At 33.2% G+C, this 144,179-nt stretch overlaps 2 protein-coding genes across 2 annotated transcripts; both read left to right on the forward strand.

Moving 5' to 3' along the window:
- The first annotated feature begins 22,639 nt into the window (after nt 1–22,639).
- On the forward strand, nt 22,640–105,749 carry LOC119835613 (insulin-like growth factor-binding protein complex acid labile subunit). The gene is made up of 2 exons (XM_038360541.1): nt 22,640–22,754; nt 103,739–105,749. Exons 1-2 carry the CDS (start codon nt 22,729–22,731, stop codon nt 105,453–105,455), a joined length of 1,743 nt encoding a protein of 580 aa, XP_038216469.1. The 5' UTR covers nt 22,640–22,728; the 3' UTR covers nt 105,456–105,749.
- Nucleotides 105,750–126,554: 20,805 nt separating this feature from the next.
- LOC119835833 (NADH-ubiquinone oxidoreductase subunit 8-like) lies at nt 126,555–129,426 on the forward strand. Its single transcript, XM_038360868.1, has 2 exons — nt 126,555–126,834; nt 128,993–129,426. Exons 1-2 carry the CDS (start codon nt 126,555–126,557, stop codon nt 129,424–129,426), a joined length of 714 nt encoding a protein of 237 aa, XP_038216796.1.
- Nucleotides 129,427–144,179: the final 14,753 nt, after the last annotated feature.

A 144,179-nucleotide genomic window follows, 5' to 3' on the forward strand; every position in this document is an offset into this window, starting at 1 on the left:
GTTTCAGGCCTTCTACAATTTATAAACGAGTAGAGTGAGACAATAATTCAGTGGAAAGTTGATTTAAAAGAAATTGAAGTCGATTACAAAGTATCAAAACAAACGAAAGAACTTTTAAGTATTCCACACAATGGCAAAAGTCTATTATGTCTATTTTGTTTTCTTCAAGTTTTCTTCAAGACGAGGAAATCGTTAGTTCAATTGAAATAAACGCGCCTAACCAACACAACAAACAATAAAAAACACACAATGGAAATGTCAAACAAACTCACGTGGCTTAAAACTTCGGTTACATTATTTGTAAGTATTCTGCAAACAAAATAAGGCCTGTTTAACACTACTCGCAGTTGTTTATTGGTTACATTTGGCACCAAACACGTGCAGCTCTGGGATACATGATATCGCGGGTAGCACTATATTCGGTGTATCTAAACGACTTTGACCATCCGTGGCGGTGCGGCTGCAGGCTTCGATTTCTATGCAAAAAGTCAGGAACTAAACGAAGTGAGCAATTTGAATATTAAACTCGATGTTATTAATTATCCGTGTACTATTTATATCACTATTGCAAACTTTTACAAAACAAAAATACGTGAAATGCGACTTTCAGACTATGCCACAATATATCAGATTGCATATAGCTTAAAATAAAATTGCCCTCATACATTTTTATGGTCATACTGTAAGAAATAAAAAGTGGGGTGTGTTGAATATTAGTTTGATCGTAATAAGAATGTACTATATTCTATCTTTATTCTCTCTGCTTTGAAGCCGGAGGCCCATATCCTTTCCTTACCCTTCCCAATCTTTACCTTTATTCCTCTCGTCAATCCTTTATTAATCCCTTCCCAAAAAGTCGGCAATCCATTTGTAGAGGCGTAAGGTCTGCGACTGACCTTAAGTCTCTCCAAATGTTCATGGGCGGTTGAAGCGTCTTACTATCAGGCGACCCACCAGCTCCATTGGCGACCATGACATACAAAAAATCATTACTGTATATGTTGCATGTTTATTGGCTCACTATAAATTATGTCTTTCTTTGCTATACTATATATAGTTGAGCTATAACTCAACAAAATTGCGTAATTAGAAATCAGCTTCATAAAATCAAGAACTTTGATGACATTTACGAACCCAACTTATGGATATCATACCTTTATTATATAACTCGGAGTAGGTGTTTTTAACATTGCTAAAAAATAGGATAACAAAATTAATTTATTATTTCAATAGTCAAACGGTACCGGACATATGCAGTGCATGTTCTCTGAAGAAATTTCTTTCAGGATAGTTCCTACCTGAATGTTTGTAACACGGCACTTGTAATACCTTGGAAAAGGAATCTAGTTGAGCGAATGAATGTTTGAGTTTAGCATCCTTTCAGCTAATTAGAGTTGAAGAAGGCTTAGGTATATAATACTCAGTCCCTATTTCACACGTCGTAGGCATACTTCGTGTTATTATACAGTCAAATCTCGACATTACAATGCTTTTAGCCTATAAATGATGTTTTGTATTAAGCACTATTATGGTTTACAGAATTGTTCGTGATTCAATACGTAACATGTATTGATTATAGGTTCTTTATTTCATTATGCGAGCTAGCGTATGAGCTGGTCTACTATAATAGTTTATTTTAAACTATAAACAGTGACTGAATGTAATTACTAACCAAGGTTAGTATACTCTCTCATCTCATCTTGCAAACAGCTACGTATGGGGTGCCTTGGTGGCATTGTCGTCATATTATTATAAGTCTGTTAGTACCAAATTTGGAGGTACGGTAGCACCCTCACTAAGACAAGGCAAACGAATCGCAAGGGCACTATCTACCTTTTCGAAGCGCTTTGTTCGACCATCATCATAAAAGACGAGAGAGATTAAGTGAGAAATTCTTCAAAAAATAAAAACAGAATGAAATCTCGTTAATACAGTTCCATGTAAGATGTGGCCATAACAAGACTAGAGAACTTACACCATCAAAAAGATATCCGAACCCATGTAGACTCAAAGCTTTTTACTGTATACGCCTTCACTCTACAAGTTCTCACAGAACAAACCCAATGCCTCAGTTTAAATATGAGACCGATTCGCTACTACAAGATCTATTGTAATAAGTTGATAATTTGCTGATGATGATGAGATGCTGCCGCACTAAGCCAAGGCCTGTAACACAGCACGCAGCGCTGGAACCCCACAGACCATTTTATAATGTACTAGCTGCGCCCCACGGTTTTACCCGCGTAAGTCCGTATCAAAAAGTTGCCTTATGTTATTCCAGTTGTCCAGCTGTCTACGTACCAAATTTCAATACAATCGGTTCAGTAGTTTTTGCGTGAAAGAGCAACAAACGCACACACATCCTTACAAACTTTCGCATTTATAATATTAGTACGATTCTTAACGATAAAGTTGTAAATTATAAATATGTAAGTAATCATATAAAAAGAAAAGTGATTTATGCGATAGTTCCACAATTATAAACGTTGAATTCAATCAATTTTTTCTTTATCACACCCAGCGATTGTAACCTGATTGGCTTCTGATCAGATAAAATATTAAACGAGATTCGTCCTCAAAGTCAAAGATAAACCAGCTTGTAACGATAGTGTAGGAAAAAAAAATCTGTTGGAAAACTGAGCTTTTATACTTTGAATGATATAGAATATAAGAAACAGAAGTATCGACAAAACAATATATGAAATTAATCGAAAGAATAGTTAGGTGGTAATATTTATTTAAGATTACAACAAAAAAGTCGTTTAATAGAAGTAACAGTTATATAATTATCTAAAGTTCACAATATTATCTAAACCTAGACAAGTCTAATAGCTTTGCGTAGCTTACATACAAAAGTCTGACACTGTCCTAAGTCCACCTTGTAATTCCAAGGCATATTTATGAAGAATCATTATGTACTCAGAGAGACTGTTGCGAAGTTTTCATCTTTGAAAAATTGTAAGCGGTCTTTACAAATACGCTTATTTGATACGGTCTTTGTGTTTCTTTGTAAAGAGTTTTTAACTTTCATGTTAGTTTGTATAAAACTCAGATTTTTTTCCTGTTGACTGTGTTGGTTACACAAAGGTGTACTTAGAAAACACACCTTTTTATAAAGGTTCGAATTAAAACATTGTTTTTTCTTGGAAACATAATTAAGCTACGAACACATGTCGCTTTAAAAAATGATGAGAAGTACGCCTTAAAGACTCTAGTTAATAATTGAGAATCGGCTCAATATTATGTATTAAACCCAATGTGTACGCAAATAGCCAATAACCCAATTTTACTGCAACTATTATACCAATATACTAGTCTTTAAGATATTATACGAGCCTATCCCTCTATTACCTTCATACTAGTCTATCGAGACGGCTACCAACTGCGCCAGCCGATCATACGCTGAAAACCACCCAAAGGGCGCATAGTAATGACAGTGGAAAATTTCCAAAACGCCACATCATTTGTCAACGCCACTCAGCTTTCCTCCCATTGAATGTTATAACCGGCAGAGACGTCAACTGTAATCGACCGCTTCATTCATAATATTTAACGTGCCTTACGTTTTTTTTGCTCTGCAGCTAATTTTGCGCCCAATTATGAGGCGTTTATACAGTCCTGCCAGTCAGCTTTCAATTTCGAGACGACCCTCCGTTTTCGATACAGTGATTTATTAGGCGGATTAAATTTATACGGCAGTATCTTGTGCGCTTAATAAGAATTGCTTATTAATGGCTGCAGCGGGGATAAACGGTTGTTTGTTCAATATAAACAATAATTGCAACGAAAGCTCCTCTTCATGTCTCTAGTAGCGCCCCTCATCGTTCCAGCTAAGGTCAGTTTACATTTTTTACAAACATTTAGATTGGGAAATTTTGTTTTGATGAGGCAAATTATTTTTGCTCAATTAGCTACGCTTTCTGAACGTTATTAGCGTTGCGAGTCCGTGTTTTCGACTTGGCTGTACTTATATAGCAGTTGTGAGGAACATAACTAGTATTATTGTTTCCGTTTTAGAACATTATACTTTTCAATACGAAAGTGAGAAAGTAAAAAGTATGCAGAAACTAAAAGGACATCTTTTTATTTCATTTTTAGTTTTGTAGCATTGAAATGCTTTATTAATGAGAAATTTTGAAAGAATAGAAAAAAATTTTGATCATCCCGCCTCGTGTTCAAAAATTTTTTATATTTTTTCAAAATTTCTCAAATCTTTTTATGTTTTTACCCAAATTGCAATTTTACCACACAACTTTCATACGATTCCTTTGTTACCTTATCATGCATATATACTAAATCTTTAAAAAAATCTATCAAACACCTGGTTCGATAAATAAGAACTAAGGAGGTACTTAGTCGCTTTTCATTTGTACTAAAACATTTTTTTCTCAACCTATTGTAGAATATTCTATACGAGTATATTTTTGTTAATCGACATGTAATACAATATTATACATATTCCTATACAAGATCATATAGCTATTCAACTGTGGCTCAATAGAGAAGAATTATAACTATGTAATTAATTACCTATATTTCAATTCACCTATGTTACCTTAATATAAATAAAACTTATATCTGCGCTTAGCATGTCACGCTAACTTTGACTTTGTCCATAGGCTAGCTACAAATACAGATTTAGACCTCAGCCACACAATTGCAGCACTAAGCCGCTTACAGGTGAAACCGCTCTCGTGCCAAATATTTGGAAGCTATTCCGTGTAGATAACATACAGATGATAAAATACTGCTATTATAACTACTGCTACATAGAAATTGTTGTGCATTACTTTAGAAATGAATAAGAAATGAGTATTTATTGTGCGATATATACATTTTACACGTACATAATAACATCGACTTATATACAAAAGTAGGTGATAGACATAGTTATGACACGAGTAACAGAAATAAAATTAAAATGCCCGTTTTCCCGCTTAGTAAAGTAAAAAATTCATTATGGGACAAGGTATACTCTTACAATGGAATTCCTCATAGAATTAAATTGTTTAGTAGTGCTAAATTCAAAAACTATATTAAAAATGTATGAGTTCAGAGGGCCTACTATAGCATTAATGAATATATGGAATATGACAATCCATAGAATGTTGTCGCTTAAAAACCACAGTTTAGTTCATTGGCACCATTGTTATGTACATGTTACATATTATGTAGTATTAAAATGTAAAATTTATATTATTTTAAAAGGGCAACTATAGAGTTTCCTGTCGGCTCTCCTCTGTAAGACTGCCTTCCGAACTGGTGGTAAATGTTATAAGTGTAATATGACGATTCAAAAGTGCTTAAATAAGAAGTCTAGTTGATTGAATAAATGTTTGAGTTTGAGTTTTGAGTTTGATAGTAACGCCGTTATTATATATTAAATATATATTAAATAGGAAGAGAAAAGGCCTTAAAATACGCTCCCATACTTAAAACACAAACCGCGTACAAAGCTTCAATAACATGCGAATAAGTATAACAATCATCCCACCATCAGAAACACATTTTCAATTACCCTTTGCGCTCTTGTAAATGTCATTCATTATGGCAATACGTGAGCCCTCCCGTGTATTGTAACAGAAACAAAGCAGTGGCGACTTTTGATAAAATCCTATACCACCAGAAACGTGCCATGTCAAATAATCTCCATCATCCACCGCTAATTAATTCATTCCGAATGTGCCGAGAGCCATTGTCGTTCAATTCGAACGTAGAATTTGCGAAATTCAATGGAGTGTTGAAGAAGCATAAGGTCTATTTTGTTAAGTAAACACTACCCCAGATAAATCTGGACTCGGTGCGCTCCGCGGGCGACACTAATGAACTAAAACATCAAAGGCACGCACTGTGCATGTAATGCGTATAATTTGACGAATATCATCTGACGTCTAGTTTAGATTGGTGCCGTGGCGTTGCAAATTTGAAAGATCAAGTTTCAATATGTATTTGCTGCTTTGATATATATGGTTTTTAATCAACGTCAATGCTGAGTGCTGGTTAACTGATGATTGGGTGATTCTGTTTTGATTATGATGCACTGAGCCGTCGAATTTGTAGATGAGATTTGTTATTGGTTGTATCATTACTTTTGCGTATGAAATATCCCTTTGAGTTCGTTTGAACGTGGATTCTCAGGTTAAATTGAGGAACTGTTTGAGATCATTTTTTCCTTCCGCAGTTCACGTCAATTACCTTCTGAATTCGCTCCGGAATATTGGAAAGGTAAAAGTGAGATATTTTTTCCATTTTCTATGGGTGTTTAATAATGATTTTGATTGACATTTTGTTATATAGAAAATTCATGATTTTATTTGTTAAAGAGGTTATTAAAGAAAAAATGTTTAAGTATGTTTGAGTGGGTTCCTTGATATAATTCGATTCGAAATTATATCCGATAAGTAGGGCTGTTTAACTTGGGAAGCAATTTTCCTTCTTTGATATTGGAAAGAATTTCAAAAACAGGGCATTTATTCCGATTTGTCACAGATTAAAAATAATTTACATTTTTTAACTATGTAATTCATGCGGGATTTCTGTCGACGCCAGATCAAAGTAATATGTGAACGGTAAATGAAGCCAATTATTGCACCTTCACACGAATTTCTCTAATGAACATGTATCACGCCAGCCATGTCGGGGTTCAGTAAGCCTTGACTTTGTTGGTAAAAACACTAAGTGTTGTTGCCAAACCTTAAATTATTACATAATATTGAGGATTAGGAGTTTCTCTAGAACTTTCTTCCTTTTCAGTAAGATACTTTGCAGTTGCTTATTTAAAAATAATTCAAACAATATTTAACGAATACAGGTTACTTATTAACAATAAATTAATCTATTCCATGGAAATATTGGAATAATCTCTGAATGTCCTATTGTATTTTCTGAATACGGTTTACTACACAGCTTAATATAATTATACACTAGCCTTCCGGCTGCAGTTTCGCCCAGTAGTAAAGGAAAAGATAAACAGTGTCGGAGTTTTCACCACATAGCTCTTGTTCCTGTGGGATTTCAGGAATAAAAGCTATCCCGTGTCTTTTCTTGGGTTTCAAATTATCTTCGTACCAAATGACATTAAAATCGATTCAGTGTTTAGGCGTTAAGAGGAGACAGGCAGACAGATAGAGCTCCTTTCTCATTTGGGGATTAAAGGATGTTTAAATACAAAATATTATGGAAAATTACAAATAACATAAATTTATTATTTTACAAAAACTAAACTGCCTTAAATTGTAACGGAACTAGACTACATTTAAGTTGGAAAACATGGTAGGCACCGGCTGTCAAAAGAAAAAATGATGAAATTCAGTTCTCCCAGTTAGTAGATATATAAGTAAGTATAAAGAACCTCGTGATTAACTTTACAATCGTTCTTAGCCGTACTGACCGTGATATCATAATGAGATCATAACTAATTTGGGGCATAAACATATTTGCGTTTTTATTAATTTTTTATTTTTATCATATAACACGCCGATTAGGTACAAAAAATAGGTTTTTTTTTATAGATAGTAGCAAAGATCGGCGTGAATATTAGTTCGGTGAGCGGAGAAGTCGAAGGCCGTTTTCATTTCCTCACCCTTCTCAGTCCATTCCTTTTCCATTGTCATTCCTTTCCTTATTCTTTACCCCTTTAAAACTGACAACGCATGTGCAGCGCACCTATGTCTCCGAATGTTCATGGGCGGTGGTGATAGCTTACCATCAAGTGAACTATCAGCTCAATTGTCCGCTATTACAAAAAAGACCTTTAGAACAGTTGACAATACTTAAATATTTTTATGTATATTTTGTTTATTAATATTCGAAGTCTTCATGAAATTGTTTGTGTATAAAATATAACACGTCATCATCAGTGAAAAGATGTAACTAGTTTGTCCTATACTGTACACAAGATGGCCGACATTATCTCTAGCGTCAAAACATTATATCACTAATAATAATATCAAAGTCAATCAGAATCTCCTTAACAAACACTTATAACATTAATATACATTATTCAAGATTAGTGCAATTTGTATAGAAACTATATAGATTCAATATACGATATAAATATGAAGGTATGTTTATGGCCCAAGGGGATTATGCCAATAACACCGGCCCTTTGGCTTCCTGTATCTCCCCTATAATACCTACTTTTGATCGCGGAAATAACTCGGACCGTTAATATAGCGCCAGCAGTTCTAGAATTCGCATAGTTTAATTAAAAAGCAATTCCATGAGTTCTATTATTTGTTTTATTTAAACGAATTGGAATGCGCAAGAACTGTTTGGAACTTGTAGTGAAAAACGGACCATCCATTTGCGTTTTTGAGAATGTAGTTTCGATCGTAGTGATTTTCAATTTCAACACACATTTAAAGACAATATTCTATGCTGGAACATTAGATAATATTCTTCGATATTTATTTTCGTCTTTCAATAGTGTATTAATTTGATATAATACTTTATTGTAGGTACATAGTAAAATGATAACAATATTTAAAAGACGAACGCTTTTCTGAACCATTAACGGTTTATTTGCTAAATAACAAACTCTTCCTGGTAGGAGTCTTTCCCTTATGAAGTTTATGGTATAGTGCATAATAATATTAAGCAACGGTCAAACAGAAATACATATATTATAAACGTATGAGAACGTGTGAATAATAATAAATTAATAACACGTACATTCGAATACATCATTAGTATCTATCATAATATCTCGAAATCAACATAACGCGAACAAACAATAAACCTATGTGACACACATTTTACATAATTAGAACCTAATCCAAAATTGATTATCGATGTGTAATATCAAGATAAGGAAATGAATTCAAAACAAGTTTCAGGGCGAGTAAAATTCGGTATCAAATCTCATTAAATTACTCACACTCCATTGGAGATGGAGTCGGGAGGCTCTGTTGTTCAGGGCGTGGCTAGACACACGACTGCAAGTTAAATTGGCTTGTAAAGTCAAATATGTATCTTTTATGTTTTGTTTTCAAACTGTTCTGTGAGGCTAGCCGAGCCCTGCATCCTTTTAGTGCAGTACGTTATGCTTGTATGGACTATGGATTAGAAATGAGCAAGTATTAAATAAGTCTTGGAGTGGATTCGGTATAGTTCTAAAATTTGTACTTCTTCTAAATTTGAGTTACTAATGTGTACACATACCAAATTGAAATGATGTTCAATGCATGTACACAATTATGTTAATTACATAATTAGCAAGTATCATTTTCAGATAATAGACAATAGATGAGACATTTTACTCTTATGGTTGCAATTTAATAAAGACTTATATAATTATGAGATGGTTCTTTGTAAATAACTCTTTACCCATATTATATAGGATTACAGTTTTTACACACACTTAATTCCATTCGTTAACTGAATATTCTGATATTATAATAAATCTATATTAGTTTACAAATTGTGTTTTCTTTTCTTGTTTATGTTATGATAAACAGAATATATAATTTCCGCTAGCATTCTGTCTGTACGCAGCATTAATGGTGTCGAAATAAATGTATTTTAGAATAAAAAATGTCGGATATTTTATTTTGCGATTTCTTATTTTCTAGATATATCGGGGTTTGATCAAAGCAAGATTTTATTAACGTGTTCTCAGTTAGTGACCATAGACTTTGTATTGACTTTTGATTACGTGAATTCATAACAATTTATTGAGACCATTTCAGTTAATAGGTTCTTATAATAATCTTTGTCGAATTTCCATTACATTACAATTCAAGGATACATTTACATTGTGATTGATATTGGTGGTATTTCTTTTTAAAAATAAGTACCAGAGACATAAACGTACCCATATTATACACATATAACTTCAGGCTATACTATTAATATACTTAATGTACTATGTATGTAGTTTTATGTACTATCTGTATACATAATATCTATAAAAAATGTAAGAATCGAAGAGAAATATCATAGTTACTGTTTTTGTTTTTGTTTTATTACAAATATTTATTTATGGTACAATTTCACAGTGTTAGACCTGACCGACCTACATAGGAGACAGTTTTCTTTAAAGACCCTTGATCGGAACTCTTATACTTATTGAGTTATAAATTCTTTAATATCCCAGCCATTTACGCCGAAAGACTCCCGTAAAGATGTCTTCCTTTTAATAAATATTGGTGAACAATATTCGCTGCAAAATCGATCCAAGGAACGCCTTATTGTTATATTAAACGCAGTCACGCCAAAGCAATCGTGAAATTGAACGAGAAATTCAATACAATATTAACTTAACATAGATATTAAACAGTCAGAGATGATTTTTGGCATAATTTCAAAATTGCCATTGAATATTTACTACATCACACCTTACCTTACCTTAAACCCAACCATCAACCACCTTAACTTAAACCCAATAGCCAGTCCATTGAAATGCTTCATTGGTGTATCATTTCCCAGAAGTATTTTTATTGGATATCTAGAGGGAGTTAGTGTAAGCTTAATTTCGAGTTTATGAGGTCTCTCTTGACCACCATAGTGTTAAATCTGGTGCATAGGGTTTTCGCGCTTTACCTCCAAAGTTCCTTTTCACATTGGAAATAGGAAGTAAGGCAGATACTTGAACGCGTCAATTAACCCCCCCCCCCTCCCGGCGCTCCGTTTAAAGTAGTAGTTATACATTCTAGCTATGCGCTTAACATTGGCGAGTCGTCAAGGATTATTTACATACAGAAGTATAGGTTTGCGAAAATTTGAGATGCTTTCATGAAAACAAGTCAATGTTAATTAAATTACACTACTTTACATAGCAGGAATTGAGCTGCGATCTTTTATGTAACTCCATAAATTACAAATTTACTTTTAACTAAGTATTTTATTCATGTCTTATATTTTTTAATAAAATTTAATATTAGAGGTTTACACACTACACTGATAACTTCTAATCAAAGCTTTAACCTTTTATTTTGCACAAAGACTTATTTAAGTGCAGTATATATATGAAATTAAACAAAAAGTTATAAATTATTAAAACAATACGGCCAACTAATTACTGGTAAGCAGGCAACTAAACAAGCTGTGATTATAAGTAATGGGTAGGGTGTGACCGAGATAAAAAAAATATATTCGTCATAAATACATCCCTTTTAAGATGCTTTCATTAGCTGTCATTGCATTTCATCTGTGTTTGTATGTAATCGACTCCAATAGATTCGATTTTGACCAACTTAAAACGGACAGATTTATTTCGAATTCTCTACACTTATCAATGATCGGTCACAATTTAATAATTTCGTATGTTATTATATTATCTGGAGAGACAATATAGTTGGAGTGTTTTTCAGTTTTTTTGAATCTAGATATATTTATTTGCTTTAAAATATTGTGCAAAGATAAGCCCGAGTAATTCAGTTTGATGATTGACGTATCCGCAGTGCTGAAAGGAAAAACATCTATCTACAAATAGGTGTCTGCTAAAGATATGTATCTGACTAACAATGACTCCTGCGAAACACAATTGCAGTTACATAAAAAGTTTTATCAGCAACAATTGGAGGAAAATAAAATACAATACTACATTAATAATTTCTCGTCCTAATTCACGCAATATGAATAAATATATTATGTTCCCATAACAGAGATAGTGGTCGTAAAAATATTTACGATGTGAGGTTACTACCTCGTGGCAATGTTGTGTGGCGCACGCAGGAACTTTTCAAATTATGTTATTTAAAGCGTTGAGTTACAGTGTATATTTATAATTTAGATACATAAGTACTAATGTATTGATTTAAATTGTTTTGAAAAGAAATTATGTATCAAGTTGGTAAGCTTTTCTTTAAATAAATAAACAACTTATCCACATTTTATTGTGGTAGTCGAGCACACTTCGGCACGAATTGGGCCAGCTCGCACCGGGGAAGTACCACACCCCCACAGAAAACCGGCGTGAAATAGTGGCATGCCACTGTGTTTCGTACGGTGAGTGGGGGAGCCGGAGGCCCGTTTCCTTTTCCTCACCCATCCCAGTCCATTCCTTCTTTCCAGTCTTTAATCCTTTCCTTGTCCCTTACTCCATAAACGCCAAACGCCACAAATTCACAAAGTGCAGTCATCAAACAACGGGTACAGTGCCGACAGAATTTCGGTCACCCCATCGAGTATATTTGTTCTCCAAAGCAGCCCTAATACTCTAGATCTGACGGTCCATTATCGCGTTTTGTTTGCTGAGTAATTTCTGCTTACACTTGGGCCGATAAAGACGCGGACTGTCTGCCAAATATCATATTTCACGCTGCTCGTATTGCGCTTTAATCAGCTCATAATAGGACATTTATTGTGAATTATTTTTACAAGTGTTATAGCGTTTAAAAGGATCTGAATTACGATAACAAGCTTTGATTTTAATGTTTCTGAGTTAAGCGGTAAGTTTCATTTTTTACATTACAATGGGTAAGTGTGTGTAACAAGTTTTCGCACAACGCCGATGTTTAGCGTTATATGATTTTCAGGATGTAATATATTTTACATGCTAATTTTTACTTGAGGAGTTTTTGATATAGTATTTTCTTGTGTTTGATTTTACGCGAGTATTATACATAAGGAAATTAAAAACTTTTTAACGGATTTTAAACGCGATTAATATACGTAGTGGAAAAAGCATGCATTTAAAATAATATTTGACTACGGTTAGTAAAATTCTCTTTATGACTGGCAGTGTATTTTTTTTGCTTCGACCGACTTCAAGAAAGGATAAATTATCAATTCGATTGTTTTTTTTGTGTTTTGTTGTATTGCCACATAACCTTTTTATTGGGAAGAGAATAGAAAACAGAATTTCTGTCTCTTTTTTTTTTTTTAAGTTGTTGCGTGCAAAGAGGTTCTGGTGGGGTCATTATAGAATTTAATAAATTTATTGTTATTTCTTTGTCTTTCAGTTATTGATACACAAAGAAATAAGTGTACGTAACATTTATCTTAGTGCTAAGGATACAATTATGTAGATAGACGCCACGCAACGCACGATTTACCATAAAATTATAAAAAAGACCTTCATACTGACGGAACAGACAATCGTATTTATTCTTAAACTCACTAAATTTATAAATAAATCACTTGAATATACTTCGGAATCACTCCGATGTAGAGAAAATGAAATCGTCTTAAATCGTTTAAGGAAATGAGCTGAAAGGCCTTTTTACTTACCTTTTTTTCCGAATTGGAAGATTCCTTGGACTAAATGAATTTTAGATTTACCCAAACGCACCTTCCATTTCTTTAGAAAATTGCAGAATTTTTGTTGACCTGGTTGGCTGGTAATTTTTTTATGACGTTAATGATTTTTTTGACAAATCTATTGTAAATTTTGTACGTGTACCAAATCCTTTCCAATATTATAAATGCAGTTACTCTGTCTGTCTCTGTTTCACGCTTAAAGCACGAAACCGATGTGGATAGAATTTTTTTTCATAGAAAGTTTATAAGGAGAAAGGACAAGGAAAGGACAGTTTTTTGGCTACATGAAAAAAGCTAGACCTAATATTAGGTACGTTTATCAATGTCGAATAAAATCCTTTCAATTTAATGCAATTAATTAATACCTATCTATTTTTTATGACATGAGAAACAGTTTAAAGTATATATAGAGATTTATCTGCGCATGTGGATAACGTCACCACTGTGCGAAACAGTGAAGGAAAACATCGTGAGGAAACCGGCATGTCCGAGAATAAAAAGTTCGACGACATGTGACATCTGCCAATCCGTACTTGGCCAGCTTGGTGGATTATAGCCTGAACCCTATAGGAGATGTGATGAAAGAGATTATAGAATATCTAATGTTAAAATGCTAATTATGTATTACGTTTATATAATTCCCTTATTATATTTTTTTATATACTCTATACATGAGTATGTGCTCGTTCATAAAATTGTTTACTAATATTTTTTCCAATTATACGTTTATTATGTTTTGGGAGTTTTAATCATGATACTAATTTTAGGTATGCGTACATGCTTAGTCTCCGTTTTCAACCGACTTCAAAAGAAGAAGGACTATTTTGGGGATTTTTAAATAAATAGCTGGTGTTTTTCGTGTGGTCCCAGTTAAATTTGATCTAACTCTGAAGTTGGTTTTGATTTTTGTTAGTTATAATAATTAATTATGACGCAATATAAAATAGTTTAATCGTATATAAACCTAAAAGTATTTACGTAGTGTAATGTAATCTTAAACATCTAACGCAGACGAGTCTGCAGACCTTAAGGAATAGACATTTTATATTTTATTTACTCACAAGTGTCGCAAAGACGCCTCTATCGGAATTCAACAGTCGGCTTTTGTAACTTGACTCCTGTGCTAATGAGATTTGCTCTCCGAAGATTTCATTACGTTCAGTGGAAGCGTGTCAAATTTTGATTTAAAAATCGTTTAAGTCTGTTTATCAGGAAATTTTCAGTTCACGTTCATATATTACTATTAGAATACTATTCAGTATGAAGTGGTCACACTATAAAATACCTTGATAAACATTTAAAAATACTATATTACTAGACTATTCAATTCTAATACCATTACCATAACACAAATGCAAAGTATTGCATCAAATATTTACTAGTCAACTAAGTTCACATTTACGTAATAAAAATACATTTTAAGCAGGATTTTACTATGAGTTACATTGTAGATGGTGCAGAGACAAGTTGCGTAAATAATTCCTACATTCCGCCACACTGCGATCCATGGAGGATAGACCAGGATATTAACTGTTTTATATTTCTCTGAAGCGAAATGATGGGACATCAAGATCTGCAAGCACGTTTGAATGTGTAGCATAATAAAGAATATATACCACAAAACTATCGTAAAGAACAGACGGAAATATTCCTGGCCAATCTTTTCCCGATAGGCATCATCACCATTTTTTTTTAATGTTACAGTCGACAATGGAGATGGTGAGACGCCTGATGGTAAGCGCTACCACCGCCCATGAACATTTGGAGAGGAATAAGGTCCATTGCACTTTACGCCTGTACAAATGAATTGCCGACTTTAAATTGGGAAAGCATTAAGAAAGGATTGGCAAGAGGAATAAGGAAAGGACTGGGAAGGGTATGGAAAAGGATATGGGCCTCCGGCTCCCCCACTCATAAAGCAAAACACAGCAGAATTCTATTTCACGCCGGTCTTCTGTGGGGGTGTGGTGCGTGCTCGACTACCACATAGAACCATCATATTTGTTCCAACTGTAGGGGCGCAGGCCTCAAAGGTTCAGGCCATAATTCATCACGCGGCAAAGTGCGGGATAACAGATGCCACATGTCGTCGTAATTGTAATCCTTGGACATGTCGGTCCCTTCACGATGATTTTCTTCATCGTTTCAAGCAGTAGTGATGTGGATAATGCGCAGATGAAGCATTAATCTATTATTCCTGCATTCTTGCCTGATCTCGTACGACTCTTCGTAACGACTTTTAGGTACGAGGCTCTCACTACTGAGTCACAACTGCTGATTTCCCCAATAGTACTGGGATATAAATATTTCGCAAGAATTCCGGTAACGTAGAGTTTAAATTCCACTGCATAGAAGTATTGTATTATGAAAATGGAAACATAGATATGCTTAGTCACAAGCGCAGCGAGTTAAAATAAAAAGTAAAATTAATCAAGTCAACAATACCCCGGTAATGGACCGATTCTAGAACAATCTCTTCCAATTACGGTCAGTTGCATGCTGATTGCAACCGATTATATAATTTAGATTGCATTGACTGAATGCACTGTAATGATTGCATATTTAACTCACATTGAATCTTAATGCTATTGATTTGTAGAAATCTTAGCAAATGCGAAAATGAATCCTTAGAACGCTTTATTCAAGATTTTATCGAAGAAACATTTTAAAGGGAGCGGGGGAAATGCACTCATTATTGAAGATGTAAACGGCGTAGCGAATAAAAAACCTATTGAATTGAAAAAAACAGTCATTTCATTAATCAAGCTTATTCTAATGTTGTGTATGAAAAAATACCGACTTCTCCTATTCCACACTATTATAAATATTGAGACTAGAAGCAATTATTACAAAACTTATTAGTGTAAAAAAGCAAACTGTAGATCTGCAATTTATAAACTGTACCTAACTGTAAAGTGACTAAAACTAAACTATATTAATTTCTTAGCAGTTAGTTATTATACTATGTAATTTGTGTCTACGGAGGTGACTTGGTAAATGGTTGTCAAAATCCCTTTAAATAAATAACAAAAAGTTGCTTTTCAATTTCAGAGCACCAAGTTAATATCATAAACCTACCTACTAATATCATAAAGCTCAAATAAATCTCCGACGTCCGCTTCTTTTTCATATTCAAACCATCATCATCGATGAAATTTGGTACTAAAGTAGTCTGAGACACAAAAGAGGCAATAGGAAAAACTTTTATATCCATTATTCCACGGGAATGGAAACTATATGGGTAAAACACCCAGGACTATTTGCTTTTTAGGTGGGCGAAGCGGAGAGTTTAAAGCTAATAATCTATACCACACATTCAACTACTAATGATGCATACACTTTCAAATGAACGAGAAAGTTCGCTGCAACACCACTAGCTCTATTTTAAGCCGAAGATGCTCCGAGGAATCCAAGTTACAAGTTAATAATTCAGTTAAGTTAAGTTTGAATAAGATATTCCGCTTAAGTGGGCGTGATTACCTCCAATGAGAGCGCGAATTTACGTGTGGTTTGGAATTCATATTTGCTGTACTGTTTTATCAATAATGAATGATGATATCTTTAATAGTCTTAGAATAATATAGATCGATATGATTCGAATATTAAAGAACACTATCTTTTGTCTATTTCGTATACAACATTCGTATGTAAAATAAAAAATTAGCAGATAAAATCAAAAATTGAATTCGGATTTTTGATTTTTTAAAAAGCTGCAGTATCGCAATATAAAGCGATGGATCAAGGGTCTCGTGTATTTTTTTTTTGTATGGGGACATTTAATGGATAGCTTTTTCTATGGAAAAACGCATGCCCGCGGATAGATTTCGAGTATAATTCTATTGACGAAAACTGTATTATTTTCCTTTGAGCGAGGGCGAGCCGAGCCACGGGTAAAAGCTGCTATTGAATTAATAGACAGTAGCCTAGGGTTGGTCTATTCTACTAACTTTCAAATGGTACACACTCCGTATCAATGGATTCATTTCATTACTTGACATGCAACGAATAAGATGATACTTCTATTACAATGAACAAATACTTCAATATGTAAATTTTATTTCATTATCGTACTAATGTTATAAATAGTTTTTACTCAAACCGCAGAGGTGTTATCCGTGTAATTCTGAGGGGTTTTGTTGCAATTTGGTACACAAATAGATTGTGGTCATATATAATAGGTGGATTGTATTACTTAGCGCGATGTTTCGAACACTTCGCAGTGAATGTGATCTCAAGAAAATTGATATGTCACACTTACCGGTGATATCTATACTAATACTAGCTGCGCCCCGCGGTTTCACCCGCGTAAGTCCGTATCCCGTAAGAATATCGGGATAAAAAGTTGCCTATATGTTATTCCAGTTGTTCAGCTATCTACGTACCAAATTTAATTGCAATCGGCTCAGTAGTATTTGCGTGAAAGAGCTACAAACACACACACATCCTTACAAAATTTCGCATTTATAATATTTGTAGGATTATAAAGGCGAAGCCGGGGCGGATCGCTAGTCAATCATAAAATTGTACCCATGAGTGTGCCAATCATACGATTTACACTATACTAGATATCCGCCCGCGGGTTTGCCCGCATAGTCGAAGGAAAAGATAGACAGATCTAGGATCTACACCCCCACAAAAACTATTCTATAACTTTCCTAGTTTTCAAACTATCTCAAACAGACAGACAGACAGACAGAGTTACATAAGTAGAAGAAGTTAGGATTATAATATGACTAGCGGTCTGCCCCGGCTTCACCCGTGGTACATATATAGCCTATAGCCTTCCTCAATAAATGGGCTATCTAACACTGAAAGAATTTTTCATATCGGTCCAGTAGTTCCTGAGATTAGTACGTTCAAACAAACAAAATTTTCAGCTTTATATTGTTAGTATATATTAGCCACAGTTAAATTTATCGTGTGTAATAAATTCAATAATATGTTAGTATGTTATTTGTATAAAATCATCTACTTAAATATAATAATCTTAAATAGAGAAAATCGTTGGTCCCTGGCGCGATGCGACGGTTGCGGTGGTGTGCGGTCATCAATGCTTTTTGGTGCCTGAATTCGTTGTAAATTACAACATAAAATCAAATTTTATCTCTTGGAAATATTTATATTTGATACAAAGGTATATAAGTAGTATAAAATTATAAACTTGAAAGCTACAAGAGTTCTTGTCCGTTCTCTGTGGAAGGTATGGTTGGAGCCTGTGGTGTTTAATTGAAATCAGTATGTTACATAAACTCAAAGCGCTTCTAATGAAAACAGTGTGTGAAAGCTGAGTTGAATACTCATAAACAAATAAGAATGGTCTATTCTTTAGGAAAGAGTAAACATATAATGAAATCGTTGATAGAGTAGAAGAGAGAGAGTCAGAATATGGAAGAATGATGGAAAAAAGACTTGTTTGTCTGTGAGTTAATTTTAAATGGGCTGATCAGAAACAGCTTATTACACGCTTTTTATTAGCTTCACCTGTATGTTTGTTTGTAACCGACTTCTTTGGGCGCGATTTTGACCCACTTTAAACGGCCAGATTTCGTTCAAACTTTGTAGATTTATTGAGGACCGATGACAATACACTAATTTGATAAAATTATTCCAGTTTTCAATTTGCAAAATATGATTTTTGTCAAAGCGTGTTTTTTAGTTTTTTTAAACTATTATATTTTATTATTTTTTCGTGCGCATTCGCTATCGAATTTTGTAATATAAATGTTTATAAAATTTGACTTATTAAATACGTTGTGATGCGACAGGCGGGGACTCGTTTAACGGTCCGGTAACAGTTAAAATGTGTCATTGTCATAGCTTAGCTATAAGCATTTTCATATTTTATGAAAAAAACAAACACGAATACAAATAACACACCAATTAAGTGTCGTAAGAGGTTCTTACTACACGTAATTTGTCGAAGAACTCTTTCATAAATATGCACCGACGATATTTTTTAAAAGTTTCTTTTGACAGCATACGTTTGCCAATAATACTCTCTTCTTACTGTAAAATGATGTCTAATGCTACCAAATTGCAGGTAGAAAATTGAGCATTGCATTTCGAACGCGTGTACCTTGTTATCAGCTTCGCCTACACACTTCATATAAAATTTCCACAATACGAAGATGTTACATCGTTACGACGGCTTATGGTATTTATAGGTCGCAGGTAAGTGCATACCTACACGTGTAATGCCCTTTGAAAAATATTCTTTGGAAAGGAAAATTTTCCATTATGCAGTTGCTCAGGTAAGGATTATCTGTGAAACGATTAAGTCTATTCCTGTAAATCCTTTATAAACGAGCTAGGAATAGATTAAATCTTTAAGTGTTTTATATTTGAAAGCATAGCAAGGCCACTTTTAATAGGAGTTCAATCTTTTCATCAGGAGTAGAGAGTATAAAGTAAAAGCGTCTGCAGCTGCGTCCATTTATTGGACGAATAATTAGCATTCGTGTGATATTATCTAATGCTAAAGATGTTGATCTTATACTAAAATGTGGTACCTAATACATGCCGAAGCGTGCATGAATTCGAAAAAGGTTAATAGGTACACATTATGGTTATTCAATTATCACATTTGCATGCACACATGGTAAAAGTATTAATCATTAAATTATAGGTCATATATCGAACTATAATAATCGAAAAGCATCTAATAGTCTATTAATCTAAGATTTCTTTGTTTGCCGAATGCATATGTTTGCAATGCCCCAGAAACACGACTGAAAGACCCCTAATATGGGGAGTTAGATAAATTAGTTTAACAAAATGTTATTCTTTCCTGTTTGTAAATGTTTGTCAGTTTAAGAAATAATAAAGGTCTTAGCGAGCACACAAATAAGTAGTGTCGGATTATCGTCAATGTGACAGCCAAATATTCCTGTGAAGATTTCCTAATTGCCTTGGTCTACCCTATTTTCGCACGTCTGCGTATATTGGTAATGGTAATAAGGTTATTTGTGTAGCTGTTTGGATAATTTTCAAAACAAATAAACATGTATGAAAATATCCTTTAAATTACACCTGTTTTAAATCATTTTTTTAGTACAACGCCAAATATTTGACGAGAACGTATATTATGGACACATTTATTATTCAACACGTATTATAAAATAACAGTATATAATAGTAACAATAAAACAAGTAGCGTAAGTTCTTTCATTCTTTCATTTTAAGATATATAAATCCAATACTAGCAACATCACCACACATACATCTGGGTATATCGCAAGCAATCACCAACAACCATGAATATTTGCAGAAGTAGCTCCCTTTTTTTTATAGTGGGGAAATATTGCATAGATACCCACGGCCCCCGGGGATGGGTTATGTCGGATTCTTACCGACCAAAACCCCACTGTGTTCCATCGAGCCACTTGAGTGAAAGGGCCACGGGAACTGGTTAAAATACGTCCGCGACAGTAGCTCCCTGCAAATGCGTTGTCCACTTTTAAAGGGTAAAGGACAAGGAAAGGACTGACGACGGCAATAAAGGAATTTTTGGAAAATGTGAGGAAAAGCATATTATGGGCTTCAATCCCTGATAAAATACTAATATCTCTGGATATCTATTGCGATACGTTTTATTTCAATATCTGTTACAACAATCTGCTATATAAATGTACACATTGAAAAAAAAAGTCTAGGAAGCGAATATTTATTAATGAATTGAGTGCCGAGGTTCCGGCATATACAATAAATCCAAACTGGGCGGATTTATAAACAAACGACGTGAATGTGTTACAATATCAATTTCAAATTATTGCCTCTGTACTGTGAGATTATACTTTTATCCATTAAATATTGGGTTATATGTACTTATGCCTATTCTTTAAATACATTAAAATTTGACTCATAGATTTATCATCCAAACAGATATCTGAATAGAGGTCAGGGCTGGCTAGTATTATATTAAAAGACTGAAACATACAAGATAAATTTTAAGCTATACCATAACCCTTTCTAGAAGGCAACACCCCTAACTTTTGTTGTGGATGTCTATGGACGATGCAACCACCTACTAACATCATCTATTGCGTCTGCTCGCTTGCCTTCCGATAAAATTAGTAGTATAAGATTTTTATAACCTGAAGATTACTAATCTTAATAAGATTGCATTCAGGTAGGTTCTCAACAACAAGACACGTCACTCACTTACTGATCTTTCCTTAATTACTGTCTAGCGAGGGAATACTAAAACATGAACGTAAAGGGAAATACGTGGTTTTCTTATGTCTGTGTTTTTTCTCTTTTCCGCGATGCAACTGTCTTTCAAACATACAGGCGTTCACTCTGGGGATTTTTTTGAAAGGGTCTCGAGTGCACGTGAGGTCTAAAAATGGGTTTTCCACAGATCTATTCAACCTGTCAACGTGAGTATAAATGTAAGTGTCTAGAATTTTCCAGGTTTCATACGTATAAGGAATAGAATTAAAAAAGAGACTTTCGTTTTGGTTCCATATGCCGTGCGCTCACTCGCGGGCAATGGCAAGTATTTCTATAGCTCATGCAAGGTATCAACAAAATCTGTTCAGTGGTTTTGCGCGTGAAAGAGTTACTAGTATACTACTATTAGCAACACACCCATTGTTTTGAGTTTTGGCACGTCAGCTAAAGTCAAAGTCAGTTTGATAGTCGTGAGAGCGGAGCCAATTGCATTTAATAGTTTCATGTAAATTACTAACTCTCTATATATTATTCTTTTAGTAAAAGTAATTAAAAATGCATAAGCGATGTTTAATATCTAAATATTAAACATCCTGGAGGTAAATATGTTTTGCATGATATCCGTATTAAGTCATTAAAATAATAAATAAATGCATAGTACAAATGAACAAATGCACGCTATTATCTACTGAGAATTTTGTTGAACTGATGATAATTTGATTGCATTGCCGGCTGGTACAATACGGAGCAAAAAGAAAAGGAAATATATTTAATAGTCATAGTAAAGAATGAAATAAAATTCGTCGTTCGCTGTGATTATAGTAAAAATAAGTAGCATTTTTATTCTGCAACAAAAGAACAACATAACAATGGGCAAATATTTGCTTTTCTCATAAAAACAAACATAATAAATTAAAGAAAACAACGGGAATATTTTTATGAGGCGTCCTTTTGTAGTGCACGTTATTTTAAAGGCTTTTATAAAATTAGTTTATTTGCACGAAACCTATCATAAGATCACTTTACGATTTCCACAAGCTCTAAGCGCGGCGTCAATATTATTCATCTTCATTCGGTCAAGTTCAAGTTCCCCATAGAATTGTAATGGTCGCTCGGATTTCGTCCCTTATACAAAAATCAGCGTATATGTCATACAATTAGTTACCCCCTAACATCAACAGCCCCTGCTCGCGGGGTGGAGGCGCGCGGGGCGGGAAAAGCAGGGTTAGCTCCCCTTTCGTTCGCATCACTGTGACAGTCGCGCGTCGGCAGTGATCCCGATAACACGTCTCTAGCGATTGAACTGCCATGGTTACGGACAAAGTTTGCGCGCGATAAATAAGACTTGACGCAATGTACCCAGAGTTTCTGCGTAAAAGGTAAGTCGTAGTATACATTTTCAGCCGCTGCGAATTGGCAAATGCGAAGTGAAAAATTCAGCTCGCCATGTAAAACTTTTTATTCAATGTTGTATTTGATATTTTAACTTTTGGGATACGAGCGAGAAAATATAACGGTTTGAATTTTTTGCGGTATTGATATTTTTTGTATTTCGTGTTTGTTGCATTTCTTTCAAAGGTTTCTTTTTTATTTCTTGCAATATTGACGTACGACATGATGTCTTTTCATTTTTTTTTTTATAACTGTGGAGCCTATTTTATATCATGTTATCGTATTAAATAAATATTTATATCAAGCGACGCAAGCTAAAATTTTCTTTGCGGCGTTTATAAATACTAAAAACGGTATTAAAAAATTTAAATAATTTTCACACCATAAAAATAAAAAAGCGCTTTTTAAGTACATTCTGCTCATAATGTTTTTGAGAGTTATTATGAGAAAAAAAGGAATAAGTCAGTTGTAAATACACTACGAAAAAATACACAAATAAAAATTATATAACAAACCTGATTTTTTTATGGCGGACAAAAATATTATTTGTTCTTTAATAAAACAGGTAAAAAACTATCGTTTTGGCGCCTATCTATAAACTTATATAACTCAAAAACGAACAGATAAAATCGATGAATAGTTAAAAAAAGGAAACTAAATGCATTTCGAAACCAAACTGCATTTCATGTTATCGGTTCTAATGTTGAAGTTAAATTAGACAATATAAACTCCTGAGGTTCCCCGACTCGTAAGACAACGGGTACGCGGTAAGAGTGAAAACCGCTCTCTGAAGTTTTAAAATGAGAAAACTTTTACTTTAATAATTACGATTTGATTCCTTTTAAACCTATCGTAATATATTAAATGAGACGTCTCTGAGCTGGCGGGTGTTTTTTAATGAGGAAAAGTTCTAAACACGTTTCTTAGCTTGCAATCGGTAAAGGGTCATAGTTCAGAAGAATGAGAGGATTGGGGTGGAGGGAGGAGGTAATATCCTCACGACTAACAAGCTGTTAACCGTCTCGTAATATTATAGAGGATTAAGCACTGTAATTGTATGTTTAGGCTGAAATTTGCATTATATTCTCCTAACTCTAATGTGTAAATGTTTGGATTAGAGGGGAGGCATTTTGCCATTACTACCCTGATTTGACTACCTCCTTATCAGAATACAATTCGTTGATAAATTCAATAGGAGGATGGGCGCTCTATGCGCATTGATTTAAAATATCATAAAAAACAATAAGAATTGGCAACTAGTACATATTATAAATGCGAAAGTATGTTTTTTATATGTTTTTCTTTCGTTTACGTCGCAACGGAGCGATTTAATGTTATATGATTTTTGATAGAAGGTTAGACAGTAATAGGCTACTTTTTACTATAATTAAACATCTCTTTCCTATAGAATTATCCATTGATTAGCGGGCGAAGCCATGCGTGTTAACCTAGTATAAGTTCATAAAAATATTGCTTTATAAAGTATATTTAACTAAACTTCGAAGTTCTGAACTTATTTTGTAATAAATACAAGAGATCTTAAATCATAAGACAGTACTTATGATTTTAATTAACAGACTATTAATTATTGACTTAAAGAATATAGTAGTTCATTATATCTACAAATTAATGTCGATTTTGTAGAAATTTAAATATTTGAATTATAATGGATTGTAATGGATAAGAAATGTAAAATGCTTAATGTAACAAAATAGAAAAAAGTCGGAGAAATATAAATAAGGTTAAGGATACGGTTTAAATATAAAGTAGAATGTGCAGTAGAATATTCGTGGTTCCGCAAAAACTCCGAGTATAACTTTATCGAAAAAAAAACATCGCCTTTGTTCTTTCTACTCTTTGGAAAATCGGAATTGCAAAAAATTTTGTTAACGGATTCCTAAAAGATTATTTTCTTTTTTCGAAAAAAAAAATTAGTTAAAAAAAAAAATATTTTTTCAAAATGCCTGAGAATTTCGTTCCGATTCAATTTGCGCGATTGCGAGACTGTGGAAATAAACCAATCTTACTGTCACCTTGTTTAACAGAGGAAGTAATCTAAGATCTTCTAGAGAAGAAAATAACAATTGCGTAATCCGCATTACACTTTGATACGCATCTCACCTAACCCTTGGTAGTCACAGGATGACAAACAGATATTATATTCTACATAATTTACATGATAATCGATTCATTTACATGTTGTTATTGTAGATTAAATGCTTGATAGACATCCATATCTTTGTTACAATTATACAAGCCTTTTGTGAATTGTAGGTTTATGGCATTAACAATATAAGTTCAACGGAACATTGAGATTTGGGTCAAGGTTTTCTTATAGTATCTGTATTGACTAGGCTTACTTGGAGAATTTTAAAAATTTACTTTAAATGAACACCGGTAAAAACTTATTGAAAGAATCTGTAGTATAAATAAACGATTAACCATTTGCTCGGCATTACGCGCATTGCGAATCAAATTATGAACTTATTTCGAAGATAATGAGTGAATAAAAGAGATAAAAATGGTCGTTTCTGATCTTTCTTTTCTTCATATAGTTAATTTCCAAATACAAGTGAATTGTTATCAAAGATTAAAAATTATGTGATCCACATATAGATAGTGAGGAAGTCGTGATGCATACAGTATAAGTATTCGATTATATAAAATGTGGTTCCCCAAATTAATAGGTTAAACGGAACGAAAAGAAACAATGAAACACAGACATGCAAAAATGATTTCTCATTTTAATCATGAAATTATTCCATTATGGAAATGCAAGTAGATACTTTTGGTCCATCTCAAATTTCATTTTAATGAGATTCGTGATAAAGATTATCAAATATTTTTTGTTTTAATTTTAATTTAACGCTTAGTTCGCTTTGCTTTGCAAATTTATCTTAATTATTTTGCCACGTACTAATTATGCCTATTTAGTTTAATCGAGTTCTTCAAATGCATCGCAGGCATCGTTTTAAAAGTATTCGTTCTTTTAATTGAACACTTTCTTTCATTTATGCGGAAAAACAGATAAGGCTCATCACTACATAGTATTAAACAAAGTTGCTTTCTCTTTCCCTATGTTTGCTTAAATCTTGAAAACTATGCAACGGATTTTGATGCGGTTTTTTTTTAATAGATAGAGTGACCCAAGAGGAAGGTTTATGTGCTGATAACATCCATTAAATAGTGGAGAAATACTGTTATTTTGGAGGTTTCTAATGTGATGTCTTTAATTATATTATTTTTTCCACTAACATTGCAAACGCAGGCTGATTTATCAAAATCATGTACTAATTATTTGTACGCATCTAAAGGAATATAGATAACTCAGCGATGGTATATGTCTATCTCTTATGGATATACCACAAAAACATTTTTTATCATTTACTTTTTACGACAAAAATGGCTAATTTTCGGTGCGATTTTAAACAATACATCATTCATTCTTATCCAATTAAATATCTTAAATACATTGAATATAAATCTATATGGTCCTTTACAACACAAGATTTTAATATTTTAATATTTTCGAAGATATTACTGATTTAAAATTGCGGGACGTAGCGCTTGCGGTGGTACTAGCCGGCCGGGGCGGCAGTATGTTTTAAATAAAATGTTCACAGTTTTTCTGTAGTTAATTCCGTGCGAAGCCGGGGCGATTCGCTAGGTTTATTATATTTGATTGATGTTTTTCGCTGTTATATAAATTAATTAACATTGTAATTAAGGCTTCAAGCATCAAGCTTTTAGATAACATACGTCAGGTTTATACAAATTCTTTGTACAAATCTGTAGAAAGCATTTTGTGTATTCTAGAGAATATGGTTATACTGGGATCTTTGCAGGTTTTAGCATTTTAAACTAACTGATCCGTCAACGAACGTTGATCTTCCAATTAACTCCTATCACTGAGACTATAAAAATACGTATACATCTCGGGATACTTGACAGAAGTGATAACTTAAACTAAAACGTATGTGTAACAATTGGGCACCTAATGGATTGGCACCGTAACGCGTTACTTAACGGCTTATCCATAGTTATCACTTCAAAAATGTAGATCTATTAATCTGAGTTCCTCTGAATATACAAAGCATGATAATTGGTCAAATTGTTCCGAAGGGCTTTAGATGTAAACATTATGATGCGAGAATTTTACATATACTGAATAGGTACCTATACTCCAGAACAATGAACCTTTGAAGCCGCATTCTCTTAGCTCGTAATTTGTGCGTACATCAAACAATTAATTACCTACGCCTAAAATATAACGACATCTCCCTTCATACATTTTAGCCAGTGCGTTAGCTTCGCTATTCTACACAGCGGCAGTTGGTGAAAATAATATTTAAGAAGAATCTTTACGGACAAGGGCGAAAATATATTGTTAAAACGAATTCGGAACATTGTGTAATTCCCTGCTACATTGTAGGGAACGAGATAGATTACAAATAAATATAATATATCTTAAATCGAGCGCTTTTATTTTTTTTTTTTAATCAATGTAGTTTAAGTCACATCTAAATCGGAATTTCCTTTCATTATTCGTATTTACTAAACAATTGTCGTTATTCCGTGTATTTACCAAGAAAGAAATCCGTCTATCATTGATTTTTTAATCGTTAATTTTTGCATCGATTCTCCCTGTACAGGGGTGCGACCCCTCGATCACAATTGCAGCCGCCATGTTTGCTATCGCCCTGTATTTTGTTTCATATAATTGCGCTTCAAAATTTATACCATGTATTTATCGACATGATCGCTGGTGATTTTAAATATAACATTCTCATTTTACATTATACTGAAATAAACGCACGATGTTTGAATATTGTATTGGTATAAGATACATTTGCGTTTAAATTTATTATATTTTACGTAGTTCATAATTGTTGATATGCACAAACATGGTATATATGATGTTAATAGAAAATACACTAAGATTTTGTCGTATTTCGCCACGCAATACCATGCGAATATAATATTAAACATCTAATAAAAACTTACATTTCAGATCGTTCAAATCCAGTTTTTAAATTAAATATAAACTATTTCTAGATAAAAGTTCAGTGATATCAAATAAGAAACAAAATAAATAATCTAATATGATAATGTAAAAAAAGCGACGGAATAATAAAACGCGAAAGATTAGGTTCCATATAAATTGAACCTACGCTATTTCCGTCTAAAAAACGGCTCCAAATTAAATGTAATAAATGTAATATATACAAAACCCAACACGATTTCTAGTTGACCGTTGGATGAGGTAGCGTCGGCAAACGATTCAGAATCTACCCTGGATTTAAATAGAATAGAAAATTCAATGATACCGACTTATATATTCGAGAACTTGGTTCGAGATCTTCCCATTTCCAACAAAAGCCTCCAGCGTCATTATAAATTTAAAACTGAGTATCGTACCGAAGTTTTTATTTATTTTTTAATCTGGGTGATGGAGATTTTTATGTTAAACGAATATAAAATATTTATTATTGCATAGCAGTATCGACACGACCTGTGTTGGAGTACAAACAATTTTTTTAATAATAATAAAGTCTTTATTAAAACTTTTAAATTCGTACAATTAATTGGTTGAAACTAAAACCTGTGTTAGTAAAAACTGTGTTATAGGCTTTATCTCTCACATTTTTGTAAATAACGGTTTTTTTGTGTACTTTATGTATTGGAATGGGGTCCCAAAAATGTGGGTAATTTTCTGATACGATATTGAACATATAATATAATATATATAATAATAATATATAATAGCCCATGTAAGAATAACAATATACGTTTTAGTATATGTTATAAGGAGCAATAATGATTGACCGCATCCTTGGTATAGCGAAAGAAAGAAAGAAAGAAAACTGGAATAAGGGCTCGAAGAGGGGGGGAGTAGTCCCGGTGGAAACTAACAAATAGTCTAGCTCTGGCTCGCTTAGCTGTTGGGTGCCAAAATAAATAAATAAATAAACAGATGCTAATGCAATTGTCTAATAACCGACTGGGGGATTCCCGAATTCACTTTTTACTATTACAAACTTTATTTTAAGTAAAATATATGTCGCTACCTTTGTTCTTTCACCTACTCCCTAAATAAAAAACAAACGTTGAAGTAGTGAAGGTAATTCGTAAGATACGGCCATAATTGCAACCAGCGAAATACTAACTTTCTTTTCTACAGGGCCGTAGTGAAAAATCGTGATAAGATATATAAAATCTAGATAAATTATAGAGCTTTAACTATCTCGTAGCATTGCCCACGGCAAACCCCATTTATTATTGTTAAGTAGCCGCGCCTCGCAGCTTCCACCGTCTTGTTTCGTTATTCCATTAATACATTTATACTTTCTATACTATGAATTTAATAACCGACCAGACTTAGCAGAATTATTGTTATCTAATGAGATTTTTAAAGCGCTATTTCTGCAATGATTTCGTGTTATTCGAATAATACATTATACTCATTCACTGGCCGATTGAAATGATTTTATTGGTTTCATTGGAATAAATAGCAATGTGTCACATTGACTTTTGTCTTGTACTATTAATAGGACAATCCAACATATAACATTATGTGTTCACAATTGTGTATTAAAACATTGGTTGAATAGTTGTTGCGGGTGTACGAAATCGAATTAATCCAGAAAAATGAATTCATATCTTGTTCTCGCCAAATTGCAATAATATTTGCGCATTTTACATCTGTACTGTATTTCATTGTTTGTAGGTGTTATGTTACGTTGAATCAGGGGGCTTACATAAAGGCGCTAAACTAGTATTTACTATTGAGATAATAATGTTATACTGTATAGAGCAGCGTATAAAATCTTATTTTATACATTGTTGCGCTTCTGATGTGTATTTCATGATCGAATTATTTGTTAGCTTTTACGTTCTATATTTGCTTGCAATTCTCTATAAAATCTGTTTATCTATAAAAGGGATTAATGGAGATTGTGCAATCAGTTATTTAATGATTATCTCTCAATAAACAATCAATCAATGCGGGTTTTCAAAAGAAGGGCGTTCCATCTGAGGCTTCATCTTCGCTTATTAGCAGGGGAGATCATAGTCATGCGCTTTCCTATTATTCGTAAAAACATCAAATTTATTATACCAGCTTTCCCCCGATGCTTCGCCCGCGTGGTGTACGAAAGTCAGTTAAAAAACATGTCACACTCTTTATATAGCGCCATTAATCGGAATTTAGAAAAATGGAAATGATTCTAGTGCGCATCATAATGAATCATCCGATTTGAATAAGATGTTTTCCCACTATAAAAGGTAGTCTATTACACTTTCTCGCCTACTAACTACAGTTACTAAAACCATATAACCACAAAGAAACAAACATAATTCGCATTTATAACATAAGTAAGCATATCTATAGTCACTACTCTTATATAACTTACTGCACTTCAAAAATGGATTAACGAAATGTCTTTAAATACATCTAACCGCGTAAATACGATTGAAATAAGCAGTTCTCGTTTAAGATATATCGAGCGCTTCAAAAGCCCTAGGCTTCTCAGATCAGCATGTATGTATAATACAGAGTTGAACAAATAAAACATCGTATCGTATCTCTTGAGAGTTTTCTCTAGACCTCTGTATGCAAGCGTTGGTAGCTAAGGAATGTAGGTAAATGGGCGTCGCATACTCATCGCAACAGTGTTGATTTCATGTTTTGACTTTGAAGCGTAAAGAGCGACGCTTTAGTACAGAGGAATTAGTTGCGAATAGAAGTATATCCCTTAATGGGTGTTTTAAATTGATGTGAGTGCATCATAATTTTATTACACAAAGTGATCAATGTGTTGATGATATTCTTTTGAAATTAGACCCTATTTAAACTATTTTTGAAGAGAATGTTATTCAAATTGGCATAGTAGTTTCTGAGATAGGCCTCCAAGAGAGCAAACAAACAAAATTCTTTAGCTTTATTACTACAATAGATTTCCTATAAAACGATAAATGAAGCAAAACATAGACAGAAATAACAATGCGCGGTTTTAGGGGATGTAAGACTGATATATATATATATCGGTTGTTGATAAGGTTTTAAGTAGAAATATTTTTATCTTTCCGAACATTCTTTTCAATTCATGAAACGAATAAAGTGATGATATTATATCTCACATTCTATATCACCATACATCCGAAAGTCCTTAATTGCCCTCAGATTACAGATGTACGAATGTTCGCTGCACAATCATTAAAAAGTGCTAAACCGGTTTTTTTTTGGGGATCGGTACCTAGATTGCTTTGGATAGTAATGGGGAGAGGGGAGTTGTTGCATGTTAATGAGATTTTTTCCTGTCCGATGTTGAGTTTTTCCTCTGTCCGTCTGTTCACATTTAAAATTGCGTTTTACGACATCCGTGGATTATACTGAAGTGGGATGTCGTTCAAATGGACTTTATGATACCCCGGGATTGCTCTTTGCGATGTCGCTATGTAATTACAGTTGAAATAAGAAACTTTGTTGTGTTTATATATATTATACATTTAATTGTTTAAAAAACTGCGCGGCCCTTGCTCTGTAGTCTTTGCCTACTACTACTCCTGTTTAACCGGCAAACAGTTGTTAAAAATCCCGATAAACACCGCCTAACGTTTTCGTATTCAAAGCTCTTTCTGTTTGATTCTCCGTCTTAATGTTACTTATTTTATCATATACTAACAAGAACTAGAAAGAAGCCCGACTTCTTCGCTCGGGATACATATCAATATGTCACTTTGTCAAGCTGCATCTTTCTAATGGTGAAGGAATTTTATAAATCGGTCCATTGTTAATCTAAGGTAATCGGTCCACGTTTATTATTGATGTGAAACATCTATAGCCGCCGTAAAAGCGATTTCTGGCGTGGCGACGCATGCCGTGGCGGCGCGTCGCCACGCTATACGATGGTATATATATGGTACATGAAAATAATGTCGATGTTTCACATCTGCCAGGCGTCCCGTGACGGCTCACATTTTTTGATAGTGTATATATATAACTCTATTTCGACTATTTATAAAATATATAAAACACGTGTGTGGTAAAAATTTTGAATAATCAAAAACTACAGAAAAACACACCATTTACATTAAGCGTAACAAAATAAAGGCTTTTTCATGAGAAAAACACGAGCATTTCCCAACTAAAAACTTAAAATGATCTGCTAAATGAAAACATGGAAATGTAAGGTAATATTAGAGCAATTTCACACTAGCATATTTGGACTCGCTTTCGCAGTATAATTTTATATAACACTATTCAGAAAAGGTATCCAATTTAGGGGCGCTTTCACTGCGCTATATAGTTTACGTAAGTATATATTACCTTTGTTACAAACGATATGGAAATTAAACTGATTTAGGACACACTACCCGTAGGCAGTATAGAATTCATAACTTCGCCTAATCAGGTTAATATTCATTTCATAATTGTATTGCTTGCAAGTAGTGTGCATTTCAAACAGAAAGTATCTAGAATGATCCTTTATGACATGAAAGATACCTATATAACAATAGTTACTTCTGTTAGAGGAATTGAAGCTATCTTTTGAAAGCATGTCGATCGGAGACTCGCAGACTGGCGTTGCCATGACAACGATCCGATACATGTGTGGCCTTTGATTAATAGATAATACGAATTGTTGCATCCACGGGTACCCACTGATTCTAATGGGGAAGGAATTTCAGGGAAACTGGATTCTAAATTGTAGCAATTTTTAGCTTGATCGCAGCTAATGTATCAGGATCTGGTATGTAAATATACTTGTATGTATTTTATCATAAACTAGCCCACCCAGTCCAGCTCCGCGGGTTGACATTTTAGTTTATAAGTTTTTAAAATCATTAAAATCCGTTCAGTGATTTTCGCGTTATAAGTCTAATATATACAAACTTATATCTAAAATATACTAACCAATACAATACATCCTGTATTTGCCGAATTTAAAAGTTTATATCTATATTGGACTTATGTACTGAAAATTAGAAAAGAAAAAAGTAAATATGGCAGAAATCTTGTACAAGCCGATAATTGAATAAATACCTTGATGACAAGTTTTAATATTTAAATCAATAAAATATCAGAGAAATTAATTACCACTAAGATCATAAATACGATTAACCACCACCGGCAAACCAAATTGCACCTTATGGGGGTGAATATAAAATTGAATGTCATATGGGCGTCATAATCTATAGAGACTGCAGCGAATTATTTCCCCGAGGAAGCTGCTGAAAATCCCGGTGTCTCGAAAGTGTTTATTTGTAATTCAGTTTGCTTCGTAAAGGGATAAACTTGAAAATATATTACGGAGTGTTGTAAAGTTTCGCGACGATTTTAAGCAACGTGCGCTTTCCTTTGATTTTTGTTTTCGTCTTTTCAGTTAGTTACCCGTTGTGATAAACAGATTTGTTTAATTACGTGTCTTTAGAAATTTATTTGAGTTGATTCAGTAAAGTCACTTTTTTAATGGTTGTTTACTTTCGCCCGTGGCTTTGCTCGCGTAATAGATGAGAGTCATTTTTTGGAGCACTATTTTGATTTGTTAAATTTAAATTTCTGTACATATTAAATCTATATATTAATACATGAAGCAAAAACATTTAATACGAAAATTACGCTGATCAAATGATATTTCATACCAAATAATAGTCTCTATATTAATGAATAAAGTTTAATGAATAAAGGCATAGATGGTAACCAGGGCGCAAAATTCGAAAAATTTAAATAAGATCAAATCTCGACTTTCCCGCGTCCTTTATTTAATGAAATTTAGTTTATTTATTTAATGAATAACTAAACGCTATTATTATTATATGGTTTTTCACGAACAGAGCTTTTTATAACCTAGCTATATACTTTAGATGTGAATATTTAATTAAATGACTATATTTACTTTTAATTCCACATAAGTCAATCTCAATGCCAGTAACGTTGCAAAAGCTAATAGGCAGCGGTGATAATCATTATGTGTATCGCCTGCTCTTATGTTTGTTGTGTATAACATAAAAACAATCATATTCAAAAGCAGTGGTGGCTCAGTGGTGAGAACCTCGGACTTCAAAATCGATAAGTCGGGGTTCGAGACCGGGCGAGCGTGCAGGAATTAAATTGATTTTTCAATTTATCTGCGCATGTGGATAACATCACCACTGCTTAAACGGTGAAGGAAAACATCGTGAGGAAACCGGCATGTCCAAGAATTAAAAGTTCGACGACATGTGACATCTGCCAACCCGCACTTGGCCAGCGTGGTGGATTATGGCCTGAACCCTCATAGGAGGCCTGTGTCCCAGCAGTGGGAACATATATGGGCTGATGATGATGATGATGATGATGAATCATATTCGCTATTTTTTTTATTAATTAACCATACTTATTATGAATATTTAGTGACAAGTATGAATGATGTAACAAAGTATATCATTTACTACACAAATTACCAAAGAAGAAAAATTTGAACGGAGATTACATAGTATATACGCACACTGCGATTTGATTACCGACTTAAGGCTTCAGAAATGCCCGAGGAATTGAAAGGAATTATTTATGACTATACCTACGTAATCAATTTTTAGTTTTATAGCATTAAGGTGATTAATGAATGAGAAATTTCCCCTGATGATCATTGGGATCATGGGTGGCCAAGGCTAGGCGTTGCTACGGTTAGGCAAAAAACACAGGTTCGAATCTCGCCTCGTGTTCAAATTTTTTCTATTCTTTCAAAATTTCTCATATACCTACGAATTCTAAGTATACATGGTCTTGTAAATTCTTTAAAATGTTAACAATAATGCGGTTGTCGGGAGTGCTATGTCTACGTTTAAAATTTTAAGAATAAATTCCCCAATAGTTTAGCTTATCATAAATAACTGTATTATATCTGTGTATGACCATTCCTTAAATGTGTACGACGTATGTGATCCCTTAGTGCCGTAGGGTACATATATACCACGAGCGAAGCCGGGGCGAAACGATAGAATCATATAAACATAATGACATGCTGGAAACATGTATCTGGATAATAAAATAGAACTTTTCAAATATTCATAACTAAGTTTGAACTTAAAGTTAGTATCATATAAACATAATGACATGCTGAAAACATGTATCTGTATAAAACCTTTCAAATATTCATAACTTAAACTTGACGATAGTACTATCATACCTACTTATCCTATCTACCTTGACGTGGATATGCCAAGGGCTAAATCATACTAAGCATTGCAATATGAATATATATTAGCAGTGATGTACCCACTCGAGGAAAGAAACCCAATTTGTTGTGATGAAGTTACACATAGCCCGGGGGTTGGAATCAGCAAACCTTAACAAATCATATTTTAACAGGGCTGTTGATTCAGAATATTTATCAAGGATTTAGGGTAATGTTTTTTTTTCCTTAGATCTGACGTTGTTGCTTCAAATGGCGCGTTAAAGTTGCTCCTTTTGTGTAATGAGCGATCTTTTTCTATTCTTTATTGTTGTTGTCTATAAAGAATATTTTTAGTGTGATTGCTACATCTTGGTTATGTAATAAATCTTCAAACTTCCTTAGTCATTATATAAATCATTTAAATTGCTCAGTAATCATTCACATAAAAGCTAAACTAATTGTTAAACTCCCAATTAAATTTGACGCTAATAAAGCGTCACAAAACAGAATATAGACAGACGCAAAACTTTTGTAGGTTTGTTCATATTCTACGAACTATGCATCACATCCAAAGAGCATCTTGTTTTTCGTTTTACACATTGTACTCCAAATATAGGCGGATCAAACGTTAGCTTTTGTTCCTCTTACAAAGCCGGCGTACGTGCGATGGGACTGGGCAAACAACTCCTGAAAGGGTGTATAATAATCACCCTTCACTTCACTGTATATTGCGCTACTCATTACTACGAAGTAAGGAGCGGCGCACACTTGTACTGTCTTGTTTAGAAGCCTGAACGTAGAATGAAAAGAATTGCTGACTTAGCTTTGTTTATCTCACATATGTATATAGAGTGTTCAAGAACTGCAAATGATACGCTAACGCTACGATACTCTAATTACAGATCACGAACTTTAATACACAAACAGTATGTTTATAAGAAGGTATCGCTCAAAGAACGGTTTCTCATATTCATATAGAGATCATATGATGTTATCACGAAAATGAATAAAAATATTGTGATTTATTAAAAAAAGTTTACCCTACATTATTTTGAAGAGTAAGTGGGTTAAGAGCATAGCAGATAATAGAATAAAACAAAAAAGCACATAAAAATAAACTCCCATAAACATTACACAATTTGATAAACCCTGCAACCAAATGATACCCACAGAATCTTTTTCTCCGTTTAAATTTAAAGGGTTTCATTGAGTGTGTCTAAAAGAGCATATAATAGTGCTCGACATAATGTAGCTATTTACGAATATAAAGTTCTGGAAATTTCGAAAAACTACGTTCATATGCGTCCCTTTTGATGTAAATTTTGCGAGGACTTATAAAAAAGTCAAGGTATCATAGATAGTTCTCTGGTTTGAAAATGGTTTATTTTTTATAAATACTACAGGTGATACAATTTATAAGATGCAAACATTTATGTGGTTTATTTAATTTAATGTATTAAATCATAATACATTGTTATTAGTACATATGTATTATACTTATTATACGTTTAGCACTGCACTGTTTAATTATAAGTTAGTCTTTAGTTAGAAAACATTTGCGTATATATTTTTTGTGTTTATCGTCCGTGGTAGTAAATAAACATTATTTATTTCTTTTTTTAAAACCAATATGTGAAGTACACAAAATAATGACAGTGTTATTCAATGTTGAGATAGTTAAATAATAAATAACAATAAATCATTTATGGTTCAAAACAAAAAAGCAAAAAAGAAGATTATTTATATAAACTATTGATTAACTCTACACTTACATTTTTGGTAAATTGAATAAATGTATAATATGTGTTATGCTTATCAAAATAATGTTAAAAATTAGTTATCGATTGCTTGAATCGAATAAGACCTATTTAAATGTGATAGCAGCTGGTAACTGTATAAAGTTTTTAAAGTTAAGCAAATTTTCCAACGAGAACTAAGTTTATTATTTCACTTGTCGCAAGATTTTTTTTGTTTTCTTTATTCAATACTTTTCGAGTCTTTCAATTTCATTCTCAAATGAAATGCAGCAACTTCAAATAATTTGATAAGATTTCTTGTAATATTTATAAAATATATTTAAATATATGTATTCGGTAGCTGAACATAATGATTTATAGTTTCAGAACCAATGGTGGCATATATATTATTTCATACATAACATACGTCTTGGGAACATATATGGGCTGATAATGATGATGAAGATCTTACACGAATTGAGCTCACAGTTACATGAAACTTGAAATGATGATGAAGATAATATAGTACCTGTGATAATACTCTTGAAATGAATTTTATATAAATTAAACTATATGGTGTAATAGTCATGATTAAGTATATTGGATCAAGCTTACATGCCGCGTGTGTGTCGCATTGGCTTGATGAATAGATTTTGTTGCCTCTGCATACTTCAAAGGTTTGAGAATGATTCTGGTTATTTTTGAATCGGGAATTTCTGGTTATTTGTTTTGATTTTTACAATTTCATGCGAAGCCCGTAGGCTTCATAAATCGCTTTGAAAACCCACAAGTTGATTTCATTTTGATGAGAGTGTAACACTTTAATTCTTTTGCTGTTACAATTTCTAACTCATATTCGATATGTTTGTAGAATATTCACTGGTGTCTGCTTGTTTATTATGTATTTTATATACATTTGTTTATTACTTGGTTATCTTAAAACTAGTTATCTGTTATCTCATTATCAGTCTATGTATAAATATGTATGTGTAAATGAGTGTTCACATCTTCATTTGATTGTTCGTCAGTTTGCAATAAACTAATTTAAAGAAAAGCATTTTTCAAGTTTTTACGGTTTTGAACACCAGCTAGATTTATTTCTCTGGGTTAAGACTATCATAAGTTAAGGTTTTACGTTAGTTGGATAGACACGACGACATTAGTCGAAAATATCGGAAAATAAAGATAGGTTTTCATTGAAAACGCATCCAAAACATCTTGAGGTATGTAACAAACATTATTTTGTATATAGCTATATATAACAAAAGAAAGATTTTGATTAAATCAAAATCTTTCTTTTGTTGTGGATCATAGTTGCCTTATACTTTATTTTTAGTCCTAATCCAAGCACTGACGTCCCAAAATTTATTTAATTCTTTCAGAGAACTTAAGTAGCTTTATGTACAATTAAAAAGTTGCAATCTGAACGGTAACACTGCTGCATAAAGTACAAAATTGAATCAATCTACTTTCGTGCTTTTCCACATAATGTGATATTGTTATTTATACGAAAGCAATCGATATTTTAATAAACAATAATGATGTAATACTGTTATAAACAAAATGGCTAATCAAGCCTTTATATTTTCCATAATATTAACTGTGGTATGCTGCACATAGTTTCCTGTATTTGCTGGCGAATTGGAATTATTAAGTACATATTATCGACTGGAGAAAGCCTGGTGTTGTTGGCTATTCGGCAACGATGGAATATTTTGTTTATGATAGCATTCTGGCTTTCGTATTTGCTGGTATTATTATGCATGGAGTATAAAATAAGAGAAAGCTATTATTTCTTTGTATGTAGGGACTAAAATATCATTTTATATTATTTCTCATTAAGACAGTTAGAAAAATGAATATTCATTACACAATATAGCAAAAATAAAATTATAAAACACTATACATATAATATACATGTGTGGGTACGGTGATACGAGTTGATTTAGCGTTGTTTATTCATCTTTTATTTACATAAAGATTATCTCTTCTTATATACAGTATTACTTAGTTAATTCATATACGAGTAATAAGAATGCTTACAATAGACGATTTTTTTTTATTTAATTAAAAGAAAACTTACAGCTATAAATACAATCGTAGCATATAAATTTGAATTATTTGCCATGATTTTTTATATCAGAGTGGGCCACCGAGCATTTGCAGAGGTAGGGTTTCTGCAAATGCGTTGCTCACTTTCAATGGGGAAGGGGAAAAGGATATGGTTTCCCTCAGTATAACTATAACAGATATTTCACCATTATACTTAGACTAGTTGTGGTATCAGCCGCGGACAAACCGCTACGATGACGAACGATGAGCTATATTATTGTTGTAAAGTTTCATTAAAATCCATTTAGTGAGTTTAACGTTAAAGAGTAACAAACATACTTTCGTGCTTATAATATTAGAGGATCAAGATATATATGGAAATTGTTGTGTGTGGGAGTCGAGCTCAACACGGGCTAAATCGTATCAGGAAGGTACCATAATTTTATAGATGTTGATGATGAAATAGTAGTATCGGAATGCTGATGTGCTTGGTTTGGTGAAGAGGCCAGTAACCTTTTATCATCCTCCTCAGTCCATTCCACCCTTCTCGTCGTCTATCCTTTCCTTACTCAATACCCCTAAGCGGGCATTTGCAGCGGCTCTACCACTGCATATGTCCTTAGGTGGTGGTGATTTACCATCGGGTGAACCACCAGTTCAGTTGGCCGCTATTACATGAAAAAAAATGGTACTTACTTACTTAATATCCTAAGTAAAAGGCCGTCGACAGTACTCCGACATGCCCTATCGACGCCCTTTGGGCAGCAAGTTCTATATAGGAAAATGGTATGATACCAGGTTTAAAATGCCTTTCCATAGTCAATAGAGGTCAGTATTCTATCTGAATTTACAGAGCGTCGAGTTGGTAAAGTTCGCGATAAAGTTATTCATGATAGTTCCCTATCTCTAAGAAGTGATGCAACTCGCCCGAGTTTTCGAGTAATTGAGTAACAAACAAACAACTTGGACGATAGCTGGAAAGTTGTGGCATATCATTGTATTAAATTTATAAAACGTATTTGTAGTGTTTAGTTATGTTTTATGGTATAGGTACATCGATTATTAGTGTTACATCTTCTTCTCTTAATTAATGGCTCCACCCAATATATAGGGACTCTGCCAATGTCCAGTATTAGTACTGCTACAAAAGCCCACTAACCGAACAGAAATAGGTGAAGGTAGTTCATATGGTAAAGCAGTGGTGGCTCAGTAGTGAGAACCTCGGACTTCAAAAATCGATAAGTCAGGAAATAAATGATGATTTTTCAATTTATCTGCGCATGTAGATAACATTACCACTGCTTAAAACGGTAAAGGAAAATATCGCGAGAAAACCGACATGTCCAAGAATCAAAAGTTCGACGACATGTGAAATCTGCCAACCCGCACTTGGCAAGCGTGGTGGATTATGGCCTGAACCCTCATAGGAGGCCTGTGTTCCAGCAGTGGGAACATATAAGGGCTGATATGATGATGAGTTCATGTGGTAATTATTCTTACAACGTCAAATTAAACCTTTTCTTCTTTTTTATGAAAAAAAAAAGACGAAAATGTAAAAGGATCTATCCTGTTACAGCTCACAGCAGCAAGTATTGGAAACGTCGGGACAAACAATGTCTATGCTAATAATATGAAACTGAAGAGTTAGTTTGAACGCGCTAATCTCAGGAACTTTTCAAAAAATGATTCACCGTTAGATTTATACGTGCCTCTTAAGTGCTAAAGACTGTATTTATACTATAGGCGAACAGGGCGGATCACTAGTGATAAGTAAACCTCGTTATAAAATCTTTAATTATTTAATGTAATTATTGTAAAAAATATTTCATTATAGAAAACGATAGAGCAATGGTGATGTCAAAGAATAATGTATAAGAACCAGCTACTAAAAACTGCCATAAACAATATTTACCAGTATTTAGTAAAATCTCTTACGAGTAAAATTTTCTTAAAGATCTGATCAAGTAGGAATCCTGGATATATTAATTCGTCCAAGGTTAAGAGACATATCTTTTTTGTGTGTTACATGTTCTAACAAAAAGAGATTCTTTGATATGAAACGTTTAGAATAACTCCAATTCTTTCATTAATAGATTAGGTAACAATGTTTCGATTACACGTCTGTGATTAGATTTTTTCCCATTTTTGGTTTTCCTTACCAATATTTTTAAAACAAGCACTTCCTTCGTTCCTCCTCTAATATTCGAATGTTCTAATACAACTAATTATTACTATAACGAATTTTTCACCTAATTTCTTCTACATGTCCTTGTAAGTTTGCGTTACCCTACGCTATATTTTTAAAGCAAACCTAGTCCAGTAAACCACACCTACACACTACCTCGAGATAGATTTTTCAGTTCATGTCTATCTAGATATATAACTATAAACGATATCACGTTATATATAATTCGAACTATCGACACGACCGAGCAATCAAGACAGCTAAACGTGAGAGACTAGTGTTTGACTTTTGGTCGTCTTAAGGGTTGTGTGATACACTGCACAGCCCCTATTCGGCCTCTGGTTACGCACTCAGGTACGCCAGAGTCCGCGGTATCGGTGTACTGTATTATGTTACTGTTGAGTTCGAGTGAGATTTTATTGAGGATACGATGGAAGACCTTTTGTGCTGAACGTGTGGACGCATGCAACATGGTCTGGAATTTTTAATTATAATTTATGTGTGCTTGGATGTTTTATTCTAAATTATTTTTATTTTAGGCATTTATTATAATGAGATTTGTATGCTTTTATGAAATGAACAGTACTAACATAGTCGAGAAGATTATTCCCTAAAAATATATGAAATTAAATTCTGGATTAGTTTGTAAGGATAGCAATAATAAGTTAATTATAATACATAATCTGTTACATAACTATTGACAATGTAGAGAGAGTTCTGTAGTTCCTTTATATAATATTTGAATACCATGTACCAAATTTTGTTGACAGAAAATCTTATCTAATTAATATCTTATATTAATTGTTTAGCTATCAAGGTTCATGAGATACAGCTTGGTGCCAGACGGATTTTGTCCTTTACTTTCGGAACCAGAAAACATTTAATTGACAGGAATTATATGCATCAAAAGTCAAGGCATACTGTTAATTAAGATATAAACTATAGAATCAAACTCTGATCCTACTCGTGCTATAACTAAGTATTATTATTCAAGGATCGCAGCCGGGTAACCATTATTGTAAGCGGCTTTGCCCATAGATTGAATAAGGCTTATAATTTCATATCTGATTTAGTGTTAGTTATTAGTTAGCCTAAGGACGAATATATTATATGCTTGGTGTAACGTTATTCAATCATGGTTTATGTGATTTTCATGGTAGAAGCAAATTATTTCGCTCCCAACGCTTGTAATAATTTAAACCAAGACTATACGACGACGTTCTTGTTTCTTGACTTTCATCAATTATAAATGCAAAAGTATGTTTATTGTTTTTCACATCACAGTTTAATCACAGTTTATTGGTTATAAGGACAGTTAGAGTTAGATACAGACTTATTTTTACAGCAGAGTGACATTCCATACCTTGCGATATTTTTTAACCATGCGGGCGAAACCACGGGTAACGTATATGTAATAAATACGTTGACTGTCATGCTTTGTATACATTTTAATTTTGAAAAAAATATCTTTGATATGAACTTTGGAAACTTTGGAACTTTGGTTCCATAAATTATGAGGCATTATTTATAATATTCATAAGCTTACACTAAGAAATTTAATAAATCAATTTAAAATATAATAAAATAATAAAAAAAAAACTCAATTTTTTCAATGGAAATACAAAATTCTGAAGGAGACAAGTAAGTTATTGAAATAACAAACGAGCGAGGATATCATAACAGTTCCTTTGCTATTTTCCCGCCTAAATCTACCGGTTCCATGTAACATCTCCGATTGCCCTTTGTTCTTACGATGTCATGTAAATTTATTGATTTACAATACCTCATAAACTTCATGCCGTCATAAATAATGTTTATTAAGATATGATAGCTAGATATATTACTAATCTATTCGTGAAAATAAAAATTAAGGCAATAAAACGATTACTTTAGAGATTCGGCAACAATTTGCTTGACGTTGAACAAAGAAAGAATGGAACAAAGTATCGTGACCTCGTATCAATTTACTTCTAGTTTATTTTGTAGTTAGTAAAGATTTATGTGTTAGCATGTATGAAACAGTATAGTGTTATGTTAGAGGTAGTAGAAAAGCAATTATTCTTAATGCCTATCTAGTAATTCTGGTGTAATATCAGTAAAACACAAATAAACCCAAAGAACTTATACGAGCTTTGAGTTCGTGTAAAAAGAAATATAAATTATGCGATCTTGTTGAAAATGTTCAGTTATTATCCTGACTTGGTCGAGGATTCTAGTAAATTTACTATGTATCACATTCCCCGCATTGTGTGCCGCGATTCGTATAATTACACTAGAACTTCAGGTTCGTGTAATTGTACAATTATTCGTCTGAACTATTGTCGATTGATATCACAAGAGCCAGTTGATAAGGGACAACTGGTTCTTACAAATCTGGAGCAACAAGGACAATTTCAAACGTAACTCGACAATAAAATTTACGTTAGTTGAATATTTCCAATAAAAACACTCAGACGAAATTAAATATCCATGTTTTAACAATATATCCGACGCGAATTTTATCATTGTATGACGAACGTCCTTTCATATTTTTTATTTAAATTGATTCAGTGATTATAAAATGGTGAACGGCTCTGGTTTTTCAAGGCATTTAAAAAATTCATAACTTGCTGACGTTTTTCGTTAAAACTACGTGGCAGTGGACAAAAAATCGTACATTTTTTTATTTCGTTTCGATTCAAAAAATAGTGTCTCGATACTCTGTTAGATATTTCAAATTTATGTTAAAAACTTTTCGGTTCCCGTCGCGTTACGTTACACTTCAATTTCCATCGGTAACTTAATTTTTTTGCCATTTATATTGTATTTAATATAAGCTAACGATTTTTAAACAGTAAAATTGAAGTGATTGGTTTTTGTTTGGTTTAGTATATGACTATTAAACTAGAAGTATCAGGTTAGCTCCGTGAGTCTAAAACTATTAATTGCGGTGGATATACAAACGGGTGATGTAAATATTCTTTCATTCTTTTGTATTAAGAGTTAATAAAACCATTCTCTCATATAAGGAATACAGTTAATGTATCGATAGTTAAATAGTAGATCTACTAATGAAGTCCATTGTGTTGATGGCAAAGAGACACAGTTTCGATTTTTGTCTTCTTTCTCCTTTTTAGTTTTATCGTTAGCAACTAATCCTCTGCTTTATTATTTTGTTATTGTTAAAGAAAATGTCCGGAATAAATTGAGTATTTCTTCACGTGGTTACGTAACTTGTTTATTACAAAAACAATTGCCTAAAACGAAACAGAAGCAATAAAACTGTAAATTAAAAATGACTCGGGTTTCACTCGCATAGTTTCGCCCAAGCAGTCATATTTCAGTAGAAAGTAAAAGCCTCACCCGGAGGTAAATACGGTAGGTGGGTTTACTCAGCGTTAATTATTAAATACACGTCCGCATTCGTGTAAAAAACTTAATACTGAAGCGCCTGTAATTGCTACTCCATTTAAACTTTTTTCGCTTTAATGAAACGCGAAATTGTTTTTGAACTGTACTTTACAATAATTATGTGATTTGAATTGAAGTGTGGATGTTGGATTCTATTTATTTAGGTCGAACGTTCTAGAAATATTAATATGTTGAATAAATTAATTGTATAATTAGTTGATAGTTACTTGCAATATATTATATCATACACAATTTTGATAGATAAAGTTATTTGTAAATTAACAATTTCTTGTAATACATAAATCGAATTCACTATTCCATTCGGTTACTTATTGATAGGTATTCAATTATCTATTATATTATGCAACCAAAATAAACCAATTTCAATTCAACCATAAATCATCTATTGGTGCATAACGATATTTTCTGCTTATCACGAAAACGGTGTAAAATTTCCTAACACGAACAGTTCAAAAGTTCATTTTCTGATATAATTCCGTGCTCACATGCATTTTGTACTATGACAAATTACTTCAATATTATCTAGAGAATGTATTACGAGTAAAATGTATGCACGTTGATTAGATTTTACGCAAAATTGTATCAACTACATATTCATCCTTGATTAGCAATGAGTGTTTTATTTAAATCATCGTAATATTATTGAATATGACTTGAAATACGTATAAATTATCTCTAACGATGGCATTCATAAAATTACTTTCCATGAAGAAAAGCGCAAGCAGCAGACAAATATAAATAACATACGATTGAATTGAATTCTAAAATGATACTTAATTTAAGACATTGCAAACGTTATCATCAACCTATCATCAATCAATCGAAGATCAAATCTGATCATATCGCGTCTTAAATTTGACTATCATTTTGGTAACCCGAGATAATTAATCCGCTTTAAATTTCAATTGATTTATGTGATTATCTGTTAAATTGTATTGCGGTTAATAAGGTATTCCCATAGTATTCCTATAACACGTTGCCATGGTAACAATTATCTATTTCACTGTTTCTTCCCAACACTTTTTACCACCAATTCGCCTGTTTATTGCTGACCCCTGACAATCGGGGTCGCGGTATAAAGAACGCGACAATAAATAAAACTCGGGTGTCTTTTACGAGTGGTCGTGTGTACGCTGCCGCAGCGGTGGATTGCTGTGACGATGATGTACAAGACTTTGAGCACTGTTCCTATGTGTGTGAGGAAACCTTTTGTCTGAGTCATGTTCTATCGCTGTGGATGTGCGTTTAGTTTATTCTTACAGAGTCACTTGTGAAAGACGCTCTGGTTTTAAATATGCCTAGTCGAAGGAGTATTCACTTAGTACAATTAAATATGTAATTTTATAATTTTTATTTTACAATCAGATTATGAAAATCAGATTCAAAGTCAAACAATTATAATTTATTCAATTAGCTTCCATCTCTGAGCACTTTTGAATTGTCATACCATCCATCCACCAGTTTACCATCGTTGGTTTAGTAGCGATTCGTAATTTCGCGTAAAACAAATTCCATTATTTTTTTGTGTTGATCTATTCTACGTATTATATAATAATGAAATTTATGTTATCTTATTTTAAACGACAGTCAATACGGATTGATATTGGTAGTTATAAGTAAATAAATAAACATGGAAATAATTATAGGAGTTGTACAAGATAGAGATAGATCAGTTGAAATATTTACATCTTATTCATTGAACAAAAATGTAAATTTCCCTAATTATGCCCATGTAGGTACGGTAATTGGTTTTATTTTGTCAGTGGCAAAATTAATATAAATTATTTTGAATTGATTTTTGTCTGTTTGCTTGCGTTTACACTCGAAGTAATAGTGAAAGCATAAATATAAATATTCATTTGCGTTTATTTTAATCAACGTTTGCTGTTTATTTGTGAGATTATGTAATAAATTCGTATTAAATAACATATTTCTCTTGTTATAATGAGGCCCTTAGTTTTGACCTTACTTATGTACGTAAAATATATTTTATGTTCATTTATGAAAACATCAAATGTTGAAGGAATTAACATCTCAGTTTCAGTTCAAAGTTACATGTAATTATTGTAGGTACATTTCGCTAGATAAGATTTATTATTCCAAAGTTCTTTAAATAAATGTTTTTAAAAATGTATGTTGATGGCAAAATCCCTTTTAAGTGCGTTGCCAACTTGGTTATTAAAACACTGTCAATATTTGAGTAAATTCTCTTTTACCATAGACTGTCATATAGACTGGTAAGGATTTAATCCTTGCATGTAGTTTTATATTTAAACAGCTCTCCGCTCCCGGCTTCGCCCGCGTAGTCAAATGAAAAGATTGACAGTCCTGTTTTCACCGTGTACTTTCTATTCCCGTGGAATTTCTAGAATACAAAGTATTCTATGTCTTTTTTGGGTCGCAAACTATATTTGTGCCAAATTTCATCCAAATCGGTTCAGCAGTTTAGACGAGAAAGGCCGGGCAGTCAAATTTACTATCGCATTAGTAAAATAAGTAGGGGGTTAAACGTTTTATTTATAGAAAGGCAATTAAATTCCCATTTAAATGTATGAATTGAGTCAAATGCTTTAATGGCTTTGAGGCTGTGACTATTCGTGTGGAAACTGGAGAAAAACATTAGGTGTGAAATACATGCAAATAAACACACTTTCATGTGTTAAATATCGATATAGGTCCACACCGAAAACATCGAATATCGACTTATTACTAACTTTTCCAAATAATAACATCTATAAAGAAACATTACCAACTCACAATTCGTAGTATTGTTTTTATACAGAGTTAGTACTGCGCAAATTATTATGGCATCTCGACCCTTTACGAACGCCTATCAATGAAACATAAAGCATGAAATAAACGCTTCCAATTTATGAATTAACTTCAAAATAAGAACGTGGCACCGCTTACTTCATGGCTTTATTGAGATGTTAATGTGAATGACAGAAAATGGCGCCTTTTTTTCGGGCTTCCATGGGATAAACTCTGTTTTTTACGTAAATAGCTCATAGCTCAATTCACATTGAGTTGTGAGGCAAAAAAGTTATATAGTATGGTTTATTACTATATTGTATTAAATATTTAGATTTGGCAAATTCAAAAAGATGCCCATTCTTAAACTCGCATTGTTGCTTTTACTTTTAAAAAAGTATCTCAGAAAGTATAATAAATGTTATATCAAAATATAATATTTATTTCATATACCATGTTTATTTTTCAATTAATGTGCACGTAATCCACATCACCACTGTTTCTCAACGGTGAAGGAAAACGTCGTGAGAAAATCAAAAGTTCGACGACATGTGACATCTGTCAACCCGCATTTATACATCCTGATGGATTATGGTCTGTTCCCTAACAGACGGCGTATATGCAGTGGGAACAAATATGGTATGATGACGATTTTAATACCGTATTACGGCTATGATGAACAGCTTTGAGCACTCCTAGAATGATGAGGAAGCCATATGTCTGAGCCCTGGTAATTAATACGGTATTATAAATCGTTGTATACTTTATACCAGCAAAAACTTAAATTCAATGTCCATTCATATAACATCGAAACATTTATCTTCAAGCTTTTATCGTAGAAAACTGTTTCTTACCTACTCTTTATTTATTATAATTCATTTTATATATATTTTCAAGATAGGATTGCCACAATGTATACGTTGTTCGTTTAACGATAAAATGGATTGCTTTGAAGCATTTGTGCAAGAAAAATTACGTCATTGTTTAAATATAATATATTTATTTGTTATGGACGCGTTTCTATCAATTTTGTGATAAAATAAAAGTATGAAATAACAATAATAATTGCCACAAATTATATTTTGATTACCATGCCTGTGTGCATTATAATGTTTATGTTTAATTTAGTTTTATTTTAATTAGAATTATAATCTCAATTTTAGCTTTGATACGTATAATAAATAGGCTTTTGTTACGCAGTCACACCTGTTAGACTAAGTTGTTCTTGTAGGTTTAATTTCTTACTGTTTGTTATCCCAAATAAAGATAAATAAAACAAATAAATAAATAGATTACTTCCTTATCTCTTAACAGCGGGAAAAACTTGGCTTAGTATGTTTATATCAGATATGGGTAAGAGGATGAAGTTAGTGGACGGTATTGGGCTTCATTCAGTTTAATTTTTCTGTTACTATGTATACATTACTACATAATTTTGTTTCTCAAAAATATCCTAAGCAAGCTAGTCGTTTATGCTACATTTCCGAGCTCATTCTTTGTAAATGATCAATCTTTATTTGTATTGCGTGTAGTCTGCTAAATAACATAAGCTGAAATTGGGTCTCTAATAAGCTACAATGTTTATTGTACTATCTTGGTTATTACCATAGTGTGACCAAGAAGAAGGGAACTTCTAGAAATGATTGAATTTTATTGAAGATCTGCAATATATTTAGAATGTATATATTATGACAGCTTCTCTAAATTCTGCACTCACGAATTCAGAATACAAAACATAATTTACAGTTTGTTATCTATAAATAATCCGTCTAAACGATAAAACTCTTCTGTAACATAATTCCTAAACAAAATGTCTCATAGCACCAATGCTTGATAACAATTTTTTTCTTCCGTTACATTTCATCTGCTATACGCTCGCTAATAAAAAAGAGAATTAGACGTCTAGATTTAGATTTTCCGGAAATAAAACAGTAAAACGTACAACTGTGTCGGACTATACCAGCTCCCCGAGGCACAAAGTTAATTTACCTTCCATTTAAGTTGACTGAGTATGAAGTTGGCTGCAAACAAAAATTGTCACGTAAAAATCTATAGCGATATGGTCTTCCTTCGACTCAGAGGACGAGTTTATAAGACATGCTGTTTCAAGCGTGACTTCTACAATCGAAATTAATTTTATGTAGAATAGACAATGGCATACACATACAAAGATATGCCATCAAAAATTAATAAAATGAAAATCAAACAGTTGTATATACAATGTATATACATGTTCAAATGCTTACCAGTCCCCACATCAGTATAAGTTACAGAGAAAGTTTCTGTAACACAACCAGTGTTACAGTGATAGCTAGTACTTGCGGCTTAAATGAGCATGGTTGCCAGTCAATAATCTAATATACAATTGATATATAATGGATACAATAGTTAAATCAAATACGAAATAAGAAAGTTACAACATATATCAGTATTGTACATAAATATAGAATGATAATATATCAAACACAGAAGAACCACACACGGTATCAAATACATCAGATATATATACAAATATATACAAGCAATTATATATAATACTAGCTTTTGCGACGCGGCTTCGCACACGTTAAATTCGGAGTAGTTTCATAGATGGTATTATACATATTATAAACTTTCCTCTTGAATCACTCTATCTATTAAAAAAACCCCATCAAAATCCGTTGCGTAGCTTTAAAGATTTAAGCAAACATAGCCACATAGGGACAGAGAAAGTGACTTTAATTTATAATATGTCGTGATGGCATGTGAGTGAACCCGTGAAGTGTGTTCACTGTGAACAAGAAGACTCATTTTGATGATGATCTAGTGATATTTAATGTTATGGATATCACATTTTTCAATTGGGAAGTGGAAGATTCGAACAGTTACACGAAATTGATCTTTAACTACCACGAAATGTTAAATGTTGCGTTCCAATACAGCTGGGCCGCGCATCGCATACATTGGTACTAGCATTACATACATTATCGGGGCTTATAGTAGAAATGCAGTTTTAAGAATATTTGTATCCGAAAAAAGCAACAATGGACGAGACTAAACATTGAGCGATGTTTAAAAATGGATACTAGGAAATGTATGAATTTTTTTTACTAGGAAATGTACGAGTTTTCCTTTAAGAGAGAAAGGTAATTTTTTTAAAGCGGTAGTTATGTTAACTATATCATAAATATTACTATACCATTCAAGGAAAGTTTCCTATAAATGTGTTTTATGTAAATATTAAATTTAAATGACCAAAATGTAATATGACCCGTCGCATACTTCGCATACGTCCTAGCACTATAGATTTTGATTTTCTCTAGGTTCAGAACCTTTCACTTTCGTTAGGGTTGGTGTTTGTCGTATCTTCAATATAGTATTGTTACGCGAGTTATTCACGATTTTCAAAGGTCTTCTGCACCTCTTTGGGAATGCCTGGTCAATAGACATATGCAATCAGAAGTAACCCAGAAACACCAACGTTATAATGTACCTAGTCTATTAAAGTTCTTGCATCATTACTATATTTCCTAAACTTACCGTCGCTTGTCCGGGAAACTTAAATGCATAGGCGAAATGTACATAACTTTAATTATGAACACCACGGCTGCTCTAGGAAAGTTGCTAAATTCTGAAACATTACCGTGTCGGCGTTCAACCTTATTGCCCCGGAATATGATTTAAATGTTAAACACTAAAGTTGCTCGAAGTATCTTATTGCAGAATTAATGGGGTTAAACTCGAGGTACAATGTGTTTTTAATAATTAAAATTAACGATCCGTCTTTCTTAATGATGTATCTATTAGATTTTCAATACATCGTTTATTTAGATTCACCGAGCTGCAACAACAATTTTAAACAAAACTTCAAAGTTTCCGAAAATAAAATTATATAAGCTCGATAAGTTTTAAACAACAATATGCAATATTTCAAAAATGAAACTGTCAGAATAATACATTGTAGGTTATACGAATGTAGACTATTATTTCTACTGTCTTGACGTCATCATGACGTCATGTTAGAAACAGATTGTATTCAAACATCACTATAATGCATAATTGGCAAAATGTTCAGTCTTAGCAAACAAAAGCCTAAACGCGATTAACCGTACTTACTGCTGTCTCGATAACGGATAAGCCACGCTAGAGTCTGATCAAAGCAATTATAGGCTTAGCGTACTTCAATTTGATGAATGATCTAATGCAATGGATTTGAACTGTGGAAAATCAATCAAGTATAAATCTAAATTGCAGACCACTTAGAGTTCCATCCGACCAATTCAAAACAATATGAATTTCAACGCAAAATATCGGGAAATATTTGAAGTTCGTTTACATTTAAAACGTTTGGATTTCGTTCATAACTTTTTACTAAATCCGCGCTGAATATTCAAAGTGCTGGTATTTGCGTCTCATTTTTGTGTTGTGATCGAAATTTGAGATAGGCCATTGTAGAGAACCGCTACGCTGTTTTTATTGAGCCTCACATTAAGTTACGTTTCGTTGTTCTGGTTTATGTAACTATTTAAATAATGTATTTTTATATGATCAAGAATTAGCATCACATTTTTCTTAAGTTAAGGCAAAATACACTTTAGGAAATAATCCTATATCAAGTAGATTAATGTAGCATTTGTAAATACAGATATAACCCGTAAAAATCAAATCAAACAAACAGAAACAAGATACATAACTATGTATTTTGTATATACATAAGAAGCAATAATTAACTATTTATTGCTTCTTATGTACTCATGTGTATGTACTCTTTTTCTAACACATATCCCCACTCGCTATAAATGTCACTTATGACACCCCGATGTCCGTATAAAAATAACTTTTGAGGGTAGAACAAAATTCACACTAAATTATAATCTTTCGAGAAACAACACTTGGACGATGCAGCGCATATGATCGTTTGCGTCTCACTTCGCATTTTCGAGCTGAAGCCATAAGTGAGCACGTGAGCATCGGTTAAGAGCTTTATTACAACAATAACAATGGCTCGGTTGTCCGCTGTTTTCATAACTTACCCCGAGAGCGTATCTCCGAGTCCACGTGACGGACTCGCTTCGCCGACCACCTAATCGCCCTGGTGGATTGGAACGTGGCGTTGAATTGTATTAAGACATTATTTTGCTACCTATTTTTAGAAGATGTAGTTTGAAAATTGACTATAAGTACATTTTAGTCATCGTTGTTTGAAGTTTTGAATTGTCTAGAGTTGATAAAGTTTGAGAGAGAAACGTGGGAAGCATTGAGGAGCAAGAATTTGTTTAAAAACCTATGCCGTATCTACTTGGTGGTCACTAAATTGTAAATGTTTGCATAAGGAATAGAAAAAGTCAACGTTTCAATTCTTAAGATGTCTATCAAATTATAAAACTGCTCCTTAGGGCTTTCAGTTGAATTAAAAGTTTTTGGTCTACTTTTGTGCTGCACGTATCTTGTGTGGATGATAATCTATTTGCAGGTGATTTCTATTGATTGTTATCCTTTATAAAAAATCAAGGTATTAAATCCATACGTCTGATACGTTAACCAAATAACATTGTGTGTTGAGCAAAGTTTTGCTGTTTTTTTTTCTCCTACGCCTTCCAAGGCTTCGCGTGTAACTGACATCCATTCCAAATAACGCTTTTAAGAGTATTTTAAAATTCTACTATCACTGCATCGCATGCTCTCGCCTTATTAAAGTTTCACCGCGAACTGGATTCAACGAAATATTTTGAATTTTCTGCCATTTTATATTTATACGTTTTAAATTTTATAGTCTCCCAAGAGGAAGTCGGTCTTACTGTAAACATGGTTAGCAAATGAGCTAATTATGAATTCATTGTGGAGATGCTGGTTTGATCAATAATAATAACCTATGGTTATTAGGTTGCTGGTTCGTCCTTCTGTTCTAACTTTGTTTGACAGATTATTGTTGTTAAATGAGTAAATACCAATACGTATGATTAGTTTGAAATTACCGATCTTAATAACATTTTACTTTTAATTTCATGTATATATAGACAAGAACGAGTGTGAATTATTATAAATTTAATTATTATTAGTAAATGAATAATATTTCAAATATCGAACGGCACTAAGTTACGTTAAACCCATCTTACCCAAGTTCGATACAGATGGCGCTTAGGTAGAATTAGTCCAGACGCTCGGAAATTACCCATTACTACTGGGGTTGCAACCTAATGGGTTTTGACGGTTGGAAAATAAAATAAACAGTCAGGAAACGAGAAAATGATTACGTTTTGATTGTTTGAGCTTGCATTACCTTTGCGGAGTATGTTCCATGAAGGGTTTAGAATCGAATTGCCTGCATGTAAATGTGTAGAAAATTTCTTTATTTCATTCAATTTGAATGTAATAAGCTGTGGGAAATACGACGAAACTTTATTTTACTTGCGTTTAAACCCATTTGTAGATGTAGCTCACTGACTTCGTACTAGAATCGAAAAGTAAGAGATATAGATATATAGATTGTTCATTTTATCTGCACATTACTCGAAGCGTCGTTGCTCCAAACGTCGACGCATAGGTAGAGGCATGACCAAGAATCAAAAGTGTGACGACTTGTGACATCTGTTCACCCGCACTCGGCCAGCGTGGTTGTCTAGACTCTCGAGGCCTTGATGAGGCGTTGATAGTGATGATGATATAACTGATGATAAATAGCTTTGATGCTAAATAAATAGCATCAATGATAAATAGCATTGATTAATAAATAGCTTTGAGAATTGATTGCAGATGTATTGCAATATTGTAGTATGTAAAACATCTTTGGGAAGGAGAAGTTTTACCGCAGCTAAAAATAGCCCCTGTCACTTTATACTCCTAAATAAGTCAATGTATTATATATTATATATAAAAAAAAGCAGTGGTGGCTCAGTGGTGAGGACCTCGGACTTCAAAAATCGATAAGTCGGGGTTCGAGACCGGGCGTGCAGGAAATAAATTGATTTTTCAATTTATCTGCACATGTGGATAACATCACCACTGCTTAAAACGGTGAAGGAAAACATCGTGAGGAAACCATAACCATAACCCACACTTGGCCAGCGTGGTGGATTATGGCCTGAACCCTCATAGGAGGCCTGTGTCCCAGTAGTGGGAACGTGTATGGGCTGATGATGATGATGATGATTATATTATATAATACTTCTTGTAATTTTATCGATACAATGAAATTCTAAACATTTCAATGCGTTAGTTCCGTACTGAAATTTTCTCGCTCGCAATATTACATCGTGTTTTGATTTTTATCCTCCATCCATCCTTTTTAGTTTGATCCTCCGCTCACAGTAAGTTATATTTTGGTCCGTTACCAAGAAAATCTTGATAAAAGGATTTTCTTTGCGAAACACTTTGTGACATAGTTCGTATGTTTCGCAAAATTCTTTGTCTTTTCAGTGCATAGAGAGGTCAAGAAAAGTTCATTTCTGAATTATTTGCTGTTTCAATAGGGAAACAGAGTATCTTTCTCTGTTATATATGAAAAATATTAATATGGATGTTATTAAAAAACGATATAATTAATTTAATAACAAAAAAGTACACCTTCTAATACACCATTGAATATAATAACATACACACCGATCCTAAAAAAATTATCGAATACTGCACAGTGAGTTCATGAAAACCATACTTGGATCAAAAAATAAACGTACCAGTAACTGTAAACGCGACTTCTTTACGATTAAACCATTGAACCGTAATGGACGAAAATTGCCACAAGGATAGTTTGAGGAAGGATATAGGATAATGTTTAGTTCGGAAATCCTACACATCATAATCGTAACTCTAGAAATGTTGCCAGTACAGCGCGACTGTCTTGACTTAGAAGTCTGATCTCTATCCTCCAGTGGGGATAGAACTGTTTGAAATAAACGTGTAAGATAAGAGAAAATCAGTGTTATTGAATCTGTTTTCACATCAATAAGCAAAGTTCCCCGCGGGAATATGTGGCCAGGATAAAATGTAGGCTATATTCTAAATTGGATTTCTGGCTCAAGTCCAACGGAGGTCGATGTTTCTTCGATGTGTAAACAAACGGACACTGGAGGAATGAGAAATTTTAAGTCTTTGTGTCTTTAAGAGTTCTTTTTAAGTAGGTCGTTGTCTATATGGAGTGTGGGTAACGCAGATATAGAAAGCGGCATAGTGGAAACTTGTTGAAAATACACAATTTGGAGTCTCCTCTAGGTCCTTATTCTTATGTATCATGGTTCACATAACTATAAAATATACATGAAATAAATGGCTGCCTAGCTTGCTTGTATTATCTCATTGAATTAGCATGTTGATTTTGACTTCTGTAATATAAGGTCATAGAACAACTAGAATAAAGTACCGTTCATAAGTATAGTTTTTGAAAATATCAATATTCTACTATCTAATCTCTTTAAATCTATTGCGGATATTGAAAATTCAGTTGATTTCAGAAAATGTTCACGTTACAGTTACATTCTACATTTCTATTTTGTTTCTCGACCCGCCAAAAATCTATAATGCTTGTTACCTTTTGCCCGGGTTGCCGGAAAGAGATCACTTCTGAGTGATAAGGCCGCCCAACAAATTGTACTCTTTCTTTTTTACTTGTTACTGATATATATATATTTTTAAGTTTCCTGTACAATTATTTGTTAAAGAGTAATAAATTCTAGTAGAATGGTAGGAGCTAATTGTTTATTATTGAATTATACTAAATTAAGCAGTTTTTCTGTCTGAATTTAATATGATTTCTGGTCATAAAGCAAAATTATTATGTACTGATATCATTTTTTTATAAGTAGAATATTAGATGTATGTTTTCTTTTCACTGTCGTTTCAATTGATGAGATTTTAATTATTTCTTAGGAATGTTTCCTTTTCCTCACCTGTTCCAGTCCATTCCTTATTTCCAGTCGTCAAACCTTGCCTTTTTCCTTACTCATTAAATGCGGGCAGCACATTCGCAGAGTCAATACCTCTTTGAATCTTATGGGGCACCACCTCATCGCTTACCATCAGGCGAACCACCGGCTCAGTTACCCGCCTGTGACATAAAAGTCTGTTTATACCTACTTCTAAAATAATAAACAAACAAAATTTAAACTTGAATATAATTTTATCTCTTCTACCCGCAACTGTCATTAATATTTAAAGGTTACCGCTTAGTTTGAATTAGGTAATTCAAAACATGGTCATACTCGACCAACAAATTAATATCGTTATTAGTTATTGGGCGCGTTAGCCGCCATGCTGCATTTTATAATATCAATTTGTTAGCTGGTATTAATTTATTGATTGATTTCGTTTCATATTGCTCATTTATGATTCTAGGTACTAATTTTGAATGTTGTAATCTCAGTAGGATTTATGGGTGATCAATTAATTCATACGTTTTAAAGGGATTTTCATTAAAATTGATTATAAAATATCGGACTACAAGACACGTAGATAGAGTGTGAGCTATCGGAGGAGTAAATATTATCGTATACTACCTTCGCCCCGTGGTTTCACCCGCGTAAGTCTGTATTCAATAGGAATATCGGGAAAGAATGTCTTGTGCCTTGCCTATGTGTTATTCCAGTTGTCCAATATAGCGTACCATATTTCATTGTCATCGGTTAAGTAGTTTTTGCGTGAAAGTGTATCAAACATACATACACATACACATTCATCCATCCTCACAAACTTTCGCCTTTATAATATTAGTAGGATAAATCTCACGTGCCAATATATTACATGTTCTATAAAGTCATCTTTAGTCACGTTTAGATCGGTCTCTCACCCAATAAAAAAGTATATATCAACTATAACTTTTAATATTAAAAAAACAACAATTTGATAACAATACGCTAGTTATATGTGCCATTTATGTAAAACTATTTGAACTCCATAGGAAAACATTTGAACGGGCGTATTATTTTAATATCACCCTTGTTACTTGAACGACTGGTAAAATTCGTTTTGGGATGTTAGTTGAAGCCTTTTGTAGTGAGGTTATAGAGCAAATAATGTGGTCGGTCCCAGTCCCTTAGACATTTTAGCTTACAATCCGCTTACTATAGCAAACATGTAGTTTTGATAAAGTTGACAAAAACCCTTTTAAAGTGCGAAGAGCGGTCGATTTTGATTACGTTACGGGTATTCTGTACATACGGAAAATAGCAAATTGTCCTTTGAACAAACATTACTTTTGGTTTCTTTAGTTCTTTTGTTGTCATAAATTAGGACATATTATATTGTTTTTGAAAGCATTTCAGTATATGCACCGTTCCTAAGTTATTATATTGTTTTGTGGATATTTTGAGCCATTTAGATTTTGTAAGTCCTATCAACTTTTTTCATTACTTCATCATTAATACACTGTGGTTCAATCGATAGTGAATTCTGTATTACTTATAATATACTTATTCTTACTAATATAATAAATGCGAAATGTATGTCTGTATCTTCTTCACGTCTAAGCCACTGAGCTGAAATGTGGTTTGGTGCAAAGACAGTTTCAAACCCGAGGAAAGACAGGATAGTATTAATCCCGCTAATATTACGGTAATAAAAACTGTTTATGGATGCGTATGTTTGACTATTTAGGTGTAGCCACGGCTGCAAAGCTACACCATACAAGTAGCCCAACAATATTTTAAAAGACAATATAAAGTTGCCGTATGCGAAACGATCTACTACAATGCTTTTAGAATATCCATAACCGATGAGATTCATGAATGTTTTTAAATAAACAACGTCGTATTTCTCGTGGCTGATCATAGTCGAGGGGCAGCGGTAAATCTCAAGAGAAATCGCTTTTATTGATCGTGCCATTTTTGCTGAACCCTTAGGGTCTGGCCACAAAGCGCGAGAGGACAGAAAATACGTCAAATGAAATCAAACCATTTGGCCAGATGTGTCTGATGTGGTCAGGAATAGTTGGGATGATAAATGCGTGAAGGCCTTAATGGTTATCTGAAGATTAAAACGATGTACCTGTACACGGATATGGTAACTTTGTTTTGCTGTGGCTCTTGAGAGAATGCATAGTTACAATTTCAAATAAATGCTACTTTTTGTTTAGGCGATAAGGAAAATGGTATTTGATAGATTTTGTGGTTTTAAAAAAATATTGATTGGTATTTTTACTTAATATTTATGTCTGATTTAGAGTTAGAAAAGGTTATGCAAGCAATTTTTTTTCATAAAAATGCATTTGAAGCAAATTACTAACGAAAAGCCGCCAAAATACGGAAAACCATAGCGTAAATCTGAAGCATTGCTCATGGTATTAAAGCTATAAGCGTGTAAACAATATTCAGAGGAAACACCAGTCTATCGGTTCTGCTGGTGTGCGCTCACCCTTAACGAGATATCTCCTCTGTAATGAAATCAAAAGACGATGTGTATATCATTGATTTTTTTATTGGTTCAAATATATACTAATCTGTACCGTAAGACCGTAGTAACAAATATCGTAGTATACAAAAATAATACACACATCAAGTAATATGCTATGTAAGAAAAATACAGCTGCACAAAGTACGAAGGCCATAAAAAGTCTTAAATGTAACTCTCAAGTTCTGAATCTAAGACTTTGAATCGTGTTATATTTTTTGAGTTCATTGAGTTTATTGAGTTTTTATGGCCTATAATGGTATAACTGGCATCTGTCAAATATGTTTTATGCAGTGACTTATACTAAATTACCTTGGCAAGTTACACGAATGATAATAAATGATAATAAGAGCATGCATACATTATGAGATTTTATAGTAAAAGACGGTGGTGATCGCTTACCATCAGGTAAACCACCAGCTCAATTGCTCACTCTAAAACAAAAGAAAATCAAAGTCGATGGTCTATATGGCTGAAGAACGGTTTCGCTATTTATCTACTTGAACAAGGTCATAAGTGTACATACAATAAATAATCATTGTTTTTACGCGCCACAATTATCTTCTTGTTATTTAAAAAGATAATTCTCGTCGTATACATTTAGTATCCTAGACATGGCGTGGTTAATTTGTCACTCAGGCGATGTGGGAATGCACGATTTATTAAATAATAATATGAGTGTCGGTTTTTTAAAGCATTTCTCAAATGATGTAAACTTTAGCTCGATGTGTCTTAACCACTTTTATTTTAAATTTAAACACGAATTAAAATGTTCCCTCGAGTTTCGCTCAAAATGCGCCGGAATCTGTGCGGCTCCGAGTTTGCTTTAAAAATCTCAAGATAGAGGAATTGCGTTACGTATTCAACAAACCCAAGTTATCTGCGATTGTTTTTCCTTAGGATATTTCCTTTTCAGTGACCTAATTTGCGCTTGCAAATCGTAGGATGTGATTTTAAGACTTCAGCCGTGCTATTAAAAGAAAACGCACACTGATAAGAGGTTAAGAGATTTTTAAACCGTTTGAATCAACAAACGTTCTAGATAATGGTTCAAGATGTTCATCTTTTAAACATTACTTCCCCGATGCACATTATTGGTATTGTTATAAGATAGATAAACTAATATAAAATACAATGTGATTTCAGAAGAATTATTACACCAATACCTTCAACAAATAGTGATGATTTAAGAGAGATACCAAAAATCCTTTGTTTTACCTATAACAGGATTAATTTTAATTTTGTTATTTATTAGTATCGATAAATGCATATTTATTGTACGCGGAAACGAACGCGGGATCTCTTTTTGTATACCTCGTGAGGTAACAAATAAAAGAGTATCATATAGATCAATGAATTTTTTCTAAAACCTTTCAAATGTATATCGAAGACAATTCCTTTTCAATTCCCGATACAACAAATCATTCCGGGTTCACCTTGGATCGCCATTACAACTGTTTCTTCGCGCACGTGCAAAACCTATTTGCTGAGAGTCGGCGATAACTTGATTCTGAGTTTATTGTAGTTCCATGTTTTATTTATTCTTTGTAAATTGCTCGGACATTTGTAGATTAGAAAAGGTTTTTGGGTTAAGGACTCTCGATTCAATATTTGACTGCAGAATTAATGGCCGCACCGTTCAACCGTAATAATTCTTAAGCTCTTAGTAACGTGCATTGTCGTCTTATTCGGTTATTGAGAGTACTGTGGGAGTAGTTTTAGACGCAATTTCTACTATACTATTTAAGTATAATTATTAAATACAACTGGGGTCAGACAGCACATCCAGATGATCTTTTTTCCTGTAGAAGCATCCTTTGAAGATCTTTCCGTCGTTAGAAGATTTCGGTAGCATCAATAAACCCGCTACCGCGCTTCGCTCGGTGGATGCAATCCCATTTAGGTTCCCAATGTGTACTTGTGTTTATCACTTGCCTTGCTTTGCATAGCTTTATATTTTTAGTACGGAAGCCGGCTCCGCAGGGAAATTTTTTCTTAGCCTTTAAGTCAACTAATTAATGTTGCCCTAATAGATAAACATGCAACATACCAAGAACCTATTAAATCCGTTCAGCTGCGCTTCAGTTTAAGTGATACTAAACATATATTTTTTATGAAAAAAAAATTATTTACCATCGGACTTTCTCTACACAATACGTAATTAAATGGTATTGGAGTATTACTTCAATTCGCATATAAAATCTTTAAACAATTAAATAGTTCTCAAAATAGAATCTCCGTCTTGGAAATAAAGAGTTATTTAAAGCGCAATTAAGTCAGTTTTCAAGTACCATATGAAGCGTCCTAATAAGTGTATAAAAGAGTTCGATAGATTGGATTTAGCCTGGCCTTTGATCTTAAATCTCCGATATCTCAAGTGTGTGTTATTAATTGAACCTTGTTTTCAGTGCAATAAGGGTTATGTAATTAGATTAGGTCTGGGTGTTACGCGAGCGTTGTGGTCGGCCTGTGGTTAGCGCGTCTAGTACAATGCTCGGAGATTAAAAATACAAATGTGTGGTATTGTGCATACACAGTAAACTATGGACTGATTTTGTTTTCATTGGAAAGTTTTTACGAGAAAGTTACTAGAAGGACACTGAAGTTTAGCTTTTTGTTATTCATTATTATCCTAAATATAGGAGTGTTATACGCATCCTTATGTGCACGTTTATAATTTGAATCGTTTTGGTGAAAAGAAGTCACAATAATACAAAGATGGTATACAAATAATTATTCATAATTATTATGTACTAGCTTTCCGCCTGCGGCTTTGCCCGTGTAGTCGCAGGAAAGATAGACCCGGGGTTTTTCCCGCATGTTCCCGTTCAAAGGGGATTTCCGGGATAATTTTTTTTTATATTCTATGTCCCCCGACCGGTTCTAAGCTACCTCTGCACAAATTTTCAGCCAAATCGGTTAAACCGTTCTCGAGCTATAAATAGTGAAACTAACACCACTTTCTTTTATTTATATATATTATATTACATTTATATATATAGATTGATATTTTGCATACCCCTTATACATCTGAGTTTTTTACGAGGTCTCACTTTATAATCTGCAAGTGTACAGTTCTCTGAGCAAAATCCAGACAGTAGGCATATCGTATAACATTCAAAGGAGAGGCTATAATTGTTAAATGTAGCTACGGACAGAGATGTGAACATATGTCACTGCTGATATTAAATTCCGATACGTAGAACAAATGTGTTGATACTAGCTTCGCCTGAACGCATTTCTCTATAAGGATTACTTAAAAAATTACATCTGTGAGACAAACATTTTTGTTCAAACTGGGATATTTCCTCCCTTCATGCCAAGCTTCATTAAAATCAGTTGAGAAATGCATCCGTGAAAGTGAAAAAGGTAGACGGGGAGAGATTTTAGGAACTCACGGGCCGGTTTTGTTTATATTTCACACATTATCGTGTCATTTTCTTTAATACTTAAAAATTCGCTGAAACCTTAAGTCTCCTATTATTCTATTACAAGAGTATTTGTAAGCTTAAGTTCATTTTTTCCAACCTGAACCATCATCTATTTAGCTAACAAATGATTCATCAGAAATAGAATGGACACAATATAATTGAAACTATATTATATCATTATTCTCCATCTCATGCGATTCAAGCATTCCATTGTATTGTTTGTCTATATGTCTATGTCTATATGTGGAAGCGTGCAGTGTTTTTCTGTTTGTCCAACGTGAAATAACGAAACCAGCCAAGTGCTCGGAAATCTATTATTTTGGCCCGCTATGTATTGTGCCAACCGCTTAAAGCTTTTATTTGGTTTCTTTATCGTTTACAGTTTTTGGATTACATAATAAACAACACTATTAATGGACTTTTTATTTTGCTTTTCCAAAATGTGTTTAAAATGCTATGTGATTTATATTATGCTTTGAATTGTTATAGCTAATTTATCGAGATAGAGGACATAAGGCATATAACTGTGGACTGTCTGTTTATTAATTGACTTTTTACAATATTTTTTTTTATATTTGACTTAACTGCATTATAGTAAATTATTGTTGTTATAGCATTTTCTTGTGTTTGATTTTACGCGAGTATTATACATTTAGAAATTAGACTTTTTAACGGATTTTCTCCCGATTCACGTGGTCCCCCCGTGACCACGCGCGCTGTGAAGTGTTCGAAACGTCGGGTTAGTAACATAATGAATAAATCGCATATAAAAGCCGTTAAAAAGTCTTTAATTTCTTATTGTTGTTTCTTAAGATTCTTCTGACCAAGTGTTTATCCCTTATCGATTTTATCTAGTCTAGTACTAGGTAATGTTGCAATTAAAACTAAAAACTAAGTCAATTTACCCGCTCCTTTGTTCTTTTAAAAGTATTTATGTTACCTTCATTCTGCGTCTACGCTAATATGGTACCAGGATAAAGAGTTAATAGGATATACTGGCTGACTCTGAACTAACGGCTTTGTACCGCTGGACTTATTTGACGTTATGCCTCGGTAAAACATGAAACGCTTGTAAACTGAGCTGAAAATAAAGCGAAAATGTTAGTATTACTTTGATCTTGAACGCCCTTAATTCCTACTGTTTCAAAATGTGTTCTACTCAGCACATTATTATCTAAAACATAGGTAAAAGTAATATTAACTTCGAGGGAAATTTAAAATATAAATGACCTTACATTAAAACCAATAAATAAAAAAATAACAATAATAAGGAATAGCCAAAAATATGACAGATAAACATGACATTGCTGAAACCACCTGAAACAGAGGAAAACCCTGGAATAATGCTTAAACTGTACCTGTCTAGCTTAATGCCAGTTCGACCCCCAGTACTCTCTCGGTATAGCGTCAATAATCCATAAAATTTGTCAATTTTTTTTTTGTTTTCTGCAAAAAGGTTAAATAAAAAATAATAACATAGTCACGTATTACGTTGTTGTAAAATTTGACAATTCTGTTCCATTCCAAAGTAATATTGAAATAGGTGTAAACCTTTTAAATTATTTACACTGATTTGCGGACAGCGGACTTATAATTACTTCTCAATGACAGTGAGAGTTATTTTATATTAAATTAAAACACACATTGATAACAATTCAATGCTATAAATATAGGCGATGTAAATTATTTTCACTACAGATTTCCTATGCAGATTTCTCTCTTTATTTATGAAGCCGCAAATCGATATAATTTGATTACTATTGAGTTGTTATGAATGAGTTGTAATGAACCTATTAGGGAACTTTGACATGAGCGAATAGTTGTAATGATATAACGACATTATGCTGAGTTTATTTGTAGGAAACATTTCTTTTTTGTTAGTTATAACGCCTGTGTTAATCCAATAGGATCCAACAGGATCTGGGGTAATCTTCAACGACATGTCTAAACAAGCATTTACATTACATTCTCAATAACACAAACTATAAAGTCGAAGCATTATAAAATACATCTATCAAATATGAACAATACGTTTTGAATTTCGTCATCGATGTGTATAATTAATGCTACGTAATAAACGTATTTCAACTAAGCATTCAGGTTTCACGTATTATGTATCAGTGATATTTCAATAGGTAATTGGTAACTATTTTGGTACTGAATGCAGCATACGCCAGAAATAAGCGGATACTGTACTGAATTAATAATTAATTAATGAGCTTTATTTGTGGATTACATTGAATTACCTTTATCTTTCCATAGAGTGAAACTTTGTTGTTTAAAATGCCAATAAAGTGCCAGTTTATGGGCGGTAGTGACCACTTAACATCATCAATAGTGACAATGCAACTTTGCGAAATTTATCGAATGCTACTTATCGCAATCTAGGTAACCGTTGAGTCTAGACCAAGGTAAATTATACTAAACGTAGAGAAGATAACGCTCCATCAATTCATATAATGACAGCGCGCAAAAAGGTGCTAATGAGTTTACAAGGTGCTAAATTAAGAAGGCATCATCTATAAATAATTAGGTCACGATCAAATAGCTTCACGAATAGCAATCTTAATTAGAGTCACGCTTCCATTTAGCCCGGGATGATATTAATCATCGTGTGACCGAAATTCAATCGAGATATATTCCAAACCAATGACATCTGACTGTGTCTATATCTGCGAGGTATAATTTTGCGCCACTGTCCCAATTCGGAGCGTAGACCTCTTTGAATAAATATATACGTATGCTTATCGTTTTGCTTATTTGCAATGGCAATCAATTCGATGTGGTCGCTTTTTGTAGTAACTTTATGGGATAATGAATACATATCATATTATAATAAATATTCCATGATATAAAAGAATGTTTACTTCTGAAGGATTATTATGCAGTTTGAAGAAAATCAGTTAAGTTCAAAATGCTGCATCTTACATAGGCGTGATAACAAAAATAAAACTATATAGGAGACGAAGAGAAACGAATTTTCAATTTCTTGCATATTTTATTTTATAACCAGGACACCTTGATGAGAATAGTAATATTATGTAGTATTTTTGTTAGTATTAGTGGCAGGGCAAAATAGTACTAATTCAATGATCTTAAATATTATATATGATTCTTTCATCATGTCTCATATTATAGAAAAATAGGAGACTAATTTTTTAAGTGCAAAAAAGGCGGCACGGCCCCTTTTCAGGGAATACGACATGTGTCCCAGATTATTTTTTGTATATTAATCAAATGATTCAAAAAACCCTATTTATGAAGTTCTTAGGTCCAACTTTTTTCATGAATAGAAACACTTTAGATCGGCTTTAAAGGGTGATTTATTCATTATTATTCAAGTCGAGCCGAGCGTAGTTTTGGAAGGTCCCGGGAGTATCCATTCCCTGGATCCTGTTTTGACCTAAGTGTTTTCAAATACGACGCTCTACGCGATAATCTTAGAAATCGTTTATTTGTATTCATCCTACATATAGCATTTATATTATATATATTGTATAATAGACGTATATCATAATGTGTATTGTAATTGTAATAGGTGACATTAATTTTTAATATCGTTGTATTTTGCTCATATAGAAATTAAATATTAAATCCGAATTTTCATTTTTACAAAGCCCATGTCATTACTAAGTAAATTATTAAATATGATATGAGATTGACTCCTTCAATTAAGTTGTTATTGAAAAATGAACTTTGACTCGAACGACGTTAAATTCCATTTAATTAGTGTCTGTAATAAGAGCCTCCAAAATGTTAGAATGATGTGAGAAATAAACGACATTATCCAATCTGTCTTTTATACAGAGGTGGGAGTTGGCAGGTGGAAGCTATCACTCCATGAAAATATATTACTCTGTTAGGTAGGGTGTTCTAAAACAGCAGAATAATTTTCTAAGCGTTTTATCGATGCGAATATAAAGTTTGATTTTTAATAGCTGTTTTAAATTATTTCAAATGGATGATCAAAATAAATCAAAATATGAAAAAGGGAATACATATATTGCACAAATAAATAAGGAAATTGAATGATAGCTTCCCTAGTTTTAATACATGTTAAAACTAGGAAAGCTTTTACATAATATATTACTAGCTTTTGCCCGCGGCTTCGCACGACTTAAATTCGTAGTATTTTAATAGGTATTATTGTACGTATAAACCTTCCTGTTAAATCACTCATTCTATTAAAAAAACCCCATCAAAATCGGTTGCGTAGTTTTAAAGATTTAAGCATACATAGGGACAGAGAAATTGACTTTGACGATTTTTACAACACATATAGAGATAAAACAGCCTATAACTTCATATTATAAAATCTATTAAACATTCATGTACTCTGTACTTCCGCTATGCATTTATCACAGTGAATCGGTTTCGAATACATTTAATATTATTTCGATTTGAATGCGGACATCTATCATGGTATAACTGTAGTTTTAGAAACGAAATATAGTTCGCATTATTGCTGCGAACGGAATGAATTGAATAAATAGAAACCAGACATTTCGCAACATCTCGTATATTTTTATAAAAAATTATATCAATCTATTGCTCAGTTTTTATCTTAAAAATGCGTTAGAAGACGAAAATTCGCATTTTTAATATAACGACTAGTTGACACGGCAAGCGCTGTTCTGCCTTACTCGGATAAGCATAAAAAATTTCATCAAAATCGGTCAAGCCGTTTCGGAGGAGTATAACAACGAAAACTTTGACACGAGAATTTTATATATTGGAGATTTATAAAAAAAGTAAAATTAAATTACAAAGATCTCCCTGTAGCGAGAAGTAATCATGAAAGTTCTATCTTCCGATCAAACAAAATCTGGATTTACATAATGCATTTTCTAATGTTACGCGAGTAGCGCATAAATCAATGTGAGAAAAAGCACAGTGACAGCGTACTACGCTACACGTGGACAGATTTGCTGGTTAGTATTAATAAGGACTATAGGTATAAAGACAGAATGACGCACGCACACATACACAATTAACGAATCAACGGTCTCAGCCGGCGATGAAGTTATGTATATTTGTAGCTCAAGAATTATAATACAAGATTATTTAAAAATCTATAAATTGTACTAAAAAATAAATCTCTAGTTTATAGTATTACTACAATAAAATTAAATCTTTAAGAATGTAGGTCTTTCAGGGTGGCACAATTATGAAATTTGTAGAAAAATCGTATCTATTCATCATATTAAATGTAGCTGTTAATAATATATTAATTTATCCAACAGTAATTCATTTGTTCCACTCAAGAAAAGAGATCTCTTGTAATGAGGACGATTGTCAATATTTTATAAGACCTATAGGGGATATTCAAAGCTTTGTAGATACTAGATCAACTGTCTGAAACATTCCTTTGTAATAATTAATTTTAAAATGAAATCGTCTTCGCCCCAATTGCTCTCTGGTGAGATCGGAATAGATAATCTCGTTTTGTATTTTCTTGTGTTTATCTTGCGATTGAATGCATTGTTCGATGGTTATTGCGCTGAATCAAAAATATGTTTATGATTTATTCTAACGAGATATATCTTTAGGGGTCTGTACTGGCTTCGTCTGTGGTAGATACCTAGGCATACAGCACTCAGGCACCAGGTACATATAAAGAATTATTACACATTGAAATCGTCCATTTGTTTCCTATAAATGACACTATATAAAAAGTGATTTTATCTAAACCTCTCATCGATGGTCGATTACAGGACCCATATAAAAAAAATCAACAGTTACATTTCTAGCTAAATAACTCCCCTCAAGTTACCTAGCAATAAAACTTTATAACATCAAGTTGATAGCGCGCGAATTAATTGAATATTTTCATACTTTAAACACCTTAACAATATTACTCGCTTCAATACAATTTCCATTTAATGTAAATGTTAATTTTAATTTGTATACAATTAGAGGGAAGTTGCTTGTTCCACCCAGAGGAGGCAGAAGCCCCTGGATTGCCAATATTCATAAATAGCCGTTAAACGAAGTCTATTTCATTTCACGAATCGCGTATCTATATTATGTAAATGATCGCGTTAGTCACAGCGCTTATAAATGATTTGTCTCGATGGAGGAAGCGGAAGGCCGTATCCTTTTTCTAACCCTTTCCAATCCCTTCCTTTATTTCTCTCGTCATTTTTTTCTATATCCTTTTCCATTTAAAGTCACCTTATGCACATTGACTCCAAATCAAAAATAAGTCACACTAGTGACAGAGGAAAATAATTTTCTAGTGATAAATGCAATTATATAATGTGCAATTAATTTGTTAATAATACAAAGCTATATAATAAGTAAGTCATATTATTTTGATTGCACCAGGATTGGAAAGTAGTATTTAATTTATACGGCATACAGTTTTCAATGACTCAAGGGAACAAATAGGGACTGCACGAGTGTCGTGAGGTGAATATTAATTTTTAACGGCCTATATAATAGATGTATCAAATAACTTCTTAGCGGATTAACGCCTGGATTATTAATTAGTCATTTAGTAGGTTGCACGTGGTTTTTTGACGAAATTACTAATAGGATCTTATATAATGTTTTAACTATAACATTTTGCGTCATTCAAAACATTTTTCCTATCTCAATTTGTTTTCAAAAGGTTTATCGTGTAACATATAACTAAATTGCCAGTCAATTAAATTACACTGCCGATACTAGCTAGGCTATTATTTGAATATTGTATTTCGCTCTCTAGAAATATCTTCGAAATATATATGATACCAACCACATAGAATATTCGATAACGTTTATATTTCTCTCTACTGATGGTTACTATTTAATAATCTGTGCGTTTGATATAACCTCATATAAAATGAATGATAGTGGAGATATATTCATTTAGAATATTTATTTTATAAGTTACAACGTACTTGTTATTATTTAAACAAATACTTATATCAATAATTTCCATACGTACTTGCTTCTGTCAAAGTTAATCACATCAATACTTGAAGTCGAGTATTTAAATGAGAGCCTCGTATAATTAGGTACTTAACTCGCACTTTCCTTTGTATTCAACCCTTTTGACCTTAAAGTCTCGCATTACCTTATAACCGGAGCGTTTCTTTGATTCTTAGGCCGTGTGCACTGTCATAGTGATGGGCTGTAGCGATGAGCGTGAATAATACAATATATAAAAAAATTCAATATTTTATTATTCCTTCTATGATTTTTTATGATATAATACATCAAAAAAATATCAAAAATAACAAATAATCAGCAAGCGCTGAAAGCGGCCGTAAATACTGTATCAGTATGGTATCAGTATATACGTTGAAAGTATTACAAGATGTCAAAGCGGTTTCATGTAAATAGAAGGACTTTGAACTTTGTTTCACTTTCATACTCCGTATACTTTCCTCAGTCAATAAAACTTATTGATTCCGAAATTTTGTAACGGTTGTTATATTTGTTGGACACATTCGTATATTATCATCACTCATATAATTAATTAATATATCTATATTATTAATACTATTTACATTACTCATTACATAAATTAAAACGAAAGTAATTTTTATCTTTTAAAACATTTTAACTTAATATAAAATATTCAATTTGCAAATGAAATTTTAAACATTGAAGTTCTCTCTGATAGAATTTATAACAAGTTGAGACGTCTAACTAAAAAGACCCTTTATAAGATATTAGGTTAATCTACTACTATTCTTTGAAACGATGATCGTGAAATATATCGACCCCGCTATCGCTGCACGCTTGTACGTAATCCACCTCGTAGTCTTACACACGTGTATTTCAATTAAAAGCCAGCAGAGCTCACTATCACGTTCCATTGTGACAAACTTGTTTTACATAAATCCATTTAAGCCCTCACGAAAGAATGTTTTGAGCCCGCTTCTTCTATTTACTCTCGGCTGGAATAAATTTGATTCATCCAGTCAAAGATATTCCAAAACAACCCCTGAAATGCGATTCGGTTCTGCTTCAACGGACTGATTATTCAATCGGTAACAGGGAAGTAAATTTAAGAATAGTAGATATCTTATGTATCGAATAGGAGTGTCCGCAGCGAGCGAGTAGCGAGGCTTTGCTGCGCGAGGAATCGTTCTTCGGACGAACGTGACATCGCGAAGCTGCTGCGCGCGGTAAGCCCGAGCCAGATCCATTTGTTATTTCGTTAAGTTGAGATTAAAGACAACACGGCGTCACTCATTCGTGTTGCGGTTCCAGCTCAAGCGAGGCACGCAACAGAATATGCGTGCGTCCTGCGGTTGTAATAATAAATAGTCTAATTACTACAGTACATTTTTAGAGCTGTCAATGACTATCCACCTATCTAAAACGCGATTTATTTCTTATCCCCACGGTAAAATTCGGGGAGGTCGGTGTCCTTGGGGAAGGAGGCATGACTTAAATACGACAGTATGACCAAATGACATAAATTTCCTATAAAATATAAAACGAATCACGACAATTAGTTGATTGAATATAGTTCTCGAGTAACACAAAAAAAATTAATAATATAATTGATTATATTTGTTTTATATTTCAATCCGTTTTTTGTATTGCAATCTATTCAATGATTGTAGTACCTAATATAATCTATTTAATGATTGTTATATGGTTATACACAGAAAATTATCATTATTATTTGTTTTTCCTGAAAATGATGAAATACCGTCTAACCGTTGTTTAAGGCTCCGATACTGAACAAATAATTTTGAACGCACAAATTTAAAAGATTGGCATTCGCTGATTCCGAGAGCTCGCCATTCCATCGCAACAAATCCATTCCCTCGTACAAAAACCTGATAACTATTGAACCATCAATTCCGGTGCGCAGAAGCTTATCACAATAAATAACTAAATACTAACAAAGCGCTGGAGCAAACTGAACTAGCGTTGTAATTTGTTAAGCGAGTGTGGTCAGCGAATGTGACGGCATCTAATTGATAGTCAGCCCACATTTGGACAGCGCGGTCCTGTTATTCCCTTGAGCTCTCGACGCCATTTGGAATTTCAGTCTTTTTTGTCTATGCCAGGAACAATCCAGAATGTTCGTACATTTTCGAACTTATTCAAAATTAGAACGTTCATCGATTGAAATCGGACGTTTTTTGTTTGCATAATTAATTTTTAATTTGTTCATTTCTGTGTTCAGTTCTAATTACTGTTTGCTCTTAACAAGACTTATTCAATCTTTACCACGAATGTAACAAAAATTTGGACTGAGTCAGTTCATATTACAAGTCTTGATCGTAGCTCATAAAGTGAGATGCTTCAAAAAATTAATGAATGGATCTTGCTATTCATCTGTATTTCTTATACGAATCAAATCCAAGCAGTTTATTAACACGCTTTTATTTATATTGACAATTCAGAAATTATATACTTCAGAAAATCTTAATTTTCATTAACTAAATTAAACCTTTTTGTTTACATAATATCACAACAATTAATACGAGAATAGTAATACAATAACAACCCCTTATAAATAAACAAGTAGACTCGTACATTTTGATACAAGAAGTAGTAAAACATAATTGGTTGTTAAATTTATTGTTTGTTAATACAACGATTGTTTTGAGGCGTTATTTATCTGTAACGATGATATAAAACCTTTCACAGCCCACAAATCCCTTTGGATGGCCGAAAGCCCGTTTTAATCGAAGGCAATTTTATTTCATCCTTAACCTCATTCACGCAATTATTTCGCCACAAACAGATTTTTACGTGATACTTTTAATCATTTAGACGGGGATTTATATTTTCGTTTTATATTTGAACCAGTTATTACCACTTCGGCCGCCATATTGAATTCATAATGACGTCATATTGAGGGCCGAATACGTTTGAGTTTTTCATTTAATATTCTTCTAGGGGCATATAAAAGCTATAGCGATATAAATTGCTATGATTGCTCCGTAACACGTTAATGCATCTTTAATAGCCGTTATTTTGTTTTAGTAACATTCCATAATCCGGGTGAAACTCTTCTTATAAAACTAATGAGGTAAGTTAATAACGTTTTAATTCTCCGTGAGGTTGTTTGTTTAATTCCAGAAGTTTCACAAATAGAGCACTACGAATTAATATAAAGTCCTGTAGCCGACTCTTCAGTTTTAAAGAAAGTAATCAAAAAAATTAAAATTTTAAATTAGCATCAACTAAATTATCTTAATCGATAAATATGAGGGAATTTGAATCCTGATAAGGATCATCAGTTAAGTAAAATAAACTCATGAAATTATTGTATTGTCACCGTTGAAAGTGGGTCAAATAGAGTCTAAAAGAATCGGTTGTATATAGAATTACACACATACGGTTTAAGCTATAAAAGCGTTTTAGAAATCTCAATTTGTCGTTGGTAAAATGAAAAGCTACATATAGTTCAGGTAGACTTAACAACAGTGAGACGATATGACTGGGCCCTCAAAAAAGTGAAGCAACTCTATGTGATTATAATCATTATATATTCATAACTGCAATATTAGTAGTTAGTTTTGGCCTATTTTATAACTGTATTTCAATGTAAATTATGTTGCTACAAGGATTTATATGTACGTGCCTGAAAATACGATCGGACTGGAGTCTGGACATGGAAACAAGGAAGGCGTAAATATTTGATGAGTTTGCAAACGGCCCGCCATGAAATGATAACGAGTCGTAATTATTTGGGAATTCGTTTGTGAATGTTTCATTGGTGATGTTTATCTGAAACGTCCCGCATGGGCGCGATAGTTAAATTCAAACAAATTACCTCCGATAGAATGTTCTGGAATCGTGCGAAATCGGAATGCGTGTGTGTGCGTTGTGAACATGCGTTTGTCCGATCTAGTGATACAATACAGAGGGGATATTTAATTCTCATTGTTATGATTTGAATCCTTGATAAATACTGTTATTAAGCTATATTTGAATATTTATTTAAATTGTAAAGTATTAAAGTAACTTTTCGAAAATAAAAAGTTTAATATGTACTGCTAAATAACAAAATATCTTACTCTATTAACGTCTTATTACGTCGAGCTACTTAAATATTTATCTGCATGATATTAATAGTTTTCCTCGCGTAATATCGATATAGCAATCCACAAAATCCGTTCAATGTTTCAGTGTAAAATAAAGGAAATCTACCTTTAAAATGGACGTTTTTTCAGCGTTAATTATTCCTAGATCCACTACTTACGAAAATCTAGTTTTTTATAGAAGTGGTCGCGAATAAAACGTAAAAATAAATTGCAATCCACCATCAATATGCAATGTGGCAGTTTGTAAAGAGCAAAGATAAAATCTCTCATTTTACAGGACGAAAACGTATTATAATTACAACGAAAACCGTAGTAAATAAAATATCGAGTAAAAAAGAATGGGGTCATGTTAATGATACATCCTCAACAAATAGGCCCTTAAAAGCTTTATACTGAGTCTACGGTTGTAATTATGGGACTTTAGTTTTACGTTTAAATGTGGAATAATAAAATATTTGTTCATATATAATTTACTCTAATATTATCGTCGATTGAAAAATATATGTTTTGAGTATTACAAAAACAAACATTATGATATTGTAAAATTTGTAAAAAAATTCAACTGTGGCGATTGAAGTTGCACTTTCTGGTGTAATGACAAGTAAAAATATTGATTGCCGCAAATAAATGCTGATATATTATACGCATAAAAGGGAAATAAAACAAAAGGAAGAAGCGCTAACACCAAACAATTAATATAGGAAGTCTAAAACAATCGAACAAATTACGTAATTACGTGGATACATCACGGGTGAAAACAATTATCGGGATCTCTTCTTATTGGATGCCATTTGTTCCGATCAAATGAAAATGAATTTAAGGGTCATTCATACATTATTTATATATACGATTTCAATGAAAATAAATATACTAAAATGAACTGGTTTATTCAGTAATTAGTTTCAATAGCAACTTGAATTTTAAAACAGGTTTTGAACGGTACAAAAACCATCGTAGATGCTTTGTAGTTTCGGCTGCATTCATTGAAACCACAGCTTCATTCTATTCAGACTGCATTTCCACTAATACAGAAACACAAACCAGATTCAGACCACGTGTACTTTTGACATAATATAGAATTATATGAAACCGGTTTTTATTATTTTATAACAATAGTTATAGTGCTAAACTACGGAAGGGTTAACTAGGGGGATATTCTATGGTGTTATAGAAAACATTTAGTCCTCAGACCTTGATTATGATCAGCCTGGTCTGTTAAATTATCATTAAAATATCTTAAAATATCGCAAACGCAGTGATAAAATTTTTCGTTTTGATGTGACTTTATCCATCAATCTAAAAATTATTGCAATATTACAATACGTATTTTTTTTTAATTACATATTTGTGCGTTCAACTTACGAGCATTTTGTGTAAAATACTTTATAACTAGTACTTTCCATGTATCCTTCTTCCTCATCCTTTATAACTACATTCAGCCAATAAATTTAATTCGAACTTCATTCTTACGGCAATAAAACGTTTTAAAAATGATATTAAATGAGGAGCAAACAATTCATTTCAAGATATGCAAAGTAACCAATAAGTAATAACAATCATAATCGCCTGATAAACGATATTAACAATATTGGATAATAATGTTTGACTTGTGGCAAACTCGACGGGTCCTTAAATTATTAATTACAGCTGGAAACTCCTTTAGAAGAGGACATCATATCGACGATACGGAGGGTGCATCTTTAGGGGGATATCAAGGTCAACATCTCTTTAATATGTAAATAAGTATTGATTGCCGCTAGCAAAGGGAACACGTGCGACTGTACATTGCTTATTATTGCTGATTTAATGCGCAGATGCATATACAAATGTATCCAACGAAAATGTTCCAACAGATGCATTTGGGAAATATGAGGCGCTTTGTTCCATTGAGGGTTTAGAGAGATTTCACGAAGAGACAGGGGTAGTTATAAATAAAGGAGATTATCTCCTTCCTTGCAATATAATAGATAACAATGTTATAAATTAATAACCTTAACGAAGCCTATATGTACCTTTAAAAATATATAATCTGAACAAAAGACTGGACTTGTCGGAGCCATTCGTATAGCTACGTATCTCTTATGAACAGGAAAAATCTAGTGAATGCGAGACTGCGTCCAAAGTCACAATTAAAGCAATTTATTGGGCCCTCACAAAAGTTCTATATAGATTTTTAGAAGTGATAATGCCGCACAACTTCTTTCTAGTTTGCAACGTTTTGATCGCCTGGAAAAGAATTATGGAGGATATATAGATGCCTCATGACTTTCTCGAAAGCCAATAATGTAGTAATCATATTTAATCTTCATGCTAACTCGACGTTAATTTGCTTGTTTTAGGGAATAAGGAAAAAGTTCAGTCAATGAGAAGTGCGGCTGGCCGAAACATCGTCCGTCTTTCCGCACGGTTAAAGTTCCATAGTCTCAAGTGGAAACTGCAACCTGCGGAATTTCCCCGTCCACTCAGATTAATTGTGCTCATCTTCTCGAGGAGCTTGTGAAAATCCGTAACTTTTGTCGCTGTGACGTCATTCTCTCGTTTACTTTATGTACTGTAGATTTCATTGTTGAAGATATTTGCACTTCGGGAGCCAGCTAGTTTATCTTTCATTCGGAACTCATGGGTCTTATTTACATGGTATAATGTATGAACTACGTGAGTTTGCTCTTGACCACGCTTACTGTAGGGTTCGAAACGTCGGTTAAGAAATATAAGGAATAAATCGCGCTTAAATTTTGCTAAAAAGTTTTTAATTGGTAAATCCATTTAATATCTAATCTCAAAAAAATACTGTATATGAACTAACGTCACATGTTTCTCCGCGGCTAATGCGGATTTATCAATGTTGGCAGTATTAGTCCTAAGTCTTAGTGCTATTAAGAATTTTAAACATATCACAAACGTACTAAAACACTAGAAAACTTTATCGGCCCATATTACTATCGTCTAGAACAATACTGAACTCATATGTATATACCGTAGCTATCAGAAATCTCAAAATGTTAAACTTTGTGACCTTAGAATCTAGAAACTCACATCCAACAATTCTATAAAGGATCATTTCTTGAGGTACATCGTGCGTATGATATGACCGTAGAACATAATATAGGTACCGCAAACTCTCTCCTTCAATTGAACAATTATACTAGTTATATGAAAAGGAAATAACAAATATTGTTCAATGCCAGTAACAAGCATTGACATGTCATGGAACTCGTGGAGCTTGTGATGTTGCGGCGAAATCCGACGTTGTTGAATAAATTGCGGCAGTAATTATACAAGCGTTATCATAATACATTTTGTTGCATTGTGATGTGTTATCGGGATTATGGATTTAATTTAAATAATCAGCTTTTCAGCAGAACGTGGTTTGAATTAATACGAATTATACGATTTGATTGGACGATACGTAATCTACGACTAATTTCAATTGTTTTATTGATGTCTGAATCTGTTGGAATATTGAGTAGAATATTTTTCTAGATAAGTAAAGTTAATTTTGTAGTTAAATTTTATATCATCTTTCACTGCTTCAGTGATTAGACCTGTTGTGCTCTTCAGTTGTCAATTTTTTTTATTAGTAGAACTTATTTCTGTAAAATTTGGTGCATTAAGAATTGTATTTAATTTGATCATAAAAATAATGATTGTACTCAGGTTAAAAAATTATACAAAACTGAAAACAGTCCTTCGAATACACTCCTTTCGGTATTCTTTGAAAAAACTCAATGGTACAGTACCCGGCTGAACTGTAAAGAATAAAAAATAAACTTCATTTCGTTTTCTCTGTATAAAAGTCCATATTTTCAATAAATGGACATCAATATTCTATCGCCAATATTGTTCTTCGTAAAAAAGCGAGCTGCAACACAGGGAAAGCAATTACGTAGTCAACAATCCTCGAACTGTTTTCTTGTTCCAATAAACAATTCAAGAGGGAATTGGGCGAAATCAATTTGTACCGTCATGTTAAATAAAGGGAAAGACGCCTTTAAACGCGTATCCGAAATAAATAGTAACGATAAGGCCCCTCCATTTGACCCGCGGAAATATCTATATAATAATACATTATCTGCGCTCAGCGGATCTTCTGATATTGCGGGTACGTGTTTATTTTGATGCGTTTGCGTTATATTTACTAATAGAAACACAGACTTGAGTCCTTTATCTCGATTTGAAAATTGTAAGTAATGTAAATTTATTCCCTTTAGCAATGAGTTAACCAGACACGAGGCTATAATAAATGTAATATTTCATTGCTTTTCATTATTATTATCGTTGTATTTGATTCCTTCTTTAAAAATTACGTAAAGATATCCTTTAGTCCATATTATATTTTCATCTTTATGATAAGATTCAGGATTAATACACATCAGAATATATTGATAAAATTGATAGATCAAAGACATTACAAGATCAAAATGACTCCGAAAGTAACCCAGTTTACAGTTAGCGTATAATTCCTGATACATTTGCTATTGTCATCTAAATTAGGTTCATTAATGACAACCCAATTAAAGCAAATATCCGTCGGTGCGTTCATGGATAGTGGATACACGACACGACATCCAATATTATAGAACACATCGTTTGTGTACATGCACTCAGTCTCCTTTGAGGCTGATCCATTATAATGGACATAGGTTCTATTGTAATTACCAAGTGTTAAGGCTGCCATACGTGCAACTTCGTTATTGATAGAAAGCAGTTCATTATGCACCAACTTGAGTGAATTGATGCCGTTAACCCTTATGTAGAAGTTTGGATATAGCCTGAATATTACACACGTATTAACTGACTGGGTATCATTGGTTCTTCACTTTAGGGAGATTGGTATCTTTATTAGGATATGTAGCGTTGTCTTGTTTCTTAAACAGCAGACTTATTCAATGTTATAGTCATATATCATACTAGCTGCGCCCCGCGATTTCACCTGTATTCCTATCGGGTAGGTAATATCGGGATAAAAATGCCTATGTGTTATTCCAGTTGTCCAGCTATCTACGTTTCATTGAAATCGGTTGTGTAGCTTTTGTGTGAAAGAGTAACAAACATACACACATCCTTACAAACATTTCATTTATAATATTAGTAGGATTATCAAAATAATATAGTCTCAGTATCATCGATATTTTAACATTAGCGCTACCTATTATTCACACACGAACAAGTTATCAATTGACATTGATTGACAATACTTTATTTCTTAAAATACAATGGCACGTCAGTGTTCAATATCGATTTCTGCTGCTCACTCGAACTATTGACTTGAATGCATCGGTAACGCATTCAACTGTGACAACAGTTAATCGAGCATTAGTATTAAACAATAGCATTATGATACAAATAGTACCTATACATTTATATACGAATTGATGTAGAATGCATTACTTTAGTTAAAGAGCTAGATTCGATGAAAAATATAGTACTTCAAAATCTATAAAAAATGTATAAACAAACGTACAATCAATGTAAACATCTGCGACACATTCATCCAATCCCGTGAACTTAACAAGGAAAATTATATGAATATTGCGAGGGAAAATTTCCACGTCCACTCTTATTACAATATGCTCCTTATAAAAGTATTACTTCGGGAATCACGGTGAAAATATATTTAGCGACATGACTACAGAGTTGCACATTTCTTTAACTTGCGACTCGCTTCTTTGACAAGATATGATTTCAAAGTGTCGCAATTTCTGCAGCAAGTCTGTGGAAATATTAGGAATGGGGAATTATATTTTTATGCTGGATTCAAAGGCCAGGGCTATGCTTGTTGTCGGAAGTTATGATGCAATCTATTTAAGATTGGATTGTTGCTTGTATTTATGCTCGTTTATATTGTTTTGTACCTTATTTGGTAGAAATGAAGGTGTTTATAAAATGTTTTGTATGTCTATGGGTCGTCTACAGTCGTTTAAAATATGCGGTGAATGGTTATGTAATATATAAACAGTGATTTATATTAGTTTCGATGAAAATTCTATGAAAAAATAACAGTTTATACACATATATAATACTACGTAAATTCGAACGAAATTTTGCGAATTTGGTAACTTGGTAAAGGTCACTGTGATTAACGTTACGGTTAACGTTATTCTTTATGAAAAACGTTTAATCGCGCGGCAGAGCTAGATACAACAAATGAGCCATTCTACTTCGGAATCCTTCTTAAAGTATTTATATATTTTGGGATATATTAGCAATCTTTGTTAAAATCAACTTTGTATTTCTATAGTTGAAAGTGTCATAGACAAAACTTTAATCTCTGTTTGCATGTTCTGTACAATAATTTTATGTTTTCACTGAAAAAGGAAATCATAAGAGATTAAGCTGTAAGATTATGGTAAATTCAACAAAGCACTCCAGCAAAATTAGTATCGTAGAATCCTTCCCCTCACACTATCTGCATTCGGTTTGTTTCTTTTATTGTTACACGTCACGTAACCTCACGTACGGACCTTCTCAAAATGTCAACTCTACCTGGAATTTTTTCAAAGTAATTTGATTCTTATCCCGTAGATATACAGATCAATTTTCTACCGACGGCTTACTACAAGTGGCAGTGTTGCCAACATTGTAAATTGTTTAGTAGGCAGTGACGTCGTCACCGCTATGGAAAAGTCGGTTTATTCTCACGATACTTTTATAGCTGCATTATTGATCCTTGGAGATAAAGTCACTATAAAATACTACTTAAGCTTTTAGAAAATCACGGCCAAGAAATTGTGTTTAACTGCTTCATTATTTTATCAATTATATTATCATTTTTTCGTTTCTTGTACATTTTATAAGTTGTAATAGCTTATTTTCAGGTAATTTTTAAACTTTGCGACAAGTTTGAAGTTTCATTCTCTGTGTTACTTTAATTTTTATATCCAAAAAAACGAATGAAACATGTTTTTAAAATAATTTTATAAATCATTCAAAAATAATATATGCAACCTAGAACCTGGCAATAAATATTTGATTCCAAATTCAAACTCAAACGCTTATTAAATTACCATCATGTATTCAATTACATTCATTTACCTTGGTCCGGAGGATTGTTTCTCCAGACAAGAGTCGATAAGAATCTCTGTGTCGCTGTTTTAAAATCATGTTAATTTACTTATTTTATTAATGATGCCAAAATTTACCTTTGAAATTAAGTGTTAAATATTGTTGTGTTGCAGACAGGATTTCAAATTTGGAACTCGAATTTTCTTCTATAACTTATTCCTCTTTCAAATATACAAAATGGCGCCTAATTTTAATTTTAAGATTTCAGCCTCATTTGGCACTTGTCTCTAATTAGCGATATGGTGCAATAAACCCCTTGTTTGTTGTGAACTTAGCCAAATCGCCGGCCGCTTGCCAACTTCGGCCAACCTATATAAATATATTTTGCTGGATTATGAAATATTACGTACTTCTGCAATTTTATATGGCCATTTCTTGGGAAGTTTTGAAGTATAACGGCTAATCGAAAAGAAATGTCGATTACCGTCGTATTAATTTTATTATCGGATTTATGGTAAGCTTGAATTATGTAGGTTTCGTTTATGACGGTCAAATGTTAGTAAAGTTATTGAAAGATTTATTGACGTGACAACGTCTTAAATTAGGTTGCGGCTCGGAGGCACTCATGAAAAAGTGTAACGCCCGGTAACGTTACGATGAGTCACCGAACTATGATCGGTCCGCCGCGCGCGCAGCACTAGAGTATTAGGCGCATTGAATCGGCGCGTGCTTGTGTCTCTGTCTCTGTCTTTTTAGTAAACAAAATATATTTTCTATAGTTAAAATTTGTGCAATTCTTATTTTCATTCAATTCCTTGTTCCTATTGTGCAATTAAATAATATTCATATCAATAAATATTCTACCGACAAAAAGACGTTGTCACGTAAAATCTTCGCCCGTAAAACAGAATTTACAGGCAACCATTTTTTTTTTTATTTAAGTTTTAAGTGATAATCTTATAATACTATCTGACCATGTAAACATTTTAACACCAATTAAAAAAATTAAACAAATTTAAAATGGTTGAATTTCATTTATATATCAAAACTAGTAACATAATTATTTTTAAAATAGTCATCAGCAAACAAATACATAACTTTTCATTTGTATAACATAAATGTTAGAGTGAATTCAACTGAAGTTTTAGTAATAGAGCATTCCATACCTACTAAGGATCTAAACAGATTTGTGTAGGGACAATTGTACTAAGCGAAAACTGTCAAATGCGAACGTGAACTTGTACAAAGTGGACTAAACAACAGTCTAGAATATTCGAGACAATACACGTGCAGCAGAAACAACGCAGTTGGAGCTAGCTAATGGTGTGATCGATTTAGCATACGTGATGCGAGTTTGGTATTCTACTCTGTGTATAATAAAAATAATTAGTACGAAGATATTAACTTTTTAACTGATTTTTAACGCGTTTTATCCATAATTATTTAACCATAAATAATATAATATACATAATGAATAAATCGCGTAAAAATTTTTACTTTCTGAATGTATATTACTAGCGTATTTACATACATAAAAATGCTATAGTACGCGTTGTGTGAAAAATTTGGGCACTGTCAACGGACTATAAAAGAACTGTATTTTTACGCACACATGGCTATTTATGTGTGGTTCGCTAATGAAGGGTGACAATAATTTTCATTATTACTAGCATGCGTTTTTATTAAACTTAAATGCTGTAACTCGTACACAACGTTTTGCAGTTACGTTGTTTACTCTATCGGTTATTTTAATTATTAAAATTGGGAAAAAATAGTAATGTTCAATATTTACACTATATTGTGAATAATCTTTAAATAATGGTCGAGAGAGCAATAATGTAGAGAATTTGTTTTAATTCAAAACATTGTTAAAATAACATGTATTGATTTCCACATTCCTGTTTTGAATTTAAATCGAGAGGCAAAAACGCAAACCGCACACAAAAATAAATTTTTAAATTGGTTCATTGCATAAACTTTATAACGTATTATAAAGTATTTTCTATACAACATGCTTCCTTGTATTATTTTAATTGGAGCATATTTTATGAATACTCGCAATCCTTTTATAGGTTTCTAATCAACCGACTTCCAAAAAGTTATATGTCCATCTGTATATACATATATACTCTTTCTTATTTCATTGATACCATAAAGTATCAACTTAAATATGATATAAATGTTTCCTCAGTAGCCCACATCAAGATTTATATCTTAAAGAATTATATTAAAATGTCCAACAAATATTGACATGAATATTTATCAGAGGAATCCATGAATAATGCAAAGGATTGTGCATTTCGGCCTCATTGGACTATAGGCCCAACCGAACTAACTGTTTTGATGAGTTACTTCCTCGTAACTTTACTGGGAGGGAAGCTTCTAACATACGAATCTTACGCACACACGCGAAGTTGCTGTCTTTGCACACATGTGTGTGTATTATGAATGTATAAACTGGAGGTATTATATGTTATGCATACAAATTAAATATATAGATGAAAATCGTTACGTTAAGCTTTTATTCCGTAAGTTTAAATATTTAGCTTATCCCATAAGTATATCGTATATCAAAATTATAGGAATTATAAGAATCTTTGATTGTAGCACAGATAAAATAATGGCTGTATGTATGTTAGGGGTTATGATGAGGGTACTAAAGAGTTAAAAGGTGAAAAATAAAACGTAAGCTCAAAATTACGATTTAAATGTCTGTAATAGACGCTCAGGGCATTAATTGGTCTGAGAATAGACGTTAAATTATGACTTAAAATATCTTACAGGACACTTAGAAAAGACTTAAAGACCAATAAAAATGTGTTTTATTAGACAGACGCCAATAAGATTGTAATTATAGCACACTCTAGCATTTCCAAATGTTTTGAACTTTATTTTAAACGGACATTCCCAAAAATTAAGAGATTCTCAATTCGACTGTATGTTTTGATTATGTTAGTCAATATTTTCGCGGGCTTTCAACCGATTCACATGAATCTTTTTGTATTTTATAGGAATATGACGTGATCATTTGGTTTCATTTTAGAATCAGAAGTAGTACGTCTCTCTTACGAACGTTAGTGACCTCTTCTGTAGAGAATATTGATATTATTTGAGGCGATTCATAACCATGTCAGCTTTCAAACTTCACAAATAAAAGAAATAAAATAAATTATCAAAACGCAAATGAAATAGTCATAGTTCTCTGTGTATCATTTTCGTTGGCCTTGGAATTTCACGGTGACTACAATACGTTTCTATTCAGAAGAATTTTAAAAATTTAACCATTACATTTTTATATGAAACAGCCTTCACAAAGCGACGCGGTGAATGTCCCTTTTTGTAGAAATGAAATCTATTCATGCTACCGCGCAAAAAATTGTAATAACCTAAAAAACCAGGTTAATTTTCCAGTACTCAAATCTGTATCAGTCGCGGTATTAAAAACCGGTTGCTCTGAACCAGACCCTGGTTTAATTAAGACGTTGGGAGGCAAATTTCGCAGATGACGATAAAAATTATAATTTTAAGGTGTATGCTGACGCTACGTTCGTTATTAAAAAGAGTGTTTTGGAAAACGCTAGTGTCTTACCTTTACTTATCTGTAAATGACGAAAGGTAATATTTTCACCATAGAAAAGTCAAATTTAAAGTGAAAAATTTGTAAAATTGAAATTAAGAATTGTTATTGTCCATATATTGTGTTATTGTATGAAATGAAAAAAACACATATGGTTGTCGGTAGATTGTGTTGTTGCATCAAAAATATTAAAAAAATGATTTAGACATACTAACTATACTCGAATTTTTAATTTTATAAATCGTCCCTTTGCCTAATCTGACCAAAGTCATACATAACAAATCAAAAAGGTTTTCCATTTCAACATTAAAATTTAATGTAACCTCATTGGCGGAGTTATGAGTGGATAATCTATGGTCAAATCCCCAAAGCCCCTAACAGTTTTACGAGCGTATCCGCGAAAAACGCATACCATGATTAACGACTCTTTTATGCCAAGATAACCCGAACTGTGGGAAATGTAATTTGTCTAGCATTCGAATATCTGTCGGGGCTAACGTAAATGGGATATTGGTTTGATCTTCTGTTTCAACACTTGATTTTTCATCTGTTTGGGGAAAATATGTGGGCGTTAATGTTATGGGAAAATTGATAGAGAGTCGGTATAAAGATGATTGCTCGAAACGATGAAGGAAAACATCGTGAAAAAACCGATATGTCCAGAAAGCAAAAGCTCAGTGACATGTGGCATCTGCCAACCCGCGCTTGGCCAGCGTGGTGGACTGAATCCTGATAGGTGGCCTGTGCTCTAGAAGTGGGAACATCTATGGGCTGATGACGATGACGTTCAAGATAAGTGATTTAAACCTGATTCAATTATCGTTAATTATTGAAGGTCGTGTAAAACAGTGGACAAAACTAAGGAATTCATTTATTTATTGTTATTAATTTAAAATAACGTTATAATTCAAATTTACTTTACGAAAATTCAGACGAACTTGTATTTAGGATATCTCGATTTCTGGTGTTTTCGAAAATATAAATTTAGTTCCATAACGTACAAACACCAAAGTGTATTATGAAATGAAAGAAGTAGTTTTTTCAACTAGGTATCCTGCATTTGCCAGCGCCTTTGTAATTGCAAGTCCCGTCAGCAAAATAATTTCAAACAGCGCTAACCTGACATGTAAAAAACCATAACAAAATAAATTGTGATGTTGCCGTCCTTTCAGCTAGTTACAAAGGTTTAAAGAGTTAATTGCGCCTTTCACAACACGTCCATCGGTTCACATTGTCAACGATTAAAGCTGTTACGTTGTAGGCTGGACAAAACAATTTTTCCTTTGCTCTTTTACCCTTTGTACCCGTTAGTTTAAAGGCAACTAACCTGTTATCGTCAAGCTTGTCAACTGTTAACTTCACACCTTTAAAACCTTCATCAAAACTCGCTCTTTGTTGAATAATTTGATACGCGATCGCAAAGGGTTTTCTGGCGGCGTGGAGCCGGACGTTTGTAAAAACAAAACAGGGGTCAGTTCAAAGCGCGATCAAACGGTTCAATTAATGTGATTTCAATTTGGACGCAACTTCAGTTGTGAGCTAGCAGCAGCACTATGGAGCTTGACTCTTGAATTTCAATCAATACTTAACTCAACGTTAACTCAAACGAGCTCACTTGTGTTTCCGAATGGATGACGGGTTAAATGTGGTTGGTAAAAAGCTTATAACTGGTTCATTAAGGCACGAAATCAAAATCAATCTAATAAGGCAGTTTTCACTTTACATTCAAAAACTGTTAGTCTATACTAATATTATAAATTTTAAAGTATTTTGTGAGTTTGTTTTTCATTTTTTCACGTTGCAAGGGAGCTTTTTCTATTGTGTCTAGAGATAGAACGCTAGAGAGTGACAGAGGCATTTTTTTTTACCACGGCGAATCATTTCAGTTCTACAGGAATTTCTTTTGATCAAACAGGTGGAAAGTCAGTTTAATTATAAATGGAACACGAGTAAAATTTTCTCCAAATGCTTATTATCTATTTCTATCATAAAGGCTAGCAATACACTTGCAATGTCTTTGGTCTTCACAGAGCATTTAGTCGACGCTAATCAGTTTCCATCCAGTGACGCGTTTACTCCGTTCCCTGTTATTTTATAATAAAAAAATAAAATTGCAAACCAAACAAACGTATCATATCTGATTATTACACGCTGACAAGCCCCCAGAAAGAGTTAGAAGTATATTAACGGACTATATTTCGCACGAAACGATGACAGATGAGAGCAATGGATACTTGCCTGATAACGCGACCCTCACAGCTCTATCAATCAAAGACAGTCAGGGCCTTATCTAGTAGATAGTTTTATTGACAGCTGTAATTTTCCTTTGAAATGTTTAACCGATTCACCGTTGGTGTTTTCTTTTCGTTATATATCGACAGTTTTACTGCTGTGAAAGGTTTAAATTACGTTGGATAATTCTAAAATATATATATTATCGATAGTTTTGCATTTTTTAATAAAAAGTGAAGTCCCGTGTCCCCTAGTGGGGTATGGGGCAGATGATATACATCTGTTTCACTGATCGATTTTCTTTATGCACAAGTGGGTGATCAGCCTTCTGTGTCCTGCCAGACCGAGACATTTTTTTTGTGCGTCCCCACCGGGAATCGAACCCAGGACCCCTCGGTTCTAAGCTCTTTCTAAGCGTTAACCACTGTACCAAGGAGGCGGTCAATTTGGCATTTTTTAATAATTTTCAATAACTTTTCAAATCGCTTAGATCATCATCCTAATCATTTCATCATTAGCCCATTAGCCATTACTGTAGGGACTCTGCCATAACCCACCACTCTGGACAAGTGTGGGTTGTGCGGGTTCTTCAACATACCGATGTCCTCACGATGTTATCCTTCTCCTATTTAGCCGTGTTTATGTGCATAATGTGCGGATAAATTGATTTCATGCTCCTCGCCCCTGCGCCTGACTTTTGCTTTCAAATCTGCCTCCTTGACAATGAGCCACTGCTACAGTCCACATAATACTACAGATTACATAATGCTATACTAGTAATAACCATAAAAATATGGCCAAGACGCCGTAAACGAAGCGCAAGGGCCTGCCTACCTTTTCTCAAAGCGCTTCGGCGATATTTCTGCCCTCATAACTTAGGTATGGATTATACTAGATGAACAAAATTTATGAAATATGGCTCCCAAGGAAAATTCATTGACCATATACAATTTCAATAAGAGGTAACATAAAATCTCTCACTGCTCAAACAACCCTTAAAAAGGGGATTGCAAACTATAATATTTTGTATGTGGGAGTCGAGCACTCTTCGGTACTAATCGGGACAGCTCGCACCGGGAAAGTACCACACCCCCACAGAAAATCGGCGTGAAATAGCATATTGCTATTTCGTTCGGTGAGTGGGGGAGCCAGACGGTCCAAATCCTTTCCCTTACGCTTCCCAGTCCTTTACTTAACTCTTCTCGTCAACACTTCGTTCATCCCTTTCCAATTTGAAGTCGGTAATCCATTACAAGCATAAGATCTGCAATCGACCTTATGCCTCTCCAAATGTTCTTGATCGCTTACCATCATGCGACCCACCAGCTCCATTACCGATGATGACATAAAAGACATATATTTTAGCTATTTCGTATGTATATATTTAATTTTAAAAGGCTAACGAATACACTAACGCATTCAACGCCTCAGTTTATATACGAGACTGTTCCATTTCGTTACAAGAAAATCTATTAAATGAATAAAAAATTCACGTACGAAAATGCATGAGTCATTGTCACGCCCCGCCTGAGCCACTCTGAGCCGATCGTGTAAGTGAGAGACCGGAACATGGGTAAAAGAGGCCCGATCCGCCACAAGGCTTGTTAAGCATTTTTCTCTAAATTATAATTCAATTCCTAAAAGTGTGCAGTTTTAGTTCTTAAGGTTGGTACCATCGGTTGTTCTTTTTTTAAGTTTGGTAGATGCGTTGTAGATATTATCACTGATACATAATTTCCTGTAAGATTATAACCACAGGTTACATAATATTATACTTATAACAACTAAAATTAATAAAAAAAAGTAACCGAAATGCCGCCTTTCAGGAAACCTTAAAACTTAGAATATGATATATGACCTCTATTCTGAGCAATTTTATGACAGGTAGGAGAAGACCACGTCTCAATAATCTATAAAAAAATGGGAATGGTTAGGAATTCCTGATCAGCATTTTATTGCTCATAACACTTACACATTGTTATACTAAATATGTTTCAATACCGTTCTTCCAATTTAGAGCGGGGATTATTGGTCTCAATATTTTATTTGGCAAAGTTACTATACCTTGTTGAGGTGCCTGAAAACATTTATAGCCGGGTTGAGACTTTATGGTGAAGGGATATCTCATGGGTTTACGTCATCGACATTCTAAATTTATGAAATTTTAAATTATAATACTAAAATATGTGGTTATAGATTTCACTTCTATTGGATGATGGCACACTTTTTTATTATTATTTTTATAGGAGAATCTATCTACACTTATATTATAAAGAGGAAACTTGTATTTTTGTATGATTCTAACGTTTTCACGCAAAAACCACTGGACCGATTGCAAAAATTTTCATCCTTAGAAAGCTGCACTTCACTGAGTGACATAGGCAATTACGTATAACCGCTATCCAGTACCGTTTGATTTAGTAATTCATAAATGCGATACTAATTGCTTATTTTATATTAAACGCTTCTATTAATATTTATTGGAATTAAAAATTAACGGGCTTACAAAGCTCATGGGTTCAGCTTGCATAATATTTATATACGAGCATTATAAAGGGGTGCTAGAAGTCAGCACCTAACCCTGAGAGTTACTTCACTAATTCCCGTTTTCATATATCGCTATTTAAGGGAGTATTGGTATCAGATCGTCGATGTCAAAGTTAGTGCGGACTACTACAAAGTTTTGCTATAGTTATCTATATATGCATTAAAGTAGTCGTCTCAAAGCAATATTTTTCTTTAGATATTATTGTAGTGAGATTAATGGGCAGGTGGTTCATGATATATACAGATGTATATGTATGTATATCATTGTTGGTTTGTTTTGGTAAAGTTACAAGGGAAGCATTATCAACACTACTTAAAACAAATAATGACAAAACGCTTCTCTGTTTTTATTCTTTCTTGCCGGGTAAATGATAAAATTACTTAAAACAAAATATGTTTGATATACATTGATTGTTTATAATCGTCGTAATAAAATCCATTTATACTAGTAATAAGGGATCTTCATCTAACAGCTTACAATGGTTATTAAGAAGCTACGCGGCGATCACTAACTACCTTTCTATTTAACAACACATTCTTATGGATAGAAATCATAATGTTTCGGCTAACATTTACATCACCCACAAAGCATACGTATTTCCTACGTGGAAATAGCATCGGTTAATATCTAATAGTTGATATTTGATGAGCGTACCGATACGCAAGAAGGCTACATGGATTGTTTATAAATTAGACTGACGGCCGCTTTGAGTATGTATCCTGTGAGTTATGTAAATCACTGTTTACGCCGCTTTATACGTAATTTTTAGTCTGTTTCCTCAACAAAAGGGACCATTTGCATCCCTCTTTTGTTGTTTATATCTAACACGGTTTAATGCTAATTTCCATATTCATTAGACGACTTTAGAATTAAATATTCCGGCGAAAGTTCGTGTAAAAAAGGGACCAGGAAATCGCATTAGAGACGACGCAAGTGACAGCAGAACTTTTTATTGGAATCCACACAATTTGGGAGGAAGTTTCTCGCCGTGATAAACATTTGTTTGGTCTGATTGTGGGTGAAAGTTCATTAGGTTATTGGCAAACATATTCGGTTTTTTTTTCATATTTTTTTGTAGACATCTGTTACACATTCTTGGCGACAGAATTGTCTTCGAACTTTTTATAGAATATTTAATTTTCTTCTTGTTTATTCATACTATATTTTACTAGCGGTCTGCCCCATCTTCACCCCTCCTACGGTTTCTCTGTATAAGAACCTTCTTGTACTTTAAAAACATAAATAGCCGAATTGGTCGAGCCGTTCTCGTGTTTTACGCTTAGCAACACATTTTCACGCTTAGCGATTCATTTTTATTTATACACAACCGTTTAAAAGCATATTTTTATCTGTTTAAATTATTGCCGTTTTTAATAATTTTGATTAGATTCAAGTTGTTTATTAAAACGTAACGTAGTATTTTTTAATAATTGTTAATATACAATTATTATGTTTAGTTTTTTAAATACAGCAAGGAGAAATAGCAACGAAAGTATGTCTTCAATAGACCAGTAAAGTGCAATAACGCTTCGGAATCTTCTGGAAGCCAAATAAGACGTTTAGTTAACGCTGACACGAGGTTGTTGCCAAATTACGTAACGATGCGATGAACACATGTCTCTGCTAAGGCTGCCACTGAATGCTTACCTAGCGTTTCACACATGCATACGATTAGGGAATTAGTGATGTATTTGGAGCACTTAATTATTCTTTCTTTAAAACGCAAAAAATACATCAACGTTCTAGAGTAAATTACGTATCTATTATTAATGTATCAATTTTTGTTACAACAGCGCAAGTAACTCACTCTGTCTCTTCTTCATGTCTAAGTCACTGAATCCATTTGGATGAAAATTGGTTGTACTAAATAGGTCATAGCGAAAATCTCACGTGAATGGGAGCTGTGTGGGGATAGCCCAAGGACAGTCTATTTATTTTTCTTTTACAGTTTTACTACGCGGTTGAGAAGGTAGTATGTTACAACTGATTATTGTTTTCACGAGCTATTATTAATGATCAGACATAAGTGAGTGAAATGAAATCCGCATGAATATAAATGGAGATAATATAGGGAAAATTTCGTCCAGAAAGTAAGTTACGTTTGGGAATTCCGGGGTGTGAGAAATATATTGGAATTCAGTTTGGAAATTAGGCGCCGTGTCGGGTTTGTTTCACTATGCTCGGGGTCAGGTCACCTTAACTGTGTGATTGTTAACTGACTGTATTTCATAAGTTCTAAAACTGTGTAAATCAATCTATTAAACCAAAATTACAAGTATATTTTAGTTTTCTTTTTTTTTTGTATGTTATGGTGGTTCGCCTGATTACAAGCGATCACCGCCGCCCATGAACCTAATTATTTTCTAATTAGAGTATAAAATATAAAAATTTAATCATCCCTGATATTATAAAAGCGAACGTAAATTTTTTTGATTGTCTCTTCTTAAGTGTGAACACTTAAACCACTGAATCGATTTTGAAAATTTGCTACTGAGACAATACTGAGAAAGTCACCGAATTATTAGCCAAAGCTGATTAAACTAGCGGTTCGCCCCTGCTTCGCGTGGCACTTTCTAATATAATACGTTCAAAATCACAAGTTCCCTGTTTACAATATTGCAATATGTAATACGACATCCATACATACGCGAGTTTAAATATATCTCTTTTCAACAGTTTTAACTCAAGTCTGTCTTGGATTATGTCTATTAGATTCATAACATATAGTCGGATGAGATGAAATCTGCTGAGAGATGAGGCGCAGGATCAAGCGCCCTTAGAGGTCAGCGGCAGCGGCATATTATAGTAACTGTTAAAATATTCACGGTGAAAATAATAATTTGTGTTTGTTTTCTTTTCTTTCACGTTTGAATAGAGATACTTTATAGTATGATTTTAATGTCTGGAGGTAGGAGGCAAGACCACTGTCTAGACCACGGTAAAATATGGCATTCCTATGGGATTATTCAAATAAAAATTTCTAGAAAACTATTCGATATATAATTATATATGTATTCCATATGATACAAATGTTCAGTTTTCTTTTTGTACGTTTAAAACACCTAAACACATCGAACTACTATGGTTCTAATTACTAAACAATAACTTCGCTGTATTGATAAAATGTCTGTTATAATCGGCTATTAAATTGAATCATTTTATCAGAATTTTATCGCCCATGCTTCACACTTGTTTTTAGACATGCATTTTATTCGTATTTTTCACTTAACTTTTTGCCGCTGAAATTTAAAGCTATATATTTTTACGAGCTTTCAAACCTAATGGCTATCGTTTCCGCGACTGGATATTTATTTAACGTGTTAGTATCATTTCAATAAATCGGTCAAGTAGGGAGATTCTATTTCACAATCATTTTTATTGTAATAATTACATTAAAATTTCAGAAAAAGTACATTTCATTATGTCGAAAAATTCGGTATGCCCGTTATGGAAGCGAAATGGTACTTAAATTAAAATTTTTTTTTTCTATATATCCATAAGTACATTCTATGTTCGGGTTATTATAATCCAGCTGGCAATTTTGACTTCATCTGTTTTTTTTTTTCTTTTTGTATGTTAAGCTAATAAGGGGACTCAAGGAACATAAATAGCCCTGGGTCTTTTGAAAACAATGCTCTCCGTTTCAGAGATTGGCCTGAAGAAATAAATGCACCACAATTTTAATAATCGAAAACGTTAAACACACCGTAGACTCCTAACCAAATGAAAATTTTATTTATTTGTTTATGATTATGACTCGATGACCTTTTTGTAGAAGAATATGATTATATGTGTTAATGAAAGAGAAATACTTGAAGAATATTGATATGTGCCTTCTAAGTTTAAAAAAATCTGAGATTCTAAGTTTAGTATTAGGTCTTTCACCAATGCGCTGGTTATTTGACTCGTAAGCTCCTTTGATGCTCATACAATAAAAATACAAAGTGAGTAAGGCCTTCTGTAGATAGCATGTTTTCATAATTAATTGGAGAAATTTTAATCCTGAAGTCAAACAATCTCATCAGCTCTTTGCATGTAGAAATTAAAAAAAAATAGTTAAAAGATAATATAGCCATATATTGTGTACATGTTTCCTTACTAGTAGCACAAGTTTTCTACTACTCTCTACCAAGATGTTACTCGGCAGATGTTTAAGTTATGAAACAAACATAATACAAGTGTGTTCGAAGCACATTTGCTTAGTTTCGGAGTAGGTGGTGTTGAGTGAAATCTCCTATTACAGTTGTGTATTTATTTTATTAGAAGTTTCTATCAGTAGTTTCGGCGAGCGAGTGTTTAGTTAGCAAATATAATCATTGTAATATTTTATACAAAATAATAGTAAAAGAAATTAATGGCTCAAGATTAGTGGTCTCGTATTTGACAGATCGATGATGTGAATAAAATTTGTTACATAGTTACAAATAAAGAATAAATGTTTATATAATATCTTTATTTAAATAATCCCCAATCCCCAATAAGTAGTAATTTTGATCACTCTTATCTGATTGTCATTGTTAATTGCATAAACATTGTTATCATTCGGGGAATACTTACAATAAATATGACAAATAATATAAAATATGCAGTTATATTTTAAAGCACAAAGTTGGAATGTTGATTTCATTTTATGAAGCTTATTTGCATTAATTCGATAATGACTTCGATTTGTGTTAATCAAAAGCCAACAGATTTTTCATATAATTATTCCCTTGAACATATATAAAATACGTGGCTGATTCTGTCCTTTAATTATTAATAATAATTCTGATATGAACTTTTGTTGTTTGTTTTATTTAAGAGTAGCGGTCCGACCTGCCTTCGCCCGCGGTAAATTTAGAGCAAATTATTATATCTATTAATATATATATAAATTATTATATTTCTTTTCTATATATTTGTACACTTTCTTGTATGTATTTATACACTTCTACCTTTCCAAAATTTATATTTCCTGTATCCAAAGGTTGCCTGGAAGAAATCGCTTCAAAGCGATAAGGCCGCCAAATTGTACAATAGATATTGTTTATTGTTTTTGTTAACTGTATGTGTATTGTACATTAAAGTGTAAATAAATAAATAAAATAAATAAATATATCACTCAGTGAATATATAGCTTTTTAATGGTGAAAAAATTTGGAATAGGTTCACCAGTTTTTGTGTGAAAACATTACAATATCTACACATCTCATTATCAGCCCATATATGTTCCAACTGCTGGGACACTGGCCTCCTATGTGGGTTCAGGCCATAATCCACCACGCGGCCCAAGTACGGGTTGGCAAATGTCACTTCGAACTTTTAATCCTTGGACATACCAGTTTCCTCACAATGTTTTCTTTCACCGTTTTAAGCAGTGGTGATGTTATTCCACATGTGTTGATAAATTGGATTGGATGAAAAATCAATTTATTTCGAAGCGAAGGAGCCTCTCTTATCGATTTTGAAGTCCGATGTTCTCACCACCGAACCACCACTTCTGCTACACTCACATATATATACATATATATTTCAATATTATAGAATACTAGCTTTTGTTCGCGACGTGGCTCGCTTTATTGTAGATCTAATAATTCTCGCATCCACCAGTGGTACATAATAAATTCCTAAAAATATATCCAGCTGATAAGGAGCTCAGTTCAAACACACAATATGCAGCTTTAAGCAGCTTCAGATACAAATTAATAACAGAATCAATCTATAATTCATTCTGGTACATTGCGTATCGCTCGTATCGTTTTCTCTACCCTTCCTAGCCCCCCTCTTTATTCCTCCCATCAAACCTTTGTTTAACCCATGCCCAAATAAGTCGTCATAAGTGGTATGGTCAGCTAAAAATAAGCGTTACTTATCATCAGGCGACCCACCACTGGTTTCTTCGTCGATGATGACCTAAAAAACTCACAAGAAATGGATACTCTTGCTCTTAGAATTGCGTCAAACAACTAACAAGATGAACTGTTGTAAAAAATTCTACAGAATGTTTGCACAATTTTGATGGAAATAAATTACGGGACGCCGAAATGTTATTTTACGAAATTCGCTGCCAAATTGTACGACTGACAATTTATGATTTGCTCGAAAGGATATATTTTTTACGGCGTATTTTTTTTATTTAGTATAGACTATATTTTGAAACAACTATGTAAATAAACACTTCCCGCGATTATACTTTCATAACTATGATATGTGACATATAACATTAAAATGTTTATGGTTTCATTGAATTCCTCTATTTCGATGTTTAGGATATTAACTATGTGAGTGAAGATAATTATTAAAATTTTACCCGGACGGAGCCGTAGCAAGTATGTTGTAATATTTAAAACAAAAGTTGTTTGACTACAGTAATGGTAGAACTAGAAAATACAGATTTGAAAGCTTCTAAGCATATTTAGATTGATTCTTTTTGTGCTATGTTTAACTATTAATACATGCAATGAAATAGGCAGTCTATTTTCGATCTAGGGTAGCAGTCATTAGATACAAAATTATGCGACAAAATTTTATTGGTGAGTTTCAGAGCTTTGTTTAAACGTCTGTGGATAATGTCCGCTGTAGTCAGATTGGTCGATAAAAAACACTCACATCACATCACATTAATTAAAGAATTTATGTGAATGCAAACGTAGATTTTCCCGAATAAATGAACTTTAACACAGTCAAGCGATTATCGTTGCATTGCAACTTATAAACATGTCTCTAAAGGCTATTTTTCTCCGAAACAAAAACTAAATGAATATTGCCTCATGCAATTTAAAGGTTCGATCTCACAAACACTTCAAATCCCCAGCAGATTTTAGTTTTTTTCCTAAATAGTTCCATAGTAAATTGGTTCTATCGCTTGTGCTCTATTTTCTTTAACGATAAAATATGAAAACTGAACTTATCTCCTTCGCGGGCAACACTGTTCTTTGAATTCGCTCCAAAAGCTGAGACGGCAAAAAGATTGGCGACAAAGCAATTTGCTTGGTGCCACATTAGTCTTCATGGTTTTGTCATCTACTTCAATATCGAAAATGACGTATTTACGAAAATATGCTCGAAATTAAGTTTTTGATAGATAGATAGTACGTATATTGAAGTAACGACCAGAATTGTATAAAAGATCAGTGATGCATTTGAGGTGTTATTACACATTACGAACTATGATGTTCTGTGGTCTTATAAACAACCAGCGCTCTACACCAGATTCGCCTGTGGTGCATATATATGCCATAATATGTCACTGAGCGATTTTTAAAATCGGCCCCGTAGTAATAGTGTTATAATATTATTAACGTATATACAAAAGACAAATGTTTTCCTTTAAAATATCAGTCTAAATATATTTCCTTTTATAATTTTTTTATGGCGTCATTTCAGCGTATCTCTGGTTGTAAATGACTTGATCAGGATGCGTAATAACAACCATTCGGTAGGCAATTCTATGCCTTAAGGCCATCTATGGTATACGTATCTCTGGTATATTTGTAAGTATTCTCTACGAAATTGTACAGAAAACGAGAATTTCTTGAACAAATTTGATCAAACGGTGCATCAGCGAAAGACCGAACGGGATTTGATCACCAACTAACACCAACTAAGAAACTATCGATTGCTTTGATCTGTTGGTCTAAATATTTGTTCCAGAACTTCAGTTATGGAAGATGTTAAATAGCTTAGCATTACTTTGAACGAAAAACTGAAGTGGAATAAATATCTGGAGGTTAAGATTGACCGAAAAAATACGCATTTTTCTTCTAACAGTGCTAAAAAGTGTTCGGCAATAAATGACACCTTCCTCACACTTTTGCTAAAAAATCATCATGAGACTTAGAGCTCTGTGATATGGTAGATAAAAACTCTTCTAATATGAGATATTCCGAAGTCTCCAAAGACCTATCTAGCAATTACTGGCAGCATGAGCACAGCACCAACTACTGCGATTGAGGCAATTCTCAACTTGACTTTTGGAAAGACAGCAGTTCCAACTACAGCTTCGAGGTTGAAGACTAAAACTATTAACTTCTAATAAAATTTGACATTTGAGATGAAAGAAAAAATAAATTAATGTTTACAAGTATGAGTGGGAAGCAGCGTAGGAGTCAGATTTCAAAAGGTGATTATGCTGCTAAAAGTTTCTTCTAATTTGTTTCAATTAATAACGAATTTAATTAACAATATTCAGCGTAATGTCATGTATATACAATATCTGGAGTTTCCAATATTGTTTACGTAGTTAAAAGGTTCGTGAAGTAAACCCAGAAAGGGACCTTCTTCCAGGACTCTCTTAACGAAATACGTACTTATAAAGTTTCATTAATAGCGGATAAGATATTTCCGAGGACTGTGGCAACCAACAAAGTGGACATGAGAATTTTATATAAATCAGATACAAGACATGCAAGCAAATTATTTCATTTAATGCTGAATGCCACAATACAGTTTACTTGCATATTATGCATATACAATGTTATACAAAATCATAAAGGTTATTTAATGAAAAGCAAAAATTAAGCAAATACCAAAACAACTTATATAAACCGGAGGCTCATATCTTCCTTACCCTTCTCAGTCCTTTCCTTTGTTCCTCTGGTCAATCCTTTTTTATTCCCTTTCAAATTAATAGTCCGCAATCCATTTGCAGAGGCGTAAGGCCTACAATAATGACCTTGCGTCTCTCCATATGTTCCTTCCAGCTTTTACTACATTACGGGTTGACTTGACTGGGACTGGGATGCCATCTTTAGGTCCTGGTCTGTTGACAAAAAAAGAATCATTAGAATCGGTTTATATACCGAAGTTATTCGAACACATATATTATACATGTATGTGTCACATTACGTAAAACCCTCCTTTTTAAAATCGGTGAAGAGGCACATCCATCCATGATAAAACTCTTAAAACATTTAAGAAATGTAAGTTTTGAATTTGTTGAAATCCATGCCATTTTTCGTTGGCATCAGTGGGGAGAAAATGTCAAAAACACTATGACGAAAGAGTTTGCTCAAATAAATTCAGACGAGAGTTAGGATTCAATTTTAATGTATTTTCCTTGAAAGTTTTTAACCGACTTTCCCAGAAGCGAAGGATGCTTTCAATTCGATTGTTACTACATGATCACACATGTATGCGTTTAACGTTATAAAAAAATATAAAAAATTGAATTTATTACTTAATAAGTAATAAAACACAAACTATTTATTTGAAAATAAAATGGTTACGTTAAAAACAAATATTTTGGTCAATTTTTATATTCAGGACTAATATGGTTCCCTGACATGGAGTTAATTTTTTTATTTAAATACCACTTCCTTTCTGCCTTAATTTTATTATTTCCATAGAAAAAACTAAGGACAAAAAAATATGGAATTTTACATGGGCGACCTAAATCCTACGGGACTTTATCTTAAATGGCTTCCGCGTGACACCAAAAAATGATGAAACTAATTGCTCAACTTATCTTAATTTCTCACAAGTCTTTTTATTTTTTACCTTTACCCTCCTGTATGTGTGCTACATTTAGATGACGCTTCTCTTATTCTATTTTCAAATATTTGTGGTAGATTTTAATCATTTTAAAGTGAGTTCTGTTTACAAGTAGTAATTATTTCCTATAAAAAATGTCACCGGCGCCCCAGGGGTAAGCACTAAACAAATAAAATATGAGATGAAATGACAACAATAATTCCCTTCTGACTCCAAAAGTATCACGTCAATCGGAACACACGGTTTAATTAAAAACCAAAGTTTACGTATACGATATGGGGACCTTCAAGAAAAGAATTACTCCTTCCTTAAAGGCCGGCAACACACACCATACCCCTGGTATTGTGGGTGAAACTGGGCGACGTGGATTACTTAACATCAGGTGACCCGTCTGCTCGCTTGCCTACTTTATCGCACAAAAAAAAAGAGTAAAAACAAAATACAGTCGAATTGAGAACTTCCTTCGGGGGAAGGTCGGTTGAAAGTTTATTAATTGCGATCATTTTATAATTATAATTTACCTCCCCTCCACTATGTTAATTTATACTGTATCAATTATTATCCTTCCTTCCTTTTATCATATTTTTATAAAGAGTGCAAGCAAGCTATTTTCCCGGCAAAAATACCGCTCAATCAACTAAAACATTGATTTGGCACTTAACTGTGTGCTGCTCCGGGAAACCCCTTAATAGATCTTCATTAACGACATCAGTTTTGTCGACCTTAGTTTGATTTGGCCTAATCTAGTTCGGAGGCAATCAACGCAAATCTAATTACGTCTACCAACTCAATCATGGACAGAACATTGCGACCCTATAATAAAGACTTCTTGACGCAACAAAACGGACAAACGCTACTCACATAATAATGCCGCACATTCATTGTAGAGGCCTACTTTGTTTTACAATTTCAGAGCCGTTTTCAGCCATACGAGACGGAGCCCTGTTTTCATTTTAGGGACATCATTCGATCATTACCTGTGCACTGATTTTGGATAAAAAATAAATTTCGTACGAGGCAAATATGCGCTTTCTTTAAGATTCTAAGAGAGCTGAATATAATGAAGATAACTACTATCATTCGGCCCGTGCCTTCGTACGCATAGTTAAGCAAACTCTTCGGCTTCATGATTTTACGTATATCCTAGATTTCCTATCAATCTATAAATCTAAATTCCAAAATTACATTATTATTAATATAGCATTAAGGCGAATCATTAGTTACTATGCCACTTAATACTCTAGACAAATTTCAATTTCATTAACACATTTCAAACGGAATTCGCTTTCAGCCGGGCACGCTTCAGCACGAATTTGGACAAAAATTAAAAAACGCACCGGGGCAGTACCCTCTTAAAACCGGCTTGAAATAGTAGCATGTTGCTGAGTTTCGTACGGCACATGGGGGAACTGGAGCCCCGTTTCCTTATGCTCATCTACCGAGTCCATTTCTTCTTTCTAATCATCAATAATTTCCATAAAGCGGGCAGCATATTGTAGAGGCGCTTAGCGAGTGTTAATGGGTGGCGATCGCCTACCACCAGGCAAACCACAAGCTCAGTTGCCAACTGTGACCTAAAAAATCCTTCTATCCAACTATCGTAATCCACATCACCTTAAGAAGCAAAATTACAGCCACGCCAAGATTAATTGTTTTAGGTATTTCACGAGTTATATAACGTAATCGTTTATTACTTGGCTAGTGATGTGACCTAGATATAAAATGCTAATAGCGCTGTAGCTTAGCAAAGGCAATTAATATCCGTTCCTAATTTACATGACATATTCCCTATAAACATTTCTGTGTTATGACTTGGATATCTTTGAAATCACTGCGCTTTATAATGTAAAAAAATCAGAGATTGGTAGTATCTTACCAGGCCATCGCTTTTTAATAGGAAAACTATTTTTTATAGAAAAGTTCACGACCTATGTATACAAATATATTACAGTAAAAAACCAACTTCAAAACTTCTATAGTTTGCGAAATTTATACCTCTCAAAAACCACTGGACCTATTTTGATTAAACTTTCAATGATCCCAAAGTTGAAGTATACCCAACATTCAAAGATAACGACTGCTAGTATTCAATGGAGAATCAAAGAGCTGTTATGTCCTAACATATTGAAAAACTATTAAATTTTGACAACATTACATACATTTTACAACCAAGTACTTTTTATTAAGCCATAAAGTTTAATTAAACCCTGCGTCTCGATTATTTTATAAATATAAATATACAATAAATAAACGAACTTCAAATTACAACCTTACCAGGTAAATACTTTCGAATTTAATGAAATACATCTACATCTAGCTAATTCTAAGATTTGTCCCGCCGTTACCGTACTTTATGACGTTAATTAATCCCAAAGTCAGCGATTCCCCTGATTAATTCATAAATTTTCGTTACGCGATGACCTGTGTCCGAGATACATTATGCTAATAACGTTGCAGTAAGCCTTTGTAATTAATTATCTGATCCTAATTTACATGACACAATATGTTCTCGACTCCCCGACGCCTACGAAAGTCCCTGACGTATTGCTCATAATCTTACTTGTTATTTAATTGTTGTTATTCTATATACGCTTAATCGACAACCTGATTTGTATATTTTCAACACACATAGAACAGTTAGGTCATCTGTTTTCTAGGCCTTAGCGTACATATCAAATGGATACCATTTTATCAGTCAGCACGACCGGAGACCATAACTTATAGCCATTATTATGTTTGCTAATTTTATATTTCCACAAAGGCTGTAGAATCCTTTTGTTATCTATCTGTTATTTTTCATGGAGTTTGGATTCGCGAACAAAGCGAGACGCATATTTCAAGACTCTAATCTCGCCTATTCGCGGAGTTTTTTTAACTTTTTTCCGCGTTAATTCTGCTTGATTTATTTTACCAGATTCTTCAACAATTACTAATGCAAATAATGGCTCTAAGCGGTGTTAATTTGTTAACTGTTCTAAGAGTATAATTTGTTTAAGTTCCGTGTTGGGAATTAAGATGTGCTTTCACTTTATTCTCGCTGAGATAATTGCTTTGACAAGCTTTTGAGGTTTGATGCAGTTAAAGTTTACTTGTTTCCACAAGCTGGTTTGCGGGAGGAATCAAAACTTTGATAATCTTTAATATTGTTGATATTCATATTTCGATTATATTTGATATTGTTTGCAGTATTATCATTCCAGCCGACTTCAAAAAGAAAAAAAAGACTATCAATTGGACTGTATTTTATTGGCTTTTTATCTAAATATTTTCTACAAGTTGAATCGATTTTATGATGTTTAGTTAATTTGAAACCTCGTTCCTTCCATGTCTCATTTTAATTTGATCTAGATCCGGCAATTTGAAAGCTGTTTTTGCTGTTAATAAAAAAAAATATGACTTATCTTTGCCTTTTTGTCAAATATTTGTTAAATATTCAGTAAAAATTATTAATTTTAGTAGTAAATGGTCGTCTTAGTTTAGTTTTAGTAAAAGTTTGTAAAAAGCTTTATTAAGCCGCAACGTTGTAGGAGTTAATTAAGGTGAAGCGTTATAATATATCTGTGAAGGTCAAGGGATAGATTTCGATCAAACTTTTCAGTAACTGGGTCAAGTCTGGTTCCGCAATCATTGTGCCTTTATTACTTTTAAAAGTCCACACTTTCGTAATTAATAACTTTCGTGTATTCTATAACATTTCAGCTTAGGTATTTCAGAAGGAACCTCAATATGTAGTATAGAGTCACATTTTGTCCATTATTTTTTTTTTATTTATTTATATCCTTTATTGTACCAAAATATAACCTACAAACGTACACGAAAAAATACATAAATAGTACTAAAGGCGGTCTTACAAGCGTGTGTCCGGATAGTCAAAGGCAATAAACGCATCTTATATAAAAATAAATGTTATTCCTTTTATATTATTTGCTCTAAATTTTATCTATATAACTTAAAACGTGTTGCTAAACTTTAAAATCAAGAACAGCTTGAAATATTAGTGAAATTACTAATACTTTTAACGTTTTGTCAAGGCTCTTATGCAAAGAAATAACGTACCAGAGAGAAGCCGAGGCGAACCGCTTATATATATATTATTTTAACCCGCATAATAAGAGCACACTTCATACTTTTAGTTACTGTTACTATATAAGAGTAGGATAATGTAGTTACTGTTGCCGAACCTTATTAAATAAATGAAAGAATAACAAAAACAACAAGATACGTAGTTAAACCATAGACGCTGCATGAAACTTCGTGACAATGGGGATATGCCGGATACAACTCTGCTTGTTATAACAGAATTTCTTTTTAACAAGGCTTATTAAAATGAATTTAAAGGTCAGCCATCGTCAGCTATTCTCGAGAGCTCATATGTAGAACGTGGGGCTTACGCGTGAAAGCCTCAAAGCTTCTAAGGCCTTTTTCAAATAATTACGCGAGCCATAAAAAGGGAAAGGTGAGTTTAGCACCGACCGGTAATAGGCCATTATATATACATATGCCACGGAGTATGATGAATAGTTTTATTTTGTATTGGCGTTTACTGGAATCGCGAGTTATTTACTTTTTTATTTTGTTTATTTATTTTTTATACAAAAGGGGGCAACCAAGGTCGGGTCGCATATAAGCGATCACCTACCGTACCAACCAACCATAAACATAATTTAAAAGTTTGATAGTTTCACTGCTCTTTAACGGCTGAACGGATTTCAATGAATTAATTATATTGTCTTTATATGCATACGATAACAATTATAAAAATTGATAAGCTACATAAAATTGCTTTCTTTTATACTGTGACCGCACAATATTTTTGCATATTGCTAAATATAACTTCACAAAATACATACATAAAAATTCAATCTCCAAGATACTATAGTACAAAGATACCGTACCGTACAGGCCATGGTTATGAAATAATAAAAAATAAACAGTGCAAAAATTACGTAAGGGCGAGGGCTATGAAGTTGTTATTTCGTAGTTAATTTATGTAATACTAGCAAACCCGGCAAACTCCGTTTCGCCACCAAATAAATGATTTCATTTTTCCTGCTTTTCTGCTGAAATTTTTCCTGAATTTTCTTTGCTATAAACCTCACGGAGCCCGAGACCTTTCCAACGAATGCAAAACCGTGGAAATCGGTTCGTGCGTTCTGGAGTTATAGCGTCAGGAAGGAAAACCCGACTTATTTTTATTTATGTAATATTAGTTGGCAGAAACTAATAACGAAACATCTCAACCACATCAAACATCACCCAACAATCTATAATAATCAAATGACGTTTAATAAGATGTGAGTTGTGAGTTTCGTGACGCGTCTAAACATCCTTGTAGCATATTGTGTAGCAATGGTACAACTATAATACAGAAACTTGAATATCGTTACCAGAATTGACATTATTTTAAACCTATAACCCCATATCTGATTGTGGGTGTAATAGGTATCCTGTGAAAATTAGCAAGTTCTGATGCATTCATAAATAATATAATATTGAGTGAAATAAATATGAAGTGTTCTTGAAATAAATTTATTTGCAGACACGAGTCTTTCCTTCAGAAATGATAAGATATACAATATAATTGCGAAAAGAAGGGAAAAAATAACCTTGTAATTTTTCTTACCTAAATTTTTCATGAAATGCACGTTTCGTCAAGAAAACGAGGCATAAAACCCTTTAAATTTTGGCATAAAAATGTAAACTTATTCTTTATCTGCTTCAATTAACTTTTTCTCAAGACGAAGGTTTGATGAAGACCTGCGCAAAGCAATTAACTCCAGGTTCTCTGTTAGATAATTATAAACTAGTTACCCTCAAGCTGAAACTTCTATATAAAACTTACGGAACGTAGTTTAGAAACGTATTACGTAGAGACCGGGTAAATGTTTACTTATGTGAATTTTGTTTTTTTTTTGTAAACAGCCATTTCTAAAGCGTTTTAAAAAAAATGATTTCCTTCAAATATAAAGTTAATAAAACAGCTATGATTTCGCATTTCCCATAAAATTTAGTCATTTAAATGATATTAATATAGGTTATCTTCTTTGTTCTAGGGGGTCGATTTCGTTGCTGCTAGGATGTTTGGTGACTATAGTGACGACCACCGTTGGCGGCGCATCAAGGTGCCCCAGCGAGTGTTCCTGTCGAAATGTGCTGCACCCCGCGGCCGAGAGCGAGCTACGTGTCGAATGTACGCTTGGTGACCAGAGCGCAATTCCCGTCGACCACCTCGACCGGACCGCTGACGTCATCATCATCGCTGCTCCTCCAGAACATCCCAATTACCTCACCATCGGACCCATCTTCACACAGCCCTCACCCTTCACCAACCTGAAGGAACTACACATAGTCAACTCAAATGTCCCATCCATCGGACAGTATTCCTTCTGGGGCCTACAAAATCTCCGAGTTCTAAACCTCACGCACAATAACTTGACGAGCATCGACGCAGACAATTTCCGCGGCCTCATAAATTTGACGGAATTATTCCTGGATCATAACAATATCGAACAGATGCCGAGCGAAACATTCCGCCATCTAACCGCTTTGAGGACGTTAACCTTGTCGCAAAACCAAATATCAACATTAGTACCTCGCCTCTTTCGTATGCTTGCTAAACTATCCTATTTGGATTTAAGTGACAACCCCTTGGCGGATTTGAATCCAGAAGTATTTAAGGACATTCAACATTTACGATATTTTAAGTGCCGGCGATGTTTGTTGAGAAGAGTTAATACTCAAATATATCATCTCGTCCCGCATTTGGAGGAATTAGATCTGGGTGAGAATTTATTTAAATATTTGACATCAGATGAATTCATAAGCCTCAAGAAGTTGAAAAAGTTGAAATTAGACGGTAACCAACTGTCGGTAATTGTAGATAATATGTTTGGGAGGAATCGGGAATTACGTGTGCTGGCCCTTGCACGCAACCGTCTTGCCTTGCTGGCGCCCGCCGCCCTCACCAACCTAACCGCTCTCATGCACCTGGACATAAGTCACAACAAAATTGACAGGTTCCACCTTCAAACATTTGCGCCAGTTGTCGATTCCTTGAAAACCATTAACTTCAGCGGTAACAATTTACCACTCAATGAGATTGCTATTGTGTTACAAATTCTCCCGGACATCCATGGAGTTGGACTTGCCAATTTATCTCTTCAAGAAATTCCACAAAACTTCTTTACATACAACGAACATCTAGTTGCCCTCGATATATCTTGGAATAAACTGACAAAATTTCCGTATAAATTGCTCACCAAAACTAAGTTCTTACAAAAGTTGGACATATCTCGAAACAAGTTGCATACGTTGAACGAAGACGACCTTCAACGTCTCGAGGCTATAGCACATGTGGATTTGTCGAAAAATCACTGGCGATGCGACCGATGTTCCGCTAGAACGATGCTTGTTTACATGGCAACAACCGTATTGAATTCGAGCATACGGCATCTGACATGCCACTCGCCATTGCGACTTAACGGGATAACATTTGGCGAATTGGATTTTGATAAGCTGGAGCCCTGTGTAACAACGCACGAAGCTCAAATGAGTGTGATAGCAGGATTGATGTTGTTGTGTGTGGCGGTTTTCGCAGCTATAGCTGGAGCTTTATGCTGCTCGAGGCGCCGCACCGCGCACTACTATACGAATGAAGAGAAACGCAGGGAACATGGCCGTGAACATCCGGAGGAATTGCTTGGCCAGACTGAGCTAGGAAGCGTGGCGACTATCCATGCTCCTTACCATCTGGTGACTAAAGGCAGCTAACAGCGTGCCCCCACACCGGCGATCCAGAGACGCGCCCTTCGCGTTTCCTTCGAGTCCCCTCCAGCATGTTCCAGGCAACTTGAATCCGCTCCGCTCCGTTACCTCCCGACGCATTTACAGCATATTTCGCGAGAAATTATGTGATACGATGAAGATGATCTGGTGTAAACCAATGGACTGTTTCTGTCTATGACGGACTATCTTTTCGATGATGGCTTCAAGTTCCAGCCTGTAGGTTTAATGCTAGTAAAACAGAGTATTAGCCGAGTATTCTTGTTTTACATATTAAAACCTTTACGTTGAGTCTCTGGAGTCATCATATGTCTAGTTAGCTATCCAATTTTAAATAAAAAATAAAAAAAAAATATTTTTCTACACCTAGCATTTATAGAATTTGGGTCACCTGAACGAAAGGACAGGATATTTGTAAGTGTAAAAACTTTTAACATTCACGAATTTCCGTAGAATTTTCTTAACATTAGCTTAGCGATATACATATATTGTAGAACTTCTAAAATGCAGTAAGAATCTTAGATTTAAATGTCTCAAAGACTAATTTTTATAAACGTGTAATATCATACAATTATCAGTATTTATTACGTAATATTAAGGTAATTAATCATAGAGTAAGTAAAATAATGTTTTCGCCACGCAAAATACGCAACTACTATCTGTATGCATATTGATAAGATTTAGGATAACATTTGAAATATTTTATAGGCTAAAACGATCAACAGTGAATCTCAACATTTTCCGAATAGCCCCTTTGAAGTATTATAAAATAATAATACACTTATTTTATCTTCATATTTTGTATATCAGCCTCTTCTTTATTTTTGGAAGGAGTTGTATACATTTAGAATACGCACATTAATATTAATGCCAATTTTATTTATAATTTAAAACATTTTATCATATTTTTCACAGATAAACAAAGTTTATGCCTACCAAGCGTAGAGCGTTGACTTTATATATTAAGGTACGTAAATAGTTAGTGGTTAAACTTAAAATAAATTCTTATACTAACATTAATGTAGGTTATTATCATATAAAAAGGCCCATAGTGTTGATTAAATAAAGTAGTGCTACGGGCCCCTGGGATAGTTTCCTACTGCCTCGTTCTTATTTTTATGTTTGGTAGGAAATTGCTTTTATTTGGTTCCATTTTAGATGTTGGATTGGTTCCTCTCTCCCCAGGCACGTCGGTAATAATTTTGAAGATACTTAATTATAACCCACAAACAATGGTATTGCTTTATATATATTATTAAAAATATATATTACATACTCCCAATGGAACGTTTAAACGTTTACGAATTTGAGATACTGTAAAAATGTATTCAATAGATATTCAATTTTATGTTCAATCCGAATACAAAATAACACGCCTGAGAGGCTTAAAGGATTATAAAGTTTTCAATACGTGTGAATTCTACGTGTCATTAGTTATGAATAAATCCTATTTTTTATTCAAATATAACTGACTATGAGAAATGGGATTTATTCCAAACAATTCTTATTAAGAATGGGCAGCCATTCCAGAATGCTCATATTTATTAATTTATCACTAAGTATGACATAGACATATATAGATAATACAATCAAACTAAGCTTGAAATCTTCATTTGATGGGAAAAACAAGGGATTTTGCAGGGAGTCTAAAATGTTTACCAAAAACTGACTATAAGTTCCCTGATCTGAACGAAATCCTTGTCTTGTCGTTTTCATTTTTATAATTTACGTCTCAAACTAGAGATCAAGATGAACAAATCGTATCAACAATGGTGGACTTTTCGTTCAATATATTTCTTTTAACTAATCTAAGGCAGTTGGAATCACCCTCAGCGTAAGATCTTAATAGGTTATTACAGCAACATGCATTATCATCGTAGAGTTAAGACCAAATATTTATTAGCTTCCACTAACCACTTAAAATCTTTTCTTAATAATAAGTTAATGACATTCCGGTTATCATTTGCTGTGAGAGTTTGAATGCTCTGTCAATATTTTTAACTGTAATATAGTCGCCAGTATAACTTTTAATTTTAGTAGCCCGCGATCAGACGGTTTTTCTCCGTCCACTTTATTAACAGAGGTTTCGTATGCAAGGGTTTCATTGTAATAATAGATATTTTTTATTGTTAAAGACACATCTTTAACAATTTGTCAATACAATATCACAAAGTTTCTTTTTATTTTTTCCACCGCTTTCGTATTAATTCGATATAGAAGTATGCATTATATATTTAAAAAATAGGTAATGCTTTTAAAATATCTACAATTACTTGGCAAACAGAATATTAGTCTCAGGTTTCCTATGTGGTCCAAAAATTTTTCTTACACATTATTAAAATATTATTATTTGTGATGTCGGATATAATACGTAATATAGGTTGCTCATTATACGCACACATATGCATTATTTATTAGATTTAATATTGTACACATAATTATTAAACTTTATTAATCTACCATCATAAGCTTATCGGGTGATAATATGATTGTGGCTATATTTTTCGTGTGTGTGTATGCGCATGGGTTCGTACTCACTACGTATCTGCGCGTGTCACTGCGCGAATGTGTGCCTGTGCTCTTGTATGTGTGTTTGTGTGAGTTAAACGTGTCGATAAAGAATCGATTAAAAATACATGACCATGTGCACAATCTCCTTTGCGGGAGTTATATTTTTATTGGCCCGGGTTATGCATATTAGTATTAATTTCCTTCTATGATTACAATGTAATATTACTATAACTTATATTTATTGAAGATATATCGTAACAGTAGAGGTATAAAATGCTTGCAGTGTAGTTGTGAACATGATCAATGATAGATATGTGCCAATAAGATCATTACTTATTATCTAGTAATCTATACAAAATGTATTTTGTAATTATTGTGAAAACATTATGTAATCCTATCCATGTAAGTAGGTTAAGTCCCATTTTCATAGTCTTCCTTAAACTTTTTTTTAAATTGAACTTATGATTTAATGAAAAAATATTTAGTATTAATGGTTCATTAAAATGGCCATTTACTACATTGTACCATTCACGGTTAGGTTTAAAGTACATAGTATAAGTACATAGAGTTTAAATCGTACGTTTATTCTTTCTATTTCATTGGAAATATATGGATAAATTCATTACTTTTTCATACTAATTTACAATATTATGGCATTATTTTACGGTAATTATATACGCAAAACTTCTCATAAAACAAATACGATAGCACAGTATGGATAATTCAATGACTTCAATAGAGTCTACAGAAAAATACTACTCATATAAAAAGGATTTATTAAGTTATTATTAATCGAATTAAAATAGCAGTATCGAATCGTAGATCTCTCTACCATCCCATTCGCACACTGTTTATCTCTTTTTCTCATAGCTGGTCTAATTACGTAACATTTAATTATTGTTTCATCTCGTTTGTGTGTTTTAAAAGTTTGAAGTCTATAAAATAGTTTATAGGACAGACTGAAACAGATTACCGAAAATATTGGAATACAGGCCTACATCTCTTAAAATATATTTTCATTGCTTGAGTCGGGAAATAAAATCGTGATAGTGAATTAAGTTACTCGGATGTATTTTATTACATGCGTTATATTCAGATAATTTTTAATAATATTCTTTTAACTTATGATTAATAAATGCATAGATGTTATATTAAATTTTAATAAATGTTATGATTATTAGGGCCTGTGTAATGGACTAAAAGAGAACAAATTGTGATGCGATTTTAATTGTAAATAAAAGTAGATGTTTAGTTAAAGGATACGTTTTATAATATTTCATTAAAATATTTTCAATGTTACATAGTACTTATAATATTTACTTTTTTACTATTTCAGTGCAACTATTTCGGTAGAAATTTATATATCGCACTAAACAATATTATTTCAGTTAAAATGATTTTGTGAATATTGATGAGATATTATTTTTAAACATAATAGAGAACAAAACAACCGACTTAACATTCTTTTCAATAGCTTTTCGGTTTATTTTAATTTTATTAAAATTATTGATTTTTTATATTCATTGACATCTGCCAATCCGCACTTGACCGGCGTGGTGGTTTATGAAATGAGCCCACATAGGAGACTAGTGGCCCTGTAGTGGTAACATATATGGGCTGATGATGATGTGTTTTATGATAAATAGGTGCCGTGTAACATTGAAATGTTAAGTTAAAGATTTTTCACCACATTCTTAAAATACGCAATTACATTATAAGTGTACATACAGATGAAATATGCCTAACATTTGCTCACACATGTAAATAGCGAAATAAAATAGATACAAAATATAATAAACCAAAAAAAAATGAAAATTAGATATAAGAATATGGTATTCATAATGTGCATATTTATAAAAAAAAAACGTAATAATATGCGAGTAAATATCCATAAGATGCAATAGAGATAATAATACACAAGACCGAAAATATCTATGATATTCAATAGTATGTTGAAATGGATGTGAAATGTCTCATATGTCGATTTAAAGCAGAAAAGTTACACGCAATATGTATACTTACGACGTCACATCATAACCTTAGTTAGATGTTAATTCTGTTTATAACTTTCATATATTTTTGTGCATTTAATAGTTGTGCAACGAATAAAAAAACAATTCAGCGCACATTCAGCGTATTGTAGATTTTTTACGGCAATGAAATATAATATTAGGTCATTTGACTCTCTGAATCGGTCAGTCAGTTGTTTTGTTTAGAAACATGTTGTTGCGTTTTTACATATTTTCTAGGGATTTTATAAAGTCTTTATTTCTTTTATTTGTACACCATAGCGGATTGTGTGATGGTAAGCGTTTCCACCGCCCATGAACATTAGCAAGGTAGGGCCGCTGCAAATGCGTTGCTAGATTTTAAGATGTAAGGGAGGGCTCGGGAAGGGACTTGGAAGGGCTGAGGAATAGAAAAAGGGCCTAAGTAAGAAATAAGGGAAATTTTCTCATAAATTGTAAAATTTTTTTTACTTTGCTTACCCCTAGCAAAGTGGGTGGGAGGGTGGGTAAATGCGGACGGTGTCGCGGGCTGTAAGCAGTATTTCATTATAAGACATCGCGATTATCTTATTAATTTGATAACTATTTACTTTTAATCGACGATGTTTGATTTCTCAAAAATAACTGGACTTATTTTTATATATAGGTTAAACCAGAATTTCTCTGGTTTACAGTCATGTATGACATGAACATAAAAGGGGAGATTTTTAGAAAACAAATTACGAATTTCGTATGGGATACAATTTCAAGGTTATATACAACCTTATTTAGAAAAGTTATTTCGTAACAAATGAACTTACGATATACTCGTATGTGTCAAATTTATATTAATAACATAAAGTCTTTAAACAAACATCGTGTAACATTTACTAAAAACGAATTAATTCGATCGATTTCATAGATTCGGGAATCACTCTAACGTTACACAAACGCGAACATTTATTCATACAACTAGACTTCCAGGAGCACTTTTGAACCTTCAAAATACACAACTTAATATTTACCACCAACCGGAAAGCAGTTTACATACATACAGAGAGGAGGCAGTAAGACTACATTGCTCGAATCAAAGTGATAGATACCCACTTCAAATAGCAATTTCGGCGTACACATATTTGATATTATATCGTTATGTGTAAATACATATTTACATTACAAATAAACCGGTGGCAGTTGAATTTTCCTTATTACAAATATCACAATGATATTAGACGATTCACATCCATTTACGCATGTATATATATTAATAATATATATCCTAAGAGCACGCGTGGTCTCGTATGATTATAAAGATACTACATACATAATTCCAATACATTTATTGTAACACATCAATTATAACTCGTATTAATAAGTATGTTAAGGCCTTTTATACTTATTTCAACGCTTTTTACCAATACATATTTGATCGTTTTATTATTACATAGAACGTAATTTGTACTAGATAACTATACGTTTACTTATAATTCTATTAGGAACATATCAGGTACATATTGATTTTTTTTTCAACAAACGAAAAGCATTAGACATTAATTTGCTATTTTACCAATTGCTGCTTTATTTTTGTGAATATTGTAACTCATAATTTAGGTAAGGTTACGTATTTCGTATTGCCTAAAAGATTTGTAAATGGTGTCAGTTATTCTAAGCTTTTTCATCTAAGTGTCACTTTTTTAATATCAACTAACCTATTCTAGAATACTTTATTGTTTTTAACATCTAATCAAATATTGTAGAAAAAGAACTGTTGTATTATAAAGAATCAGCTACCATACATTCAAGACATTAATAACCAATATTCCTCCAATATTCTGACATAATAACAATTAATGCCTGATATTGATCCGGCTAATTAAATGATAATCTATTTGATTTCATACAGCTAAACCGTGTAATACCGGTATTATGTAATATCATAATTCATTGTTCTATTCAGCAGTACTGCTTAACAGATAATCAATTCACATGTTTTCGAAATTGTGGCTTTGATTTAATTTAAAATCACAATAACTACATTAATTGCAAACGTTTCTATTTTATTTGATTATATGCAAAATGTAGGTACGAATACTTATACGCGACCCGATCATTCAATCGATCTGATAACATACATCAGATTGGACTAACGATGTATGCAAACATGCAAAGCCACTATTAACTATGAGCTTTTAAAATGTATAATTTGATTTTGGAAACGATAGTTCTAAAACATTCTGTATTCAACAACCAATAAAATTTTAACCAATCTAGTTTATCTATGTATGTTTCTCAACATAGTGTATATTTACATGGAATGAAGTCCATCTGTATTAATCAATAAATGTCGAATTTTAAAAATTTTAATTCCAAATTTAAACTCTGCTGTCAATTTCAAATACATGTATTGTGGTGAGACGCGTGGGGGAGTTAATTTATCATCCAATAGAAACTCGCGAAAATAGTTACCATGGCAACGTCATCACATTCACCAATCACGTTATAGCATACTTTTATCCTAACGATTCTAAAATCATGCTGATGGCTAATTCATTTAAGATATTAGAATCAATAAAATAAATTAGATCGTTTCAACGTTTCGTTAACCAACTATTTACTTATCTTAGCATAACATTGCCTTTACAAATCTTTTAAGTATTTTAAAGCTCTTCTACTGCCATTTAATTATTATCTGTAGACATAAGACTTTGAGTTATTTAATGATTTATTTAGTAATTAATTAATGAAGTTGATTTAACTGCAGATCTCTTAATCTATTGACGATTATGAACATTTTTGTCTCGTCTAAACTTAAAATTTTTTGCGAATTTCTTTTTACTTTAATCCGCATATAAATTTAGAAACATGTAAATTAAAATAATATCGTGAATTGTCTTGATTTTTGTTCAAAAACCAATTTTCACGTTCCTCATAATATATTTATTTTTAACTAGCGGTTCGCCCCAGCTTCACCTGTATACGTTTTTTCTTTCCATAAGAACCTTTCTTGTGTCTCAACAAAACCGATAAAAAAATTGCCAATTTAGCAATTTTTTTTTTATTTTAGGTCGAGCCGTTCTGGATATTTGCGTTTAGCAATACGATGATTCGATTTTATATATATAGATGAGATAATCGTCGTTACAGCCATAGGGGCGTCCACTGTTGGACATAGGCCTCCCCCAAAGACTTCCAAAAAGAGCGACCACCAGTGGCCGTGCGACGAGATAATAATTGGCAGTAACTTAAGACATTTGCAGTTATTTCGACTATTTTAATTTTATTATGAACAAATTCCACAGGCTTCTAAAGCTGCGTAGCGTAAAACATTCTAAATAGAGTTTATTAGGTAGAAAAGTAGATTTAGACTTAGATGTTATAATATTTTATTTGCAAGTAGTATTGCCGTTATATAGGCAATTAGCATGTGCTTTTTATATTTATTTTGTGTTGAGTGAATGCATCATGATCTATTGGAGTGTAGGCGTGTGTAAATTTCTGTCAAATTAACTTTAAATTACGATTTGTTTTTCAAACTTCTATTTGTTATTTCAATGAATTAGGGTTCTAAAACACAGGTCGAATCAATGTTTTTGTATTTTCCTTGTTTATTTATTTTTCAGTCGTTTTCTAATCGACACTTTCGAAAATTCAAATTGTTTAATACGTAACTTCTTCACGTTCTATATTTTATTTTTAAACATCATTAATTTATAGTATTATTCTCTATGCATATTGTTATATACATATCAGTGCATGTACTTAACTAATATTAGACATAATTAACTTTTTCCATTGTAAAATATTAATCTTTAGACAATTCTGTAGCTTAGTAAAATACTTAATCTAAGAACTTGATATCTAGGCATTTTGCTTATCAGTAGACGCAGTTTATTCAATTCATTCATACTCAAATAACGACTACAGATTTAATTCGATATAATAGAATATAATCAATCATATATTTTAATCTTTACATTTAAAAAAAGTAAGAAGAGACACCAAAAGCTTAGTGAATAACGAAAGAAACAGTAACCTGTACCATATAATGAACTGTTCTATTTATAGTTAGTGGTAGTTGGGTTATATAGTTTGGTTCGGCTTTTATAAATATTCTTTTAGACCCCCCTGTACCATGATACAACAGCGTTGAACACTCACGTGCATGTCGCGATAATGTATCGTGGTACGAGTCGCATTCGTAGACCTTTTTCTTATTTCCCGATGACAACTTGTGGGAGTCGAGCATGCTTTAGCACGAATTGGGCCACGCTCGCACCGGGTAGTTTACCACACCCTCGCAGAAAATCGGCGCCATAGTGGTAGCATCGTAGGATGTTATCGCGTTCCGTACGGTGAGCGAGGGGACCGGAGGCCTGTTCCCCTTTCCTCCTAACCTTGAATCCCCATCCCCATCCTGGACTCCCATATCCCAATTTCCTTTCCTTTATAATTTGCTTTTAGTATCCATGATTTTAGTTTTCATTGTTTTTTTTTAACATAAATAATTAAAATTATACATAAATGTTAATCTATTTGGGTTGTAAGACGTGTGGGTTTTATCATGATCAGAATAACAACTCCTATAGTTTAATTTTTAGTTTTATAGCATTGAAATGCTTTATAAATGAGAAATTTTGAAAGAATAGAAAAAATTTGATCACGTGATCAAATTTTTTCTATTCTTTCAAAATTTCTCATTTATAAAGCATTTCAATGCTATAAAACTAAAAATTAAATTTAACAAAGGCCGCGTTCCATCGATACAATATTGTAATCATTGAAATAATGTTTCGTATTGGTTGTGATGGTTCTTAATCATCTCAATAGATGGCGCGGGGTGCCCCTTAGGCACATGAAACCGAAAGAGTAGAATAAATTTGATTACTGTGGCAGGATCACGGGTGGCCGAGAGGCTAGGCGTTGCTACGGTTAGGCAAGATACGCAGGTTCGAATCCTGCCTCGTGATCAAATTTTTTCTATTCTTTCAAAATTTCTCAACTCCTATAGTCTCGAACCTTCGATCTTCAGGTCATCAGATTTTATGTCTGAATTGTCCCTTTTCGTACGTTAATAAATAATAGTTTACATTATTGCGTAATTATTTGAACGTTTGATTTGCAGTCCTCTATGTAGCTTTTGGTTTTCAAAGACTATGCCTTAGAGGACAGCACTTTCCCCAATATAATATATAGACGACCTGCTATATAACCCTTAGTTAAGACGCTTTCGCTTTTAGTCCGGTAGTGCTCAGCTATTTTTCTATAATAAGACAGTTGTCAGAATTCCATATCTAAAGTTAATTTTGGCGCATTTTAGATTCCTTTCTTTTCGGTTTTAGAGCAAAACTCGTATCTTGTTTTCATTATTTTTGGACTTGAATGGGCAAATAGTTGTGTTATTAGCTAAGTGTTTGGTTTTTACAAGAGACATGCGTTTGGATAACTTGTTTCGGTGGACACACTCAGGTGTATTAAGCTCTAACTTAATGCAGACATCCTAATCCGGTAGAACACCATAATAACGTGTTTCTTTAACATGTATATTTTTTCCATCTTACTTATCATTAATATTAATATTAAGGATTCGTTCTTGTACTTTATATTCGTCATTTAATCTAATAAACAAACATGGTAAATACTTTTCTCTTGATTTAGTGTTGATCGTATGGTTTTTTTTACATTTGATAGATTTTATTATTTAAGAACTTTATTATTAATTACACAATATCAAATCAAATTTAAACTTCAAAGTCCATCATTTGACAGACTTTTAATATCAATGTTTTTAATTCTTTTATATAGCAATGTATGTTGAATATAATGCACCCATTGAAGTCTTTTTTGTACTTTAGTCCATTCCTTATTTCTGAGGTTCAAAATAAATAGCGAATTAAAGTTTGACTTATCATATATTTCTTCAACATTGACTAAATATTATTTAAAGATTGTACATTGTCGAAATGGCATACACAACCATGTGTCTTAATGAAATTATATATACGATAAATGTATATAACAGAAGTTTTATTAATTATAAGTAGATTTTGCTTTATTAACCATGAAACAAGGGTTACCCATATAATAATGTTATATTCGATCGGGAATATATCATGATTAATAATAATAAATTGTAAACTTATATGATTAGAATAACTCTATGCACTACTATCGTAAATTCTTTTTAGGAGATTCTCGCGATTAATTGTGTCTACCATTCAGTAATCTTCATTGACTTATTCAATTAACTTTTACATGATCCTTGATTTTGTATGACTATCTTTAATTTGACATTTTGCTCATGTGAAAAAAAAGTTTTCATTTAATTTTATTTATTTCATTTAGTGATTTGTACAGATTCTGGTTCATTTTACATTATTTATGACACATCTGAGTGGTAAATTTTCGGTATCTTGTTAAAATTTTGGCGACACAAGACATCCAAGAATTTTGGGTAAATAATTGAAATTTCATGATTTGACGAGTTTTAGCTTCTAAACTCTACGGGATTTAACAACTTCCAATCTAAAATATCGTATCTTATAACAGGAAATCGATGAAGTTAGTAAACGGGTCGAGTTAAATTGATTTTTCGCATAAAATAAAAATGTACAGTTACTGGATTGTTCTATTGGTAACTTATTTAAAAAGATTTTTCTTTACCAATATACACAATTAAACGCGAGCAGACCGAGGAGTGCACTAGTTATAAAGAAGCATCGCAGCTTTAGTCGAACCATTAACCTTTTATTTGCCTGATTATTAAAGTAAATGCTTTATATATCTTAGTTGATAAAAGAGTTTTATTAGTAGTAAGTTTTGTATTAAAGAAAAAATCAAATATGCACAATATGAATACCTATAACGTATTATTAATAAACAATATTTAACCAACTTAGCATAAGATTAATGTAGGATTGCACATCTGTCATCTGTCGTTTAGTTTAGTTAGGTTTGGTTGCGTAGTACCGTCTTGCGTTTGTTTTTTTTTATAAAATAATTAATTTTTTATGGCATGGAATGTTGTGAGAGTGAGGAAGACGAGTTAAAATAACGACATCTATCGGATAACACATTTAGTATGTTCAAAGTAAAATTGTATATCGATTTTTCTTTTAACATTTAACATTGTATGTGGGAGGAGTCAATTTTTCATATGGTAATAATATAGCCAGTGGTTGAGGCGTATTTCGTAATGACATTTGTCTTAAAAGATGCATTAAGTCAAATCAAGCGTAAGCGTGGCGAAGATAGATAAACTCTGGACAATACATGGCAGACTATTTTTCAATGGAAATCGATTTATGGTGAATCTTGTATGATGCGAGATATTAATCTTACTTATAACATTATATAACTAATTTCATGAAATAAGCATATTGAGAATTGAATACGGAAGTGATGTATCACGGTACGGTCAGCAAATAATGATTTTGTTTTGATTAATTTTGCTTATATTACATTTTTATTGTCACATCTGTGCTTTCTTACTTCTAAATTATCCTTTCATTCTTAATTTTGTGTCTTACTATGTAAATACATATGAATAGATTAGGTATTATTTGTACATACATTGATTTTGATCACCATGAAAAGTCTGCCATAAAATATACGTAGAATAAGCATATGTTGTAATTCTATAGTTATCATGTCAAACATATCTTAATGACATATATGTAACGCAACATGTATGAGTATATCAATTGATATTTGACAAAGATTGTCGATTTCAATTTTGTATTATTAATTATAAGCATTCGTAATATGAACTTGTGCATATTTTAGTGGTTTATTTGTCTTGTAAACTGCAATATAAACTAGATATTCATTGTAAGGTAGTATCTAGTTAAAGCCAGCAGTAACCGAACGTGTCAGTGTTTGTGTTTGAAGTAAGCTCAGAGCACTAACTTATTACTCCCTTCGAATTAACTGCACTATGATCGTGTAAGTTTTAAATCTGTAGTTTGGAAATAAAACGGCACGCTTGGTTTTCATACCAATTTGAACACCTGCTGTTTCTAGTCGAATATCTATAAAAGTGTGTACTTGCGCATATTACATAAAATATATAAACAGTATTTACTCTTAGCCTTTAAAACAATGTATGATTAGTGGACGCTTACTAAAGCGGAATTATGATAAGTTATATAGTAATTCTAGATGTAAGTTATTCAGAAACTATCCGAATTAAGCGGAAGTTTATTTATTTCTTTGCGTTCCAATTTATCATGCACCTAAACAAAGTACACAAAAAGAATATATTATATATGTGTGTGTAAAGAAATATTATATATAAGTAAGTGTTCTTTGATTTTTCCACGCTAATATCCCTCAATAGCAAGGCATTTTATAACTTATTTATCGATTTAAACCTTTATGAAATGTATTTCAATGTGTTTGTATGAACTATTTTACTATTCTTTTGCATAATTGTAAGAGATCTGTCCATGTTTTTGATGTGTAGTTTTTCGGAGCGGGATTTCCGGATATTTATAGGGTCGAGAGATTTGTGAGAGTAAGAGTGTTAGTGCGTCTACATAGAGCCAACTCTTGCGATTGCCTTCACTTTTGTCGGCCCTAGTTGGCTCAGCGTGGACGTACCTTAAGACAGGATTTAGTAGCTCCGTAGCACGTAAGAACCTATAATATTATAAGTGTCGTGTATTCTATGTCTAACTTTGGTAACGATATTGGAGTGTTCATATTGACTGGCGGAAGTGGAGACGATAAATTGTAGATTACGGTATCCTAAGGTTCGACTGAGCATAGAACGGTATAAGGAATGATTTGATAGAAATTTCGGACTAAGAAAACTATGTGTTTATTCATAAGTAAGCTCTGGCTCGGTTGTTCGATCTGCGACCCTCTCAGCACCCACATCTTTTATAGCATATTTTTATGTACAAAAATATTTATTTCAAATTAAATTTGAATTAAAATGTAGGCCACGCCATTTTATTTACGTAGTGATTTTTATCGGCTGTAAAATAAGTTTTGAACTTCTTTATTTTCATAGCCCTATAAAAGATCAACAACCAAGCGTAATGGTGGATTGAGGAAATTTATAAACGGATTGTAATTTAGCGCAGCTTGCCTGTTTTGGCGAATTGATATCAAGCGTCACGTGTAATATATGCTAATGGAGAATGCTAACGAAAGATTAATATTTATATGGAGCATAATGCCAACAAACATTTTGTCTTTGTAAAGTACACATTATCAAAGTTACTTAAACAAATTGTAAAGGGTTTTGTGACAAAATTTAGTACTGTATAATGATATTAGAAACATATGCAGTAACAATCCCGTATATTTGGCAAGAAAATTGTGATTCCAAAACAAATAATTAACACAATTTACACCATTATTGTATTAGGGTCATTAACATTTTTGGCAACTTTTTATTTACATCAAGGGTTAATCACACACTACTAACCAAAACATCAAAGCCTACACAAGAATCAAACATACACTACAAAAAATTACTATTCCTACATCATTGGCCAAAAAAGTCTTGCGCTGTCATTCTATATTCGCATAACCAACTATTGCTACCAAACCACCATTACATAGTTTATAATCTGCATGTTTAATGGAAAATAAATGTTACTATGTGTCGTGATACAATCGGCTAAGCCTTTATTAAGAGTGTAACTCCTTTAAGACACGAGTCAGTTTTGTATCCGCTAAAGAACTCGAAAGATTCTTGTCTCCGAAGTGATACAAAACGCTCATTCCCAAATATTATTTTGATGAAAATTTAATGTACACCCGTTTTTACCATGGGCATGAGTTAAGCGGCTATTCATTCAAAATCAAACCTGTTTCTAAATTATTCGTGTATAACAGTTACACCGTAATAAGCATATGCAAAACTATAAGTCCTGTTGAGCATAGCAGACTACCGGCGGGACATTCTGCATACCGCATTCATAGTCGTACATATATATAATATTTGTATTAATAATACGATGCAAATAGACGCACCAAATAAGCCTTCCATTTGAAAGTTGTAAGAAGGTGGGGTGGGTTAAAGGTGTGCATAAGCGATACGAACTTAAACGGTATATAAAATAAAGCGCATAACTCATGACCATGGTAGAGTTTAACATGGAAATTTCAGATGCAAAAGTTACGATTGTCCACAAGGAAATTGTAATAATTATATCGGATTTCCATTATCCACTTGTGCTCTATTGATTTGAACTATTTGTATTGTGTTTGGATTGAATCCATTGAATAAATAAAGGCTTTTTAGCTAAACTGTTTTTTATTTTATTTACCTCCTATTACCTCCAGAATAGTAAAACAGATTTAAATTTATTTATGAATCAACAAATCAGTGAAATCTTTATAAAATTTTGTTTTGTTAAGTTAAAACTCGTTATTGGTCAATCTAAATACAAGTCTAGTCTAGTAACCACAAAAAAGTAGAAAAAAATATACACTGCATTTTATTATCGTATCTACGATAAACAGAGACCATATGCAAAATAGATTTATAAGCTTTAAATCACCTGACAATAGGCTCAATTTATTATTTACTATTATGATCAGAGTAAAGCAGTTTTAAAGCAAGCTATAGAAAGCTTTCCCGTTTTGTAAATTTTGTAATAATTAAAAATATTCAATAGCAAGACTCCTATATAAAATAAGATAGAAGTAATCATAGAAAACGAAACGGTTGAACTTTACATTTTACATTAATTAATTTTTTTGACACTATATATAACTTTTAGGTTATACCTACGTTGTAAATTGATTCATTTCGAAGCTTGTATCTACTCCCACTGCAGGGAACGGCTCGTAATTGTTTAAGAGTCTTAGCCTATACAACTTAAGAGGGTATAGGGTATAATACTTTGTAAGGACTTAGGCCTAAGTCTCTCTGAGGCCTTAAGTTCAAGGCATTTACGTACAGACGAGTGTAAATTAAATGTTATTCACAGTTTTGCTTGTAAAGAAATACGCAGATTTACGTGTGCGATATATGAAAGAAATTCTAAACTACGTAAAATTTTTCATATTTAAATTATGGATGAAAATAGTTAAAATTTCAATAATAAATACGTATCAACACAACACGTACGTACAAGATGTATCGCGTAAATAAAGTTGCAGTGCTCGAGAGTCGGGAAACTAAAATTATTGATTAAGCTATGCAAACATCTGACATCATTTTCCACGCAACCACGCACTTAGTGAGGCAAACATAAATTGAGGTGTTGGACATTAAACGACAGTATTCAAGTTGGCATGACAGTAAAAACTGCACTAAATCTGACTCTATTTCACTCACTCACTCACCCACTCAATCCCTACAAATATACTCCCACGCGAGCACGCTTCGGCACGAATTGGGCCAGCTCGCACCGGGGAAGTACCACACCCCCACAGAAAACCGGCGTGAAATAATTGCTCGCTATTGTGTTTCGTACGGTGAGTGAGGAATCTTTTCCTTTAATCCTCTCAACAATCCTTTCCTAATCCTTCTCCAATTAAAGTCGGCAATCCAGTTGTAGAGCCTCTCCAAATGTTCATGGGCGGTGGTAGCGCTTACCATCAGGCGATCCACCAGCTCCATTGCGACTATAACATAAAAAAAACTTATGTACATTCTTTCATTCATTATTCGAACCCACGTCATTTTGCCAAACCGCGCCAAAATGTAAAATGGCGTCATTTTACATTTTGGTGCGGTTTGGGTTCTAAATCCGTGTCGTGATCATTTTTTTTTTTATTCTTTAATAAATTCTCATTTATAGCATTTCAATGTCATAAAATTAAAAATTAAAGATACTTTCAGGACATAGAATAAAAATGAAATCATTTCCGAAGTAGGAAGGAGACGATCAAACAACAAGCTTTGTAATTCGTCCATTTTTAACTCGCTTTTATTATGCGTATGCGTGACGGACAGATTTAATTCAAACTTTGTACTCTAAATTACTCTTGCTAAGGATCGATGACGGCACAATAATTTCATAAGTATATTTTACTAGCCGCACCCCACGGTTTAACCCGCGTAAGTCCGTATCCCCTAGGGATATCGGGATAAAAAGTTGCCTATATGTTATTCCAGTTGTCCAGCTGTCTACGTACCAAATTTCATTGCAATCGGTTCAGTAGTATTTGTGTGAAAGAGCAACAAACGCTCCCACATCCTTACAAACTTTCGCTTTTATAATGTTAGTAGGATTGACTTGATTAGGATCGCCGGGGCTAAATGATTTCCATACGTATACTCAGTACAAGAATAAATGTTGTATTGATTTTTTATCAAGGCCTATTTTTGACAGTATAAAAATGAACAATTCAAAACCGCTATTTTGAAATCCAACTTTATACGCCAATTCCCGCACGTTTATATTTTTACGAGACAGACGCGACTTGGGGTGATGTTTTGTCGAAACAACACACTCTCAACATTGTACCACAGATAATTTAATACTACACATTGTACTCTATCCTGTAAACATTGTTGATCTAAGTTTGTTACCATTTTTACGACGTGAGCGAGCAATTAGATACCTACTGCTTGTAAATAAAGTACTTTTAAACAGATTTTAAATTACAAAGTTATGGAACAATCCGGATAAATTCAAAAAAAATATCTACCTCTTCCTTAAAAGGCCGGCAACACCTTCACAGGGACTCTTGTGAGGGCTCATGGGCAGTGGTGATCGCTCGATAATGGGCGCACCACTTGTTCGTTTGTCCGCTTTTTTTTATAAAAAAATAATTATTGGAAGTTAGATTAAGGTTCTTTGTTAAATATGTAAGTGGGTATATATATGAATTATACGATTGAAACGATATTGGCCTAAATTTGTAAACATAAAACACTTTTTAAGTCATCAGTCGATGTCATAAGAACTATAAAATTGAGAAGTGAGAATTACACAATATAAATGCACTTCAGGAGGACCATATTAAAATGCAGTATGTAATTACTTTTAAATGTCACAAAAAAGCAAGAGTTTTGATATAAAAATTGGTTTATATGAACAAAACCTTTACACATCACATACGAGCAAGTATAACTGTAGATGCCCTATTCAAATCACATAAATATAACAAAATATTAGTTTTGTATTAATCATATCAAATCATCAAATAAATAACTTTACAATGAATTGCGCTGAGATTATTTCAGCTTAAATCGAGTTACTACAAATATTTTTTACTTTAGTGTACATCGCATTAAGACTGAAGTGAAGGTATGACATGCCTTAATAGAATCTTCTTAAACTTATATATATCTTACATTTCTGAACTTTTGATCAATTACATAAGAAAAAACACCTGGATATTCTAACACACACATACAACTAACCACATCCAGCATGCAAATGGGTATTTTTACTTGATCCCTCGAGCAGCATGTAAATTCGATACTTGATCCCGACTCGCAAAAGTGCAGTAAAAAGATTTTGTCCCCAATTTGAGCACTTTTAACGCCTTGCTACACTCCTGTGAAAGCGAACTCTAACGGAAAGCTCCATCGGAGAACCCACTGTGATTCCGAATATCATTAGATTTTCGTCACACTGCCACCGTCTGGCATGTTATTTTCTGACCCTGTCATTGGTGCTTTAGCTCGTTATCAATTCATCCATTGCCTTATCTGTTAGGACCTGACAGTTTGCACTACTGCATTTTGATTAAAGTATATGATGATTTATGTGTTTCTTTGAATTCACATCTAGTTTGCATTTACCTCAGTGTCATAGCGTGCCTAAAGGGAGCCCTGAATAAAAATATGAATATGAAATATTGTTCATCAAAATTGTTGATAATTTTTCAGGTAGTCAATTATATAATAAGAGAAACTAGTTGGATTATAAATCTAATGAATTATTATATTATATTATACGTTTTATGGAATGGAAATATACAAATCCGATCGCAACTTGAGATATAAGACAAATACCTTAATACATAATTACTACAATTTCTTTAAAAATACCAATGCGTTTAAAATTGTTGCGTATAGAGTCACGTCACGTTTGCATATATACCTTTAGTTTATACATATTAAAGACCTGATATTCGAGATCAGACCAAGAAATACCTCATTCTTTATCAATTCAATTACTGGGATTATTTAATTAGATTATAAGACTAAATATGCTGTTAAATTTCTAGCATAGTTACAAGATTGGCTTCCATAGAACCGTTTGAATACCTTATAAGGTATGAGTGAATTCTAAAAGCTGACACTATCCGTAAAATTGCTGTGTCCGTTACAAACTGTAACTGCAACTAGACAGCTATCAAACCGAACGATTTTTCGTTCAGAAGCGACTCAATTTTTCGAGAATTTATTTCACTTTACTTCAACCTACTGAATTGAAATTGAACACTGATTTCGCGATGTTCGAAGCTGCGGTGTTATGTTTTACTTCGATCCTTGAATGGTAGCTAAGGTGTCTTCGGATATTTTGTGATTTCGAGTTTTAGACGTTTATTTATCATCGAAAGGCTTATATCAAAAGTTATGCCGCTATTTTAGTATGTATATATTTATCAAATCGAAAATATCAGAAAGACCTTTAATGTCAATTTAATTATCGTTGTTGCCAGACAAAATTATTAAGTCGTTAAAATAACACTTCAGTTCAAAGGTGTTTGATATTTTCTTGACAATTCAAGATATTCCATTTCGATATTGTTCTCGAAGACTAGTGTACTTTGTAGCTATTAACTCTGTCACAATTAAATTTAAATGTAAAACGTGCAAATGGCTTGACTTGGTTTATTAGACTTGGTGACTCTTTTAAATTAAATTGCGTGAAGGAAAATTTCATTTCAATCACGGCTACTGAAAAGCACATACATACATAGTATAAAACGATGTCGCTTTCTCTGTCTGCCTCTATAGGGACATACCTCTATAGCTCATATCTTTAAAACTACGCAGCGGGATTTTGTCGGAGTTTTCTTATTAGATAGAGGGATTAAAAATGAAGGTTTATATGTACAATAACATCTATTAAACTCCTTCGAATCGCAGTCGAATCCGCGGGCAAAAGTTTGAAATAAATCTTAAAAGCGTTAACAAAAATCCAAAGATTTTATTAGTCCATAAAGGAGCATTCAATCTCAAATTCTTATTTTCTAGGACTACACTAATTCACAGCCTCACCTTCGTACGTGTCACCCTGTCATGGCATATTAGATGACTACCACAAAAATTTCTATTTCCGTGTTTCATACAACGGTTATATGTCATTCCATGTTTGGATTGCGCAGCTAAGGGACGCTGGCAAGCGGTTTGTATCCAATACGAATGTCCTTACTCGAATAAACTTCTTGGGTTAATTGGTGGGTCCAAATCAGAGTAATGGATTGGTTGTTTACTCATTAATTGCTCAATTTCGCACGTCGCCCGCCATTTTGAACTTAAACGACACGTTGAATTTGTAGCGTTAAACAAATCATGGCTACTTTTGCCCTTAATTAATTGGTTAGGATTTCGTAACCTGGGATAATAAATGGCTTCGTGTTGTTGGGTGATTAGTAGGCACGTAACAAAGTAATTCTGTGAATTGTAATTAGATGAAACAATGGCTGTCTCAATTGTATTGGTAGATCATTTAATAGTCTGAAATTATTTAACTGGTGAAATGAACTAAGTCAGCAGTGTCGTATTACGCTCGCCTTGCTTATTTTTCCATATTATTTGTTCTCACAAATATGATGAGAACAATAATACTGTTATGATACGGCTGTGCGTGTTGGATCTGTGTCCCCACGTAAGCCTTCTAAAGGACCGGGTATTATCCTTCTGGTGGTACCCGAGTATTATGTGGAGGACATTATAATACATTCATTCGAATGTAATACCTTTGATCGAGAAATGCTTGTAACTGGGTTTATAGTTTGTATTCTCTGCAGCGGCTTCAGTGATTTTCGTAATAATACTAATATTTAAAAGCTGAAGAGTTCGTTTGTTTGACCGCACTAATCTCAGGAACTACTGGTCCGATTTGAAAAATTCATTCGGTGTTAGATAGACCATTAATTGATTAAGGCTATAGGTTATATAATATGTACCATGGCCGAAGCCGGAGCGGACCGCAAGTTGAAATTATAAATGCAGGAGTGTATTGCGTTTTTCAATACTTTTTATTTAAGTTTTAAATAGAATACCATGTGATGAATATCATAATACCATAGGTATCAAGTAATTTTTAAACAAATATTATAACCACATAATTTTAATTTCTACGAGAGTAAATAAACAACTTTTGTCTTACACCCATCCAGACAAGTACAATTCAAAAAGGATAATAGCCGACTAGACTAGCCGACCGACGTAGCTGACTACGAAGAAGTACTTTAAACCCACATAATTAAGATGCTCCGATAATATAACCAAAAAATTACAGCTAACTACGTCGCGTCTATAAATCAAAATCTCATCGCTTAACCTCGACACTTACTTAATCGATCGATTCCGAACGCGTCAAACCTCTTTACGTGAAAAATAATGGCCACTAAAAATGACTTGAGATAAAATTAATAGGCTTTTTTATCTGTGGCACTTGTGACGTTAACGTTTCAGCTTTTCACTTCATTTTGGGACATGCTGCGTAGAATAACGAAGAATTGGTGGCGGGTACCGATAAGGCATTGTGGCAATCCTGCTGGGGACTGTGACTACGCACCCTGTCCTCAGCCGCCGCCCACTCCCGTTCCTCCATACATAGCGCCGTGCAACTCGCCTGTACCACCGTACTATTGCTGTCCAAGAACGAAGTACGATGTGAATTTCATTTATATAAATGATCAGCCACCTAAAACGAAACTTGGTGACGTTGTAGACAGAATGGCGAACGCGGTTTTTTGGTTGGAAATAGCTAGGGGTACGTTTAATTAATCAGTTATCTTTGTAATCCTACTAATATAATAAATAGGAACATTTGTAAGGATGTCTGTGGGTTTGTTGCTCTTTCACACAAAAACTACTTAACCGATTGCAATGATATTTGGTACGTAGACAGCTGGACAAATAAAAATGGCCTATAAATATCCTCACTCTTCGTTACCATCAGGCGAACCATCAGCTTAAATGCCTGTATTGACAAAAAAAGTCTACGAAGTCTCGACTCTCGCATTTAACAGTAATTCCCGGTAAAGTTTATTTAAAAATAGCGTGTCAAACAATTATAAAACTATTGGTAATAACATTTTCAAAAAACGTTTCAAATAAACAAGAGCTATAAATAGTTTATAGCAAATAAATTCAATGTGTATCCAATAAATATTTACAGATAAATATTCTGTGATATAAAATGTATCGTTGAGATAAATTCAAAAACTAACTGATACGGCAAACGTTGCTTTGACATATACATATCACTTACGAGTATAAATAATTTAGAATCTATTCTCAATCCTTCTAAATTTGGTTATGCAGTGTCCGGGAAATATGACAGCTGACGGCATGACACGAGAATTTGATATGAAATAGTTATTTAAACAATGTTTAAAACTATCAAACAAAATTAAATATAGCTTATGCCACTCGGGAATTGTGTACCCGCTAGTTTGTCTGTGAAATATTTTTTCAATACGGTTCAGTATTTTCGAAACATCTTCGCCCCAAACCAACACACAAACATGCTATGAAAATTTCCTCACTGTAATGTTAATTAATGCATACATATACTAATTCACTGAAATATTCTAGTCATATTTATAACAAATTATTGGCGAAGCAATTTGTACTCATGTCAGCACATTACCATCCCATCGAACTAAGAGGAATGCACTTGTGTTTGAGCGCATATCGTCGCATTTTATCCACACTGTTGGATATTTTCTTTATTTTATGCTATTTTTAACATAACTAATATATAATGGATCTTTTTTGTTGTTGTTATTGTCCAACGTGTATTGATTCACAAACAATACACGATTCCTATGCATGGCTAGCTATAATTAATGAGCTAATTCAATCATACCTATCACTTATATTATATTCATCTATGCGGAAAATGTCTTGAGCAACAGGTAGTAATTAATTACGGGGCAACATTTAGACTCATTTCATATTTGATTCGCGTGAATCGTACAAATTTTCCGCTTTCCCGTGGCCCTAAGACGAATCTTGGTTTACCTGATTTAAAATTCAAGTTAACCACGACAGCGGCCAAATTATCCTCACAGTCCGGAGTAATTTTCAATCAGTTATTGAAATGCATCAAACAATTTACGACTTTACTGCGTTCGTTTTATGGCCAAAGTCGTAGCTCATTTCGCTTGCCGGTTATGTTGTTACTATGTCTAACCAGAAGCGAGAATTTTATATAAACTTTTAAAATGTATCTCAGGTTAATACCTGAGAGCTAATTAAGATAAAAAATAAACAGTCGGAGGAGAGACTGTAATTGAAATTACGAATAGAGGAGAGGTTGAAATGAATAACGGGGGAACAGTGATAAATTTTACTTTATATATTTAGACGGTACAAAAGTGCTTCTAAAATAATTACAGTTGAATGGATAAATGATTGAATTTGATAAGTGTAGTGAAAAGTTTGAGTTACACATAAAATTATTTTTCATTTTAAACTAAATCTGAATCATAGGTTCGAAATAAAGTATTAAGTAAAAAGCTAATAAGCTAATAAATATTCATATGCATAATGTCGTAAATTAATACTTATGTAGTCGTCATATTTTTACTTACTTTATTAATAAAATTAATATCTTATAATCGTTCCTACCTCTAAATCTTTAAGACTAGAAAAGGAAATGAATACGTATCTTCTCAACTAATACGGTTTTTACGTTTCCCCTTATATTTTACAAGCTCAAGGCATATTTTTGTCTGTCAAACTACAAACATTAAAAAAATGTCATATTGATACGAAAAAAAAAATAAAACATTTGAACAATAGTCAATTCCTATATCATGGGTATGGTTCTTGTTAGAATCGGTTGTTATTGTGCTTTGTTTATCATTCTATATATTTGTTGATCACATGTTCCAATTTTAAATCCTGCCTATTTCCAATAGGGTTTGCTGTCACGCTAGGACACATATTCAAGGAACCAGCAACAATCAATTACCCTTTTGAGAAGGGTCCTTTGTCGCCGCGTTTCAGAGGCGAACACGCTTTGAGAAGATATCCATCAGGAGAAGAACGATGTATAGCGTGCAAGCTGTGCGAGGCAATCTGCCCTGCTCAAGCGATAACCATAGAAGCTGAAGAACGGGCGGATGGTTCTCGACGAGCCGTAAGATACGACATAGACATGTCAAAATGTATCTTCTGTGGATACTGCCAAGAAGCCTGTCCCGTAGACGCAATAGTAGAAGGACCCAATTTCGAGAACTGCACGGAGACTCACGAAGAACTCTTGTATAACAAGGAGAAGCTCCTATCGATTGGGGATCGTTGGGAACCAGAAATTGTGAGCAATTTAAGCGATAATCACTTGTATCGCTAATCCTAATTTATCGCAGTCTTACTCTAGTTGTTCCTGTTGTTCCGCTTCACTCGCGCTGTATTGTTATTTATACTGAATAATTAATTTAAAGCAGCTAATTAAATGAATTTTAAAGCAATAATATTGTATACAAAATAATACCAAAAACCTACCAAAAAATATTCCTTTGTTTAATTATAGAAAGCACTGATATTTGAATAAGAAATTAAACTTAAGCACTTAAAACATCGCCATATTTCAACCTTATTTAATTAGAAAGTGTCCATCAAAAAATTGGACGTGGATCCTTAATATTTAAACTTGGTTTTGTCGGAGTCGTTTATGAAATTTTGCATAATGTATGAAATATGAATTATAGATGACGTATCTGCGAAGTGGAATGGATAAAATTTCAATTCCACCTAATCGTTACGTTGGGATGAGACTCCATTAAACTTCATCATTATCGGAATTATTTAGTGTGGCCGTTGGGGTGGTTTTTGCTTGGATTGAAATATCGGACGTATCGGAGTGTGGAATGGTGATCAAACAGACTTTAATGAAGTCTTTAATGATTAAGAGGGTTTATTTTCATATGAATTCAATTTATATCGAGATACACGAAATAGCAAATAATAGTCTTGGTTAGGGCTTTGACGTCACTTTCATAATGCTACCTCAATCTTCCTGTAATCTCGTGGTTACGAGAAATATTAACAGTGTGTCCTGATTCCAATTCTGTTGAGAGACTGAGAGACTCCAAATATTATTGAAATAAATTCATTAATATTGGGGAACTGTAATGGTTTACAGTAGAACTCCAAAATATGAATAGAGTTTGCTCTTCCTAGTTATATTGTCCATAATATTTAATACTATCGAATAAAGCTACAAAGCGCATCTCAGATAGAAATATATTTTCTAGTTTGTGACCCACTGTTTTTATCTTATGACAATTTACCCCTGTAGCGTACGCACCATAGAGTAATTTCATTTCAATATAAACAACATTCAATCTGTTCGACAATATTCGACCAAACTCAAATTGCAATGGTGATTTTAGTAAAGTTCCACAAAATACTGTTTCAAGGATCACATGTGTTATTTTTTTTTTACTTTTACTTTTTTTTATTAATGTAAATAATTGTTCGGTATCCCAAAATAAATAAATAAAAGACAATCAATATAAGTATAATCGACGTAATAAATTTTTATTACATCCATCACTAAATGTGTATCTAAGAGAGTAGCTTTTGACAATGGAGAGAAAAGACGCATCAGGTACCACAAGTGAATCCGGAGCGGATCGCTTGTAGTTGTTAAGTAATACATACATAGCTTAAACGCTAATGTGACCAAATTATTATGCTATGGTATTGAAATAGTTCCACATAAATATATGGAAAGCAGTTCAGAATAAAATAATTTACGTAAAGTAGCTCAATAAGCAAACCTACAGACTGGAAAACTCAGCAGATCAAACAGCATGTTTTTTTTATCAGCGCGCCCTTCTGCACCTGGCCTACATTTTATGGGTCCTTTACGACCACACCATCTTTGTTATTAATGGCTAATTCGTGTACTTTATGTACAATCGAGCAGAGATGATTTTCGCTTTTATCTCCAAACCTTGAACAGTTATGGTATTTTTATACAAGCGTACCTTCACGAATTCATGTTTTCAAGGTGTCGCAAACATTTTATAGCGATATAAAATGTTGACTTTCTCCTTTCGTCTTCACTTTAAGTATATCAGTTTAAGCGAAACACAGACCACCACGCCGATATCCAGTTAAAGCTTTCAATACGGTTGGCGTATTTAATAGTGTGGAATGTTTGTGATTTGATATGATCTTCCTTCGTTATCGGAGATCACAATGACAGTCGGTATATGCAATATAAATTATCAATCCTATATTCTCCTGTTTAAAAGATTATATTTATATTTTTAGTTGATTTTCTTTGTGGAGAATCTTCTAAAAAAGAAATAAAACCTTTTTGGCGTGAATCTAATATCGGTTGCTATGTTTAAAAGAATAGCAGGTGAAGATATTCGCTGAGACGACCGAGCGTATCACTCGTCAATTGAATTTTTGCGGCAAGACACTTCGGCTCCACTCAACGCACTCAATGCCTGAGGGAAAGCTAAAGAATGCAGTCGAATCTCCTTGAATTTTATGACAAAGCTAGCTCTGCTACAGACTGTATTCCATTAAACACTCATCGAATATACATATTCCAGTTTCAATTAAAATCATACTGATAATTCTCGTTTAATAGGAACTGTCCATACGCACGACCTGCTTTTGGAGCGCCTGGCAATGACTCTTTCGCGTCAATTCATTCGTGATGAATGCACATGCCAAACATTCACTCCAGTTCGCCGGTATCGGAGCCGGAGTAAATAATGGTCTTGTAATAGAAAATTATATAATATAATCACCGACTCTTAAACTATGGGGATACCTCGTTCGTTAGTTAAATGCTCTCGTAAAGGTCGTTACGAACAGCCAGAATCCGTGATGAGAGAGATGACCGCTATTAAGTGAATTACTTGCCTTTCTTTTGAATAGGTTTAGTGCTTTAATGTGACTTGGCTTACACGAAGGTGGGTGTTGTTACGCTTTCTATGTTTAATTAATTTTCATTGGTATCTATTGTTATTAAAATGTGTGTTATATATAATTTGAATGGGCCACAATGTGTGGGGACTGGTGACTTAAAATACAGGGAAATCAGATACCTAGTTTAGGCACCAGTCTCACACCTAATAGATCAATAATCATTTTGACGTTAGTCGCATACTCGTAAATTACACTGGTTCTTTCGGCACTTGGATGACACTGACAGGGGGGCGTGGGCACAGTCTAAAAACGCGTGGGTCTGAAATAAGGGTTGCCAATGCAAATAATCTCCTTTGTTTCAGGGAATTTATGCCAATCTTCTAGTTTTTAAGAAACATTTATTTATTTATTTACTCTTTAATAAAATTAAACATAAGAATTACATGTAACTATTTTTCATAAAAAAACCCGTGTGGCTCAGTTAAATTTCTATATATAATTCATACATAGACATCATCAGTCCGTATTATTTATAGATAAGCCACAATAACAGTTTTTTAGTTGCTTTTGTATGGGTAGAAAACACTAGCTGTGAAAGTGGTATCAGGACATTAATCCTTAATATACTTGTGAGAATAATATAAGGCTGAAGAGTTTGAACTCACGAATGACAACTTACTAATGTTAAGCGCTAAATATGTTCTACACTACGGATTAAGCTGAGGTAAACTGCTAGTAGATTGATAGCCTTACTTGATAAAATTAATTTGCTAAATTAAGCCTTATTGGCTTATAGTCTGCGTGTAATTTTCCCTTTAAATCATTCAGATCGGACTTTCTTAAAGAAGTTGTGACGGTTGATGTGATGACCAGTATATACTTAACATTATTATAAAGGTGGTAAAGTACCGCCTCCTTGGTACAGTGGTAAACGCGTGAGCGTAGAACCGAGAGGTCCTGGGTTCGATTCCCGGTGGGGACAATAAAAAAATGTTTCAGTCTGGCTGGACACAGAAGGCTGATCACCTACTTGTCCATAAAGAAATTCGTTCAGTGAAACAAATGTATGTCATCTGCCCCATACCCCAGTAGGGGACACGGGACTTCACTATTATAAAAGGCAAATTTCGTGATCTTCACGAAATCAAAAAGGGCGCGCAGATGTGTTTGCTATGTTGATATTGTCAGGCGTTTATTTTATGAATTTTCTAGTAACACATCGCGGGTTATATAATTGCTTATTTTCTTTAAGGAGATAAATGTTTTTTTTTTACATGAATGTTGTATGTTTTTCATCTTGATAATGTTGTCGTTAAATATATTCATATATAACGAACCATAACTAAAACATCTTAACTACGTGTTTACTACTAATACTAGTTTTGTGGGAATTAGTATTGACTATTTCTTAAATAATTATAATAATTAATATAACGCATGTTATTAGAATAACAATTAGTTATTAAGATTTGAAGTCAAAGATTGTGTTTATGATATTGCTACTTTTGGATGTTTGAATTAAAACATACTTACAGATCAATAAAAGACTGACTTGCAACTCAATATTCAGACTCCGTATATAGGCGATAATATTAATAGATAGAACTTCGTACATTTCCTTTCCAACCAGGGTGCCTGCCAGAGATTGCTGTTAAGCAATAAGGCCGCCTCATGCACAAACGATGTCTTTTTTTTCTTTTTATTGTCTTCTTGCTGTTTTTGTCTTAGAAGTTTGTGCAATAAAGCATTATAAATAAATAAATAAATAAAAAGGCTAAAAAATATCGACGTATTAATGAACAAACAGCATGACCTTGGATTGATCTAGGCACCCAGATTTATTAGGTATGACCTATAATGACACGGCAACTGTAAACCCCGACGGAGGCGGTAAATTGATTTCAGCGTTACAACTTATGAATATTGATATATAGGTACACTATACAGCTATATTATGTAGGAAGTTAATCCGTCCCGACTCAACAACGAATAGGGTCCATTTGAACGATGTCCCCATTTGCAGGCTCATCAACGAGCAATAATTGAATCGGATGCCCAGTAGAGACGGACGGGGGTGATATACCTTCGGAATTGGTTGCCCCGCTAGGATAGATCACATGCAAAAGGACTTCTACGCTTGAGCATTCATGCCCTCTGCCTCCTTAGGGGAGGCAGAGGTGGAATACTAGATTGTCCTCATGAAATATTGGAATTGGGATTTTTGGGACAGTCAAATTCATATAGTTCCTTTCTTAATAAGCCTCGTTTAAGACGTTTACAATTTCTATAATAATAAAGTGTATTTGATTCTATAAAATCGTCAAATATTCATCTGTTGAATGTATTTTGAATTCACTCTATTATGCTTATGGAAATCGCATTGTAAAAAGGGGTATTCCGTCATGAAATATCATACTGTCATTTAGCAAGTCGACTATTAACGAATGATGATAGATTTTTGTAGTAATGGACTTTCTTTGAATATCGTATTGAATGATTAATAGCATTTATTAATGAATCCTGGCGACTGGACAACTCCATTACGGCTACACGGAACATTGATTTGGAAATATGTTTTATATGATAATCATGATAGATGGATATTGAAATATTTTATATGATAATCATGATAGAAGATAATAATATGTATTATCTGTTTTTATACCTGAATACTTGTTTGTTTGACTTTGTTTCGAGACGGAGTAATTTAATGTGGAGATTGTGTGTCTGGAGGTAGGAGACTAGAGGCTACTTTTTATCACGGTGAAACATCTAATTCCTATGAATCTCCTTTGACTTTTGACGAGGGCGAAGCCGCGGGCGGAAATCTAGTAGGCTTATTTAAGACTAGCTGCGCCCCGCGATGTCACCCGTGTAAGTCCGTATCCCGTAGGAATATCGAGATAAAAAGTTGCCAATATGTTATTTCAGTTGTCCAGCTGTCTACGTACTAAATTTTATTGCAATCGGTTCAGTACTTTTTGCGTGAAAGAGTAACAAACACACACACATCCTTACAAACTTTCACATTTATAATATTAATAGGATAGAGCTTCTGTTCGACTCCAATTATTCTTTTAATTTTCGTAGACTAAGTGAAACGTTATTGCAATGGTATTATGGTATTTATATGGAAAAACAAATTCTAACCGACTCCATAAAAACGAATATCATCAATTTAACTATTTTTTTTTTGGTTTGTTACATCAAAACTTCCTACGGGGTGAATCAGTATTGATGGTCTTGTTTTATTTTAAAGCTGAACCTTCCCGATTGGTTCCGTTTAAATTTTGTAATTTCTAATGCTGACGATTTAAATTCGTTTAAAAAAATATACTTCACTACCTTATTTCTTCATACATGTATTGTTTTACACTTATATTGCATTTAGTTAAATGACCGGTTTAGGTTCACCACATGATAAAGTATGAGTACGTACCTAGACCATATTAATTAACATATAAACAATTTTGATGCATTTAAATTGAATATCCACATGCAGGGGCTTAATTGTATTTCCCGTATTGCGTTAATCATTTTATTGATTCAATCGTTTAGTCCGGCAGGCACTTACGCGTACGTTATATTAGTGAAGAATTTTCAATATAATGATATGATCGGAGTGTTGCAGATTGAATATGCTATTTTTCGATTAGTTCTCCCAGTTATTAGTTTCCCTAGTGAATTGTATAAGACAAAATTGTAATTAAACTAAACCTGTCACTATGATTAGTGACATGATTGTCTCTCCGCCATCAAATGAGCTTTGGTTAGCACTGTTAATAAATTAGCTTTGCAAAATTTTACCGATAGTTTTTCCTAGATTATTGAAATTTACTGAACCTGACATGATGTTAATAGGAGTATTATAACATTTTCATTTATCAAGTGCACAAAAAGATATTTCAGATCTATTTTCTTTTGTTTTGTGCGAACAAAGATACTAGCATATGTTTAAATAAAGAATCAATTTTACTCATTCACAACCTTCCATCGCTTTACCAAAGTCAATCCTTAAAACATAACACCAACTGATATATTTTAATACATACCTACTATTTTAATAAAGCAACAAACAAGCTCTTAAGAGTAATTCGTAAGAAATACTCGCGAAAACATTTCTTCGTTTTCAACATAGATAGCTCGAAATAAAATCAGTGTTCTGCTATTCTGATCAAGCGGTATCCAATTTCAATAGTAGTTTGTAGACCTTCATTAGCTGTGTAATATTATGTTAAAAAAGTTCGTATCTTGACCGTCCGCGTATTTCTTTTCAGGATTCCCTTTAAAATTCTTCCTTAAATTCGTTATATTTGGAAATTTTCACAAGTTGGAAACATGTGTTTAGATTAGTTTATGTGCATAGCATATTGGATATGTGGTATAACAAAGTAATGAATAAAAATATTGTTCCGCCAATTTATATAGCAATCACTCTGGCTGCGTTCAGCCAGATTTTTTTTAAGGTTTCCAAATTGCAATTGCGTTGTCTGCTTGAAGGGGTAAGGATTATTACTTATTTATAGACAGACGAGAATAAAGGAATGGCCTGGGAAACGGGAGTCCTCCAGCTCCCACGATTTGTTGTCAATTTCTATAGTACCCACCTGGGTACAAGCTAACCCAATTAATGGCGACTCCCACATTTCAAATCAGTAATCTAAATACAAGACTGACAAGATTGTTACATTGTGTTTTAAATTACCTATATGATAAAAAACATGCTAACAAATTAAAAAGCACAGCGCTCGAAAAACATCTAAACAAATGTAAATAAACTGGCCGCACATAAAAGTAGAAACTAATGCTTTATCTGACTCCAGCCGCCGCTACAAGCCGGTTTCATGATATATTGAACTGAACATTACTAAACGAATACATGGTCACACGTTGTTATTCAACTGAACAAACAATTGCTTCTATATCTCTATTTATGAGACAGTATTTTGGTATTTTTTTATCCGTTTTAACCAACCGTGTCGACAACAGACGTAAAAGTTTTATTGACAGTTCAATTCTAAGAAGGATTTTTGTTTGCAATTGTCTGTAGGTAGGAAATACCACCATCGGTACTTGACAACTTATTAATTGTACGTTCACTTTTAAATTCATATTCTTAGACACTTCTTGTCAAAACCAGGATCCGCTTTAGAAACTATCCCGCGGCAAGCGTGACCAAAGTTCGCTACTTCCAAGTAAAAAAACAGTTTCTATTAAAACTCAATAAGAGAAAATTGTCCGTCGTTTAGGCTCGATTGTGTTAATAAAACCATTGGTATCGTAAAGGAAACTGGGGCATTCGCAAAAAGTTGGGTAAAGTTGGGACAAACGGAGGAGCCGATACGTATAAAGTTTGCCTATAAAACTAGACAAGCGTGCTACGTACAACAATTGTTCTGTATGTAGAAATTGTATATTAGAGGACTTGTATTTTGAGCAAATGCTTTATTGCTGAAGTTTAATTTTTATATATATTTACTACTTTAATAGGAAAAAAATGTGACATGTACTTCTATTATTATATTAATTACGAATGTAAAAGAGCATAATTTCTGTAAGATTGATTTTGGGTATTATGGTACTATTATTTGATTTAGGTATGAAATGATTACTACAATTTCGTCAGTATTGTTGTGTTGTTTTTTGTTGATAAAACTAAGATTTGCATACAATAAGTTTTCAGCAATTGTAAATAGGATACATTTTATCGCAAAAATTGTGTAAGATATCAAAAAATAAGACTTCCAAATAAAAACCTTTATACATACCAATGAGTCCAATACTTTTATTAATTTTCTGTACGTAATGGAACTCACTTTAAAGTAATGTTTTAAAGATAACCATTTGACCGTTGCGTGTTAGGCAAATGAATTATAATAATACTTCAAACTATTTAAGAAACTTCAGCGAAATTTGAGTTTTTCCAAAATAACTGGTGACAAACACTATATTTTTAGCCACGATTACAGTAACCGTTAATTTTTTTAGTAAAATATTGTTATCTCGATTGATTCAGCGCCTGCTACTTGCTCGCTCGTATAAATAATTAGATTGTCAAGTCGCCGGCATTCTAAACGATTTTAGGGAAGGAGCGAGGGGCAACGACGTCAAATGGGATTTTCACTAAATCTGTTTTTCCCCCTATTATGTAAATTAGAGAGATGACACCAACACTAAACACGTAGAAAATAAGTTTGTATGTCCGTTCATTTAGTTTGTAATAATGATTAAATAGGCGTTCTGCGTTTGAGTTTATTTTAACCGTCTTCAAATAATGATCAGGTTCTCAATTCGAATTTTGTTTTATATGTGTTTGTTACCTCGTAACTGGGTGCATTGACAATTATGATACGTCCTCCCGTGTGGTCTCATTTAAAATTGGTCTTATTCTGATAATTTATTAAGTTTAATTAAGGCAGTTAAGTTTTCTGGTAAAAATAATTGTTTGAATAATCAATATTTGCAGAAATGGGTTTAATTTGTACTTTTATTCATTATTAACGGCGACGATAATAGGAATTAGTAAATTAAAAATGTTTTCTTATATATATATGTCTGTGTGGTACATTTTGTCAAAACGTTTTTTAGATTATTAGAATACTAAGAATAAAGGTCTCTGATAACCGCCCAAGCCATTTTTTGTAATTTTTCTACTTATTATAAAAACTTCAAACTCTTATCAATAGATATATTTTTATAAACCTTCTCTTTGATTTTACTTTGTTAATTTCTTAATAACATCAAAGAACAATTTTTTGCTAAATAGCCGAGCCTATGCTACTTAACTGTCAGATAAAAAGCACCCATTTATGCCGCTATTAAAATCTTCAGAATATTTTTTTATTTAATATACGACGGACTCGAATGCGATATGAAAAATCTTAACTAACAAATAAACCCCCGCTTTCGGCATCCATTGTCCTAACTCAAGGGTATGTAGGTATTAAACACCTGAATATAAGGGACGGCACGTGACATGAACACTGTAATGAAGAAAATCAATTTCATTGGACAGAAACGTGCTTATAATAGTGATTGACTTGTGACGAGGTCAACTGTTTTGTTCGGCAAGGGACTGCGAGCGATCCACTAATAAAGGACGATTTTAAGCTTCATTTGTCGAGAAGTTTCTAGAACGTTCGTGGATAAGGGAAAGGTCATTGAATAATGTAGAAAACTCGTTACAATCCTACTCGGAAATAATGTCAATGTTATGGTGATGTTTCATAAGTGTAGGTCTAAGCCTTCCCGAACAGTATTGCAATAAGATTGTGAAATGGATTATGAAAATTAAAAATAGGATATGGCGTTTGGGAAGAAGATTATGGCCACAAAATTATGTATTAAAATATTTTTTTACGTTACAGCGGTCAACTGGTCTTATGAAATTACCAAGATAAAAGAAAACTATCTCTCAAGATCTGTGTTTGAGGCCTAAGAAAGGTAAAAGGACCAAATTTTATCAAATTTGGTAGATTAGTTTGGGTGTCTAGAAGAGATAGGCAGACTTACTCATTTATAATATTACAAAAAATAAAAAAAACAATTATTACTGTAAGGACTTAATTTATAATTATTGTTTACAATACCTCGTTCAGTACTAGAGTCAGTAGCCGGCAGAAAATGGAAGCAATGTCAGATATTTACACAAGTTTTGTGGTATCGAAACCTTTCTACAAAGATAACAATTCTTTGCCAGCTGCGCCTGGCCTATTTCGCATTTCGTGAGCAGTTTCCCACGCATGACCTATTATAAATTTTGACACAAATGCAGTGGAAAGCATCTATTGTCCGTGGGAGCTACGCGAATTTTAATTAACAATATGAACTGCAAGTAGTATGTAATTATCTCGAATAAAAACCGTAAATGCAATCTAAATTTTATTTAGATCACGCTGAATAGACAAAGGAATGCACGCTTTTAGTTTTATAATGTTGCCAGCTTTGTGAATTTGTATTAAAATATTGTGTGCTGCTGACACTGTTGTTATTTATGAGTTCTTTCAGTGTCTTCGTTGGGTTTTTATTAAAAGTTTTAGTGGAATCTTTCAAGTTTAGTACTGCGTATAATAACTTTTAATATCTTTGACGGACTGAATTGAATCAACGCCTCAGCGGAGACCACCCGTGTTATATTTTGAAATAAATAGCGGAACTATATAATTTTAGATAACTTTCAAATACGTACTTGTGACATGTTTTATGATAAATTTTATTGACGTGAGCTACCTAACTCTGAGTAACCAACTAGGACGTCATACCCACCCTTCATAGCGTATATAAAACAAGTGGCGTTGCTTAAGAGATAATTATCTATATCCCTCCAAGACTGACAATATTTAAAAGCATTAAAAAATGCTGAATTAGTAGAGCCTTTCTCGAATTTTAATCTTAGCAACACATTCGGAAATTCATTTTTATTTATATAGACATTAAGATCATTATAAAAAAAAATATGTAGGAACTTATAACTTATTTAGATTAAACCAGCGTGATGAGAAACGGTACTACTAGTTCACACTTGTTGGACAATAATGAGAAATCCCCTTTTGAATTTCAATTCCCATACTCGTAAACTCAGAACTCATAAACTAAGTCTTATTTAATACATAGTTCGTTGCGATTATACTCGCACAAAGTATTCCGAAAGCCGAAGAATGCCCGAATAACTTTTATAAGGATCCTTCAAACTAAGTTTGTGATGATCGCTCTACACTCTGCCTTTGATATCATCCCCGAACATTCTTCACGTTTGAGTACATTTCTTGTAAAAACTTTTAAATAGTGGTAGCATGGTATTTTCTTGTGTTTGATTTTATGCGAGTGTTATACATTTCGAATTTTTATACGATTTGTTCGTCATTTTTTTTAATATTAACTCAACGTTTCGAACACAGCGAGCGTGGTCACGAGGAGACTAAGATGTTACATGTATTTTAGGTCATATTGCCAATATTATCTGAGTGTCTTCTAATCTTTTGGCCGAGGTAACAGTGTCCTCACAGTTAATATGATCGTAATTAAATGTCATTCATAATCATGAGCCCGTGTTTGTTCCCATTGCAAGGGTCCTTGTCGTCCATGAGAGCTCAGGCGATAATCTACCATGCTATCCACATAAACAGTAAATACCTATACCCTTTCTCAGATTAAGTAAGACAAGCGTAGTATATGTATAATGACAATTACCTAGATTGTTCCTTTCCATACTGTCCTTTGAAGCAATTATATACGTTACAATTATTGATTTCGCATTATTGTCAATCGATCTCAAAGAAGTTCTCATTTTGATTGTTTTTTTCGTTAGTAACCTCATAACGTTGTAATGGGTGAACCGATTTTGATGATTTTATTTGAATGCTAATGCCTTCCGCGTAGTCCTCTCTTAATTTATAGATATAGTTCTGTGAATTTGAAGGCAGTATAGGTTTTAATTAAAGTAATTAGTATTTGGATAATCTTATTTTATATAAAATTCTCGTGTCCAATGTTAGTTACCTTACTCCTCCAAAACGGGCGGACCGATTTAAATGAAATTCTGTGTGCATATCGGGTATCTGACAATCATCCAACATCTATTTTATACCCCTAAATGATAATAAGGCAGAACATGTTTGCCGGGTCAACTTGTACTATTATATGTATGTAATGAATGTTTCATTGTTATCACACTGAACAATACTATTATACTTCGAAATATTTACATCAATAGCGCAGAACTAACATCCGGAATCAACTTAATCAAATGAATAAACGTAGAAGAGTGTAACGAAGTCATTATAAGGATATTCTCGTGAGCAATGGGCAGAAATGATTTGGGGTTTAGTAACAAGTCATGACTTTTCATTTGATGGGTCTTCGTGCAATTAAAGGCCTCTCGTAATTAAAAATCGCAAGTTGCTGTTTTCACTGAGGGCTTTTGTTGTTGACAGGCAATTTTATTCGTAAATTAGTCCCATTCTGTATGCCGTTAACAATACAGACAGTATTCACGAGACTTATTTGTGTATGTATTTACTAGCTCCCCGCCACGGCTTCGCACGAGTACATTATGCATGTTATTATAATACCCTTCTTTTAAGATAACTCTATTTGTTATAAAATCGTGAAAATCCGTTTCGTAGGACGAACAACGGGAAGTGAATTTGTTGTATACTCAGTATATATAGTGACACAAAACGAAGTCGATATTTTATATACACTTAGCTATAATTACAATTCCCTTGTCCCGGGTCCAGTCAAGTTGACCTTTGACCAACGATGTAAAGAAAATGCTTCGATTCTAATGATTAAAGCATTTTTAGGTCGATCCCGTAAGTTTCGAGTGTGTTCGTTTCATACGAAATTACAAATATTACAAGTACATTATTAGTATAGATAAAATATAATTTTGAATATAATATTCGTAAATACATGTGATTCGAAATTCGAATTAGTTCTTCACTGCTGCTATTCTAGAACAACGTTCATAAAAATTTATAATATGCGTATTAATTTTAGCTAGGTGTGACCCGCGGTTGAAACCGCGTAAGTCCGTATCCCGTAGGAATATCGGTATAAAAAGTGCCTATGTGTTATTTTAGTTGTCCAGCTAGCTACGAAGCAAAATAGTATTATTATTCACTTATCGATGTATCTCCACGATATATCTCCTAAATAGAAATATTCGCAACAATTATATAAAATACGTATTTATCATAATATAAGAAAAATTTCTACTTATTTCTTGCAATCTATAACATTTACATCACATTTAGATACATCACCAATAACAAACAGACATCAACTACTTACAGCTGTATCTTATTCATAAAGCATCTCCAATAAAATAAATAAAACAAAGGCAGATTTCAGATGCAGTCGTTCAAATGACATTTTTATTCAAGAGAAGCAAGAGATTTCCATAAGCATAAAGGATCCATACGTATTCTTTACCGTTAACTATAATATGCAAGTCAGCTTTGTTTACGATTTCCAGAGGCAATATATAATATCTTGAATGGTTTACAATGCAGTGTGGTTTGGTCAAACTATATCGAGTCTAATTATTTTAAACATACAGAAGTATCATCACAATTTTCGGATGCTAATACAATTTTTGTATATAATTTTGCTGCAATATTCCCCCACTCACCTTCTTAATGTCATAGTCGGCAATGGAGGTGGAGGGTCGGTTGATGGTAAGCGCTACCACCGTCCATTTAAATTGGGAAGGGATTAAGAAAGGATTCACGGATTGAGGAAGGGAAAGGACTAGGAAGGTAGGTAAGGTAAGGAAAAGGATATGTGCTTACGGCTTCCCCACACACCATACGAAACACAATAGCATGCTATTATTTCACGCCAGTTTCCTGTGGGGGTGTGGTACTTGCCGGTGCGAGCTGACTCAATTAGTCCCGAAACGTGATCGACTCCCACATATAAAATTTGCCAGCTCCTTTATCAAATACAACATAAAAGAAAATGTTTTATAATTCTATATTCAACAAGTAATATTTAACATATTCGCGGTATTTCTAACGTAATTTCGCAGATGGGAGAGGACATCACTTCCCATCAGGCGAGCCTATTCCTTTGCCTGCTTAGCTATAAAAATAAGTCCCCTAACAAGAGTCCCTAAACAAAGCCCTGTTGCTATTAAACGATATATGAAATTAATCCACACAATATTTTATCCAAAGAGGCCTCTTATAAAACACCAAATATATAGTGAGAAGTGAGGACGTAAAATCCATTATAAATGTACACGTCGGGAATAACTCGCCAACTATTTCTATGCCCACATATTTTCATATAAAATTTGTCCTCTCGGAACGCCGATGAAATATGATTTTCCAGTCGGATAGCCGTCAAGAGATTTTATTATTACACCGTGCACTTCTACCCATGTACAATACTTCGCCGGCGGATCTACGAAATTTGAGGAACTCGCTTGTTGATTGTGAATTGAATTTTGATATGCATTCGGAAAGTTGTCGGACGACTCCGGAATGTCTCCTACATTTCTTTGTGATATTCTGATAATCCTGCGCGACACGGAAGTTTGTATACATGCGAATGATTACATACATACTTACATGTGATACTTTACAATTGGACGGTATGGAGTTTGTAGACCGAATTGCATTAATACTATGATTTATAATTTAGACGCATATCCATACGCGACTTTCGGGCATGTACTTTATAAAAGTTACCAGAACTGATGAT

This window comes from Zerene cesonia, chromosome Z (assembly GCF_012273895.1).
Source record: "Zerene cesonia ecotype Mississippi chromosome Z, Zerene_cesonia_1.1, whole genome shotgun sequence".
Classification (NCBI taxonomy): domain Eukaryota; kingdom Metazoa; phylum Arthropoda; class Insecta; order Lepidoptera; family Pieridae; genus Zerene; species Zerene cesonia.

What these genes read in the sequence shown, in the direction of transcription:
- LOC119835613 (XM_038360541.1), top strand. Translation starts at nt 22,729, where the DNA reads ATGTACCCAGAGTTTCTGCGTAAAAG. An exon ending in CCAGAGTTTCTGCGTAAAAG is followed by an intron (nt 22,755 to 103,738) that starts GTAAGTCGTAGT and finishes TCTTTGTTCTAG; the next exon opens with GGGGTCGATTTCGTTGCTGC.
- LOC119835833 (XM_038360868.1), top strand. Translation starts at nt 126,555, where the DNA reads ATGCTGCGTAGAATAACGAAGAATTGGTGGCGGGTACCGATAAGGCAT. An exon ending in TTGGTTGGAAATAGCTAGGG is followed by an intron (nt 126,835 to 128,992) that starts GTACGTTTAATT and finishes TATTTCCAATAG; the next exon opens with GGTTTGCTGTCACGCTAGGA.